Raw genomic sequence first — 144,179 nt, forward strand, 5'->3', positions numbered from 1 at the left:
TCCACATTTGTGGGAGCTTGGACCCAGAAACCGATCCCCTCTTTTGGGAGACTGGAATCTCGGGACCAACACCACTATCGCTGGTAGTTGAGACCTTCTTTTTTCATTTGTTGTTTTTGCATGTTGTTTTTTCTTCGTTTCGGTCTCACTTCTCGAGACTGGGATGGTCTAATTTCTCAACACTTAATTGCCTGAGCAGCACTCTGACCTGCCAGGCCCAAACTTTGTCTATCTTCGCTGCTCTCCCAGTGGATCGAGCAGACAGGGTTCTCTTTCTCGCTTCCGTTGGGGTAAGTTAGTGGGTAGGGTGACGTGGGGTAGGGCGGGTGCTTCGTTTCTGCTCCCCTCTGTGGGCAGGGATGCCTATTCCCTCTCTCTCTTAATTGCGACGCGGCACTCTGACCCGCTAGCACCCACTGCGTCTTTCTTCTCTGCTCTCCCCCCTCGCGGGGGGATCTGAGCTGCTAACCCGACATCCCCGTGAGGGGAAGTCAAAAACTCTAATTTCTTCAAAGTCTGCTCCTCCCCCTCCTCCCCCTCCATTCCCCTGGGTTTTCTTTTCCCCCACTACACTTTGGTCCGCGCCAGCGGCCAGTGCAACCGCCACGATGCCAGGCAGGAGGGGTACGTCACCCCAAATGCGCAGCATCTCAACTGCGAACGACTCCCTATGTGAGGGAGCTGATGCATCTCCCGGCGAGACGGCGCCAGGAAACAAGGTAGGGCCCCGGCGCGCGGCGACCTTAGAAGAAAGCGGGAGGGTAGGGCCGCAGCCCGCGGCGACCCCCCGAAAAGTACCTGCAACCGCTCCCCACGAGGGCAACCCAGCGGAAAAAGCTGCCGTTAAGTCACTAGCTGGGGAAAGTGCAGAACCCAGCCAACCAGCTGCACCCCAGGACGGCAGAACCAAGGGAGGAAGACCGGGGAACCCATCCCCGGCTCCCCCAAAGGGCGACTCCCCAACAGAAAAGGAGGAAAACAGCACCGCGGACCAAACCGAGGCGCTGGATGAAGACGTAATAGCCTCCATCTGCTCACTATTTGGCGGGGAAGACAGTGATTGGCCCCCCAACACTCCCCAAGAGGACCAAATACGGAAAAGGGGTGACTCTCCGGCCAGTGGTAACAAAAGCAAGTTGGAAGGAGAGACACCCTTGACAGTACCCACCAAGGCTCCAGCTGGGAACACGGCACCAGAAGGGGAGACACCTCCATCCCCCAAGGGGACAGCCACCCAGCAAAGGAAGAAAATAAGAAAGGGGAGCGGCCCGGAAAGCAAACCAAGCCAGAACGAAACAACGCCAAAAACACAATGGCCTACTTTGCCTGGTAACGGGCCAGTTCCGAAACCAAAAAGGCGCATAACAGGGGAGAGCCCCACAACACCAGCTACGCCCCCCAACCCGAGTCCAGCTGACACCCACCAGGATGGAGGACCGGCATGGGGCCCCAAAGAGCAGCAAGGGAAGTTGACGCCCGAAGACTACAGAGCACTCTTCGACTCCACTTACAAGGAGTATACCCAGGGGAACAACATCCAACCCCTCCCGGGTCAAGTGGAAGTTCTGGAGAAAAGAGTGCTCTCGCTGATAACTTCAGCCACCAAGACAAGGAGTCTGACGGGCGTCAACAAGGACACCATGATGAACGTGTTGCTGGAACAGAACATTCCCGCCAACTACATCTGTAGAAGGAGTTACGCACAGTGGGATGTTCTGCTCCCCACCTCCGAAGACGCAGTCAGGCTGTCCAGGACCTGCCATCAGAGCAGGAACATAAAGCTCCAACCCATCTATATGAACAAGAGGAGAGCAAATGTTTCTGCTCTAAACGTCCCCTGCTATATGGAGGCCAAACAACTGGGGGCTATCCTAAGCCAGTATGGAGACGTAGAGGAAGTCACCCCGGTCCGCGGATTAAGAAACATCATGACCGGGGACTACAAAGTACAGATGGTCCTGGACAAGGCTGGATTCTACGCCATCCCAGCCACACTCAAGTTCGGAGAGTGGACACTCTCCCTTATAGTGGAAGGGAGGAGGCCTCATTGCTGGCTGTGCACACAACAAGGGCATATGGCGAAGGACTGTCCAAAGAGGAATGGAGGGAAGAAGCCCACAAAAGCGGCGGGAACAAGCGTGACAACAAATCAAGCCGCTGCTCCCGCGCCGGCCGCAAATCCTCCAGAGGCACCGACAGGCTGGGTGACGGTCGTAAAGAAAGGCAAGATCAACAAACAGCCATCCTTGCAGACAGTCACCCAAGACCAAGAACAACCGAAGAGCGAGACGGAGAAAATGGACACACAGACACCCTCCTCCTCAAACAAGAGGAAACTACCAGAATCTGAGGAGGAGGCCGCGTCAGAGGCAGAGGAAGAGACAACAACAGTCTCTATGGCCCTGAGCGCAACAGAGATCAGGAGGGCCAGGAGGAGGAAAAGCCGCAAGACACGCGCAAACCCTCCTACCCCCACTGAGACTGAGAAGGACTCCCTCGCAACAACAACACAGGATGAGCCCCCTGTGATCCCAACACCCCAGCAACCCGAACAACCTTCCCCCTCTCCTATAAAGGCCCCAAGAAACTCTTCCCGCCCCTCATCCCGTGACAGGAGCCAAAAAGAAGAAAACGAGCAGGCTACCCCCTCCCCAAGCGCTCAGCCTCCCCATCAACCAAAAGAGGTCCCCTCCCCCACTCCCAAAGTCCGCACTGAACGGACCAAAAAGCTCCCCTTCCTGCCAGGAAGCAGGATTTGTGAAACAGACCCTCTCCAACCGGCTCCGGACCTTAAAGGACAACAGAAGGTCCGGTACAATAAACTTAAAAACTTTGAAAAAGTCGGTGGAGACCTAGTAACAGACCCCACTAAATTCAAGGACGCTCCCTTGTTGACCACTTTCGTTAGGGTCGACAAGGACGCTAGGACTGGAGGAATGTGGGCAATGATAAAGGCAGCGAAGAATGCGATCCCAGGCCAGCAGCTGGTGGATAGGGACCATCCTTCGCTGACCAACATTTTCTTTAAATGTGAGGGTAGAATCCCCATGTATGTACACCCATCGCTATACAGGGCACTCAAACTAACCTTCCCCCTGGACGTGGGGGGCGTGGCCAAGGATGGATCACCTTCATCGGATTTACTTACGGCAGCCTTGGCCAGGCCTGCCATGTCCTCACTGCCCAGGATTTCAGACCCGTCTGTGACAGTGCTTGAGGTAAGTGATCATGTCTTTGAACTTGGCTACATTGAATGTGAGGGGCATCAGGTGTCAAAGCAAGGCCTCGCGCGTTGTGAGAGACTTGGTGTCCCTCAAGGTAGATATTGCCGCTATCCAGGAGACCCACTTTGTTTGTGACGGGGATTGTCAGGTGCTGGTAAACGATTACGATGTCTACTCAGCATATGGCAATACCTATAGTCGTGGAATCTCCTTGCTAGTGAGTCGCACCCTGTCAGCGTCGGTGAATGTTGTTCACGCAGGCGAGGACGGGCGGGCGCTTGTTGTTGATGTTGCTGTTAATTGTAGTGTTTTTTCGGATTGTTGCTGTTTATGCTCCCAATGCTGCTGTAGAGAGGGCAACCTTTTTTCGACGGTTGGAGGGCTTCTTAGTGGATCCGGAACGGTTAGTTTTAATGGGGGATTGGAATGCAATCCTTGATCCCAAAATAGATAAGGTCGGGGGGACTAGCGGGTCGGCGTGGTGTGACAGCAGTCTGTCTGACCTGATGGCCTCGTGCGATCTCGTCGACAGATTTCGTCTGGATCATCCGGGGCGGGAGATGTGGACGTGGCATCCTGTAGTGCCTTCCCATCCAAGCACTTACTTTGATCGGATGTTAGTTAGAAGAGGCGATGTAGACTTCCTATCTTGCCCCACGTTCCACTTGCTAGGACACTCGGACCATAAAGTTGTTATGGCCCGTTTGAGCTTAAGTGCTAGGCCTAAACTGGCCAGATACTGGAAGTTCAACAGCACCTTGTTGGAGCTGGAGGACTACCGGTCACTGAGCTAATTCAGCGGGCTTTAGTGGGGGCGGTTACAGGGAGTAAGTGGTGGGTTAGTCTCAAGGCCAAAATTAGGCGCTTCTCTGTCCAGTATAGCCAACGCCTCGCGATAGATAAGGCTAAGGCAAAGAAGCGTTTAGAGGATAAGCTGACCCGGGCGGTGGAGGGGGGGACCCCCTAGAGTTAGCACTAGCTAAACAAGATCTCAACCGCTTGGCTAGCGAGCGGTATGAAGGTCAAGTAGTTAGGGCTAGGTTAAACAAAGTTTCTAACGAGGCTGTGAATGTTGACGCTGTTGAGCGTAAGGCTGCTTTAAGGCGCGGTTCGGATGGGTACATTCGTAAAGTACATAACCTGGAAGGACACCCCTTAGTATCGACTCGGGAGATCTGCGAGGGGTTTTGGGAGCATCTATCGGTGCGCTTCACCCAACTACCCGGACTCAGGGTTGATGAGTTTGGCAGCTATTTGGCTGACTCGCACCGCCTCACGGCGGCTCGGGCGGCTAGCTGTGATGGTCTTATTACTGAACATGAGGTCATTACTGCGTTGAAGCAGGTCGGCTATAACAAATCCCCGGGGCTTGATGGTTTACCCTACGAGTTTTACTTGAGGCTGTCACCCATGTTGGTCCCTATTCTGAAGGATATGTTCAACCATTGGTTTGCCCAGGGTTCCATCCCTGGACAGGTGACCAAAGGTGTGATCACATTGCTGAGGAAAGGTCAACGGCATGGTGGGAGGGAAAACTTTGATGATTTTAGGCCCTTGACTCTGCTAAACACAGAGTTAAAGATTTTGGCAAAGATTCTTGCGAATCGCTTGCAGGTTGTCATCACTGACTTGATCGAACCGGACCAGACTTATGCTGTGAAGGGGAGATCGATTCAAGACAATTTGCACTTGATACGCTCGATCATAGAGGGGACAGAAGACGACGCCGAAGCCGCGCTGATCAGTTTGGATCAGTCCAAGGCATTCGATAGGGTCGACCATCGGTTCCTGGGATCTGTGCTAGAGGCCGCCGGATTTAATCCGGACTTCCGCAAGTGGATCTTTGTTCTGTATGACAGGCCGACGGTAGCGGTGCAGATCAACGGTAAGCTGTCGGAGTCATTCGCTGTCTCTCGGTCGGTGCGACAGGGTTGTCCGCTGTCGCCTCTGTTGTATGTCCTGGCGTTGGAACCCCTCCTTCGCAAGTTAAGGGACGAGGCGGCTACACCAGTCCTGCGCGGAATAGCTCTCCCTGGAGGCACACGAGCCAGGGTTTCCGCGTTCGCCGATGACGTCACCGTGTTCGTGTCTTGCCTCACGGACGTTCAAGCGGTGGTCGAGGCGCTCGCTCGATACGAAGAAGTAACAGGGGCCATCTTCAACCGTAGCAAGTCTGTTGGCCTGCGGTTGGGGGCCTGGACCGGGGTAAACTCGCTTCCAGGCATTTTCAGCTGGACCGATGGACCGGTCCGCATTCTCGGTGTCTGGTTTGGACCGAGACTTCAGCTGGAAAAGAATTGGTCGGAAGTACAGTCTAAGGTCAAATCGTCAGTAAAGACTTGGATTGGAAGGAAATTGTCCTTGAAGGGTCGGGCGGAGGCGTGTGCTACATACGTCTTTCCGCTCATCCTTTACCGTTTGTCTGTACTTCCTCTCCCTGCAGAACGACTAACCCGCTTACAAGGGCGCCTCGATTCACTTTTGTGGAACGAGGGTAAGCATTATGTCTGCAGAGAGGTCTGTGTTCAAAGTCCGAGCGAGGGAGGCCTGGGTCAGCCCAGTCTCTTGTGTCATAGAAACGCCGAGAGATTGGCTTTCCTGGGTCGTTCGCTTGAAGGAGACGCTCCTTGGGTCCCTGTGAAGGTCGTCGTAGACCGAAGGGGGAGTCCAAGTTCTTCTCCGAATGCCGAACCGCTCTTAGAGCTTTGCCGGGGACCAATGTCCTCGATCAGCCAAGGAAGAAACTGTATCGGGATTTAGTGGAGGGGACCGCGAAGGATCCACTTTGTAGGCGGATGGGATGGTCGATGGAGGTTGTCCGTTCTCAATGGTGTTGGGCGCCGGGACGGGAGGTTCTGAATAACTCGGAATTCTCCCTGACTTGGCGACTGGTCCGAAATGCGCTGCCCCTCTTCGACATACTTTTCCGGTATAAAGAACATACCAGTCGCTTCTGTCCGTGCTGTGACGAACGCGAGCCCGAAACAATCGAGCACGCGTTTTTTAGTTGCAGCCGGATACAGCCCCTATTAAAGTACGTCGAGGGGGTAACAGCTCGCATCGATGCCGAGTGTCTGCTCGATCTCGACGTAGGAACTTTTGTGTACAACATGGAGCCGCCGTTCCCCAGGGAGGAAAGTTAGGTTTTCCTGGCGATCCTAGCAGTAGCGCGCATGACCATTTGGATCGCGCGCCTCAAGTTGGTCCACGAAGGGACATCTGTTCCTGATCGGGATCTGATCGTTTACTTTAAACATTTGCTTAAAGTAAAGATCAGATGCGATTGGAAGAGGTTGCCTAGAGTGGAATTTGACAAGAGGTGGGTGCACAGCACTAGTTTGTGCATCCGTCGAGGAGCCAAGTTTCAATACATGTTCCCTCCTTAGGCATGGCATGGGCGGTGCTGGGTCCTACGGAACCCATCCCGCCTAGGTTAGCATTATAAGTTCAGTAAAGTAACTCTTGACTGGTGGTACAAATGAGATCCTGTTCCTGATTTTATTTTTTGGTATTAGAGAACCTCTGAGTCTGCCCAACCCCCCTGCTCCTCATCTTTATTTTCTGATGCCCCCGGTCATCCCCCTACTCAGAGGTCACCTTCCTACCCCCTCCATCCGTTGCTTTATTTTCTCCCACCTCCATTAAGGCGACTTCCCCAAACCCCATTAGGGATGCTCTGCTTGTTTTCGGTTCCCCGGAAAACAGTGGGGGATCTAGCCACATAGAATAGTACAGGGGGGGTCTTACTAACAACACATTAGTAGTTTTTTCCTTATTTTTGAAATGAACATTTTCAGTAGTTTTTTCCCACTCCACGAACATTTTATGCCAATTAATTCAAGAACTCTTTCTAATGAAATCGAACTTTATTTTCTCACACATACACACACACACAAAAAAAAAAAAAAAAAAATGCACACACAACATACAGAAATGAATATACAAATTGTACATAGTTAAATTTTACATTGAACGCTGGGGTTATTAGTTAGATTAGGATCCACAGAGTGATTGAGGTATTTTGGTAAATGTTGCCAGTCAAGAGTAAGACTTCAAAGTCTCATCTGTTACATAGTCAAAAAGACCCTGTACCCTCCCCCTCCCAATTTCTTGTAGGGCCTTGTGCCTAATTTTGTTGAATTGAATTTTTTGTACGTTTTTTATGTTCAATTTTTTCTTTCTCAATAAAATATATAAACAAGATCAATGTGTAGTATCTGTTCTTCAGATGCTGCACTTCAATTTCTTGTTCTCTATCAGTGGAGGAGAAATCCTTCACGACTGAGGCAATTTTTATTTTTGTTCCTTTTCTCCACATCAAAAAACGACCCTGGTGTCTAACTCTTCCCCGTGGGGCGGCATTGTAAATAGAAACCATGAGTATGGTAGAGTTATTTGCCCTTCTTGTCTACTCGGTGAGTAACTCTTTTATCTGGGTCAGTTTCTATGTTTGTTGTGCTTTGTACGCTGGGGAATACGTCTTTTCGTATTATTAAACAGTCTCATGAAGCACAGTTTTATTTATTGCTGTGGAGGTATCGGTTTGTTTACCAATACCTGAATATAAACTGAAAAATGTCTATATTCTAAATAACTAAAATGGTATCTATCTTAGCGTTTATTATTATTATGATGGACAAAATCTTGAAATTTGTAATATAGACTTTTTGTCATTTATGAGCATATTCTCTGTAATAACATCTGTTAGGGAGAGGCAAGGTGGGAATGAACTCGATATCCGGGCCATCAAAAATGGAACCGGGAATTGGATGATCTGGTCCTATGACGCAAGTCGTTTTATGGGCCAGGCCGTTGAATGGAGCAAAGTTCGAACGAACTTAAACCCTGACCGACAAAAATGAAATCCGGGAATCAGATGACGTAATTCGGCCGCAGGTAAAACCAATAGCAAACACCGAGAGGGTCAGAATATGGGTCGATGGCGTAAATTGGTTAATGGGTTACGAGGTCGAAAATCCATAAAACAGAAATGATAAACGAAAAACAGGCAGAAAGACGCGGAGAGAGAAACGAGGACGGACGACGATAAACTGCCTATCACGTTCGCAACCTACATCCATCTCCACCTTCTCCACCGCCGTATAGTGTATATATGAATGTTCGATAAATAAACCAAGTTTTGTTTATAAAAGTGTATCGTTATTCATTGATAAATGAACAGGGTAATTCCAATCAGAGACGCTCAAAGCAAGCATATCTGTATAAATATAAAACAAACTATCAGTCTATCTATCGAGATATTCAAAAATCTCTGATAGTTAAATTACAGTCTTGGTGCTAATGCAATAGAATGTACCCTGGCTCTAGATGAAACACTAAGACTCTTCCTAAGACGAACAACAACAAAACAGAATAGACGTCACCGTCATACCATCCAGTATATAACATATATACGATTTGGTACCGTGATCAATTTTTATTGTACAAGAATAAAATAAAAAAAAGAGGAACCACAAACACGAACAATACCACGAAAACACAACGAAAAAAGGGTCCTTTTAAAAAAAAAAAAAAAAACTTATTACCACGGACATATTATTGAAAAAAAACTTCCAAAATCAAGACTGTCAAATTAAAAAAAAAGGGGGTGAGAAAAAAACATGAACATGTTTTTTTTCTTCCCCTCCCCCCTTTTGCAAGTATTTGCAAGTATTTATCTATCGGTGATCAATTTGCTAGGCAACATGCTTCCAAAGACAATAATACACAACTTGCTCTTCTCGTTCGTAGAAGATATGGGTGTGAACCCATTAATTGAAGCAAACATATTTTCAATTTTTCAAAAACTGTTCTTACAGAAATTGAAAATAGAGTTTTGTCTAGGGGTTTAGATTTTTGTATTCCCCCTACGAGTATAAATAAAGAGAGAACATTTTCTGACTTTGAAGTTTTGTTTCCCCAACTTAGACATAATGTTCCGAATTCCCTGGAAAAAAAATTTCTGGGATGAAATCTAGTTTAGTTGCCTTAGCTCACCGATACAGTAACACACCTGTCGATCATAGCGACTTTGTCTGGAACATAACGCAATTTAAAACTATGAAAGCGTTAAAGTCTAATACTGATATTTATATGTGTAAACCAGACAAAGGTGCAGGAGTGGTGATTTTGGACAAATCGGACTACGTTGAGAAAATGGCAGTCATTCTCAATGATGGTTCGAAATTCCATAAACTCGGCCCCGTCGAGTTGACGGATAATACTTGCAACAACGAGGCTAAAATGCAAAGACGTCTACTTGCATTATTTAAAAAGAAGGGTTTTTGCAAGGACGTCTATGACAGGGTCAGACCCTCTGGGTCACAACGTCCCAGAATGTATGGTCTCCCCAAAATCCATAAGCACTGAGACCTATTTTATCAATGGTTGGTTCGGCATAACATTCTTTGGCTCAGTTGCTTGTGGAAATTCTGCAACCTGTGCGCGAGTTTATACCACGCACTGCATTCCAGATTCTTTTCGGTGCGTTGATTGTGTACGTGAGTTGGATTCAAATGCAGAGCCGTCTTTTATATGCTCATTTAATGTCTCTACTCTCTTTACCAACGTACCGTTGGATGAGACTATACGTATATGTACCGACGCACTCTATGATGGTCGCCTGACTGTTCCACGGTTTTCTAAAGAAATTCTTATTGAACTCATTTTAATGTGCACTAAATCAGTGGAGTTTAGTTTTTGTGATATTATGTACTGTCAGGTCGACGGGGTTTCAATAGGGAGTCCGTTGGCCCCAACTTTAGCGGATATTTTCGTCGGGTACCATGAATCCGTTATGTTCAATTCTACAACTAAACCACAGCATATTTCAGATATGTTGACGATACTTTTGCTATTTTTCCATCGCAAATTGAAGCGTCGATATTTTTAATAGGTTGAATTCCTTGTATTGGGCTTTTAAGTTCACTATGGAAAGTGAGAAGGACAACTCGCTTCTCTTCTTGGATGTTCTTGTCGAACGTTCAAGGGGGGCTTTCTCATTACAATTTATAGAAAGCCGACATTTACTGGCCTATATGTGAACTGGTTGTCTTTTGTACCAAAATCACGTAAGGTAGGCCTAATTAATACTTTGGTACATAAAGCCCTCATGATTTGTTCGCCTAACAGATTAGACGCCGAACTGGATAAGATCAGGGAAATATTCATCAATAATGGTTATCCTGTTGACCTTATTTATGACTGTATTTTAAAAAAGGTTCCGGATTTTAAATCCCCTAAAAAGTTTGGACCTGTTAAATGCCCGGTTTATTTAAAATTACCGTGGATTGAGGAAAAGAGTAATAGACTTTCCAAACAAATTCGCAGAAGTATTTACGACTGCTTTTATTCTGTGTCCTTGCGTTTGGTATATACTACGAGACCTGCTTTTCCGTCTTTTCGCAATGGTAGTTTGCCTTACATCCAAAATAGCAATATTTAATATCAATTCAAATGCCAGTGCGATGCTGGTTATGTTGGGCGAACATCCTTGCACCTTTTGACTCGTATAAACCAGCATGTTCCATCGAAGATCAGACAAGGTTGGATGGGGTCTGATGGTCTCCCTCCTTCTACAGCCTTGGACTCTGCTACTGGCCAGCATTTGGTTGACAACCCGTGCTGTGCCGATAGATATAAAATAGAATGGTTCGAGGTGCTACATAGAGCAGACTCCAAAAACCATTTAAAGATTTTGGAGTTTGTCTCGACGCATTGTTTCTCTTTGGGGAACTTGGAATCTTTTCTCCCGTTTCTTTTTTTTGTTTTTTTTTCTCCCTCTTTGTGCCAATATTTTAATCGTTTTTAAACGTTAATAAATTTATTTTAGTGTCCCCGCACATTTAATAAGTTCCCCATTAGAACTCTTTATTTTCGACATAATATTATTGTGTACGCTATCGATTTTCTCCTGATGAGATGATAGCCGAAAGAGCTCTTGAGACACTTCCGCTTATTATTTTCAAAACTGCATATAAATTCTGTACCTCTAAACATTTATTTAAATATATATATATATATATATATATATATATATATATATAATTTCAAGCTTTCAGTAAAGAGGAAGAAAAAGAAAAGAAGGAAATTCGTGATTGTTTGACAAAATTAATCAAACAGAAAAAAAATTTTTTTTTCTTTTTTGTCTTTTAAAATTTTCTCATTTGACGTTGTTTTTGTTTGTTGTTTTGGTGAAGTCGAAAAAAAGATGGAACAGCAAATCTGTTCAAATTTCGTACAGGGCTTAACCATGGAGCTTAGGAACGCGGTGGGAGCCATCTCAAAAACTTTACGAGGTGAGTCCCTTATATAAGAACTTTAGAAAATAGAAGGGACGGTGGATATAGGCTGTGGTTGCAAGAGATAGAAAAATATTTTAGAATAGTCGGTGCTGGGGATGAAGAAAAATGCCAGACAGCACTATTGACCACTACGGGCCAGGTTGGACTCTTCATTAACGGATTGATGGCAAATAATGAAGGGTTAACTTGGCTAGAATTGAAACGGGTCTTAGAAGATTATTATGGGATAGTCGCAAATCCCAACAAGAACCTAATAGAATTAGCTAATATAAGACAGGGTAGAGAAGAAACTATTCAAGACTATATGCAGAGAATAATGAGACTAGCAGAAGGAGAATATAGTGCCATAGATGCAGGTAATGAATTAGTAAAAAAACAAGTTCTAGGATTTTTTATAGAAGGCCTCAGAGATAAGGATGTAAAAATGGCCATAATGAGGGATGAACCTATGGATCTCCATGCAGCTTATGAGAAAGCCTTAGCAGAAGTAAGATGGAAAATTCGGCTCAACGCAAACCGTGAATACGATGATGAACCCATGGAGGTTTGTCATGTGAAACGACAGGTTAGATCGAAGCCGTAGATCCAGCAAAATTCCCAAAACAAGATAGGTGGAAAAGATTAAAGAATAGGGAACCTATATATAAGACTAGAGAAAAGGAAAAAACTAGACAGGGTATAAGGTTTTTCAATTGTGGTAAGGTGGGCCAGATATGGAGAGATTGCAGATACCGCAGGCAGGGAAACGGAAGCGCACCGTTCGTACAACGCCCGACGGACGGAACGAAGGCATACCGACGCATGTAATCGGTAACATGGGCGCTGCAAATTCCGTTTCTATTAGAATAGATAGAAATAGACTTAGGGCTTTAGTAGATACAGGAGCAGAGGTTTCTGTCATAAAAAGTAGCGTTTTTAAAACACTTATACAGAGACTTGAGCTACAGAGTAAATCAATTAATTTAAGAACAGCTAATGGGTCCCCATTAATTGTTGAAGGCATCGCCCGATTAAGGATAAGGATAGGAAGTCAATTCATCCACCATGATTTCGTTGTGGCGAAAAACCTCAATAGAAATATAATACTAGGCCGGGACTGGCTTAGTCAAAATGGGGTGAGGATGTACTTTAACTTAGGGGCGATAAACATAGGAAATGAATAGCGTTAGAAGAAGTTGCTCATATCTCAGCTATAGTAAGACTGGGGGGAAAATTACATTTAAACCCCAGCACTTGCATACGTGCACAGCTCGTGTGGGTATTAAAAACGGTCAAGGGCTAGAATATGAGGTAGAGCAAATAGATAGAGGATTTCTTCGTGATCTTAGTGGTATTTCAGTAGCAAATACCGTAGTAAAAATTATAGGATCAAAAAGTTTTCCGCTTTTAATAATGAACAACACCAACCAGACGGTTGGCTTAAGAAGAGGGTGTAAAATAGCTAGGTGTAGAGCGGCTGGTAAAATAATGGAGATTACCATGCCAAAGAAACATAGAGAAAAGATCTCTGAAGAAAACTTGAAAGGGATAAACGTGCCCGAAAAATTCAAGTTAGAGATCAATAAGGTGTTTAAGCGGAATAAGGACTTGTTCGTTACGGGAGGTAAGAACTTGGGCAGTACCGATACGTAGAGATGCGTATTGATACTGGAACGCATGAGCCCCTACGGAAATGCCCGTACCCGACACCGCTTAAGCAAAGAAAAGAAGTAGAGTCTGCAATAGGAGAAATGATGCAGGCTAGAGTAATCGAAAGATCAAACAGCCCGTGGAGTTTTCCGATAGTTTTAGTAGAGAAGAAAGATGGAACTAAAAGGTTCTGTGTAGATTTTAGAACATTAAATAAAATAACAAAGAAGTATGCCCGAGCATTACCAGTTATTGATGATATTTTAGCCTTGCTTGGGTCGGCAAAGTACTTCTCAAAGTTAGATTTGAAGTCAGGGTAATGGCAGGTTAAATTGAATGAGAACGATAAGGAAAAAACTGCATTCACCTTCCACAAGGGGTTGTTCCATTTTAATGTGTTGCCGTTCGGACTTGCGAACGCCCCCGGGGTCTTCCAGGAATTGATGTCCGTAGTATTACAAGGACAGGAAGAATTCGCTGTACCTTATTTGGATGACATTTTAATATTCTCCAATACAAAGGAAGACCATATAAAACACATAGATAAGGTCTTAGGTAGTTTGCGCAAGCACAATCTTAGGTTAAAAGCAACAAAGTGTGAGTTTTTTAATAAAGAAATACAGTATCTGGAGTTCAAAGTTAGTGAGAGGGGTATACAGCAAGATATGGATAAAGTCAAGTCTATAAAAATGATTTCGACTCCAACCACTGTAAAGCAAGTAAGAGCTTTCATTGGTATGTGTGGTTAGAAGCAAGAAAGAGAAGTCTTACCGTGGGTGCTCAGCGAGTGAGTACAGGCGAAGAAAAGGAAGAACAAACATGGCGGCCAGCATTTTTATTTCGTCCGTTCTCGCATAATCTCGTGTGTGCGTGAAGATGGAACCTATAAAACGATGTTCATTTCTGGGTGCTGCGAGATGATTCCCGGCCAGCCAAGAGAGAAGAGACAGAGGACTGTAGCGATAATCTTTCTTGAACATTCCGTTTGTGTATTTGAGGTGAACCCCCCCCCCCTTGTACGTCAAGCTATTTCGGCGATGGCCAACGCAGGTTTAAGCAATATGATTAAGCCTTTTAATGGCGACGGTGATGTGGTGGCGTGGCTTAAAAAAGTGGACCTTGTAGCAAGGATTCAGAAGCTGGATGATGTGGCCGCAGTAATACCACTGTTTCTGGAAGGGGACGCACTGGCCCTCTATTTGGAGCTCAGCGAGCGGGAACAGGGTGATGCAGACGCCATCAAGGGTCGACTGATCGAAGCTTTCGCAGAGGGGCCTTTCGAGGCCTTTAATAAGTTGAAAGAGAAGAGGTGGACTGGTGAATCTGTGGATGTATATGCGAATGAGATAAGGAGATTGGTTGAGGTGTCGGGCATCAGAGGACATGCCACGAGTCACGTAGTCAAGATGACTTTTGTTACCGGGTTCCCGGAAGAAATATCGAAAAGGTTGCAGCAGGTACCGGGGGTGGAGACGCTGGATGTGAGTGAGCTGCTTAGAACTGCGAAAATTTTAGTGAGCACCCAGCCCACGGAGCCTGGAGGAACGACAGCAACGGTACAGCAGGATGTGGGCAGGAATCTGCCAAACCCGGGGATCGCATGTTTCGAATGCGGGGGACCACACATGAGAAGAGACTGCAGGAAGTTCTTGCAACGGAGAGTGTGTTACAAATGCAATCGAAGAGGCCATTTAGCGGTAAAATGCACAAGTTCGGGAAACTGGCGAGGGGAGGCCGACGCGCCAGCGGCCGCCCCGATTCGAGAATAGAGGCGCACCTGCAGCAGATGCCCAAACAGAAGATTGCGGTGGAAGGACGGGAAATTATGGCCCTGATTGACACTGGCTGCACCACTACCATGGTGCACACTACCCTGGTCGGAAGATGGAAAGGGAAGGGAGAAGTAGTGGCATTCGATGGGTCGCGAGTGAAGTGTCGAGGGAAGAAGACCGTCACTATTGATATTGCTGAACGTCGGATGAGGGTCCATGCAATTGTCACTGATCGCCTGGTGCCTGGTGTCCAAGCCATCATTGGAATGGATGTTATATGCCGCCTTGGAGGTGTTACCATCACATGTGACAATGTGAGGTTCGGACTAGCTGAGTGCGCGGTGACGGGGAACGCTCCCAGAGGGATCAACAAGGCCGGGGAGGAAAGAAAATTGTCGGTCAAATATCAGGACTTCCGAGCCGAATTCGACGGAGAGCGGTGGACGGTGGAGTGGGCATGGAAACATCAAGCGCCATCGCTGACAAACAGGGTGGCGTGCTACACAAATTCGCTTAGAGGAGGGGCGAGAAAGGAGTTTGAGCAGGAAGTCGACCGATGGATTGAGGAAGGGATACTGATGCCTTGGACGGATGATGTGGAGTCGGGCATTTTGCCGTTGATGGCCGTTCTGCAAACAACTAAAGGGAAAGTAAGACCGGTCCTGGATTTCCGAGAGCTGAACGGCCATGTTAAGTGCCATACGGGAGGCGACACCGTAGATGTGTGCAGTGAGACCATTAGGGAATGGAGGCAGATGAATGGCGCATCTACATTGGTAGATCTAAAATCTGCCTATTTGCAACTCCATGTTGCCAAGAAGCTCTGGAAATATTAGTTAGTCAAGTACAAAGGCAAAACCTACTGCCTTACACGAGTAGGGTTCGGGTTAAATTCGGCACCCAAGATTATGTCAACTATCCTCAGGAAGATTCTGGAGACAATGGGAAAGGGAGATGGGGTAGTGAGCTCATACATAGACGACATTCTGGTGAATGAAACTGTGGTAACTGCCAAGGAGGTTGTAGCTCATTTGAAGAAGTTCGGGTTAATCGCCAAAGAGCCGGAAAAATTAGACGGAGGGGCTGCTTTGGGCCTAAAACTGAAACGAGGTGCGTCAGGCGGCCTAGAGTTTCGCAGGGGAAACGAAATCCCACAACTGAAGCAGGAGCTCAACAGACGTGAATTTTTTTCCATATGCGGAAAGTTGATCGGACATTACCCCATTGCTAGCTGGCTTAGACCAGCATGCAGCTACATAAAGAGACACGCCGAAGGACAAGGATGGAATGATAAGGTGGGAGAAAGAACGGTCGCCATGATAGAAGAGCTCCTGAAAGAAGCAGAACGGCAAGACCCAGTCCGGGGAACCTGGAACATACCGCGAACATTGGATGGAGTCGTGTGGTGCGATGCGAGCAGCATTGCAACAGGGGTCGTTTTGGAAATTGGAGGAGTAGTTGCAGAAGATGCAGCCTGGTTGAGGAAAAAGAATGACGTCAGCCACATCAATGTGGTGGAATTAGACGCGACAATAAAAGGAGTCAATCTGGCCTTGAAATGGGGACTACGTGACATCTGCATCAAAACAGACTCCGCCACGGTGTTTGCTTGGCTAAAGTCTCTCATTTCAAGCGAAAAAAGGATAAAAACGAGAGGGGCTGCTGAGATGTTAGTGAAGCGCAGGCTTGGGGTGCTGGCTGAGCTGATGCAAGAGTTTTGTTTGAAGCTTCGCGTAGACATGGTTGCTTCTGAAAAGAACCGAGCAAATGCTCTCACGAGAGTGAAGAAGAGTTGGCTGTTGCCAAAGAAAGATGTTGTTGCTGCATCGGATCTAGATGATGTTGGTGTGCGAGAACTGCACAATTTGCACCATATGGGGGTAGAGAGGACTTGGTACTTAGTGAAAAAAGTCGACCCAAGGATCACCAAAGAGCAGGTGAGGCAAGTGGTCAGGACATGCGACAGATGTCAGTCGATTGATCCTGCTCCAAGCACGCATGAAGCTGGCCAATTGGAGGTGAGTGGGACCTGGGAGAGACTGGCATGCGATGTCACCCATTACAGGGGTGGACTTTACCTTACCATGATTGACTTTGGGCCCGGGCGATTTGCTCTATGGAAGAAGCTACGTGGAGGAACAGGCAATGAAATAGCGGCAATCCTTGATGAGGTGTTTTTGGAGCGAGGCCCCGTGGAAGAGTTGTTAACCGACAACGGGACTGCGTTCAAGTCAGTAGCAGTGACAGAAGTACTGAAGTAATGGAAGATCCAACAATTTTTCAGAGCTGCCTACAGACCTAGTGGCAACGGGATCGTAGAGAGAAACCACCGCACCATAAAGGCAGTTGCGGAAAGAGGAGGCACCTCACCTGAGCAAGCCGTCTTCTGGTATAACATGTCGCCTAAACTGGGACAAGTACCAGAGACGGTCCCGAAACTGTCAATGTTTGCATATTCCTGGAGGCATCCCAGGGTGGAGCCGGCAAGCCGAGAAGTAGAGGCCACAGGGACAATTAAACTCGGGGACGAGGTATGGGTGAAGCCACCGGGGGCGCGCTGCACCACACAATGGAGTAGGGGTCGCGTAACTGGGAGGAACACTAGTAACAACATTGTGGTGGGAGGAGTCCTGAGGCACATTCTTGACGTCAGACCAGTTGAGGGCGAAGCAGTGGAGGGGAGTGTGCAGCCACAGAATCCAACAGTCTCGACTGGCTCATGGTTGACAGGAGGTAATTTTTTATAAGCTTCATTTTATAGAAACTTCTTTCACACGATGCCACAGAAACATATTGTCAAAAACACATATTATTTTAAAACCTGCATAAGATATGGTAATGACTTGTAACGCCTCCCTCGAGGAGGTGGTTAGGACTCTTATTTCTCTGGATTCTCGGCACGTGTCGTCTAGACTCCTCTGAGGCTGTTACATAAAATCTGGCATGCTGAAAGCGAATATCGAAGCGGCAGGCAGGAAGAAAGACAAACGAAAATGTTTTTATAATTCTCATTCAGATTTTGTAAGTTCTTTTCAAAGTCTCAACTCTCTTCACAGACAGCGACCGACGGATGGATGAGGTGGGGAGGGGTCATGTCTCTGTTCTACTCTGATCTGAAACTCTCTCTGCACTCTTCTCTTCTCTGAAACTCTCTGCACTCTTCTGACTAATTTTCGCAAGACAGTCGTATATATCATAAGGTAAGTGGATGGGGGGTGGAAATTCTCCCCAGCCAATAAGATTTCGCCACGAAATCTCCACGAAATCCTAAGCCTCCCACACCTGAAATTCTCTCACCATTTTCAAGGACAAATGTCAATTCTGACATCCGACCCTGTGTTCATTTAAAGCCAGACAAGGTTCTAAGTGAAATTTCCTGTCGTCAACTTTTAGCCGTAAAAATATATTTCTCTGGTTTTCAAACAATATCTATTTTGACATGAAATAAAATATGTATATTTATCTTCTCTATCTTAAATCCTTGGGTTATCTGGCGTCACCCGAGAATACAAAGCTACTTCAGCGTAGTCCTAACGCTCCTCAATGGAGGATTACGTTACAGACTTAACAAAGTCCAACTTGATGAAAACTGTAGGAATTGCAGTACAGTCCAGTGCTTGGCTTCTTCCAAGTTTATTTCATCTGCTTGTAGGTGTCGCCTTAAATGTGGAATTTCTAGACAAATGTATTCTTCAGATAGCTCATCAAGCACAACTGTGAGCTTGGCAACAGACAGCTGTATTTCTTCCCTGCCGTCACAAAAAATATGATCTGGCTGAACGGCAGAAAAAAATTTAAAAATGTCATTTACTGCATATACTCTGGTATCCAACTCGATATGGAAACGGTCCAGACACTCTACCGTTACTTTCTCAGTCCCCTGCTGAAATGACAATCCAGCGTCTCTTGCCTGCTCTCCTGGCATTCTGTTCTTTCTTCTGCTTCTCCTCTCTGTAGAGATATCAGGTTCTTCACATTTTGCAAGTGCTTGCTGGACGGCATTGTCAACAGCATTCATACGCTTCTCATCCAAAAAGACCCTGAGAGCCCTTAGTCCGGTAGCAAACACGCCCAAGGTAATACCCGGTGTTTGTATGTACTTTTGAGCTACATTTACATCTTGTAAAACGTCACTCCAGAATAACAAGAAAGCAATGAAAGAAAAGTAACAGATTGTGCGCAGTGCCTCTTGTCTCAGCGGTTTCTTCGACATCACACAAACATTCAATAGCTTCCACAAACTGGTTTAACTTCTGTTTCATCGGCTTCACTGCATCAGCATGTGCACTCCATCGAGTTGTGGATCATCTCTTCATTGTAAGATCTGTATACTTTACTAACACATCCCACCGACATATTGACAGAGCCTAAAAAGCGTACAACGCCTCAAGACTGCCAAAAATGTTACTCAAGAGGCATTGTTAGAAAAATAAAAGTTTCCCACAAAGGTTCAAAGAATGATTAAAACAAGGTACAGAAACAGCCCTTGAATTAATGTCCTTGATCGTTTTTTGCACACATGTATTCCGGCCATGCTTGCAGCATTATCGTACCCTTGACCGCGACAGAAGTTAATATCTAGTCCTTCGTTTTCTAATTTCTCGAGGATCACGTAAGTCAATGCAGTAGCTGTTTTACCTTTCAAAAAATCCCAGGACTGACTCACGCACTTCAACTGCACCATCACTGATATGTACATATCTAATTACTGTTGACATTTGATCTGCATGCGAAACGAAATGTATTCCAAAATACTTTGCATTCTTGATGTCAGCAAAGAATCATATGTTTTGCCAAAAGAGAAATAAACCTGTGTTTCAGGCGACATGTATGAACATATTACCTTTGCTAGAGGTTGAACAAATGCTCCTGTAACACTACATCAAAGTGAGATAACAATTCGAACAGTTCGAAGAAGTTACCTTTGTTTAATGAGGACGTATTCTCGCGATGTTCTCTAAATGCCAGGTTCTGTCATGCAAGAAAAAGTATCACGTCTAAAACTTTGTGCAAAATGTCTCTGAACTTCCTTTTCTCTTTTTCCATAAGAAAAATGTGCGCTGCATCGATAGTTTATTTTTGCATCTGGAATCGTGGAGCCAGCGTTTTTCCATTCTCCCAGCACGACAGATGGTCCTTTGACTATTAATGCTAAATAATTTTGTGATTTCGCTCCTACCAGGCTTCAAAACCAGTGAGGAAAGCAAATGTTCCAGGAGCCTTGTCATCTTTGGCAAACAACCGACAGCAAAATCAGTACAACGCAGCGATTAAGCCATCCATGATCGTAACACTCTGTCGCCATTTGAAATGTGGAATAAAACCAGGTTGTAGAAAGTTGCCGAAATTCACCTTTGAACCTTGTCTTTTAACCGACTTGAAAGGTTCCTTCTTATTTGCTCTCACTTTTGATATCAATTCTTACACTATCAGGCACAGGAATTTGCCACGAAGACACATCGTTGAATATTGACAAATTACTGGCTGTGCTGGCGACTGAGCCTTCAAACTATTCTGAGTTGACATTGCTGTATCATAATAATCTTCAATATAAGTTTGTTCTGTGTCGCTATCTCTCGATTTCTCGCTATCACTTGAAAAATGGCTTTCGAACTATTTTTCTCACAGTTAAAAAATGAAATGAATCTCATCAAATGATTTCAAAAGTACAGGGTTCAGAGTTTTCAAAAAAAATCGGCAAAAAGATTTTTCAATGACTAATTAATGTTATTTAAGAGATTTTAATATTTTGAAAAAGGATTTTTTTAAAGCTAAAACTTAAAAAATTACATAATATATAATAAATAAATTCTATTTCCGACTATTTTCGCACCTTAGCCTGGCTGAAAAATTTTTTTTTTGAGGGGGGAATTTTGTCACCCCTCTATGGCTGTCACCCGGGGCGGACCCCCCCCCAACTTAGCTACGCTAGTGGTAAGAACACTGTCATCGAAGGTTCTTAGTCTCTGAAATAAACCTGGGCGTTTATCCGATTCGAATATTATAGAGTCGCAGTGATGATAATCACTAATATAAAACTAATATAAAACCTATAAATCTTTGTTATAATCCGTCACACATTTGTTAATAACGTTTATATTTTGACAATAACACTTCTTGATATGTCGGGGCAGTAATTCGCCATTTTTTCCAAAATCATTTCAACGATATTATTTTTAATGTTTTGTGCAAATGATTAATAGCATGAATAAAATTTCTGGTACTTTTGCATTTAACGAAATGAAATTGTAACTGTAGAAACATCAAAAAATAAATAAAAAGCAAAAAACCTACTGTTTTCTTTATTATTAGTTCATTGTTTGAAATTGTTTTCTGTTTTCAAATAAATACATACAAAACATTTTTTGTAAATAAATAATAGGTGGTGATTGTTTTTCGTTTGTTTGTTTGTGAAACATGTTTTTATTTTGTGTTTTGCTTTTTGTTCAACAATTTACATAAAATAATCAACAAAACTGATATTTGTAGGATAATAAATAAGCATTGCTTCATTAAATAATAGGTAATATTTTTGAAGTATTTAAGTATTTAAGAAAAAGAAATGGACAAAATTTCTTTCTTTTTAAACTAGAATCTCTGCGTGATTTTTTTTTTTTTTTTTTTTTTTTTTGCCAGGAACATATTTTCTCGGGAGGGTGTATTTTCCGCAGACTTTTGGAGGGCATCAGACGACAAAGATGAGATAGTGGGTGTGATAGGAAGCTCCTTACCAACCGGGTAGCTTTTGGCGATGTGGGTTAATATGGAGTCAAACGGTTGCCTACCAAACTTTTGTCTCCACAAACTCTAAAAGATATGTGTCCAAAAGCTCCCGGTTGATTCCGCATTTTCATTTATTGCGCTGCTTTGCTTCCTTCCACATCCCCTCCACGTGATTTGTTGTTGCCTGTGTTACGGGATCTACAAAATTAAGGTTGTGGTTCACCGTTAAATGGTGGTACACCTCTCCTCCCGTTTTGCTATAAGCCCTCCAACAGTCTGATACGACCGTGGTCCCCGCCAGAATGTATTTTCTTATTAGTGGGTTTCGGCATTCCTATTTGGTACGTTAACCAAAAACCCCTCCTTTTCGGCGGGGTTGTATCCACCGAAGACCCAGACAGGTGTTAGACATCTGCGATGTTGTGTTTCCGGCGATTGAAGACATACTCGTCGATTTCAACCGTCGAAATTCTCGTCTGCTGCTTCAGAATGTATGGGACAATATGTTATATACATTCTGAAAATGCCGTGGAAACAAAGATTGTAGATGTTTATTATTTTTCATCTGAATTGGTAAGTTTTTGGTTTATTAAACGGATAATTGCTGATATGGGGAGTAATTAATATGTTGTGAGAGACAAGCGATAAAATGAAACGAAGTAGAAGTTTACTGTATTTGTGTTATAACGCCTTAGAATTTTCTGTTGGCATGTGCTCGGGTAAAGAGAAACTGCTAAGTGGATGAAATATGAAACCCAATGTATTCTGCCGAAAGTATTTCTTTTTGAAAACATGTACAAAGAGCATATACAACGAGGATTCTCTCCACAGCTCATGTTCACAGAGCTATGCCAGTCAAACAAATAGGAGAAACCGCGCTGTACTTTATGTACATGTAAGATGAAGTACCCAGGAGTCCTTTACCTAGTCAACCCTTTGAACTCGATCATGTTTATAAGTAGATAGATAAAAGAGTCTTCTCATTTAATAAGTTAACATTTGTTGCGTATATCTTTATACCAAATACATCCGTTACACATGATAAAAAAAAACTCAACAACAGCAGCAATATTCACAATCGTTTACGTAGTTATAATAAAGGATCCTGATATACAAGAAAGATTAGATGAAAAATGTAGCAATTTAGTAAAGAATTACGACAGAAATACATTATTTTATCAATCAGTAATATTCGCCTTTACATTTTGTTAAAATATTAAAATTTATGGAATACTGATTGTCAAAAGGAAGTTGAAAGGTGAACAATCAATCATGCAGTAATATGTGAAGCCTGCATTAAGATTAAACCAAGCTCACCTCAATTACAGTTTCGAAAAAAGTCAAATGCCAATCAATACAAAAATGTGTGTTCGATATTCTGCTCCATTTGATGCCAACATTTCAAATCTGGTTCATTCTTTCACTGTCACTAAGCATTGCAAAGGTTATGCTGATGTGCGCAAACAGTAATCCTAATAACAATTGAACACGGAAACCAAATCTTATTGCTTTCCATGACTTACTGTAACGATTTTACTTCAAATAACTTCATCATTTTCATTTTGTAACTTTTTCTGAATTTCTATCTGTGTACAATTACAGTTTACGAATCTACATATTTACATATCTTCACATATTTAGAAATATTTGGTAATTCAGTCTACTGAATAAATGATTGATTATTGATTATTATAACATTTTTTGGTGTAATTATATTTTATCACATGGACAAAGGCAATTTTATATATGAGGAAAATAATTTGTTACACTCTTTTATATTATTGGTAATGGTAAGACAATGTCTCTTAGATATAATAAAAATGGTTTAGTTTTAACATTATATGCATGAAAACAAAGAACTGAAATGTTCATAATATTGTAAATAGTTGGAACTTTTTAATGGTACACAAAATTATTTACACCATATCTACCACGAGATCTAAGTGTATTGCTTTTAATAAAATCCAAGTGTTTCTATTACAATTTACTCATATATACGTGTGATTCGTTACATGGCATTTTACGTTGAATTTTCAACTATAAATCTGAATAGGAATGTGTGGAAGTTAAGCCGTCTATTATAATATCAGCGAAGTATTTGCTGAGCAATGAATTAAAAATGGGTTTTAAAATAATACAACTGAGGCAGTCGAACAATTACAGGGCAAATAATTCATAGGAAGAGAGTGAAAACAAATAGATATTGTCGTCACATAACACATCAAAAAGAATGTTTGGAGTAAACTAATTTTCATTTAGTTGTATTTGACTGTGACTGTTCCTCTTAAATTAATTCATTTAGTAGCGTCCAAAACTAAGGGACAACATTTTAAAACCTAATAATTGTTAAAAATGACAACTGTGAAAAGCTGAAATTTTGACAACTAGTAGTCAAAAATAGGAACGTCCAAATGTAAGGGACAAAATTGAGAAAAACAATGTAAACATCCAAAAAAAAACAATAAAAATACACGTGCAATCAATATTTGCTCTCAATGACAGCTCAACATCTTCGACTACAAGAACGAATCAGTTCTTGACAATCCTCGATACTAATTTTAGACCATTAGTCTTGAAGTTTCACCCACAAATTCTTTATGTTAGTGGGATTTCTTTCCTTACTTTTCACTCCTAAGGTATTCCAAAGATTTTCTATTGGATTTAAGTCAGGACATTGCGATAGCCAATCCATAATTTCGAAATCTTGTTCAGTAAGGTAACTCCTTACCACATTTGCCTTCTGACATGGGGCATTATCTTGCATATACAAAACCTGAATTCTGTATGATTCGCACATGATCTTGAACAATGTTTTTATAGATCGGCGCGGTTACACGAGTTTGTAACCGGACAAGAAGCGTTGTACCCTGGCTAGAAAACATTCCAAATACCATGACGCTTCCGCCTCCAAACTTGACAGTTTTCTTAGTACACTTTGCACTTAATCTTTCATCAATACGTCTCTTTACATTGTTTTTCCATCATTTCCAAATAACTTAAACTTGCATTCATCACTGAAAAATACTTTTGCCAATTTTCATATGTCCAAATTACATACTTGTTTGCAAACTCTAATATCTTTTTATTCTTCGGACTAGCAAGCGGTTTCTTCCCTGGGGTTCGATTAAACAGCCCTTTTACTTGAAGTCGTCTAGAAACAGTCTGTCTTGACACATTAACACATGAGGTACTATTCATAATCCTTTTAATTTCTCATCAAGACTTACAACGACCGTTTAATTACATACGGTGCATTATTCGATCTTTCCTTGCCAAATTCTTGCGGGGTCTGCCGGTTTTAAAAGCACTAACTATTTTGCCAGTATCATTGTAGGATTTAACAACCCTGCCTACCCTGCCTTGGAACGCTTCACTTTCTCTGAAATCTCTCTTATGGTGTTCTTTTCCTTGTGTAGCTTTACAAAAGCTTTTCTCACAGAGTAATCAAGTTTTTAGCGTTTCCCCATGGTGCCGGTTAATGCAAAGTTTTAGTAAGACTTATTTTTTAGAGGAAATCCAAAAAATTGAATATAGCATACTATTCAAATCGTTTTTCTTAATTGTGTCCCTTACTTTTGAACGTTCCTATTTTGAAAATAATAAATAATTGTTATAATTCTTTTTCTATCCTTTGTAAATGATTCAAATTTTCGTATGTTATTATGGATGATAACAACTACCAGTTGTCAAAATTGCAGCTTTTCACAGTTGTTATTTCTAACAAATATTAGGTTTTAAAATTGTGTCCCTTAGTTTTGGACGCTCCTGTATATATATATATATATATATATATATATATATATATATATATATATATAGAGAGAGAGAGAGAGAGAGAGAGAGAGAGAGAGAGAAATAGACAGACAGACAGGCAGACAGACAGACAGAGAAAAGTGTATTTTGTTATTTACTACTATATATAAAGCTAGAAGGAGCACTTAATTTTAAAAATAACCAAATCATCTTCGCCAAAAGAAAATTATTCAGTTTATTATATAAAAATATTTAAATATTTTGTAATAATAAAATAAATTAAATTCAGATTCTAACCTCAATTTATTCAAATAAAATATTATCGTTCTATGTGTTTATTTATACATTGATAAGTATGATATAAATTCTAATTAATGCTAACAAAGCATTATAGCTTAAATAAAAATATAATGGTGTTATAGTTGTAATAGAATGAAAAGAAAAACGTTATATATAAATTACACACTACACATAACATAATCAGTATAGTTTGTGATCCTTTATTTTTAATATCTGAAAATGTAAAGTTTTAATTATTTGTTTTACAGAAATACTAACATTCCACAGAAAATATATTAGATATGTAAATTTAATAATTGCCAAATTGTTAGATGTTACAATGAAATAATGCATTATCAATTTATTTTATGCACAGCTTTTATTGTAATTTTACAAAAGCCAACATGAAAAGTTATCGATGTAAAAATTGCCTTTGGTTTTCAGTTTATAAATACTGTTTAAACCGGCGGGACCAACATGTATTTGTGAAAAATACATTATAAAATTTGTGTCTAAATATCGTTAAACGATTTTCTAGAATCGTGAATAAATATTTAAATGTATTTAAGTAAAAATAATTCAATATTTTAAATTATTTTTAAGGATTTTATATTAAAAGTTGTATTTTCTGTGTGTGGGATGATATAACTTGCGACATTGTATTAAAGGCTTATTTTAAATTTTGCTCGTTGATTGCTACAACCATGTTTTATTTAAAATGTTCTTTTAATTCTGCTGCTGCAAATATTTTTCCTTGTTAGGAATTCAGTGAATAACGACATTTTTTCAAAAGTTATTTAAATTTAAGCGACATTTTATTAAAATATTTCAACATGTATTTTATACTCAGTGTGTTCAGGACAAAATTTGAATATTTCCCATTTCTAACTAAGAATTGAATAATGTTTTTCAAATTAATACTTAATACGTAATAACTAACAGGATGCAATTTAGTGGTATATATGCCTGTAGTCAATTATCATTTGCCAAAATACTCGGCTTAAATTACAAATATTAATAATTACGAATGAAGTTTTTTATGTTACCAAATGATAAGTAATTAAATTAACCAAGAAGAACATTATCTTTTAAATCTAAATTATATCTTCGGTCTATATAATACTTAATACACTTTCACCTATATGTCAGGATAGAAAAATAATCTGATATTAAGAAGAAAAATCATAAAAACGAATAAAACCTTTGCTGTTGTGGGATCACGTGTAGATGTGGAGCTCAGCCACCGAAAAGCACCTTCTGATACAGGTGTGTTAGGAACATTCAGCATTGACCTCATTGACAACATTCACCTCATCCACAAAACATTCAGCATTGACCTCATCCACAAAACATTCAGCATTGACCTCATCCACAAAACATTCAGCATTCACCTCATCCACAAAACATTCAGTATTGACCTCATCCACAAAACATTCAGCATTCACCTCATCCACAAAACATTCAGCATTGACCTCATCTGAAAAACATTCAGCATTGACCTTATTTGCAAAACATTCAGCATTGACCTCATCCACAAAACATTCAGCATTGACCTATTGGGTTTGTATTACTGTACACATAGATTCGAAAAAGTTGTCAAAAAACAAATATAGAACAAATAAATGTTATCAAAGGCAAGATAAGTTACTTTTCTACCTAACTGGATATAATTCACGTGTTTTTATTCAGTGTAACATGTTTATTCAGCTCGAAAAACATGCAATGTTTACCGATGTATTGGAAAATTCAAAATGGCAGCCGACTGTCTCTCGGAGAGGGTACGTTTGGGAAAAGGTATTATAAATAATAAACTAGACAAAATACTGTTAGAAATTCGCTCAATATATGTTACCGTGAGATAAGTTGACATGTATTCGGTTGTTTTCTAACAGTATTTTGTCTAGTTTATTATTTATAATACCTTTTCCCAAACGTACCCTCTCCGAGAGACAGTCGGCTGCCATTTTGAATTTTCCAATACATCGGTAAACATTGCATGTTTTTCGAGCTGAATAAACATGTTACACTGAATAAAAACACAAAAAATATATCCAGTTAGGTAGAAAAGTAACTTATCTTGCCTTTGATAACATTTATTTGTTCTATATTTGTTTTTTGACAACTTTTTCGAATCTATGTGTACAGTAATACAAACCCGACCTATTCACCAAAACATTCAGCATTAACCTCATCTGCAACACATTTAGCATTGACCTTATCTGCAAAACATTCAGCATTGACCTCATCCACAAAACATCCAGCATTAACCTCATCCACAAAATATTCAGCATTGACTCATCTGCAAAACATTTAGCATTGACCTCATCCTAAAAACATTCAGCATTGACCTTATCTCAAAACCTCTAGCATTGACCTCATCTGCAAAACATTCAGCATTGACCTCATCCGCAACACCTTCAATATTGACCTCATCTGCAAAACACTCAGCATTGACCTCATTGGCAAACCATTCGGCATTGACCTCATCTGAAAAAAATTCGGCATAGACCTTATCTGCAAAACACTCAGCATTAATCTCATCTGCAAAACATGAGGCATTGACCTTATCTGAATAATATTTTACATTGATCTTATCCGCAAAACATTCAGCATTGACCTTATTCATTAAGCATTCAGCATTGAACTCCTCTGCAAAACATTCAGCATTGATCCCATATGCAAAACATTAAACATTGACCTAATCCTATAAAACATTTAGCATTGACCTATTCCTCAAAACATTCAGCATTGACCTCATCTGCAAAGCATACATCATTGACTTTATTCGCAACACATTCAGTATTGGCCACATCCGCAAAATATTCAGAATTGGCCTCATCCGAAAAATATTTAGCATTGACCTAACCTGCAAAACATTCAGCATTGACCTCATCTGCCAAACATTCAACATTGATTTCATCCGCAAAACACTCAGCATTGACCTCATCTGTAAAACATTCAGCATTGACCTTATCTGCAAAACATTCGGCATTGACCTCATCTGTAAAACACTCATAATTAACTTCATCTGCAAAATATTCGGCATTGACCTTATTTAAAAACATTTAGCATTGACCTTATTTGCAAAACATTCAGCATTGATCTTATTCTTTAAACATAAAGCATTGAACTCATCTGCAAAACATTCAGCATTGATCCCATATGTAAAACATTACACATTAACCTCATCCGAAAAACATTTAGCATTGACCTATTCCTCAAAACATTCAGAATTGACCTTATATGCAAAGTACTCATCATTGACCTTATTCGCAAAATATCTAATGTTGACACCATCCGGAAAATATTCAGAATTGGCGTCATCCACAGAACATTCAGCATTGACCTAACCTGCAAAACATTCAGCATGGACCTCATCCGCAAAACTCTCAGCATTGACCTCATCTTAAAACATTAGGCATTGACCTAGTCTGCAAAGAATTCAGCATTGACCTAATCTGCAAAACACTCAGCATTAACCTCATCTGCAAAACATTCGGCATTGACCTTATTTGCAAAACATTTAGCATTGACATCATCTGCAAAAAATTCGGCATTGACCTCATCTACAAAATATTCGGCATTGACCTCATCTACAAAACACTCAGCATTAACCTCATCTGCAAAACATTCGGAATTGACCTTATTTGCAAAACATTCATCATTGACCTTATTCAAAAAACATGCAGCATTGACATTATTCGTTAAACATTCAGCATTGATCCCATAAGCGAAACATTACACATTTACCTCATCCAAACAACGTTCAGCATTGATCTATTCCTCAAAACATTCAGCATTGACCTCATCTGCAAAACATTCATCATTAACCTTATTCGCAAAACATTCAGCATTTACCCTGCCCGCAAAATATTCAGAATTGGCCTCATCCGCAAAACATTCACCATTAGCCTCACCCGCAAAACATTCAGCATTGACCTTATCTGCAAAACACTCAGCATTGATCTCATCTGCAAAATATTCAGCATTGATCTTATCTACAAAGCATTCAACATTGACCACATCCACGAAACACTCAGCATTGACCTTATCTGCAAAACATTCAGCATTGACATCATCTTCAACATACTCAGCATTGACCTTATCTGCAAAGCATTCATCATTGACCTCATCTGCAAAACATTCAGCATTGACTTAATCCTCAAAACATTCAGCATTGACCACATCCTCAAATCTTTCAGCATTGACTTCATCTGCAAAGCATTCATCAGTGACCTTATTCGCAAAACATTCAGCATTGACCTTACCCACAAAGCATTCATCATTGACCTTATCTGCTAAACATTCAGTATTGCCATCATCCTGAAAACACTCAGTATTGACCTTATCTGCAAAGCATTCAGCATTGACCTCATCTGCAAAACATGCAGCATTGACCTCATCCTCAAAACACTCAGCATTGACCTTATCTGCAAAGCATTTATTCCCTTATTTCCTTATTCCCAAAACATTCAGCATTGACCGCATCTGCAAAACATTAAGCATTGACCTTATCTGCAAAACATTCAGCATTGAACTCATCGTCAAAACACTCAGCATTGACCGTATCTGCAAAGCATTCATCATTGATCTTAGTTGCAAAACATTCAGCATTGTCTTCATCCTAAACACACTCAGCTTTTATTTATCTGCAAAACATTCAGCATTGACCTCATCTGCAAAATATTCAGCTTTGACCTAACCGGCAAAACATTCAGCACTACCTCATCTGCAAAATATTCAGCATTGACCCTATCTGCAAAAATTCAGCATTGACCTCATCTGCAAAACATTCAGCATTGACGTCATCCTCAAAACCCTCAGCATTTAGCTCATCTGCACAGCATTCATCATTGACGTCACTGCAAAAATTCAGCATTGACCTCATCTGCAAAACATTCAGCAATGTCCCTATCTGCAAAACATTCAGCATTGACCTTATCTGCAAAGCATTATTCATTGACCTCATCTGCAAAACATTCAACATTGACCTAATCTGCAAAAACTTAAGCATTGACCTCATCTGCAAACATTTAGCATTGACCGTATCTGCAAAGCATTAATCATCAGCCTTATTCACAAAACTTTCAGCATTGACCTTAGGAGCAATGCATTCATCATTGACCTCATCTGGAAAACATTCAGCATTGACCTCATCCTCAAGATACTCAGCATTGACCTTATCTGCAAAGCATTCATCATTGACCATATCTTCAAAACATTCAGCATTGACATCATCTGCAAAGCATTCAGCATTGACATCATCTGCAAAACATTCAGCATTGACCTTATCTGGAAAACATTCAGAATTGACCTCATCCTCAAACCTCTCAGCATTGACCTTATCGGCAAAGCATTAATCATAGACCTTATTCGCAAAGCATTAATCATTGACCTAACTGCAAAACATTTAGCATTGACCTTATCTGCAAAACATTCAGCATTGACCTTATCCCCAAAACATTAAGCATTGACCTTATCTACAAAACATTAAGCTTTGACCTTATCTGCAAAACAGTCAGCATTGACCTAATCTGCAAATCATTCAGCATTGACCGCATCTGCAAAAGATTCAGCATTTACCTCTTCTGCAAAACATTCAGCTTTACCTCTTCTACAAAACACTCAGCATTGACCTTATCTTCAAAGCATTTTTCATTGACCTCATCTGCAAAACATTTAGCATTGACCTCATCTGAAAACATTCAGCATTGACATTATCTGTGAAGCATTCAGCATTGACATTATCTGCGAAGCATTCAGCATTGACCTCATCTGCAAAACATTCAGCATTGACCTCATCTGCAAAACATTCAGTATTGACCTTATCTTCAAAACATTCAGCATTGACCTTTTCTGCAAAGCATTCAGCATTGACCTTTTCTGCAAAGCATTCAGCATTGACCTTTTCTGCAAAGCAGTCAGCATTGACCTTATCTGCAAAGCAGTCAGCATTGACCTTATCTGCAAAGCATTCAGCATTGACCTTATTTGCAAAACATTCAGCATTGACCTCATCTGCAAAGCATTTCTCATTGACCTTATCTGCAAAGCATTCAGCATTGACCTTATTCGCAAAACATTCAGCATTGACCTTATTCGCAAAACATTCAGCATTGACCTTATCCGCAAAACATTCAGTATTGACCTCATATGCAAAACATTTAGCATTGACCTCATACGCAAAACTTTTAGCTTTGACCTATTCCGCTAGACATTCAGCATTGACCTCATCCGCAAAACAGGTAGAAATGAGTAAAAGTAGGTTATCACCCCCATATCATACTTAATGTGGGCACCCCATTCAGTAAAAGTTTTTTCTAATAGCGTTCATTTTTCCGGCATTCTTTTACTATTTCACAAAGAAATGATTAACATTGTTTAAATTCTTTCTTTTTTCTTACTACAGTTTTTCTGCTTCTCTAAATGTTGTTACTGCTCCATTTATTGTTCTGTTATTTAATATTTTTAATTTAAAAGTTTATCTTTTATCTTGTTCACAGGTTAATCTTGAAAATAACCATGTCAATTTCATTTTACTTAATAATTATGTATAAATAAAACCTATTTCTAAAAATATATTCTATTAACTCTTGATATAAAAGATCAGGTAATTTAAAGCATCGCAAACACTCAACAATGTGAAGTCTATTTTTGTATGAGTTATGTTAACTATAAAAATATGTTTATGTTTGACATGTCAATCGACGCGATTTGTTTAGACATTTGATATTTTTTTTTACACAGTGGTCACCACTTATCAAGGCCCGGAAGCTACTCAGGGATAAGGGTTATTGCAAGTACATTACGTTAGTGTGGAGATTTGATGAAGTGTTTACTTAAGGGGGCGGTTCATTAGGAATTTGTAAACGTTGGACTTGAACACATCCAAGTTGTAGTACGGTGGGAAGCAGGCAGACGGAACAGAGTTTCACAGGCGTGCAGTTCTAAGAAAGAAGCTTTGTTCATGGAATCCGCGTTTTGATTCAGGCACAGATATAGAGTGGGGGAATTTTTTCACAGTGGATTCAGCTAGACGGGTGTTTTTCATGAAAGATTGGCAAGGGGGGACCAGAGATTGGAGTTCAGACGAGCACCTGCCATGGAAATAACGATAAAACAAGGATAGGCTCGCAACGTCTCTTCTGTGGGAGAGAGGTTGCAGGGTAGAGAAAAGGGCATCCCCCGCTAAGCCATGAAGTATATTTTGTACTCTGTCAAGGCAGGATAGGCTGTTTTTAGCAGCTCCTGCCCAGATATGGCAACAGTATTCCATCCTTGGACGTAGTTGGCTTTTATATAGATAGAGAATTGCATCAGTAGTGAGATATCTTCTGGAGCGGTAGAAGGATCCCACCATCTTTCCAGCGACCTTGGCAACAGACTTGATGTACGTGTTCCATTTCAGATCAGGAGTAAAGGTCAAACCCAGAAGCTTGTCAAAACACGGGGCCTCACCCAGACGAGAGCCATCCATCATAATTGATGCCAGATGAGGATCAGAGCGTTGATGATGTAAGGATAGGAGTTTGGTTTTGGATGCATTAAAGGTAACCAGCCACATCTTCCCCCACTGAACCACGCGCTCGAGATCAGAGGAGAGAGAATCAGAGAGAACTTTGTCGTTTACAGCCTTTGATGTGTTGCCGTAGATGGTCGTGTCATCAGCATAGATGTCAACGAATGATTTAAGTATGTGTTTAGGGAGGTCATTGATGTAGATCAGGAAGAGAGTTGGGCCCAGTATTGACCCCTGAGGGACTCCAGCATTTATATTGCAGGCCTCTGATTTTTGTCCATCTATCACTACTCTTATAAGCCTATCGAAGAGAAATGATTTAATGGTTGAGAAAACATTTCCAGTTATACCGTAGCTGGAAATCTTGTGAAGTAGACCCTTATGCCATACCTTGTTAAAGGCCTTTGATATATCAAGAGCAATTGCCCTAGAAAGGAAGCCTTTGTCAAGAGATTCACTAATCCTGTGGGATATAACCGTCAGCACATCTGCGGTAGATCTTACAGAGCGGAAACCATATTGTGTGTCACTAAGAAGGTTATTCCTGCTGAGGTGGTTGACTATTTCTCTATTAAATATGGATTCCAGCAACTTACTCATAACACACAGGAGACGTATTGGTCTGTACTGAGAGGGAGATGACTTATCACCTGAATTCTTAAATACAGGGCAAACTGATGAGGTCTTCCAGGGAGTCGGAAAGCACTTCTCCTTAAGGCAGTGCTTAAATAGTTTCGTAAGTATGGGAGCAAGTTCTGGTTGAAGCTTTTTTAACACTATAATTGGGATGCCATCAGGGCCAGTTGCTTTACTGGAATCTAGGTTCTTGATTAGCTTGGCAACCTCATGCACGGATATTTGTATGTGACCTAGCTTGTTCTGTGTTATAGGAGGAAATATGGGGAATTGATGGCCTTCGTCGTATAGGGTAGAATTAGCTGCAAAGTTCTTTGCAATTTAACGCACATTTCTCCCTGGAATTATTCGTATATAAATAAACTTGATAAAATAAATAATAAAAAAATAATTTTTCGAACTGTAGAATTGCCAAGAGTGCTAGTGGCGAAGTAAAATTCATGCCCAAATCCATGACTCATTTTAGATGATATAATCTTGAAACTGATTATTATATTTGCTTCTCGCTCGAGGAAATGAAGGAAAACTGACGGAAAACAAAATAACAATAAAGACAACACCAAAAGTTTGTTTTACTTGGAATCGTTGCAATGAGGTAATTCTCTGCACATGATAGCTACATTTGTTGAATCGTGGAATCTTGCCGTTGGCCTATTTTCACACCTTGCCATATTACCTTATTCGGATTGCAGTCTCTTGTCAAAGTTAATACAACCTTCATACTAATTAGTTGTAATTACTCAACAACCAATAAAATACTCCAGTTTGTATACACATCGAATTGCATCCAAACACAGGCAAAAATCGTCCGTATAAATAATTCCATCAGATTCATTTCAACATTTACTTACGTAGCAAATAGCAATGAGTTTCATGAATATACATATATATATATATATATATATATATACATATATATATATATACACACATATATATATAGGCAATAATGTTTTATAAATAAACATATTATATATATATATATATATATATATATATTGTGTATATTTAGGCAGCATATTCTCCTTTAAGCATATGTTGTTAAACAGCACAGCATTTTCTTGTTTGACAATTTTCCGTTTTATTTTTTCCAGTTTTCGAATAATCCTTCTAGAGTTATATGTAAAATGGTGTAAAAGTGTTCCGTAGTCCGCGAGCGCTTTCGGCGTTTCCGCCATCGTCTGGCTGGTTATATAAAAAGTCGTTTTAAAATTACGTCGAATGATAAGGTCGTGTTTTAAAATTACATCGTACTATAAGATCGCTTTTGGCTTATGTGGGCTATTCATATACAAATTTATTGGACAGTTTTTTTTTAATTATACATTTTTTTATATATATTTTTTATATATACATTAACAGGGGCATTTTAAAATATTTTTGCTGGATTCATAATTTATATTGTTTTTGCTGGATTCATAATTTATATTGTTTATTTTGGGTTGTCTCTTTGATATTATCGGCAAGTATAAATACATCATCAACGTATCTAACATAAATGTAAGGCTTTTTTGTAGAGTTGAATATTTTATTTTCCAGGTTGGCCATATAAAAATTACTGAAGGTTAACTTTATTTCTCTTTTATTTTAACAGTTTATATTTGACTTTTAATTGATGTATCCTTGTGTTCACGTCAATTTAAAAAATAAAAATGACAAGTGCTTTCATTTTGGAGACTATATATATATAGGTGCCCTTGCCTTTGTTTGCGTACTAAACGGTGTATACCTAACTACTTTATCATATTTTAGTCTACAGACTTGAAACTTGGTATACAGAGACTTCGATCATTTGGAATAATTTATATTTGGTTTCTAGGCAGAAAAATAACGGCTAAATGGGTAAAATTCAGTCGACTTAAAGTTCTCCTCTACGCATGCAATAATATGTAAATTTCAGTTGATTTTTAAAGATTTTATATCCAACGAATACTAACGAATAACGTTGAGCGCTAAATGTTTTGATTTTAATTCAAGCTGATAGCATATATTTTGAACTTTTTAAATCACAAATATATTAGCGACAATATCTGTATGAATTTAAATATCATATTTAAACGTAATTAAGGACCGGGAGACATTGGGCAGGGTGCTAGTGTATATATATATATATATATATATATATATATATATATATATATATATATATATATATATATATATATAAGCGTAAGTACCGTTGACTGGGTTCAAAAACAGCCTACAGAAAATGGACTCTGATTTATCAAAGTATGATAGGTTATGAAAAGGAAGGGTTATAAATTTGGGTTGAATTTGAGGGTATCAAAACCAAAGCAAAATATAATGAAAGTAAAAATAAAATAGATAAACCCCATAATTTATTATACAATACCTGTTCACACTGAAACACTTATCACAATATTTTGTGGATCTATATTAAAAAAAAACTTGTTAAACTTTGTGACATATTTCCATTCTATGGAGCTCAGGTGCGAACGAACACCCCATAATTTTATTATACAATATTTCTTCAAACTGAAACATAATTATCAAAATACACTTACGCAGATAGATATGAAAAGTATTTATTAAAGTTTGTGCCTATTTCCATTCTATAGAGGCCAGGCGCGAACGCAACCCCCACAATTTTATTATACCATCCCTATTTAAGTTAAAACATACTTATCAAAGTATTCTTATGTACATCTATATCAAAAACACTTGTAAACGATTTTTATTTTTAATTTTTTAATTTTTTTAATTCCATAGTTTGCGGACCAGGCGCGAACGCCGACCCCACAATTTTAATGAACCACTGTTCTGCCATATCAAACATAATCATTCCTGTGTCTCGACACATTTTCTATTATTATATCTAATCAGTTTTTTAAAATAGTAAACCATATAGGAGCCTATTCGTGACCAGACACACACACACAACGACATTCAGTTTTATATATTTATATATATATATATATATATATATATATATATATATATATATATATATATATATGCTAGCACCCTGCCCAACAACCCCGTCATTAATTACGTATAAATGTATTTATATATATATATATATATATATATATATATATATATATATATATATACTTTACTGTTTCGCTGTATCACAGCTCTTCAATGCCGTTAGTGAATTACCAATGCTTTGATATAGTTCAAATGCCTAAGGTCAATTTTTTTACACAGAGGGCATCGCTTAATACTCTAATGGCAGTTTGTATATCACTTCCCAATATGCTCAACACAATATATATATATATATATATATATATATATATACACACACACACACACAAAGATATACATATAAATAAAAACTATAATTTGCTCTCTTTGATTGAGCACTACTAACGCCCATTGTTGAAATTCAATTATTCTTAATTTTTGGATATCTTTTAATCTTGAATATATATATATATATATATATATATATATATATATATATAGCCATAAAATATTTCAATCATAGTCATTTGTTTTCCTAGTTTTGAATATGAATTACAAAATATTGTATATTTCCCCAAAACCTCTGGGTTTGATGGAGGGGAGACTAAAACTTGCTGCTATAGTTTCAAATGATCTGAAGAGAGATTGTATTTAAAATATTTCTCATATGTTTTATCTACCCTCTTTTGGAAATAAGGTACGAACATGAACGTTTGTGAATATCGGCAGTACTAAATAATCCTTATACATTATGAAATTTTCTTTACGTTTGAAAATCATTCCCGCTATTTTTTAACTACTTTTGTTCGCAACACAATCCATCGCTAGCCCACTCGCTTATTTCTTATGGTTAATTTACTTTTCATGCATAGGGAATTTGGATTCGTTGTTCAAATTATTTTTGCAATTTTTCGACTGTCTCTACAGACAAATTCTCCATTATCTACATCCTCCATTTCTGCATCAGGGAATTGTAAGTACCTTAAATACTTAGTGAACCCTTATTTTCTATCACAGCGGCAATGCAACCATTGCATCTATTTTTTTCATAGGAAGCTCTAGTTCTAGAATCAACGGATAATATTCCGTAATCGCCAGTTGCTTTGCTTGACCGCTTAGCAATTTAGCTAAGAGGACTTTAAATATGTATACTTCTGTGTTCGGTATTAGGTTTGTAAGAATCCAAGTAACAGTATAGCGAAAAGAAAACACACACACACACACACACACACACCAGGCACGGTTTAAAAACATACAAATAAAAAAACAATTAATATGTCACTCAGCATAGCCCGTGCCAAGAACTGATATGCTTTTATTTTTCAATTTCATATTTAAAAATTTTGAAACAATATCTATTATTTGCATTCGTTATATCCAGCAACGCTTTTTTCACAATGGCCGGGTGGATATCAACCACAAAAGACTTAAAACAAAATTGTTGCTACGTTTTATAGAAAGTCGGGTATTATTGTTTTATTTTTAAACTTTTGTAAATTGTTAAAATAGAATAAAACTAGAGAATTTTTTTTATTTTCAACCGAGAATTGATCCGTGTACAACTCGAATACCAACTTACGAGAATAACATGATCATTTTATTAAATTTTAACTTCTTACAAACCCAATAAGCTGCATGCTTCGTTGACTGAGCATAGAGACCTGTCCTTTAAAATATTATATAGCAACGTCTGAATGCTAGAACTTTGGTTGAACATCAAAGATAACATTCTGTAAACCCCAAGGTCCCACAAACACGCTTTAGTAACGAGTGAACAGGAAAAGAAATTCGACGATGAAGGAAAAAGAAAAAAATATTACTTACAACACTACTTTTTTTCTCACTTTGATTAGTTCTTGTCTCCTTCCTTTGCGACCGTACGGTTTCGTGGTAACTTTTTTCTTCTCTCTTATCTTCATGTTTACGCTTTTTTGGAATAAAAGGTCTGGTCTTTGCGGCGCTAAATTATCTTCTATAACTTTGTCCGAGGATCAATCCGTTGTAGCATCAGTCGCAAAAGAGCAAAGAATAGAAACGTACTTAAACGCGCTTTTTGTTGTACAACGACATTTATTTCTTCAATGTTACGACCGGGATGTCACCCACGTGATCTCGAATGTTATCTATATCTCTAACGTGATGTCCTTTTGAAAGTAATTATTTTTACTTACCTGTGACGTCATTTCACGTGCATATATATATATATATATATATATATATATATTCTGTAAAATGTTTACGAAGTGTATAATATAAAACAAAGGAAATCATACTTGAAAATAACACTATAATAATATATGAATGACAGAAGATTTGTTAGTTTTTTTTAGAAAAAGAAGTGAAATTTTATTTTACTTGTTTTTGTTTTTAGCTTAGGTGTCTTTTATATTATGCAGTGTATCTACTTTTCGAATTACTTTATTTTCTCATACATGCGTGTATGTATATTATTATATAATTATTTCATGAATAAATACATTTTTAATCTCCACGAACAATCACTAGTTTCCTATATACAACTGTGCTGCCGCGCGAATTTTTTGAACATTGGGTGTATAGATATGACGAATAGTTTTGTCACTGATTCTAATCTTGGCAACTTCATCACACGAAGTAAATAATTCCCTTTTACTTGATTACTTTTATTACAAAATATACATCACTGTTTAATTATTAATTTGAGCATATATCAGACTATGATGTAAGAAACTAAATTGTACTTACTATTAATTTATTCAATGTCAATATTTAGACAAGCCAATATTTTTTTAAATGAAACAGAAAGTGTAGGGGATTTTCTATCCTACACTAAGATGTACACCGGAAAGACATTTTGTAGAACACATTATATATCACCATTATACTTATAATTGCGCTTCGAAATTATTATATGCTTCATTTTTGTAATGATAAGTTAAATACTTTATATTTTCATATGAAACAATGTACTTCTCCTCATCCTTCATGTTTGTTTTTGTGTGTGGTGCGCGATTTTTCAGGATATTTTTTATGTAATTAACCATTAGGCCTGTAGATTAATCCCGCTTAGCAGCTCGCAGTTTCACAAAACAGTGCCACACAATCACATAAACCATAACACTTTATGTTATGTATGTTTTCATTAAACCGTACAATAAACTAAACAATTCATATTTGTTGTAAAATCAAATTTCTTGTATGAAACATAAATTAATAAAGTTGTTTATAATAGTAAGTAATAATAATAGCATCGTTCATTCTGTGGGCGTTCAGCATGAATAAAAACACCATCATATTATTTTAGGCCTTTTGTTAAAACTGTATTGCCCTCCCCTTAGTAAAATAATAACTTTGATATATTGTCTGGATTGATTATTTCATTACAAACACATCAATCAATTAACTCATATTTCATCATTTTTCATGATTATTGGATATGTTACTAATTTCGACAATCATTTGTCATAATTTTAAATCACATTATCGCCCAAGCTTACTAAAATAAATACTTTGATATATTGTCTGGGCTGATTATTTCATTACAAACACACCAATCAATTAAGTCACACGTCATCATTGTTCATGATTCTTGGATATGTTACTAATTTCGACAGTAATTTTCATAATGTAAACCCACCTTATCGCCTTCCCAGTAACTAAATAATAATTTTGATATATTGTCTGAGTTGATTATTTCATCACGAACACACCAATCAATTAATTTACATAACATCATTTTTACTAATTCTGGATATGTTGCTAGTTTTGACAATTATTTTTCGTAATTTTTACCCACATTATCGCCTCCCCATAATTAAAGTAATAACATTGATTAATTGTCTTGGCTTATGATTTCATTACAAACACACCAATCAATTAACTTACATTTTATCATTTTTGATAATTCTTGGATATGTTACTAATTTCGAAAATCATTTTTCACAATTTTAACCCTCCTATTCAATTAATAACTTCGATGTATCGTCTGAGCTGATTATTTCATTACAAACACATAAATCAATTAATTCACATTTCATCATATTTTATGATTCTTGGATATGTTACTAATATCGACTATCATTTTTTATTATTTAGACAAACATTATCTCTCTCCCGTTACTTTAATAATAACTTCGATGTATTGTCTGGCTTATTATTTCATTACAAACACACCAAGCCATTAACTTACGTTTTATGATTTTTCATAATTCTTGGATATGTTACTAATTCCAACAATACTTTTTCATAATTTTTACCCACATTTTCGCCTCTTACTAAAGTAATTACTTAGATATATTTTCTGGGCTGTTTATTTCATTACAAACACACCAATCAATAAACCTCCATTTCATCATTTCTCATAATTCTTGGATATGGTACCAATTTCGACAATCATTGTTATAATTTCAACCCGACTTATCACCCCCTCCTTTCTGAAATAATTAGTTTGATAGATTGTCTGGGCTGATTTTTTTTTATTACAAACACATTGATCTATTAATTCCCATTAAATCATTTTTCTTGGATATGTTACTAATTTCGACAATCATTTTTCATAATTTTTAACCATATTACCTTGCTTACTAAAATAAATACTTTGATATATCTCCTTGGCTGATTATTTCATAACAAACACATCACTCAAATAATTCACATAACATCATTTTTCATAATTATTGGATATGTTACTAATTTCAACAATCATTTTTCATATTTTTAACACACATTATCACCTGGCCTTACTAAAATAATAACTTTGATATATGGTGTGGACTGATTATTTCATTACAAACATACCAATCAATTAACTCACATTTTATAATTTTTCATAATACTTGGATATGTTACTGATTTCGACAATCATTTTTCATAATTTTAATTCACCTAATCGCCTTCCTCCTTACTAAAATAGTACCTTTGATATATTGCTTGGGATTATGATTTCATTACAAACACACCAATTAATTAACTCGCATTTCATCATTTTTTCATAATTCTTGGATACGTTACTAATTTCGACAATCATTTCTCATAATTTTTACACACATTATCGTCCCCACCTTACTAAAATAATAACTTTGATATATTGTCTGGGCTGATTATTTTATTACAGGCACATCCATCAATTAACTCACATTTCATCATTTTTCGTAGTTCTTGAATATTTTCTAAGTCCGACAATAATTTTTTTTAATAATTTTGACCCGCATTATCGCTCCCCTTTACTAAAATAAACATTTGATATATTTTCTTGGCTTATTATTTCATTACAAACACACCAATCAATCAACTCACATTTACTAATTTCGATAATCAAACACATCAATCAATTCCGGGTATTCTCTTGGTATTTATGTTTCGCCTATCTTATCCAATCCCGGGTTATGCCGCGTATTTTGCTAGTATATATATTCCATCTATCTCATTCAATCTCGGGTGACGCTGGATATTCTGCTACTATATGTTTTCCACCTATCGTATTTAATCCTGGCGATGCTAGGTATTCTTATCTCCTTCATTTCTCAGGACTGAATTCATGTCCGCAACCGCAGTGGTAAAAATATACTTGAAAAAAAGTAATGTTTAATTCCTAAACTGTTTCCATTTCCGCAACTGACTTTATATCCCCAACGTACTGTTAAAAATATACATTTAATAAATAATGTTTAAAATTATAAACTGTTTCAGCCATTTCCGGGACTGATTACTTTTCCCCACCCCACTATTATAAATATACATGTAATAAAGTAATGTGTAAAACGTACATGATTGCAACCATTTCCGGGACTGACTTCATATCTTCCACCCACTGTTAAAAATATACATGAAATAAAGTAGTGTTTAATGCGTAAACAGTTTCAGCCATTTCCGGGACTTATTTCTGATCCCCAACCCCACGGTTAAAAATACACATGAAATAAAGTAATATTTTAATCGTAAATGGTTTCAGCCATTTACGGAACTGATTTCATATCACCACCATACTATTAAAAATATACTTGGAATAAAGTAATGTTTAAATCATAAACTGTTTTAGAAGGTTTTCATAATTAATACGTAAAAACATTAACACGGTTAAGTATTAGGCAACCATTACTTCAACATGAATTTCTGAGTGTAGTATCAGTCTCAGCATTCCAGTGCTTTAATCCCCCTTCTTAAAGAGAGTTTTTGCAATTACTGCCATGAGGACATTAAGGACGAAAGCATGAACTCAGGATTACTTGATATATTTACGTGATTTTCGGAATGTTAGAAATAAGCCCTTAGTGTGCACTGATCATTTACCTTATTTTTTGAATCAGCAGTACATCCAAGTGATTTTTGGAATATGGCATCTTATGTCAATGTAGTACGTCATAAATATATACATCTTTTTACAGAAGATAATCACGTCATCACCGGAAGTAAACACGTCAGAGTATCATTCCCCCTACTCGAAAAGAAGGAGGAGATTATGTCTGGAATCTCATTAAACACTCACCAAATCCATTAACTCACATTTAGTATAATCTATATATTAATACGATAGCGAGTGTGTTCTCAAATCTAAACCAATAAAATTTTCCAGAAAGCGTGACACACAAAAGAACACACACGCTATCGTATTAATATATAGATTATACTAAATGTGAGTTAATGGATTTGATGAGTGTTTAATGAGATCCCAGGAAAAATCTCCTCCTTCTTTTCCAGTAAGGTGGGTGATAGTCTGATGTTTTTACTTCCGGTGATGACGTCATGATCTTCTGTTTAAAAAGATATATATAATATACTTATGATATACTTAAATTGACATAAGATGTCATATTCTAAAAATTACATGGATGTACTGGTGATTCCAAAAATCAAGTAAATGGATTAGTGCATGCTAGGCGCTTGTTTCTAACATTCCAAAAATCACGTAAATATATCAAGTAATCCTGAGTTCATGCTTTCGTCCTTAATGTCCTCATGGCAGTAATTGCAAAAACTCTTCTTAAGGAGGGGGGAATTAAAGTCACTGAAATGCTGAGACTGATACTACACTCAGAAATTCATGTTGAAGTAATGGTTGCCTAATCCCTAACAGTGTTAATGTTTTTATGTAATTATTTCGAAAAGCTGCTGCAACAGTTTATAATTTCAAGCATATTTTTAACAGTGAGGTGGAGGATATGAAATCAATCCCAGAGATGGCTGAAACCGTTTACGCATTAAACATTATTTAGTTCAAGTATATTTTAGTCGTGTGCAAGCGACTCTATACGTCACTCCGTCGGTCCGTTTGTCCGTCAGTCTGTCGATCGGTCTGTCAGTCGGTCTGTCATTAACACTTTTGTGCTTGGACTTTTTGGTTAAGATACGAGGTATGTTGTTAATACATGATGTTCTTAGCTTTTTAAGCTTTTCTTGGCCATTTAGCCAAGATCAAAGTGTAATATCTGCTTTTACTACATGCTTTACTTATTGTGATATGAAGTGGCAGATCATTTTTCTGTATTAATTTAATGTAAAATGATCACCCACTCTACAACCAGCCAGTCTCAAAGCCATTCAAGTCATTCTCCAGATCATTCAAGCTGTTTTTGAAGGATTCCAGTTATTTTTTAAGCATTCAAGTCATTCTTAAGGTCATTCAATTCATCCTTAAGTTCATTAAAGTCATTCTAAATCATATACTTTTTATTTATTTAAGTCATTTCAGCCCATTTTTCGGTCATTTTAGTTTATCTTTAAGAATTTCATGTCAATCCTACATTCAAGCATTCATTCATTACACAAGAGCACGAGACTAATGGCTATCAGCCTTGTTAACGGTGGGCTGGGATATAAAATCAGTCCCGGAAATGGCTGAAACAGTTTATGATTTAAACATTACTTTATTTCATGTATATTTTAACCAGTGAGGTGGCGGCCATAAAGTCAGTCCCGAGATTGGATAAGATAAGTGCAAATATATACTAGAATAGTACGCAGCGTCGCCCAGGATCAAATGAGATATGTGGAAAAATTAGTAGTAAAATACCCAACATCGCCCGAGATCGAATAAGGTAGGTAAAAGATATATACTAGCAGAATAAGCGACGTCACCCGGGATTGGATAAGATAGGTGGAACTATAAGAATACCCGGAATTGATTAATGTGTTTGTAATAAAATAATCAGCCCAGGCAATATATCAAAGTTATTATTTTAGTAAGGGGGGGCGATAATTTGGGTTAAAATTATGAAAAACGATTGTCAAAATTCGTAACATATACAAGAATTACAGAAGATGATGATATGCGAGTTAATTAGATTGTGTGTTTATTATGAAATTATCAGGCCAGACCCTGTATCAAAGTTCTTATTTTAGTAAGGAGAGGGGCGATAATGTGGGTCAAAATTATGAAAAATAGTTGTTGAAATTAGTGTGTGAATTAATTAGTTGGTGTGTTTGTAATAAAATCATCAGCCCAGACAATATATCAAAATTATTATATTAAAAAGATTAGGCGATATTATGAGTTAAAATTCTGCAAAATGAGTGTCGAAATTAGTAACATATCCACGAATTATTAAAAATGATGAAATTCCAGTTACTTTTTTGGTTGGTTTGTAATAAAATAATAAGCCCAGGCAATACATCAAAACTAATCTTTTTGTAAAAGTTAGGCGATAATGTTGGTTAAAATTATTAAAAATTGATTGTCGAAATTAGAAATTGATTGTCGAATTATTAAAAAATAATGATATGTGAGTTAATTGATTGGTATGTTTGTAATGAAATCATCAGCCCATAAAATGTATCAAAGTTATTCTTTTAGTAAGATGGGGGTGGGTGATAATGTGGGTCAAAATTATGAAAAATGATTGTCGAAATGTTTATGAAAATGATTGTTAGTAACATATTCAAGAATTAAGAAAAAATATGAAATATGTGTTTATAGATTAGTGTATTTATAATGAAATAATCAGCTCAGACTATAAATCGAAGTTATTTTAGTAAGGGTGGGCTATACTGTGTGTTAAAATTATGAAAAATGATCGTCGAAATTTGTAACATGTCCAAGAATTAGTAAAAATGATTAAATGTTAGTTAATCGATGTGTTTGTTTGTAATGGAATAATCAACCCATACAATATATCAAAGGTATTATTTTAGTAAAAGAGCGATTATCTGCGTTACAAAACTAAAAATGATTGTCGAAATTAGTAACATAGCCATAACTTATTAAAAATAATTAAATGAAGGTTATTTATGTCTGTATTTGCAATGAAATAATCAGCCCAGACAATATATTAAAGTTGATTTTTTAGTAAGAGAAAGGGGATAATGTTAGTAAAAATTATGAATAATGATTTTTTAAATTAGTAACATATCCAAGAATTATGAAAAATTATAAAATATTAGTAAATTGGTTGGTGTGTTTGTAATGAAACAATAAGCACAGATAATATATAAAAGTTATTATTTTAGTAAGGTGGGCAATAATGTGTATTTAAATTATAATAAATGATTGTGGAAATTAGTACAATCTGTAAGAATCATGAAAAGTGATGAATTGTGTGTTAATTTATTAGTGTGTTTGTAATAAAACAAAGAAGCCCAGACAATATATCAAAGTTATTATTTTAGTAAGGTGGGCGATAATTTAGGTCAAAATTATGAAGAATGATTGTCAAATTAGTAACATATCCAAGAATTATGAAAAATGATGAGATGTGTGTTAATAGATGAGTGTACTTGTGATGAAATAATCAGTGCAGATTTTATATCAAAGTTATTATTTTAGTAAGCTTGGGCGATATTGTGGGCTAAAATTATGAAAAATTATAGTCGAAATTACAAACATATCCAGGAATTAGAAAATATGATGAAACACGAGTTAATTTATTGGTGTGTTTGTAATGAAATATGCAGCCAATAAAATATATCAAATTTATTATTTTACTAAGGAGGGTGATAATGTTGGTCAAAATTATGAAAAGTGATTGTCCAAATAAATAACATATCCACGAATTACGAAAAATGATTAAATGTGAATGTAGTAGAATTAGCAATAACCGAAATGGGAAGAAATAAAGAGCTTACCTCGGATACCTCTGTTGGGTTGCGGGCTGAGCGGAAAAGAGAGTTCTAAGATGGCGTCTATGGGTTTTTATTAATGTGGACCCCATGCAATTCCCGCAGAATCGCGTCTGCTCTCGCGCGATTATGCAAATATATAATTCCCGGCCGCTATAAATGCAAGTCGCTGGGAAACTGTCAGACAGTGTTCTGCAGATTGTGTGTAGGTGGTTCTGGTGGTTGGATTGTTCTTTGTGACGAACCACGTATCTGCGAGAAGCGAGATGTTTCTTCTGCTTTTTTTGTCTCCTTCTTCTTTCTTCGGTTACAGCCAAGAAATCCCTCTCTTCTAGACGTGGGTGGTGCAGGGCGAAACTGACTATTTCCTATATTTGTTCCTGGTTGTTTGCCTACTACATTTTGCTACAAGCTATTTCGGCCCGACTATGGCGAAGGTGCGGATAAGCAGTTATATAATCAAGCCGTTTTCTGGCGAAGGAAATGTTGTAGCCTGGCTGAAAAAAGTGAGACTTGTCGCACAACTTCAGCAGGTGGATGATGTAGCGAGTCTGCTACCTTTATATCTGGAAGCTGATGTACTGGCCCTCTACATGGAAATGGAGGAGGACGATCAAAAGAAGATGGACCAGATTGAGACCCGATTAAAGGAGGCATTTACCGACGACACGTTTGCAGAATACAGAAAAATAAATATGGTTAGATGGGCTGGCGAATGTGTGGATGTTTACGCCAACAAAATCAGGCAGTTGGTTGGATTGACCGGGTTCACAGGAGATGGCCTACAGAGACTCACGAAATTGACTTTCCTCACTGGGTTCCCTGACGTCATCTCAATTGCTCTGCAACAGGTGTCGAACATCGAAGCCCTGACCATGGGGGAGCTAATGTCAAGAGCGAGAATTTTGACGACGACTAGGGACCAAAATCAGGACGTGGTTGCGACCACTCGCTCACCCAACAACAACAGGGCCAAGAATATTTCTGTTAGTGTGACCTGTTTTAAATGCAATGTTAAAGGCCACCTTGCGACGGACTGTCGAAAACGCGGGACAAGGTGCTACCGGTGCGATGAGAGTGGACCCTGGGCTCGAAACTGCTCGGGAAACGAAGAAGGGAAGCATAACCGCCATTCTCCTTCCCCACCAAAATGCGAACAGGACGCTCCCGGTTACAGGAATCCATGTTGATGGGACGCGATGCTTGGTGCTTATTGATACAGGATGCTCTAGGACGATTTTACATGCAGACCGGTGCCGGTCTTGGAGAAAAACGAACGTGAATGTCGAAACGATTGGTGGAATATTCCATGCGTGCTGCGGTGTTGGAGCGGTCTCTGTATCCACTGATGAAGGTGTGTCTGCCAGAATCGATGTGTTGGTGGTGCGTGGCAAACCGCTGGGGTTTGACTTACTTCTAGGGATCGTCTGGGAGGTGTCGTTGTCGAGCCTACAGGATCAGTGCGGATGGGTGGCAGGAAAAATATTAAATGCGCAGCCATTTCTATTAATGAACCGAATTTCGCCAATATTTCGATATTTGTACTCTGAAGGGTTGAACTTGAAAACAATACAAATCTCGTGAAAACCTGTCACCTCTGTCGAAAGTTTTAAGCAGACATACATACTGTAACGTAATCCCCCATTGATGAGTGCTAGAACTACGCTGAGGTAGCTTATCATTCCCGGGTAACGCCAGATAACCCAATGATTTAAGATAGAGAAGATAAATATATATATTTTATTTCATGTCAAAATAGATGTTGTTTGAAACCAGAGAAATGTATCTTTACAGCTAAAAAGTTGATGACAGGAAATTTCACTTATAACATTGTCTGGCCTTAAATGAACTCAAGGTCGGATGTCAGAATTGACATCTGACCTTGGAAATCGTGAGAATTAGTAATTCAGATTTCAGGTATGGGAATTGTGCCCACCAGGGACCTTGTGTCCACCCAGGGATTTCGTGGCGATTTCGTGGCGAAATCTTATTGGCTGGGGGGAATTTCCACCCCATCCACATACCTTACTATATATACGAGTGTCGTGCGAAAATTAGTTGAGTTGAAGCAGATTGCTTGTGGGGGTCTAGAAGAACAGACCGTATAGAGAGGTGACCCCTCCACCTTCCTCATCCAACCGTCTGTCGCTGTCTGTGAAGAGATTTGAGACTGTGAAAAAACTTACAAAAACTGAATGAGATTTGTAAAAACATTTGTACATAATTCTGCGAAATTAAGCTTCTGTAGATTAGACTACATGAGTTGTCTTTCTGCCTGCCTGCTGCTTCGATATTCACTTTCAGCATACCAGATTTCATGTAACAACCTCGGAGAAGACTAGACTACACGAGCTAAGAATTCAGATAGACAGGTGTCCTTAACCACCTTCTCAGTGAGGGGTTACATACATATATATGCATACAGTAATAATACATACATTTAAACAGACAGGCGAGATTTATATTTCATACAGTAGATATAGAGTATGTGTGCTTAGTGTTAAATTAGCAATATATAGTATGAGTATATTTTAGGTTGTTTCATATATGAGGAAAATATTAAATGCGCAGCCATTTCTATTAATGAACCGGATTTCACCGCCACCTGTGACCATCAAAACCGAACGTGGACCGCATCGTGGAAGTAGTCTGAGGACCACACCCCTGAAAGGCTGCACAATCGAGTGTCAGAATATCCAGTGCCGGCAGAAATCTGTGAAGAATACACGCAGGAGCTCCGCACCTGGATAGATAATGGTTGGCTCATGCCGTACCAATAGGATTAATTGGGAATCCCCAAAGGCCTAATTCCCCTGATGGCTGTGATACAGCAGAACAAAGCCAAAGTACGCCTGGTGATGGACTACCAAGAGCTAAATCATTACATAGACGCGTTTACGGCCAACGCAGATGTTTGTGCGGTTAAACTGTGCTAATGGAGACAAAAATGTGTTAACGTGTCTCTACTGGACCTCAGGATAGCATACCTACAAGTACGGGTCCATGAGACACTGTGGCCATACCAGACTGTGGAAATCATTCGGAAAAATACTGTCTGACCCGTCTGGGGTTCGGGTTGAATGTGGCTCCCCTGATAACGAGAGCAATTGTCAGCAACGTATTATCCCAGGAAGAAATTGTAAACCGCGGAGCATCTGCTTACATTGATAACATTTTTGTCAATGAAGACGTGGTGCCTGCGACCCGTGTAAGAGAACACCTCGCGCTGGAGTGCAAGAACCCGGGGCGGTTAAAGGACGGGGCACGAGTGCTGGGATTTACGGTCGGGATGGAACGTAGTGAACTGCGGTTGAAGCGAGGAAATGACATTCCAGAGGCTCCCAGCATTGTTATACGACGAACAATGTTCTCCCTGTGTAGTCGACTTGTCGGGCACTTTCCGGTGTGCGGTTGGCTTCGTGTGGCTTGTGGAATACCCAGAAGGAGAGTAAGTTCGGTAACAAAGGGATGGAATGATGAAGCGAGATACGCTGTCCTGCATCGTATGATGTCGAGGCCTTAGAATCTGTGCAGCAAGACGATCCGGCAAATAGCTGAATGTATGGGTCGATGCTAGCTCCCTAGCAATTGGTGCAGCCTTGGAGACGAGTGAAACTTTGTTGGGAGATGCATGTTGGCTGCGACCTGAAGATGACTCTAAATACATCAACTTAGCCAAACTGGACGCCGTATTGAAAGGCATCAATGTGGCTCTTGAGTGGCAGAGCAAGGTGCTACACATAAAGACAGATTCTGTCTGCGTATACCATTGGGCCTTGGACACGCTAACTGGAAAGGCGCGAGTACGCACCAAAACAGCAAGCGAGATGCTCATTAGGAGGCGACTAAGCACTCTCAAGGAATTTGTGAAAGAGTACAGGCTGACAGTGGACGTGACGCTGGTTCCATCAGCACGAAACATTGCTGACCGATTGACACGAGTACTACAGCGGTGGTTTGAGACGATGAAAAAGAAAAACGGGCTTGACCCAGTGATAGGCGCGGTTCACACAAACGAGCCGGATGAGAGTGAAATCATGTTTATTGACAAAAGTAGTGGACATCCGGGGACATCCGCACTACATCTTTGTCAGGAGAAGTTGCCCAACCACGACAAAAGCAACCGTTAAAACGGTCATACGGAAATGTGAGGAATGTCAGTCCATTGACCCAGCGCCGGAAAGCTGGAAGTGAACGAGAATTAGCAAAGAATTGGAATGGATATCACGCATTATGGCACCTTCCATTTTTTTAACTCTAACAGACTGTGGTCCATCAAATGGAGGAAATTGGCGAGACAGGACTCGGCAAGCGTGATTCATCAGTTGGAGCCAGTGTTCCTCGAACGTGGCTCGCCGCATGAAATCCTTTTAGACAATGACACGGCTTTCTACAGCAACGTGTTTCAAGCATTTGCATATAAATAGGGAGTTCACTTGCGATTCCGTTGTGCATACGCTCCAGCCGGGAATGGCATAGCGGAGCGATGTCACCGTGCAGCGAAACGAATATCAGCTAGAATTCCCTGCCCCATAGAGGAGACTGTCTACTGGTATAACATCACACCAAGAGACGACACATCTCCCTTCACTGCGCCTGCCAAAAGGATTAATCGATATGAAGTTCGAGTAAATCTCGCAACTGCGTCCCCAGGTCCCAGGAACAGCTCTTACCATGTGGGTCAAAAGACCGCAAAATCGACCACTCCTCTTCTCTTTACGAAGGAGTACCCGACAAAGACGGATACTGCACCCCTGCCTTGATTGTGAAACACCGCCTAGGGAACAGACTGATGGCAATAACGGTGGTAATGAGGAAGATGGCAATGAGGAAGTGCTGCCCCCGGTTCTTCGAAGAAGTACCCGACAAAGACGACTGCGCCCCTGCCCTGTTTGTGATCATGAGATCAGGGGAAAGTGTAGTAGAATTAGCAATAACCGAAATGGGGAGAAATGAAGAGCTTACTTCTTATACGTCTGTTGTGTTGCGGGCTGAGCAGAAGAGAGAGTTCCAAGATAGCGTCCATGGGTTTTGGGTCCATTGACTCCATGCAATTCTCGCAGAATCGCGTCTGCTCTCGCGCGATTATGCAAATGTATAATTCTCGGCCGCTATAAACGCAGGTCGCTGGGAAACTGTCAGGTAGTGTTCTGCAGATTGTATGTAGGTGGTTCTGGCGGTGGGATTGTTCTTTGTGACGAAGCAAGTATCTGCGAGAAGCGAGTTTTCTTCTACTATTTTTGTCTCCTTCTTCTTTCTCTACGACTATTACAGCCAAGAAATCCCTCTCTTCTAGACGTGGGCGGTGCAGGGCGAAACTGACTATTTCCTTTCTTTGTTCCTGATTGTTTGCCTACTACATTTTGCTACAGTGAATTAATTGGTTATTGTGTTTGTAATGAAATCATCAATCTTGACAATGTATCAAAGTTATTATTTTGGTAAGGGGGAATGGCGATTATGTGAGGTTAAATTATGAAAAATGGCAGGTGAAAATAGTAATATATCCAAGAATTTAGAAAAATGATAAAATGTTTGTTAAAATATTGGAGGGTTTTGTAATGAAATAATCAACTCAATCAACACATCAAAGTTATTATTTTAATAAGGGAAGCGATAATGTTCGTTAAAATTATTTTTAAAAAATGATTGTCGAAATTAGTACCGTATGCAAGAATTATAAAATATAATGAAATATTAGTTAATGGATCGGTGTGTGTAAGGAATTAATAATCCCAGATAATATATCAAAGTAAAAAATATAAGTAAAAAGGGAGGGTTGTAATATGGATTTAAATTATGAAATATTATTGTCTAAATTAGTAACATATCCAAGAATTATAAAAAAGGGAAATGTGAATTAAATGGTTGGTGTGTTTGTAATTAAATAACCAGCCTAGACAATATTTCAAGTTATTATTTATTATTATTAGGGGGCGATAATGTGGGTTAAAATTATAATAAATTATTATCGAAATTAGTAACATATCTAAGATGTGGGTGAATCTGTTGGTGTGTTTGTGTTGAAATAATCTACTCCAGTAATATATCAAAGTAATTATTTATTAAGGGAGGTGGTAATGTGAGTGAAAATTATGAAAAATGAGTGTCGAAATTAGTATCATATCCAAGAATTATTAAAAATGATGAAATGTGAGTTAATTGATTGGTGTGTTTGTAATGAAATCATCAACCTTGGCATTATATTAAAGTTATTATTTTATTAAGGAGGGGCCGATAATCTGGGTTAAAATTATGGAAAATTATTGTCGAAATTAGTAACATATCCTTAAATTATGAAAAATTATGAAATGCGAGTTAATTTATTTGTCTGTTTGTAATGAAATAATCAGCACAGACACTATATCAAAGTTAGTATTTTAGTAAGAGAAGGGTGATAATCTGGGTCAAAATTATGAAAAATTATTGTCAAATTAGTAACATATTAAGAATTATTTTAAATTATGAAATGTGAGTTAATTGATTGATGTGTTTGTAATGAAATAATAAGTCCAGAAAATATATCAAAGTTATTATTTTAGTAAGGGGGGAGACGATACAGTTTTTACAAAAGGGCTAGAATAATATGATGGTGTCTTTATTCATGTTGGGCGCCCACAAAATGCCCATCGGCAATATATATATATATATATATATATATATATATATATATATATATATATATATATATATATATATATATATATATACAGGGTGTCCGTAAAGTTACTATACAGTCTTATTGTTTTATTGTATTATATTTGTATTAATAGTTAATATTTATTTTTTTACATGTTTATTTAATCAAAGACTGTATAGTAACTTTACGGACACCCTGTATATATATATATATATATATATATATATATATATATATATATATATATATGCATGGCGCTGTGGCAGTTTTCAGGTCCCGCCAATGTTTATTTTTTTTTTAAATTAGTTGATTATTCTTTTACTCTAAATTAAAATTAGAAGTAAAAGCTTGTAAGTATTAATCTATAATATAAATCTCACCTGTCTATTTAAATGTATGTGTGTATGTATGTATGTATGTATGTATGTATGTATATCTCGCAAAAACTTTTGACAGGGGCGACGGATTTTCACGAGACCGGTATCATTTTGAAGCGTACTCCTGTATTTTGGTAGCACTCTTGCTAGAGACGGAACCGTGGATGCTGAGGTCAACCATAGGATACAGCGTGCCACTAAGGCTTTTGGTAGCTTGGAGAGGCGAGTATGGTCTGACAGAGATATAACCCTTCGTACAAATATCAGTGTCTATCGGTCTTGTATTTTACCATCTCAACTTTACGCTTCTGAAGCCTGGACAACTTACAGTAGACACATAAAGGTCATGGAGAGAGTGCACAAGGAATTTCTGAGACACATTCAGGGCATCAGGTGGAACTCTTTTACACTTGATACGTATGTCCTCGTGCGAGCTGGCATACCATGTATCGAAGGGTTGATATTACGCAAAATGAGGTGGGCTGGACATTTGACAAGGATGGATGACGAGAGATTGCCAAAGCGCCTGTTTTATGGTGCAATTTTACAAGGAAAGCGTTCACAACATAAACAAAAAAAACCGCTTTAAGAACATCAAGGATAACCTGAAAGTTATCAGTATTAACATGTCTAGCTGGAAGAGTGCTTCCAATGATCGTAAAAAAGGCGACCCATGTTAATCATGGCTGTGATAGCGTTGAAAAGAAAAAAATATGAACATGCAAAAATGAAGCGTGAGATTCGGAAAAAAATATGTCAGATATATCAGATCTGTCGGAGGCTTTTCTGCTGAACCACGTATGTGATTTATGCGGTAAAATAACTTTGTCCGGAGCCAGTCTAGCTAGCCACAAGCGATCACGTGGAAATTAGCCTTTCTTTGACGGAAAATACATTGGCGAGCACAGATTTTCTATTCGCTTTATGGTCTGCAGATCGGGTGGAGGTCTGAAGCGTCATATGAGGGTGCACAGTGGGTAGTACAGCTAGCGTCCCTCAATCTCAGCTAAAGTGTGACCTGCAATAGACTGTGTAAGAGAAGGGCTGGTCTGAAGAGCCAACTTCAGTCACACAGAAGATAGATAATGCATCTTAATCCCATCTCCACATGTATATATGTACGTGTGTATAAATGTATATATATATGTGTGTGCGTGTGTGTATGTGTGTGTGTTTATGAAAAAATAAATAATAAAATAAATATATATATATATATATAAACAAATTATAAAACGTATTAAATGAAATAACAAAAACAAAAGAATATTTTAAAAAGTACACGGAAAGGATAGATAATCTAAAATAAAGAAAAAGAAAGATAGTCTTCTTCTGTAAAGAAGTGACGATCACCATCTATGTATGTATTTACGTATATTTGGCGAACACTTTTGACAGAAGCGACAGATTTTTACGAGATCAGTATAACTTTGAAGCTCGGCACTTCGGATAAAAAATATCGAAAAATTGGCCAAAAACATTAATTATTTGAACCTCAACTGTGCACTTTTCTATAGGGAGGGGTCACTTTGTTTTTGCTCAACCAATACCTTTACCCACTTCGACTTTCTTTTCCGCCTTCGCCTGCTATAACTTTTATGCTCAACACACACCTACAATTACCCGGGCAACGCCGGGCTCCAGGCTAGTCTTCTATTATATAAATCTCACTTGTCTGTTAGTGCATGTGTATGTATGTATGTATGTATGTATGTATGTATGTCTATCCTTTCGACAGGGACGATGGATTTTCATAAGATTGGTATCGCACGACCAATCGGATGACAAATATCGAAAAATTGGGCAAAAAACATTAATCCATTTACCCTCAACCGAGCACTTTTCTAGTTTTAATTTAAACCAACGTCACTTCCGGTTTGGTGATGGGCGCAACAGCAAAGACCAGTTATTTTTTTTCACGTTTTTTGCCTCCTTCGATTCGAGCCTGCTTGCCTATTACCACTTTTTTTTTGCTCACCATGTTGTATATTATAGTCTTATTATTATGGTTTTGATTGTTCTTTTCTTGTTGTTGTTGTTATATTGTTTTGTTCGTTGTTATTAGGAAGTCTTATTAAAAGTGCGAGTCTTAGAGTCTTAGAGAGAGAGCGATGTTGTAAGAGAGATTGTTCGTGTTATGATGCGATTCATATATATAAAATGTTCATACTTAGAAGTGTACAAGCTCTTTGAGTGAGGAGATAGTGTTGAGACAGTGTTCATATTATGTATGTAAGATGTGTATGTAAACGCATTCTAAAACACATGATATACAAGACATATAATAACAATTTTCACTTTACCTTTTGGTAGAATTACAACACAAAGACGACGTTTATAAAAACACATGATGGGTTTATTTCTTCTCCCGACCGGTCGTGGTTTTCATCATCAAGAATTCAAAGCTTCACATATTAAGTTTCAAAAGTGACTGTCTCGCTTCTAGACGTTCGAATCCCAACTGCAGACTATCGTCTGTCGTCCTCAAACTCTCTCTCAGTTTCTCCCCCAGTTCTCTTAAGTTTCTAACTATATCGAGAACTTCCCGTTTTCCATGACGTCATACACATGTTAAAACATGTGTCTTCTTTCACGTGTTCTGGAAATGCATGTCCAAAACTTTTTCCTTTGTTTACAAAAGGAATTTTAACCTATATACCCAGTAACCTATATTTCCAATATGTTAAAAACATGTTTATTAAATTATCTTGTAGTTGCATTCTTTCAATTGAATTTTCATAACAGAATTGACAACGCACATTCTTTTCTTGAAACTATTTTATCTCTAAGCTAAACAATGGCTTGTTTTCACATTCCATTGCTAATTCTCTCTCGTAATCTATTTCTAAACCTAAATTACGAGGTTCGAATTTCGTCTATGCTATTTCATTTTAACTAAATCTCTCTATTTTTATACTTACATGAAAAGGGGACAGCCCTTATCATGTAACATCCATACACATCCAAACACACGGGCAACGCCGGGCACTATGTCTAGTCTATTATATAAACCTCACATCTCTGTTTAAATGTATGTATGTATATATGTATGTATGTATGTTTGTATGTCTGCCTTAAAATTTTCGACAGAGGCGATGGATTTTCACCAGATCAGTATCATTTGAGACCCGACAAAAATCGAAAAATTAGTCAAAAACATTAATTCCTTCACCTTCAACTAGGCACTTCTTTACAAGGAGGTCGTATTTTTGTGTCGTCATTTTTGCAAGTCATTGTATCGGTTACAATGAGTTTACAAATTTCAACGGCTACCACATGATCAAACGGGCTATAGGTTCGATGAAAAACGAAATGTTTTGAGCTCAGCGCATTTAATTTTAACTATATTGTTCAGTAGTTGTTGTATCCCACAGTGAGAGCGAGATGTGAAAAATTGACGTAAACCTTTTGATATATACAAATAGCTAGGTAGATTTAATTTGTTTGTAATGTATGTGATTAGAAAGTTGGTCGGAATGTGGCGAATCACTTTGCACAGTCCATCACAATCGTTTAAGCCAGGCTGCCGTTCAATATATTTCGATACAGCTGTCCAACGAGAGCAATTTTTATTGCAGAAATATATATATATATATATATAAAATAAAAATTACAATTAAATTTACCAAAATGATCCAAGATGGTAAAACTAAAGTATATTATAAATATTAAAGAATTAATATTTATAAAGTAATCTCAACAAGATGTAAAAGCTCGATAATACCAAGTAGGAGATAGCGCTTATAATAAGAGCAAACAGTTAATAAAACATGTTAAAAACACTCTGAAAAAGAGTTAAAAACATCTGAATCTGAATTTAGCCAAAGAGGAAACTTACTTTTTCTTTAATAGAAGGGATAATTCTATCTAAGATATTTTTGCTTACAGCACCTAAGTTAGAGTTAGGTGGGCAGATCAATCTGATGAAGCGGTTGTCATAGAAATTAGGTTTATGATCCTTGAGGGTGAATCTAGGGGTACCCGGAGAAATTATTTCAGTGAAGTTATGAATATTCATAGAAGTCAGTAAAAGTTTAGGTAAAAAAAATTATTTTTATATTTTATTATTTATTTATTTATTGATTTATTTTTCCATTTAGTGTCTTTTAACAACTCTTGCTGACATTTTCTTAAGTAATAACCTGCACATTTCAGTTCACCTATATTTTTTATTTTTTTATTTTTTGCCCTATATTTTTTCGCGCCTGTTAACATTCTTTTTGTCTGGGTCATTTTGACATTTGTTTTTCTATCTTATATTTAATTCTATTACCATTTATTTTTTTTTCGCCTTCTTCTTCCCTGATTTTTTTCTCTTCTTCCCTGATCTTTCTTATTATGTCTCAGCAGTCGTGTGAAAAGCATATCTTATTTTTCTTTTATCAGTATTATTGGAATTTTCCCCTTTTCTTTTCTTTGTACATATTTATGAATTAATCCATGGATTTCGGCCTTTTAGATTATTTTGGACCATCTTCCAATTACGTGATTTCCTTGGATTTTACTTGTGCAAATGGAAACTCAATTAACTTTCTTGGAGTTATATTTTTAGATTTTACCGTCATTGGATTATTTACCTTTCACCAGACTATCCATTCACGTGTAATCACCCTTTTCTTCACCATATTCTCTCTGCTTCACCTTTTGTTATCAAGTAAGATCTTTGACTTACTTGTAGTTTCATCAAATACTTTTGTATGCAAAATCCGATCCCGCATTTTGCTAATTCCTATCATCTGATGAGAAGGAAAGTATTTCTTCGAAACTCCGCGGATTAAGGACTATCCACTTATCACGTGTTTCCTTTTCAGATTAAATATGTTTCTAACTCATTTTCAAAGTGTTTTTTAACATGTTTTATTAGCTGTTTGCTCTTATCATATATATATATATATGTGTGTGTGTGTGTGTGTGTGTGTGAGAGAGAGAGAGTATGTGTGTGTGCGTATGTGCGTGTGCATGTTTCATTAAAAAGCAGGGACAATTCGTTTGTTTGTCTTGCAATTCATTTTTCATTTTGGCGGGCTAGTATTGCCTCCCTTCTTAAAACTAACACTACGAAGACTTGTGTATAAAATCAAATCGTGTGTGCGTTTCATTAAAAAGCAAGGACAATTCGTTTGTTTGTCTTGCAATACATTTTTCTTTTTGGCGGGTTAGTGTTCAAAAGTTCTGTTGGAGTGTAAAAAAGTAGTTGCGAACGTTTTCGACTTCCACAAGTCGTACTCAGGCAAGTTATTAATTAAAAATTGCGTTGGTGAATTTATTGAAAAGATTATTAAAATGATTGAATGATTTTAATACCTTGTATACGAATGTTTCTCCAAAAATAACACGTATATCGGCATGACTAACACCAGTATCTTTCGCCGACGAACATGCCGCCTATTTCCCCAGAATAACTCCATTTACCAACACCAAACAGCACATGACACCCACAGAATTGAATTTAGGAATATACTAATTAAAAACGCCATTTTAGCCGTCTCATGCTTTGATCTGCGCTTCCCAATAACTGAAGCGCTATTAATCTCTATAAAAAAACAACCATTAATCAGGCTCAATATGAATGGAAAGGAACACTTAAGTGTTTTGAATGATTTTAAACGATTTTAATCGTCTTTTAAATTCACCAACGCAATTTTTAATCCGTCACTTGCACGAGAACGACTAATGGAAGTCGAAAACTACGTGATTACGTTCGAACATTAAAAAGGAAAAAATGGATTGCAAAAGAAATAAATACCCTTGTTCTTCAATCAATTAGAGAAAAAATGCTGCCAAAGTATACTCTACAGACATTCTTTCGGGAATTATCAGTGCAGGCGTCACGATTACCACCGATCGAGGGATTCGAACACGGCCACGATGCCATCTCCGCCTGCTTTATTTAAACGAACTTCTTAATATACTCATTCATGCGTACGTGAGCGACTTAATAAGGCGTAAGTAATTTGCGTATACCTTCGAAAAAACGAGCTTTTATGAATAAATCATTCATATTTTATTGTTTATTATTATATGGCCGGCTTCATTCAAATATTACGCTTGAATATTTTATGCATTGTGTCTAAATTGTGTATAAATTCAAGATGATAACGGACATGTTTTTATATATTTGTGCGTATACGAAACGTTTTTACCAAACTCCTCTCTACAAAATTGAAACTTGGTATTTGGACCTTGAAAACACTCGACTTAATTTTTAGCTATTAAAAAATAAATGTAAGATGTGAAAATTAACAGAAAACAAAACTAAATCGAGGAATTTCTTTGCATTGATACATCTTGTATCTGGTAATAGTTCGCAGACGGCAACGATGAAGGCTGAAGCGCTAAATAATGACTAAGAATGGAGCGCTGAATGTTTTAGTTTAGATTCCAGCTGATAGTACTAAAATCATTTAACTTTTGAAATCATTACTATATATACAATATAATAGTAAAGAGAAAGGTTCCTCTACAATAGAAATTTGCATGAATTAAAATATATTTAAGGATATTTTACGACCCGGCAATGCAATAGCGGGCTGTCTGCTAATACACACATACACACACACAAAAAATAAGTGAAAAAGAGTTTTCTTGAGACATTGTTAGTGAGCAAATATGTAAATGTCTTTGAGCATTTCGAAAGTATACTTTTTTATTCAAAAAGAAAACAAATTAAATAAATGCCGTAAAAATGTCATAAGTACAGAACAGGGAAATGAAATAGGATCAGCCAAGTTAAAATGATATTTTGTATTCATTTACATATTAACTTGTTATCATTCCTATTATTTACATAATTATCATTTTCTATTTATTTATTTCTTTATTTACTTTTATGTGTTTATTTCGAAATTAAACTTTTGAAAATGTGTTTAACAATGAAAATTAATTCAGGAGAGCTACCACCCAGAATACAACAACGACTAATGACGGTAACATATGCGTAAGCATTGATACGACTCTAAAGCAAGCCATCACACCAGTGAATTTATTAAGATCTATTTATTTATTCATTTATCCTATTTGTAATATTAGGCACTGAATGTCATAACTCAGTAAGCACCATATCAAGTTAGTATATCATTTTATTCCCCATAACCTCCTTTTACACGTACAAGAATAGTGATAATCGAATTCAGGCCGAAACATGGGTAGAAATCGACTAATGAACAGTATACCCACCACTACAATCCACCCACTCACCATATAAAGCGGTTATATCTATTTTTCAATGAAACATCTCTTAGGTTTTAGCATTACCCTCCTCCAATGTCTGAAACTTGGAAAGCAACATGCGACAGTTTTGTTCCTCATGCTATAAGGTCGATGTCGCTTGTAGTGTAATTGGCGGTTATCTGGCTCACAGAATCAGTGTCTTAACTTGTTAAACGCCACTCCGTGTTCACGCGTTGTTGAGGGAGACGCTAGCCAATCACACGCCTTGGGGTATGCCGGCCAGCATCGGTCAATGAGAGTGCATAGGACAAAGATTATCAGCCAAATTACGGACCGTCCTGTTGCTTCTACATAGAGATACAAACGGTGACATAGAGCAACTGGGATTTTCACATTGCAAGAAAAAAACGAGAAGACTAGAAAAATGGGGCTGCACGATTGCAAATTCATCGAGGAATCTCGGCAAGAAGTATGTAAGTTGTTTTACTATGATAATACTCTTTTTGCAACAGTAAAAATCTGTTTATGTGATGTTCTGCACAATAGCGTCTGTTGTTACTGTTTTTCTGGTTATTGATAGGAAAAATATTTATTATGGGCTTGTGTGAAAGTATATTCGGTTAACTACTTTCTGTCAAAATATCAGCTATATATGCCTTAAGGTTGGTTTGGTATAACACTGAATGTGAACACAGTGTTTACTACCGCGCGGTTTGTTGCTATCATGAAAAAAGGAGAGAAAAAATCGCTGTTAATATTTTTGTCTTCCAAAATGCCTTACATTTCTTACACTAACGTGTGTTAAGAATCTGATGCTTTAAGCTACACAATAAAGAAAACCACACATGAATATATTTCACGGTTCAAATTCCATGGCAATGTGAATGTCGCTACGTTAACAGCATTTTTATCCGTTTTATTGTTTGTTTGTGGCGCTTACTGAGTTATGGCATTATATTATCTATCATATATCATCTATATTATAATTAAAGATTGTTTTATCATTATATCTATACATATTGCATTTAGTATTTATATTTCTGATTAAGAATCTGAGCTTTATGCATGAACATAAAAATGAATACAAATCCAGTGCAGATGTACGCAGCGGATAACTTTGGGGCAATGATGTTAAAAATATTTATTTATTATGGTTGTTTAATTTAATAATAATTCATCTTTAATACTTCTATTATTATTATTGTTGTTGTTATTATTCTAAGTGATTTTTTAGTTATCCTTATATATAATAAAAGAGGCGTGGTTTTCCCCGCTGGACCAAAATACAGCAACAGATGGCACATAAAAATTGTTAGGTTTACAGTATTAGCCATTACCTTATTTAACTATAGAATGACGATTTAGACACATTAATTCGTACTATTAAAACATTTCATTTATTTCTAGGAGCCCTATCATCATCATTTTCATAGACTACAGAGAAAGTAGTTCCAATTATGCCTCTATACCATAAGTCCTCTTACAACCCCATTCTACACCGCGTAAATTTATATTTTTACCTGCGTCTACGCCGTCATTCCTCTGTCTACGACGTGATTATCTGCTAACTGAATCCATACACATCGCGTATACTTACCATTTCTCATCTACACAAATAACAATTTCTCCAGGGTCGAAATCCAACTCAGTCGATTGGTTGAGAGATAGACATTCTCAAATTCCGCTATTCGGTTCTTCTAACATTAAACGAACGGTTCGTCAATATAAAACACTCCGCCATTTATGGACATAAATATTTGTTTTTTATACTTGAGTTTGATATCGTCACAAGTTTTAGTTATATGTACGAGTTAATTCGTGGTTTTACCTAGATTAGATATTGTTTCACAAATATAACCGAGAAAGAGTTAGAACACCCAAATGACAACCACATCAAACGAAACAATGTTTCTTGAGAAAATGGAAACGAAAAGGATTTAGAACCGGACATTCATAATCTGCATAAGTACCGTATTTATTACAATTTTCCTGTTTATGGATGATTCAGTGTTATTTTTTTAAATACAAGAAATTATTTCTACTTACAACTCTGAACTTTTTGGGTTTATTTATGAAGAAACTATACTTTTGAACTAAAACGATTTTTCATTGCAAACTCATATTTTGTATTTTTAAACGCTTTTAATTATAAATAATAAAAAAAGAAAACGCATACGCCTTGCGAACGACGGATTTGTTTAGTTCTGCAAACAAAATCCGATAACGAGTTACAACACTCAAAAGGCGACCACACAAGATGAAACACTGGTTCTTGAAACGAAAGCGAAACGAACTTTATTTTTATTATTACCAGAAAATATGCACTTCCATTGTTATTACTTTAGTAAGACGCAATTACTATTTCTTTGCTTTATTACTTAAATACCATTGTCGATTCTTTACTCCTAACTATTTTAACATTTTTTTTACTATATACAAATACTATGTTGTTTTTATGACGAAATTGTTTTATTGAAATTATATTTTCTTACGCCGACTTTTAAATAAATGTTTTTACAGTTACATATACATTCATACTTTTGTATACAATAAATGATTTTCGTTTACGAATACCTTCCATTCGAAAAAAAAACATTAATTTATTACTTATTTGTCGTGTTATTCGACCTAGAGGAAATCCGAGGGTTTTCTTTTTTCATTCCGTTTTGTTTTTTACCAGAGTCCTGCCCGACACGCCCTGCGGATGACGGACACCGCCGGATTATACCGAGCGAACAGAATTTAAAAAACAAGCGAATAAAAAAGAAAGAAAATAAAACTATAATCTTACCACAATAATTACATAATTTTTTCTGCTATATTTATTACTTATGGCAATCTTTTTTTTTAGTTTTTTTTTTTTCCGTAATAAAAATTTGGCTTTATTGAATTAGTGAACAAATACATTTTTCGTGCTTATATATTTTTGGTACCGCGCTATTTTTAAATAGTTCTACCAGGTTAAATTCAAATTTCACGAAATTTTTTTGTTGTTATTAAATTGTTCGGTGGAAGAATAGTTACAAAACACCCTCCCTCCCTTTTTAAAGTATGGCTTTCGCAATTGCGTTATTATTGCTGCGTGGTACAAATAGTACCATATTTTTTTGGGGGGGGCGGGTTGTGTATGGAAAGTTCTTTTGGTATTTTCCCCAGTGTAGTAGAAACATACCCAATCTCCCCATGTTAAGAATGGTTTTCGCAATAAACACCCTTAATCTCTCCATGTTAAGAACGGGTTTCGAGGTTGGGTGTATTTATTCCGAAAGCCGTTCTTTACATGATGATGTTGGGGGGGTGTAAAATACGTTGGCACAATATACTCCGCCCTTTCTTTCCTTTTTCCATTTTAAACTTTTTGCTTTCCTTTTTTTTTCTTGTCTTCCAATTTTTACCGTCTGCTCGCTCGCGTTTCTTTGTGTTCGATCGGTATATTCCGTGGTTTTCATCGTTCACTAGGCGTATGGGTTTTCTTTTTTTTATCTATAATTAAAAGTGTTGAAAAATACAAAGTACAATTTTAGGTACTCATTGGTACCGTGCTGAAATAATAATGTTTTTATTCACAAAGCCATTTTAACCTTGGGGTGAGGGAGGGTGTTTTGTCACTATTCTTCCATCTTACAACTGAATAAAAAAATTAGCGTGAAACTTGAATTTAACCTGAAAACACTATTTACAAATAGTGTGGTAATGAAATCGCATAAGCACAATATTTTACAAAACACCCTCCCCATGTAAAGAATGGCTTCCAAAATAATATTATTATTTCATCACGGAACAAAAAATACATACTCTTGCATTATTTCTTTTCTTTATTTGTTAAACAACATGTATAGCTTAAATTAAAATATAATCGCATGGTTGCATTTTCAATAACGTAATGTAAAATTTAATAGGCAGATTAAATGAAACCAAACTTTAGTGCTTATGCATTTTTGATATCGCGCTATTTGTAAATAGTTTTCTTTAAGCTCAAATCGAGTTTCCCGATATTTTTAAAACATTATTATTTTATTTTGAATTCTGTTTGTTGTTGTTGTTGTTGTTGTTGTTGTAATTCAAATTATATTACCTGGAAAAAATATCAAGGAAAATTGTTTTCTTTTTTTAACATAATAATATTGATTTCATGTCCAATTTTATTTACAACTTTAAGGTAAGTGAAATAAATAACGGGATTATATATATATATATATATATATATATATATATATATATATATATATATATATATATATACAGGGTGCCCGTAAAATTACTATACAGTCTTACAATCACGAATTACATCCTGTGCGTTTTCTGTTTTCTAATATCGCTTCAAAATAAATTTGCGCTCTTCCAAAGTTAGCTTGCGTGGCATGCTTGATTAAATAAACCTGTAAAAAAAAATAAATATTAACTATTAATACAAATATAATACAATAAAACAATAAGACTGTATAGTAACTTTACGGACACCCTATATATATATATATATATATATATATGAAAATAATAGAAATAGTATTCCGACAAAATAGAGAAAATAAAAAAGGAACAAACCGTATTATGTGTTCACCAACGTTTCGTCTTTATTTCGAGACTTCCTCTGGGTGAGGAAGTCTCGAAATAAAGACGAAACGTTGGTGAACACATAATACGGTTTGTTCCTTTTTTATTTTATCTCTCTCTCTCTATATATATATATATATAAAGCTGAACGTCTGTGTGCGTGTGTCTGGTTACGAATAGGCTCCTATATGGTTGACTATTTTTTAAAAACTGATTACATATAATGATAGATGAATCGAGGATCAGGAATGGGTATGTTTGATATGGCAGAACGGTACTTCATAAAACTTGTGGGGTCTGCGTTCGAGCCTAGCCCCCAAAGTATGGAAATAAAAAATGAAAAATAGAAACGTTTACAAGGGTTTTGATATAGATGTACATAAGAATATTTTGATAAGTAGGTTTCAACTTAAATAGGGATGGTATGATAAAATTGTGGGGTCTGCGTTCGCGCCTGTACTCCATGGAAATATGGCACAAACTTTAATAAAGACTTTTCATATCTATTTGCGTAAGTATACTTTGATAATTATGTTTCAGTTTGAAGAAATATGGTATAATAAAATTATTGGGCGTTCGTTCGCGCCTGACCTCCATAGAATGTAAATATATCGCAAAGTTTAACAAGGTTTTTTAAAAGGAGTGAGGGTCCACAATAACACCTACACTTTAATCTTAATTTACGTTAGCTTTTATTTATTTTTTTAGTTGAATCATATTGTGTCGAATAAATTCACCTCATAAATTCACGTTTTTATAAACGTGAAAGCCAAAAAAAGTATGACCTTTAGACAATTCGCGACACAAATTTTGCATAACTCTGTTTTTTTCCTTCTCCGCTTGCACGTGGCACTCTTTCGAAAATAAATAAATAGATAAATAATAAAAAATAAGAACTTTTCTTGTTATCGTGTCAAAAGAAGGAAACAATCCTGCTCACGTGATTACGTGTCTTTTTAAAAACATTTAAATAACCGTTTTATTTATATATCTGTTTAAGCTTTTTTTGTCAGTGTACTAGAAGGAATTCAGTTAATTACAACCATTTCTGCGTGCTCTTTACATTACAATAGTACAACCCTGAATCCGACGGCACAATACTACACGGTTCAATACTGTAAAACTGAAACGAAGCTGTTTTGCTTGAAACGGGCGCCATTTTCTTCTTATTCATATTTATATCGATTCTTTGCTTTAAAGAACTAAAGCTAATTACGTGTTTATATTTTTAATATCCCATTTGTGTTTCGGATTATTTTATTAAAGTTAGTAAAGCTTAAATCTTTGTTTTTCGATATTTCGTCGATATTATTTAGTAAGAGTGTTTAGCAGAAAAGCTAACAAACGACTACCAGAAAAAAATATGCAAGAAATAAATATTACTATAGTCAATAAAAGTTCAGTTGATGTTTTTTTTTGTTTTGAAATAGTTTTTAATGCTTGAAATAATTTCAGCGAACCAAAATTAAAACGAAATTTGAGGCGATACCTACTTAAATTAATTTTTATATAAACTACACATCCCAGAATCGAATATTCCTCAAGCACAAAATAACGGAAAACATTCAAATATGTTTTAAAATATTCCTTACATTGACGGAACTCTCTTAAATTATTAACACAGAATGCTCAGGTGCCCCTCCTTCAAATTGAACACGTGGCTCTCCATTTCAAAGTCACTGCTATTTTGATTTTTTTTAAACCGGTTCGTGAATTAACAAAATTATTTTTTACAAACTACTTAAAAATACAAACCAATAAACTTTTCTACCATAAAAGTAACTTTTATTGACTATGGTAGCATTTATTTCTTGTATATTTATATATATATATATATATATATATATATATATATATATATATATATATATATATATAACATTTTCTATTTGTAAGGATACATAATTTTGTTGGTCATTCTTGGCTACGAATGGAAACAAAGTTGATATAAAAAATAAATTGTCGCAAAAATTATCTTTACTTTCAGCCAAACTTTCACAAGAAACACCCGTCTAGCTGTAAACACTATCAATAATTCCCCCCACTCTTTATCTGTGCCTAAACCTAAATGTAGATTCCATGAACAAAGCTTCTTTCTTAGAACTGCACGCCTGTGGAATTGTCTTCCGTTTTCCTGCTTTCCGGCTGACTACAATATGGTTGTGTTCAAGTCTAAAGTAAATAAGTTCTTGATGAGCCGTTCCATATAAGTTATCAAATTTACCAAATTTTCATTACTAATGATTACTATATTGTCCAATTTCTACTGTACACTCTTTAACTCTTATCCTTGAGTGGCATCTGGGCCTTGATAATGTGGTGATGCCTATGTAAAAAAAAAGGGGTAAAATTTTTGAGTATCAAAACCTATCTCTTTACAAGCCCCTCCTTTTCATAACCTATCATACTTTCATCAATCACAGTCAATTTTCTATAGGCTGTTTTTGAACCTAGTCAACAACGGGTACTTCTGCTAGTATATATATATATATATATATATATATATATATATTCTTAATTATTTGATCTTTTTAACAGTAGAAAATTTTGAAAGTTTTATGAATCTACATTTAATTTAGTTTCTGTAATATGAAATATGGAGGGATATAGCATCAAAAATAAAATATTTCCTCTAATATATTTAACGAAACCTACTTTTATTTTATAAGTCTATTTAATAATGAATAAATATCGAAAATGTGTTTCTAGATTTTTTAAATATGGGTATGTTTCGGCTTCACATAGTCACTACATAGGAACATTGTTTTAAAATGTCGATAATGTAAACATGAGTTTTCACTCACGTTTTCATTATTGTTCTTGCTGTAAACAATTTGGAAAAAATATCAGTTTATTTAAAGCTTCTTTTAAATGGTAAAAAAGTTAAAGTGATAATATTATATTACAGTTACATAGGGGGTTAAAACTGTGGCGCGCGTTGGAGGTACCCATTATACACTTATTAAGAAAATGAAACAACTGATTAGGCTATTTTATCAATACAGATCCGTTTCTTTTCTTCGACCTTAGTATGTTTAACATGTGGATTATTAAAAATAACATGTGCGTTTACTTTGAACATAGATATTGTTCTCGAAAACAAATATTGCAGGGGATCTGTTTTACCATTAAATTTTATAAACATTGTCTAACAAAACTAAGCGTTTAGATAAATTCCACAGTAAATAAACTTCTTTTTTTTTTACACGGTGGTCACCACATATCAGGGCCCGGAAGCTACTCAGGGATAAGGGTTATTGCAAGTACAGTACGTTACTGTGGAGATTTAATGGAGTGTTTACTTAAGCGGGCGGTTCATTAGGAATTTATTAACGCTGCACTTGAAGACATCCAAGTTGTAGTAAGGTGGGAAGCAGGCAGACGGAACAGAGTTCCACAGGTGTGCAGTTCTAAGAAAGAAGCTTTGTTAATGGAATCCACGTTTTGATTTAGGCACAGATAAAGAGTGGGGGAAATTTTTCACAGTGGATTCAGCTAGACGGGTGTTTTTCGTGAAAGACTGGCGAGGGGAGGGACCAGAGATTGGAGTTCAGACGAGCACCTCCCACGGAAATAACGATAAAACAAGGATAGGCTCGCAACATCTCTTCTGTGGGAGAGAGGTTGCTGGGTAGAGAAAAGGGCATCCCCACTAAACCTATTCTAAATCAATTCTATTCTAAACTAAAACGAAGTCTATTTTGTACTCTGTCAATGCAGGATAGGCTGTTTTTAGCAGCTCCTACCCAGATATGGCAGCAGTATTCCATCCTTGGACGTACTTGGCTTTTATATAGATAGAGAATTGCATCAGTAGTGAGATATCTTCTGGAGCGGTAGAAGGTTCCCACCATCTTTCCAGCGGCCTTGGCAACAGACTTGATGTACGTGTTCCATTTTAGATCAGGAGTAAAGTACACAACTTTTCAAAACATTGGGCTTCTCCTAGACGAGAGCCATCCAATTGATGCCAGATGGGGATCAGAGCGTTGATGATGTAAGGATAAGAGTTTGGTTTTAGATGCATTAAAGGTACCCAGCCACGTCTTCCCCCACTGAACCACGCGCTCGAGATCAGAGGAGAGAGAATCAGAGAGAGCTTTGTCATTTACAGCCTTTGATGTGTTGCCGTAGATGGTCGTGTCATCAGCATAGATGTCAACGAATGAGTTAAGTATGTGTTTAGGGAGGTCATTGATGTAGATCAGGAAGAGAGTTGGGCCCAGGATTGACCCCTGAGGGACTCCAGCATTAATACTGCAGGCCTCTGATTTTTGTCCATCGACCACTACTCTTATGAGCCTATCGGAGAGAAATGATTTAATGATTGAGAAAACATTTCCAGTTATACCGTAGCTGGAAATCTTGTGAAGTAGATGCCATACCTTGTCGAAGGCTTTTGATATGTCAAGAGCAATTGCCCTAGAAAGGAAGCCTTTGTCAAGAGATTCACTAATCCTGTGAGATATAACCGTTAGCACATCTGCGGTAGATCTTGCAGAGCGGAAACAATATTGTGCGTCACTAAGAAGGTTATTCCTGCTGAGGTGGTTGACTATTTCTCTATTTAATATGGATTCCAACAACTTACTCATAATACAAAGGAGACTTATTGGTCTGTACTGAGAGGGAGATGACTTATCACCTGAGTTCTTTAATACAGGGCATACTGATGAGGTTTTCCAGGGAGTCGGAAAGCACTTCTTAAGGCAACGCTTAAACAGTTTCGTAAGTATGGGAGCAAGTTCTGGTTGAAGCTTTTTTAACACCATAATTGGGATGCCGTCAGGGCCAGTTGCTTTACTGGAATCAAGGTTCTTGATTAACTTGGCGACCTCATGCAGAGATATTTGTATGTTACCTAGCGTGTTCTGTGTTATAGGAGGAAATATGGGGAGTTGATGGCCTTCCTCGCATAGGGTAGAATTAGCTGCAAAGTTCTTTGCAAATAGTTTGGCCTTGTATGATGCTGACGATATGACCTCTGGTCCATTGATAATGGTTGGGATAGAACGCACACTTCTGTTCAGGATCCTATTTGTTATTTGCCAAAACTGGTGGGAACCAAGCCACTGATCAGCTACTTTGGATTAAACAGACTGGACATATAGCTCTCTTGCATGTTTTATTACTCTTTTACAGTGGTTGCCGGCGTTCCTGAAAGCAGCTTTAGTCTCAGTGCATCTATTACGTTGGTAGTTATGGAAAAAGTGATTTCTGTGCGCGATAGCAGCAGCACATTTTGGGAGAACCATGGCTGGCTGTTAGGTTTTTGTTGGAATTTTTTAGATGGTATGAACTGGTCTATGCCTAAAATTAACAATTAGGTCACATCTGATACTGTAGAGGACACATCCTTTTTAAACATTAAATGCAGACGTAAATCAGATATGAATGTACGGAAGCTATCCCAGTCAGCCATAGAGTATCGGTATACAGTACGGTGGAGGGGTACGTCTGGGGACTTATTACATTTCATTTTTATCTTAACTGATACGACGGAGTGGTCGGAGGATCCTAGAGGAGAATGAACGGAACATTAACATAGCTCGGGGGAAGTTGAGAGAAAAAGGTCTAGGAGGCTTGCATATTGACCAGTAATACCGGGCACACGGGTGGGTTCGCGAACACTCTGTGTGAGCTCATAAGCAATGGCTAAATCATGACAAAACCTCCCCTCATCGTCTGTCTTATTTGAATGGGTCAGCCATTCCACGTTATGGTCGTCGAAGTCAGCACAGATGTGGATGTTAGCCAATGGATGTGCAGACAGGAGCTGGTCTATTTTCTTAGATATACTCTTAAAGATAGTAACTCCGCGGTTATGGGGCCGATAGAGGGTAAATATTAATGCAGTGGTGTAAGCAAATGCAACCCGGAAGCACATATAGGGTAAATTAGGATCTTCTCTGCCACACGGGAAGCCATCTTTAATGTAGGCACATATTCCATGCCCATGGCGATCTTGGGGGTCAGATTTAGCTGTTAAGTTAGAGTATCCATTAATTATGAACTCATCTAGGGAAGTGGTCGGCCCTATTCCAGTTTCGCTTAGAAAGAATATGTCCGGTTTCGTCTCCTGTAATTGGGTTTCAACCTCTGGAAGGTTGGAACGTAGACCCCTGATGTTGGAGAAGGAGACCTGGTAGCAGGGGTCTACGTTGGAAGATGGTGATATTTCATGTTGAGGTTTTGGGATTTGTTGAACAGGTCGGCATACTTGGTTAGAGCAGTACAGAGAGGGAAAGTAAGAGAGAAAAAGACAGGAATTTTTTTTGTCTGTTTACATTATGCGACTTATCTTTCAGTGATTGTTTGTTTAAAGAAGTCGTGCGTACGTTAATCGTGGATGCGGATGTTAAAGCGTTTTCCTTCTTTCGCCACTCCTTCTACAACTTTCGCTGTACGTTCGCTCCTGATGTTCGCAGATAATTTTTGTATTTTATCTTTTTTTTTTTCACATAAAAAGCTTGGATTACTTCTTTTCCATTAGTTCTTGGGAATAGTAAATAGACCTAAAACAAAAAATATAGTGTTTTAATCTATTTCACCATTGTTTCTTATTTAAATAAACTGTTATGTTTATAAGGTTTAATTTTACAGCTTACTTAAAATCGGTACTTTCTTAAATGCCGTTCACATTTATATTTGATAACGTACAAATTACTACTGGAATTTTGTTCCCTTTAGGCGACACAGGGTTCGATAGTTTTTTGTCACCATAACTGCAGTCTTAGAAACAGAAATACCATGCCCTGAACTTTACGCTGAAACATACTCTGAACCTTCCAGCAAATTTTGTAACAACCCTATTCCCAAGTACAAAATGGGGTGTCTATTCCGAAAGTCAGTTTTAACATTAGGATGTTGGGGGTTGGCCAACAACAAAAACCACAGTCGTATTTTAAATATTTACGTGGGGGGTGCATGTTACCTCCAGGCAACGCCGGTTAACGATTCCTGCTAGTAATTTTTATTATTTTTAATTTAACGTATTTTGTTTCATATTTTGTGTTTATATCTATCTTTGATGTTTTAGAATATAAACATTTATTTAAAGATACATGAGAGAATTTACACAGCTCGCGATCATGAGAACATACATAAATGGTGTAAGTGACACTCCTCATAGTATCAAGGATAAAATTTATTATTGTAGGTATCAGGATTCGCATAATGTATCATTTAAATAGATGTTGTTATAAATTCATTTATATAAATGTTGTTATAAATTCATCAGGAATATGATCGTGAACTGCAAATGTCGATCGATAACAGCTGGCTACCGCTGTAACAGAAAGACGAACCCGATTCCCCAAAGAGTTTAATCCCCCTCATGGCTGTTGAGCAATAAAACAAACCGAAAGTTCGGCCAATTATAGATTACCGGGACCTAAATAAGTATGTGGACGTGTATACGGCCAACGCAGGTGTTTGCTTGCAAAATGTAATGGGGCGGCAACGGCAAGGATCAAATGTTGCAGTACATGTGAATAAATCCTTTTGACTGTTCCAAACGGTGGAGATCAAGAAATAAGAATATTGTCTTACCTGCCTCGAATTTGTCGCCCCTTTAATAATTTGAGCCATTGTTAATGCAGTTCTCAGCCATAGTAAGATCATAAACGCGGCTACGTCTTCTTATATTGACGATATTTTTGTGAATGAGTGTGTGTGTTCTATAACCGTGTCAAGAAACAGTTGAAGATGTTTGGTCTGGCAATCAAGACCAAAGAAAAGTTGAGACTGTGCTCCCACGTGTTGGGATTACGTGTTTAGAAGGAGCAAGGAAAACTGTTATGATGACGTGAAAGTGACCTTTCAGTGATCCCCGATAGCTTCACTCGTCGAATTGTATTTTCAGTGTGAGAGGAATTTACTGACCATTTTTCGGTGTGTGCGAGTTACGTATCGCCACGGTGTTTGTAAAATGAAAGGCAAACACCGTGACAACTGAATAGGATGACGAAGTGCAAGACCCTCTTCTAGCACGGAGGATCGAAGACATTTTTTTTTTAGAGTAGCCCAGGACGATCTAGTGAAAGATTACTGGTTTATCTGTGAACAAGATGTTACATTGTGAGTAGACGCTAGTTCGGTTGCCACCGGTGTGGTTGTGGAAAGCAATGGTTCTGTGGCGGAAGACTGTTCCGGGTATTTTATGAGAGAAAACATAAACTTGATTGAGCTTGATGCTGTGGTGTGAGGTGCCAACTTTACATTGCAGTGAAAAGCTAAAACCATTTATTTACGAATTTAGGTGGATCGCCTCTCAACGCTCCTCGGAATATGCACTGAAGACTGATGTGATGCTCGTTAAGTCTAACGATAACCGAGCTGACCAACTTATACGTGTACCACATCGATAGTTAAATAAAATCCGTTAAATTTTAGATCCCAGAGAACCTATATGTGCAGTAGCCGCAGAATACAACATGTTTCAAGTACAGGCAATCCATCAGTTCAGCAGACATTCCGGTGTGAAGAGGACGTTGTACTTTATAAAGTTATATAACCCAGTAATAACTGAAGCTGGGGTGCAGGCGGTGGTTGGGGATAACAAAACATACAAATCCATAACTCTAACCCTAGTGCATTGGGAGCCAAGGAGGTTTGATGCCACGAAAAACTGGAGCAAAGTTGCTATGGATATAACCTATTTCGGTACTCAACTGTACCTGACGTTCGTAAGCAGTTTAACCAATCAGACTCTACTAGCGTTATCATACAGATGGATATTGTGTTCTGTGAAAGAGGATTGCTGATTGAGTTGTTTAGTGACAATGACGTTGCGTTTTGCGGGAAAGATTTGCTGAGTTTACACGGAGGCTGTTCTCTTGCCGTGTCGTTTCGACGGAATGTTCGGGATAGTGTCGCGTCATTTTGAAGGAGTTGTTCGGGATCGTATAAACAGAGGTGTTCAGGATCGTGTAGGGTCACGTCGACGGAAGTGTTTTGTATAACTTCGAGTGTATTTGAGTTGTATTGACGGTATTTTTATTCTTGTAGACGGAAGCGTTCGGTTTACATTTATTGTCTACTTGCATTGACGTTGTCGCAGTTGTACTGCTTCGTGTGATAACAAATTTTGTGTTTTTCTGTTTCTCTTCTCTCATGAAACGACACACAATATTTAGAGATTATAGTCATGTTTGTTTTGAATTTTCCTACATATGGTGACCATATCCACGAACACAAATGTATCTGATATTTTTCTATTTCAACTATGATGTAGATGCTCCTTTATAATGCACCTAGTCCATTGGGAAGACGAGTAAATTAGCATAATTTTCGACATGCCCTAAAATAGTGTATTTACGATCCTCGAGGCTAATCAAGATCTGGTGATAAGCAGACTGGATATTCAGAATAGTGAAGATATTGTGCTTGGTTATGTCATCCACCATTTGTCCAATGTAAGCCATAGCAAATATGTGTATCGTATAAACAACAGTCATTCTCTTCTTACGGTTTTCGTTGGAAGTCACTAATACTATAGCTCGCTACGCAGATACAGAGGTCTCTATTATGCTTTCTTTTAACATTATAGATGTGTCATTCTTTATAAATTTAGTATCGACGATAGTATGGCGGCGTTACATAGTAGCAAGAGGCCATGTTTTAGGAACTGCGAGAAGACAGTCAGAGAAGGAAAATTTATTGTTAACAGCCAAGACCAAATTTCAGTATTTCAGTCACTAGACGATTGAATTTTAATGTCACTTTATTTTATTTTCCGGATGTCTTTCCCTTTAATACAGTCAGTAAAGCGCTCTTTAATTACTATTATATTACACCAGTGAAATGTCTATGATGTCTTGTTAATGGTTTTAGCATTTTCTGTAGGATCTTTTAAAGCTAAGATTTTTTTTGGTTTGTTTGGGATTTTTTTTTTTTTTTTTTGAGATTTGATGCTTTTTTCTTTTTTTTCACTAACAAACGTCCCTACACTGCCGAAATCGACCAAAAAGTGATCTTCAGTTATAAAGGGGAGTCATGTAAATTGCTTTCATGACAGTTAGACAAGTGCCTTATTACATTTGTCCATTTTAGACTAATTAACAAGTTGATCATATTCACTGTCATATAAAACTATGACTAATGTTGGTATTTATTGATAATGTGTTGAATGTTCAAAAACTATACAGTAAACAAATTATTGAATAAAACGAAAATGCTACGTTGATTTTTGATGAACTTGTTTTCAGTCTGTTTTCCATGCATCATAACTATGATGCACATTGTTTACATCGTTTAATTCCTTTCTAACAGAATACATTGCTCAGAGATGACCTTGTGTCAGACTTGAATAGATATTAATCAGCATAAAAATACAGCATTGCATCATATTTTGAAAATCAATTTTTGTTTTCTGCGCATTCATGGCTAAAGAAAAAGTATGAGTGGCGTTCAATGATTTTCTTTTTTCTGGATGATCCAACAAATATAATCACGATATTTGATACTTATTCTTATTGAAAACATTACATTTTTGTTTTATTTTAAATTGATATGCCCAACGGAATGCGACACCCGTTGAAGTATAAATGTTAATATATGCAATAATGATTTACTCTGCCTATAGCTGATGTCACCGAGTTACGATTCCGTTCTGTAGCATATAAATTATACATGAAGCTGGTGCTGAGAGGCGGAGACTCTTCGGAATCATTACTCAACTTGTACCTTGATGGTCTTGGCAGGCCTCATTTAGCTGAGAATATTTTCCTAGACAAAAGTAAAGTATTATGCTTATTTTTAAATGGATTGTGTGTTTATGTGTTATTTCTGTATAGGCATATGTGGCAAGGTATTTAATTGCAATCACTAATTCATTTTGTAGGGAGCACAATCAACATAATGGATACAAATGAAGATTATGGAATGTATAATCTCAAAATATATTCCACTTAGTGTGTCCACTTACACACTAATAAGACTGGAACGTTATAACTACTCACCACAGTAGGAATAACTAAGTGTTAACAGTATATGTTCCGTTTTAACATTAAATAAACACAAACTCATAAATTATACGTAAATTACTTTATTGCAATTGAAATGGGATTATGTTCCGCAGAGATTATACTAGAACCATATGAAATCCTATAAGTAGATACTAACATTTGATCTTTAAGGTTAGTCGTTTAAAACATTTCACGATAAATCAGTATCAATAAAAAGTAATAGCACAAATGTTTGTTGTATACATCATGAAAATGTTAGATAATGGCTACCTATTCAATTGACTTTAATATTTTGTGGCTCAAGGAAAACGTCAGTAAGATAGACGCTAACAATGTGGTTAGGTCAAAAGAATATATTATACTTAGAAAGTGATTACAAAAAAGGTGGTCGGTATTTCTAACAGTTAGATAGGTTGTAGCCTCGCGTTAGGTCATGGTATTTTTCCCGATGAGCGAGTTAACCTTGTTATTTATATAATGGTTTGCAGATTCCGTTGGTAGTGAATGAGTGAGACACCTTATTAACAAGCTTTTTACTTTGTAAAGTATACTTTATACCCTTTTTTTGGATCGATGCTTAAATGTAATTACCCTTCTGATCGACGTCTGCTTGGAACTGCTTGGGGAAATCCGAGGTCGAATTTGTCGTATATTATCTCATCTCTTCATGAGGTGCATAGTTTAGATGATTCAATGCTTTCATATCTTATTCAGTTGTTTTTTATGTGTGAATTTAGTACGTTGAATAATATATACAATATTTTCAAGTTTTTTGTATACTGTGATCAGTTTCCAGAAAGACATAGACACGTTTTTCTCATGGGACTTAGTGTTTCTTAGGCACAACAAAAGCCCTTAATTTTGTTTGTTTTGATAACAGTTTTTCAAATACGGATCTTGTTTTCCGCTAGAACATATTATCCTCTGAGAAGAACGGTGATGGTGTGTTAGGATTAAGTCTGCTGCTATAAACCTGTAGAAGCTGTTATAGTAACGTGTCTGTAAGTATGCCGCATACTTTTTGAGAGCTCGTTTTCAAGTCCCAACGAAGCATCTGGCCATCCCGTTAGATCGCGAATAGTACGTAAGTGTCGTGACATGATTAATTTGGAAAATTTCACAGAACTCCTTGAAGTCCGTAGATGTAAATTCATTGTTACTTACTAAGCAGACAACAAGCCAAAATCGCCGAAATAATTCATAGAGAAAATTAATAACTACTCTTGTAGTGGGTTTCTCATATCTAAACCCTTCTTCCCATTTTGTGTAGCTGCCCACCAAAATTAGATAAAACCAATTCACCAACGACATTCCAAAATCTATGTGAATTGTAGACCAGGGTTGATCTACTTTGGATCATGGATTAAAATGATTGAGGGTGTCTTTGCAATCAGAGCACACTCCTTGCATAATTCGACATAACTACGCATGAGAGTCTTAATTCTGTTTATTCCCGGGTGACCAATATGAAAACCTTTCATTATTCTATTTGTAATGCGTTTAGTATGACAATCCTCTCGTAATATAGTAGCACGTCGTCACGCATAGAAAAACTGTGCTGTACTATTTGATCGTTATTTGCGATCTATTTTGTAGCTCTAATAAATTCATTTTTTCTGCTTAAATTTAATTTAGCGCGACTTGAAGGTTTCTGATTGTATTGCACCTCATGGTTTTAATTTCACTATAGGTACGTAAGAAAGCAATACTGAATTCTCAAGAGATTCACTCTGTCTCGTGACTTGCCTTGAAAGTCTGTCCACATGTGCGATCTGCTTCGAGGAATGGTACTTGAAAATGTAACTCAACAGAATAGTGTTCCACCTCAGCAGTCTGTTTGCTAAGTAAACGAGTAATCCTTTCTTCGACACAAAGATGGCCAATAGAGGTTTATGGTTGGTCTGCAGTATAAAGAATCATCCGTGTAAGTTTCTGTGGAACATTTTTACTACAAAGATACTTGCATGAGCCTCTTTTCTCGGTTTTTCAATAGTATTTCTCTACGGGGAGCAGGGATCTTCACAGATGTGTAATCGTTTTTTTTTTTACATTTATTTGACATTTTATATGATACATACCACTATTGCATTTCATTTCGCATCGCTAGCGAATATTATATCTGGTTCTGGGTCATAATGCGTGAGGAATAAATCTGACCTAAGAGTTTTATTTTATTTTACTTTATCGAAAGTCACCTGACATTCATATCCATTTTAAGACTCTTCTTTCTTAGCGAGTTTAGTGGTGTCCGGTCTTGTACGGTTTTATCTATGATGCGTCTCAAGTATATTATTTCTTCCATGAATAAATCACACTTCCCTTTTTAAACCAAAAACTGCATCCAGGAGAACACTTTGTAGACATGTTCTCGACGTTGATCTCTGGTGTTAATTAGTATAGTAACATCTTTCTGAAATGGTATCGCGAAATCGAGGCCTCTAAACATAGTATCCATAATTGTTTAAAGATGGCGGGCGCTACCTTGATTCCAAAGGCTAACTTTTCGAATAAATTCTCGTAGTGACGAGCATTCAACTTACGTATGAGGCGAAAATAGAATCTCGTGCGTTCAATTTTGAACCAATATTGGCAATTTTGGGGTTCTCTGTAATCTTTAAGGATCTCTTCCGTTAAATTGCTGTAGGCTTGTTACAGGTTAGAAATATAAAGAAAAGAGGAAATAAGCACATTAATATATCAACAAAAATCAGTTTTACAATGCATATAAATGAGAGGGCTATCAGCTAGACTGTTCGGTTTGTATGTTAGGACTATTTGCTGGAATACTGAAAAAAAATTAAAAGCACTACCTACTGCAATTTATAGTTAGTAAATTTCATGCGTGCGTGGATAAATTACCATGACAGAAACTGATAACAGATTTTTACTGAGTGTATTTGCGCATTTTTTTGTATAATGTAAATAAACGTGATTTAATAAGCATGCTGCTGTGTCAATTAATTTAACAAAACTAATATGATTTTTCCTACTCAAAATTAAGATATAAAATGAGTTAACTAGTTGGATTTTTATAAACTTAAATTATGAACTCAAAGACGCTCATTTAACGTTTCTTTTCTCATTCCTCGATTGTAATCATAAATTACCTAAGATGAATTCATACGCAAAACATTACAGAAATTTCATAAAAATCAACTTGTAGAAAACTGATCATACATGATAAAGTCTGCTTTTCTGCTTAAAATTAAATTAGGTCAAAAGAGATTGCTATTCGTATATAATATACAAAAATTATTTAGACATTCAAATAAGCCACACCAGCATCACTTTGCGACATCACCTATTAAAAATTCAGTATACACTACACGTGGAAACATGTTCCCTTACTAATTGCTATGTTTTCAAAACAGGGCTGTGTTTCCGCACTCATGTAGTTGACAGTCTAGTGTGCCAAGTGTAATAGCTACTATATAGGAAATAACTATAAAATATTTGCAACAACGCTTCAAATAAAATATGTGAATGCTCGCGTTTTCTCTTTTTAGCAAGCATAGTTTCATATAATAACATGCAACGGAGTATTCGTTCTCTGCGATCTTGCCATTATCAGAAAACATTGGGGATCTAAGTATTTCGAACGCGATCCTGAGCAATATCTTTCATATTTACTAATATAATAATTTTCTATTGAAAAATACATAAATGTGAAGATTTTTTAAATATTGTCTTCAGTTGTTTGTTTTAATTCTTACCCACTTTCACAATCCCGCCTTTTTATCATTACTATCATCATTTATAATTACTTACGCATCTAATTTCTTTGTTACCATTCAGTTTGTATAAAGATGAAACTAAATTGAACTTATAAAACTTGTTTGAGGAATAAAATGATAATTAACTATTCATTACAATTACACTAATTCCAGATAAGTTCAATGACTAACCCATTCCATTTAATTAACTTATAAATTGAATGTATACAAACGAATAAGAATCTCAAAAATGTCATCGGTTTTGCTACCTTTAGTAGTTAAAGCAAGCAATCTTTATAAAATATTATAAATATAGCAAGCGTCAATTGTGCTTTAAACATCCATGCTTACACAGATTTATTTTTTTCAGTACTCTGAACAGTCGTCATGAAGATTTCGTTTAAATGCTCATGCATGGTTATCTGATCAACTAGCAACCAATCAATATTTCCGCAGTTCCTTTCAAATTATTCCCAGGTGTTCAATAATTTCAGGTATGTTAAGAAATCATTTATTTTATCTAAGCAAAAAAAGAAAGAATCATATGTGCAATCAAACATGAATAAGTAAGTAAAAGTGAGAAAAAAGAAAGAAAAATGGTAACTCCGTTATCTTGATATTTCGAATAGGAATCTAAAATATGTGGAAAAGCATTATTGTATATATAATTTATTAATTTAGCTTTTTTATAAACTTGTTTTTGCCAGTTTAATTAACGATTGAAAATGATAGAGAAAAATAAATTTATTGTCCAGCTAATTCAATACTATAATATTCGAGGATAAACTCTATCAAATTTATTTCATTTTATTTCATTGAAATATCGTTGAAATAATTAGAGATTGAGCACATAATTGTCAAATTATTTATTTTTATTTTATTTGGAAAAACTTGTTTAATGTTCAGGTGTTTAAACTCAGTTCGTAAGATGTTTAATGTAATTATAATCCAATGTGTATGTTTTGATAATGATCTTTTTAAACCTTGTTTCTGGAATATTTTTCAACTTAAAATGTAAAATTATCTTTATGTCAAAATTCCGGCGTTTGTAAATTTTGCCAAATACCCGTAGGAAAAGCGCAGAATGAAGTGGAATTTATTTTTACGTTCAACACACAAAGAAAAAACTCTCTCAGAATTGAAAGAGTAATCTCTTTCAGAGTATTTTGTTATAGTCTAAAATTTTGGTGTTTAATCGATAATGATTAGAATAATTTTTTGATATTTCTTTTTTCTTTTTTATATTGCACCAGGATTTAGAGTAACCATTAGAATACAAAGATATATCGCTTTTATGTTACGTCGAATTAACAACAGGGTTTAAGCGTAACAGAAAAGTATCATTTATTCGTTTTAAATAAACATCAGGATCCATAATTATATATTATCATAATAAATGTAAATTTCTTAAAGTTTGTTTCTCTACGGCTTTTTTGGTTATAATTTATTTTGGTTATAATAGGCGTGTCTATTATATAATATAATAATACATGTTAAACTATACCATTGTTATGTGGGAGTCTTATGCTTGAAACAATGTTTTAACCAGTCTAATAAACCGCAATTTATAACGGACTGAAAAGTCATCCGTCGATCTCTTTTATCAATCGATTTTTCTCTCCCCTCTTCCTAGTAAATTAGCTACTCTCTAATATTCCTTATTGTCTTTAAGAACATGTAGAGAAAGAATGGCGTTTTCAATGGCGTAATCTAACCTACATACGATAACACACAATATGAGAACGTCTTTTGACTTCTATGAAAGCATAATAAAGAATTGTAATACTATATTATTAAAAAATATATAATTAGAAATATTATAATACTTAGTTATATCAGAATAACATCTTCAAACATTTGCCACAGTTTGTAAATTTTCGAATTCAATCGAAGTAGAATAGTGGTAGTTGTTTTACCTAATGGGCCACCGATACGCCTCGTATTTTACAATGGACGAAAGAATAATTACTAAAAATATTACATTAGATGTTTCATTTATAAGCAGCATAGTTTTATAATTCGTGAATTGAGAGATTTTTTTATGTCAGGAACAAGTGAAAGAAAGTCATTACTGATATTTTTCTGTTGGCAACTGTTCGCCTCAACAATTGCATCCGGCTAAATAATGATATCCCACCAACATTAAATACCGTACCTGATGTCTCAAAATATTTTTTAAAATTATCTGCTTCATTTTTGAATAGCGGCAACAATCTAATTACAGGAAAAGTATAATTCTGAAGATGAAATTCACATTGCTGATTGGAACCTCTTTAAAAAAATAACTAATCATAATATGTCCTAAACAAACTATATTTGTAATGTCCGATAGTTTACCAGAGCCTGACCATCAGGATAAAGAATTGTTTTCAAAATGTTGTTCACTATATATATTCAGCTGATGTCATATGTTAGGTATGCGTTTAAAATATTAAGCAGAATAGTTACTTTACATAGTGAGAAATAATATATTATATCTTAAAACTCTAAAATGTCCAACCTTGTGTGCTTTCAGTATATCGCCAACGGTTTATTAACAGCTGTTAAAAGTATTAACTGTGATTGATAACATATTAAATGCTTATAAAGTCAAATTACTTGATGATTTTTAAATAATGTTCAATATGACTGATAGTTTTAAAAAAGCTTTTATATGCTTATCCATCAATCATAATCATTGTTTGTCAACGCTTTCCGTTGCTAAAACTATACTTTGTTAGATTTATTTTGTTGTAACTGCAAACTAATTTTGTTACAAAGCACATTCATGGATTCCGGAGAAATACAACAATCTATTTCCAGCTAGTTCGATATGTAAGGACAAATAACTACTCGTTATATTGACGCAATCAACATTTGTAATTTATAATAAAAATATTCGGTGAAGTTTGCGAGGTAATTAACGACAGATAATATAATATTTTAATCCATAACAAAGTAAACTACAACAGTGTTTGGCGGGAGATGAGAAAATATAGGGAAGACTTTACATTATTTTCCTTGTAAAAATTCCCATCGTATTTTATTATCAAGAATAATTTGATTCAATATTAATAGCTGATTTATCACGTTCTCTACACAAGGGAACTTGATAAATCAATAATTAATATTGAACCAAATTATTTGGAAGATATTTCTTTACTTTCTGTATAATATCATGGGAAAAGACAGTTGGCCTCTAATCTATTCGTATATTTGGATTTAGATTTAAGCAACATAAAGGCGAAAAACTTCATTTTCTTTCTATTTTCCACGAACAAAATATAACTCTTCGGTTCTCAACAACAAGTTTAATTTTGCTTTCATTTTTTGATAACATGTAATGGCAATTTTCACAAAGAAAATCATTCGAAGGGTTTCCCTATATTTTTCGTCTGCCGCCAAAACTTTGGTAGTTTTGTTTATAGATTAGAAAGATTATATTTTTTGTCGTAAATTATATTGCAAACGACACCGAATATTTTTATCATAAATTGCCAGGAATAATTTTCTCATGAGCATGTCTGTTCTAAAAAAGATTGACTATCGATAGCAAGCAATGATTATTCTGCTATAAGTTACCAATAACTATAATACAGCGTCAGAAGAAGTTTTTTTTTTAAATAAATGTCATTTACTTACTACACGCAGACTTTGTTTCGTCTTTTACTATAAAAGTTAAATCAAAAAGTCTAAATATCTGATAAAAACATATCGTATTTTAGTTCACGAATAGTAATTGTGGAGCTTTTTTCATTTTTGTAGTGGAAATGTGTGATAACCTGAAAGCGTTGAACTTATTGGCGGCAAGTCGGGGTGGAAGTAAAAGGACTCTTACCTATGGATGACATTAGACCATTTTCTATTGCCTAAAATCGGGTGCGCAGATTTGACATGTTATCTAGACACTCTCATCTCAAGTTTCGTAAAATCTCGAGGAACGAAAAGTCGCCAGTCTTTTTCGTATTTTCAGACAGTAAACATGTGTTTTAAATTCGTCTATGTTAACAAATTCTTACCATTACAAGAAAAGATTGCTGGTAAGCAATGACGCCATTTTGTTTCAAGCTTTAAACGTCTCTTCTTATTACTCAATAGGCGAGTAATATATATCATCATAATAAATGTAAAGTTCTTAAAGTTTGTTTCTGTATGGCTTTTTCGATTATAATGTATTTCGGTTATAATAGACGCACAATGCATGTTAAACTATACCATTGTTATGTGGGAGTCTTATGCTTGAAACAATATTTTAACCAGTCTAGTAAACCGTAATTTTAACTGAGATAATTCCGATAGACCTGTCTGTTCGGAGCTGTGGAATTAGTGACTAATCAATAAAGCATATTCACAGTAATAGAAAAATCACGAACGTTTGTTCCCGAAAAAAAAAAACGCTGCTGGATTTATCCTGGGCTACGTCTAGTACTTTACAAATAGGCTGCATACAAACGTCTAGAACACTCTGGAAATAGCAGTTTCCTCCTAATCAGACGCAAAACTTCGCCCACCCGAGTTATGACAGAAACTATACTTTATTAAATGTTTTCATACTTACACTTTATTTCTCCTCTTTTTATTCAAAAATATCTTATTGGGATATTTTCTTTGTCTCTCAACAAAAAAACACTTCTTTCATTCGTCTGCACAGAAATCCTGTTTATACATCATTCATGACTATTCGTTACCACGGTCAAGACACTCACTCTAGCGTTCCACGTTCGTCTTTTTATACATTTTCTCTTTTGCCACATTTGCATATCTCATATGATCTCTGCTGCGGCCGTTATGTAGTACTTATCAACAAAACAAACGCCCACGTGTTTGTGCCTTGTATAGGCATGCGCGACAACAAAACTTGGGTTTTTATAAGCGGAAGTCTCGAGATTGTCAGGAATCTACGAGCGCATGCGCAAGAGGAGGGATTGAGATAGTGGTATAAAAGGCAGGTCGAGTGAGAAGGTTGTTGTTGTTGTTGTCATTGGACGTTACAGTGACGCGTGCGTTAGCAGGTGATTAAGAGGCTGTTTTTTGTTGTGCGTCAAGTCGCGCACCTCGGTGAAGATCATATAAGTCGTGCACCTCGGTGAAGGTGAAGGTCATATCATGCTCTATTCGTCGCCATGTTTCTTTTTCGCCTTCCTGTCGGTATCTGTTTTACTCTTGATTACTAGTAAAGTAACCATCCAACCATTTCCACGGATGTCGGTTTCTTTATATTCCTACATTAAGTCAATACTGTTACGCACATCATCGGTTAATCTAAAAGATGATTGTGCCATCTCTATCAAAATTGTAACCAGACAGGAAGTGTCGAATACTGTTTAACCGGATTAATGAATGTAACCAGCCCGTCTTCAGTTCTAAAACACAGAGGCTAACCCTAAGTCCTCGCGTCGACGCTCTTATTTCCGTTAAGTGATCGACACATCAAAATGTAACCAGACACTTACTTGTTACTGAAAGTACCGCGCCAATGCACAGGGCGCAGAAAACGTGCACGACCCTAATTCTGTGTGGCAATATCTTTAATTCGTGGTTTGGCCGTTCATCGTTAGACGCTGTGGTTGAGTTCGTCTCGTACGTTTTCTTGTTAACGGCTGATATATAGCTTTTCTAAGTTGTAGCTTGGTATCAGATTCATTGTAGATCTGAAATTAACTAGGTTATTTTCCACAATCAAAGCAATCAATAATCAATGATAACTCAGAGAAAAATTATAATATATTGCCAGATACAACCGTGAAATAAAATATTAAAGTATTCGGGTACAAGATTCGGAATTTTCGGCTTAAAACAAAGTACAATTAACTTTCTTATGCTTGGGGATTTCAAACTAACTTTCAGATTCTCCGAATTCACAAAGCATGGGTCGATATTTTGGGTCGGTCGTGGGGGAGGGGAAGACAAGACAGGGTAGATCTGCACCCTTGGCCGACCGAGCCGAAAAAACTCGATTATTTTCTAAAACAATCAGTTTGTTTGTTTTTTTAATTTATGGGTTCTGCGTTTCTCTAGGCCAGATGACCATTTCCTCCTCTGCTGTTTGGAGAGAAGCATTTCTCCCTCTGTTCTCTTAAATCCTTTTCCCTCTTTCCCTTACTTTTTCTCTGTTCTACAGAAATGTTATTATCAAACTACGCTAGAAGTCTGTCATATAACCGAACAAACATGAAAATCATTTACAGCATGCACGAATAAAACGCAAAGTTTGTTTAAAAACCTTTTTTTCGATGTAACAGATGTTTATTCAGCAATTACTTATTTATATTTCGCTAGGAAGCTGTCATCTTAATTATCACTGAAAGATTTTCGGTCATCTTTGAAAAATACATATTATTTTATCATTCTGTAAAGCATCTTGACTCTTTGACCAAGCCGCGCCTTACCGTTAACTCGTAAGCAAGGTAATTTGGTACTGTTCAACGCATGCATTAGCTTTACAAAATGTAATTTATTATGAAGAAATTTTAGTAGTGAAACATATAAATAGAATATTCCGCTTCTTCAACAAGTCAAGTAAGAAATAAATTGTACGAGAATCTAATAAAAAATGAGCATGTTTTATTCTTCTTCATTTGGTTTCTGTAATAATGGAAATATCTAAGATATATGTCAGAAAAAAGGATCCTCGCAGTGTTTCTTGTTAGGCATCTTCTGCCTCATAATATTCATCGTTTTAGATTCCCCTGAATCAACCTTATCTCAATAAAATGTCTTGGTGCACTTTCCACCTTGATATTGTTATGTGACTGTGTCCAGTAACCATACTTTTTGTCCATTTTGTTGTGCAGCTCGATTTGAATGGTTTAATCCCACACTTCATCTCTCATTCATATAGATTCTAACTTCTTCGACTGATTCATACTCAAAATATCCTTTCCAACACTTTTGCATTCATGTCCGCTGTTTCTTCTCGAATCTCTCTTCAAATAGCAATCTACCACAGATAGATATATCCCCCTTTATAGTGGGTGACGTCAATAGCCAATCGCGTCCAATCGGTGACCACTTGACCCAGTACACAACACGCTACAGTAATCGTTTTCTCTTGTTTAAGCCAACTTGCTTTCACCCGAGTCAGAATGTCAGCCATATTTTTGCTAGATGGCACAAACACTGCACGTACTTTTAAATCGAATTCATCTTGGAATCCTTAAACGTCGTAGAATTATTAATTTCCCTGTTTTATTGTTTTTTTTTCAGATCCCCTTTCTCATCAGTTATCATAAAATTAACGGAGTCAGTTCGGATCTCGATTTCTTTCAAAATCTATTTCAATACAAAACACACACCATTTATTGTAGTTTTTGCTCACCGACGTTGATGCGATTATATCACTTTCTAAACTACGCTGCATCCTCGCTATCACAAAAATAATTGCAGATGGTTTTAAGCCATCCAGATATTGTCTAGTGCCTCACCAGTTTTCCACAGGCAGAAAACAGTTCACACCTGCCCATTTTATCATATATCTCTGGCAGGTCTTATCGTAAATATACATTTTCCTGCATTATCTGCACTGTGCTACAGACCAAACACGGTTCTTTTCATCAACGATTCATGTAGCGTTGCTGTTGGCCAAACTCGTAAAGATGACATAACTTCCACTGCTGACACTACTGTGTCATTAACTAGACTGTTATTAATATACAAATATGTGTTTCTTCACTTTTCAAAATTTCTGATTTTTGGTGCAACATTTAACTCGAATCCAATCTGGTCAAATAATAGGTTTTTCTTTCATACCGAACTAACTTTAATTACCAAAAATATCTTGCAAAATGAATTTGGAAAATATGCACATTTCAAAGTCACAATCTTTGTCACCATTGACGCCTGCCTCCACTTTTGCATAGTTTCTCCGCAAATATCAACTGCATCTCAACCAGTGACGCGTTATATATTTATTTACTTCTCAATAATCGAGAACTAGTTTGATTTTATTCTTAATTGATTGTAGCACTGCTATTATGGAAGGCATTTCTATTTTTACATCGTGATTCCAATTACTAAAATTACTTTCTGCAAGTAACCTTTTAACTTTCTGATCGCAGCCAGCCTGTTGTTTCTCAGTAAGTTTTGTAAGATAACGATCAATGTAGTTCTTTAATATTTGGGCTTCTGAAGTCGACTTCTATTCAACAGTCCACTTTATTCCATCAAATTTGAAGCTGAGTTCTTTGTCCACCACTTCACATTGATGTTTTTATTCGCTCGGTATAGGTGTATTCTTGCAACACAATTTGATCCTCTGATCTTTCATGTTATCATGTTCGTCGATTTTAACCCCGTCTTATTTGGAAGATAATGTCAATCTCTACTATAATATCAACACCGTCGATCATTTTTCCATTGGTACCCAACAGTCGTCCAACATATTTCCAATGTTACAGTGCTAATTTCTCTGCATGCAACATTGTGTCCATCCATTGCTTTTATAGTGCGTGCCGTACAATTAATTGAAAGATCCGGTCGAATAATATGACAGCACAGCCTGTATCAATGAGGACTCTTACTCTTATATCATTTATTTATAATCCTAATGTTTTGTTACCAATTTTGCGTCGTTCCTGAAGGATTAATTGTATATGAATCGGTTGTGCCGTTTTCGTTTTCCTATCTCTAGTAGTGCCTCTGTTCGCCATATCCATAACATATGTTGTCTGTTACAATCCCTCGCCAGGATAGGATGCTTAAAATTGTAGCATTCGCCGCTAAACTGTTTGCTCATCTTTGATTTTTTTATCAGGCTTTTTAGGTCTTCTTTTCGGTTCTCGTTTAACAACTGCAACCACTTCCGGAGTCTGTATGGCCGTAAGCATCCTGTCCGTTAAAATTAGTTCACTAATTGGCAGCTCTTTCACATTCAGTAATCGCAGTAGTGCCGCTGAAATATTTTCCGGGAAACCATTAACAAAAGTGAGTGATGACCCGCTCTCGTTCTGTTCCTTCGAATCCGTACATCAGTTGCATATACATCAATTGTCTCACCGGTCTACTGCATCCTGCACAGTTTTGTTATATGCAAAGAAAATTCTTTGAGTACACGCCGCCTATTGTTTAGCCTCTATGGTTTGTGCATTCTATTAATCCTTCTTTACTAACTAGAGAGGCAGGTTAATGCGCCCCCTTCCTGAAATAATGACATAAAACTCGCAAATTCGTGACTTTTCTGCAGCTTTAAAAAGAACATATACTTTTGCGAATCAAGGTATTAAATCGCCTTTCCCACTAAACGTCTTCAACATATCATTGCTCACTTTCAGAATCCTCTCTATATTACTTCAGTACGCAAAATAGTAATTTATCGAAATAACTTGAGGTCCTATTTCTGCCTCTCAAAATAAATAAATAAATAAATAAAACTCCTTTCAGTTATCTGCAAAAATATTTTTGCACATATCTATTCCTTACTATTTCGCACCAACATCCGAGTGCACGGTCGTGAGTCACTCTTTGGCACTCCCTCTGGCGACCGACGTTCGTCTTTTTATACACTTTCTATTTTGCCACATTTGCATATCTTATGTGATTTCTTCCGCAACCATAATGTATCTATTGATGTTCTATCCATTGTTATGTTTCTTCTTAACATTCAAACACCGAGGGGATTAGTAACTGTTGTGCCGTCGAGTTAAAGACAATACAGAGATATGAATTATAGGAGCAACTTATTCTATTAGGTATAATAATAGAAATCCGTGTCGATTAACAACAACTGGTAAGTGAGTTAACAAATAAACTGCTAAAATTCGCATTACAATTTGTAGATTTAACAGAAAAGTTTTATCTAAATAAAAAATCATAAAAGAAACTTTTTGAAAGCCAATAGCACATGCGATTGCCGCAAGTACATCGAAACAATATGAAATAGCGTGCTGCTTATCAAAGGTAAAAAATACTTTGGTATATAAACTCATTATATATGATTACAGTTTTTGGTTTTAGTCAGGCTACACTTCTTTTGAATAACGTAAAGTTTAAATATCTTGTTTATCCTGTAGTGAAGTAGAGAGAAAAAAAAGAAATTAAAAAATATATATATAAGACACAGCTGTTCCTTCCAAAAGGTCGAGCTCTTCAACATCCAAAAATAATGCACCGTCACAAAAAAGAATTCGCCGCCACTTCTTCCAACTGTCATTTCACTCTCTGCGCTCTTCACACCTGCTTAAAAAAAAAGTACCGTTTATATGCTGCCCATTTCTCCACTTATGAAAATTGACTATCAACCAGAGCCATCTAGTTTTCCATTTCTCCAAACAGCCAATTTGCAAAGGGGGACAACTCAAACCACACAGAGCCATCTAGTTTTCCATTTCTCCAAACAGCCAATTTGCAAAGGGGGACAACTCAAACCACACGCCCCCTTGATCTACACGATCATCACATGTCAACCCATCACGTAGTCGCTCGACCAACATGGCGGCCGTCTCTCTCGCTGCGATCTCCGCGGAGCCTCTTCGTGAACGTCGCTACTTGGCTCGACGTCGCTGTCTTCCTCTGATGACATAACTACCGGCCGCACATCAAGGATGTGTCGAGTAATGCCGTCGATAGATACATTGTTCGGGAACTGGACACTTGTCACAATGCCCCTCCCCCAGCGTGTGGTACAGCGAGCATCAGGCGGTTTGATCCACACTTCCTCTCCCACTCGCACAGTCGCTCGCTTCTCGCCTTCCTCCGCGGGTACCTGATCAGTTCGGGGATGCCGCCACTCGTACTTGAAGACTGCCCTCTGCTGCACTGACTCCACTTTTTGCCCTGACTTTGGAGCCATATTATACAAGAAGACAGCTTCTGGCGGCGAAATCTGACCCCTTTCAGCTATAGCCTTAATGGTCCTGTGATGCCGCTCCACAATTCCGTTTCCGCCTGGTCTATATGCAAGCCTGAAATAGCGCCGCACTCCGCACTTATCCAACACATTCTCCATGGCAGCTGAGCGAAAGGCAGTTCCATTGTCCATTAGCACTTTCGTCACTGGACCCCTCTCCAAAAACACCTTTTCCAAGACCTTTGCAATTTCACCTTCCTGTTCCACAGTCGACCATTGACAGATACGACCTCTGTCGATAGTGCGTTACGTCTATCGCCAACGTGCTCCAGTTCTCTGCCACCTGAACCTCACCAGCTTCGTGTCTACTCGGCGCAGGGTCGATTGATTGACACCAGCTGCATCTCTCAGCCACTGTCCTAACGGCCTCCTTTGTGATTCTGGGGTCCACCTTCCTGGCCAAGAACAAGGTTCTATCCACTCCAAAATGGTGCATGTCATGCAAATCCTTCAGAGTGTCTTCATTCAAACAACATATTGCAACAGCCGCCTCATTCGGCGCCTTTAGCCAGGTCTTCCGCACCCTCGTCATCACATCTGCTCTGTTCTTCGCTGAAGGAACGATAGTGACCCTAAGTTGAAGATCAAATTCCCTAATCAGCTCCCTTAACATCATCAATCGACGCTTTACTAGCATCTCGGCAGCGCCTTTCGTCTTCACCCTCCTTTCTCCTGTAGCTTCGGACTAGATCCAAGAGAACACAGTGGCTAAGTCGGTCCTCACCTCTACATTCTGTAGCCCCCATTTCAAGGCTAAGTTGATGCCCTTCATAACCGCATCCAGTTCCGCCACATTTATGTGAGCCACGTCGTCCTTCTTCTGCAACCAAGCAGCATCTTCTGCAGTAACCCCACCTATCTCCAATGTGACCCCCACTGCTATACAGCTTGCATCACACCACACAACACCTTCTGCACTGTTGGCTACATGCCAAACACCTCTCACTGGATCCTTCCTCTTCACCTCTTCAATAATCTCTCTCATAATGTCCACAGTCTCTTTATCAACTCCATCCTCCCACTTCGCTCCACTAGCTCGCCTTTTGATATAACTACATGCAGTCCGTAGCCATCCTGCAATAGGGTAATGGCCCACCAGTCTTCCGCATATTGAGAAGAGTTCTTGCCTGCTCAATTTTTCCGACACCTCCGGGATCTCATTTCCCCTCCGGAACACTAACCGTCCTATCTGGTCCTTTCTTAGTTGGAGCCCTAACACAGCTCCTCCCTCCAACGATTCCGGGCGTTTTGCAATTAGCCCAAAGCTGTTGAGGTGTTTTACTACGTCCTCCGCAGTTGTTACCGTCTCATCCACCAAAATATCATCAATGTAGGAACTGGTGGCTCTTCTGACTGCGTCCTCCTTGCTTAGCACCGTTTTGAGGATTGCTGCCATGATTTTTGGTGCAGAATTCAGGCCAAAACCCAACCTAGTCAGGCAGTACGTTCGGCCCTTGTATCTGACCAGCTGGTATTTCTAGAATTCCTGTGAAATGTGGATCTGTAGGTATAAAGATTTTAAATCCACAATCGTCGCAGCCTTCTGAATCTGCCTCCACTCTCGCATGGTCTCTCCGCACACGTCCATCACATCGCCTCCCGTGTGACACGCAACGTGTACGTTCAGCTCCCTCAAGTCCAGTACTGGCCGAACTTTTTGTTTTGTGGGCTGAACTACCGCCATTAATGGCATCACACCTTCCACCTTCTCCGTCCATGGTCTTAAAATCCCCTATGAGATCCATCGGTCCACCTCCTTCTCAAATTCAACTCTTGTGCCTCCTCGCAACGTATGCTCGTAGCATTCCACTCTGTTGTTCAGTATGGGAGGTTCTCCCTTCCATGCCCACTTGACTGTCCATTTCTCACCATCAAAGTGCGCAGAGAAATCTTGGTCCTCTATCATGTCTTTTGTCTAACCCGGCCGTTCCTGTGACACCTTTTTCGAATTGCACACCTGCAGCCCCTTGATGTCCTCCAAATCTCACGGAGTTCCTATATACTGTAACGCCCCCTAGTCGAGCAATTGCGTCCATCCCTAGCACCACATCGACACCCGTGACAATTTTGTTAATAACAATCGCCTGGATTGTTAGTGACATCCCACGTACCATCAACCGAACGATACTTGTGCCATTGCACTTCACCTCTCTGCCGTCAACTGCCGTAATGCTGCTGGTTCCCTTGCATGTGTCAACCATGTCTTTGGTGACAATTGTTTAAGTACAGCCTGTGTCGACAAGGGTTTTTGCACTTCGTCCATTTAGGGTCACCTCTACTTGTGGTGACATACCCTGAAGTGCCTTCATCGAATAAGTGGGGTAGCCACCGGCGCAGTGGCTTCCCCCTGTTCGTTTCTCTGGGGACAGAATCTGCTGATGTGGCCGACTTCCCCACAGCGGTAACACGTGACTTCTGGCTTCGGCTCCCTGCACTCCATCGCCATATGGGGGCCTTAGCATCGGTAGCATCTGCCAGAGAACCTGGGTCTCTGCCACAGTCCTCTCTGCTTTTCGACCTTCACAATTTCCTGCTGCAGTTTGCTTCGTTGAGCGACAGCTACGATTCCCTGCTCACTCTTTTTTCCTGGCCAGCACCCTAGCCTGTGTAATCAACTCCGCCACCTCCATAGTATTTACACCGGGCAGTTGCTGCAGAGCTATAGAAATATGGTCCGGGAAGCCATTGATAAAGGCCATCTTAACCATCTGTCGACGGCCTCCTCCATTGAATCCTGCTAGTCCCGTCAACCTCCTGATATTGTTGGCGTAAACATCGACAGGCTCTCCGGTCCACACCATACGGCTTAGTTTGCCATATGCCACAAACGGTCCTTCGGTAAATGCTTCCTTAAACTTTTCCTCAATGGCGTCAACAGACAGTCGATCTTCCTCCCGCATCTCCAGATATAGGGCCAGAGCATCACCATCAAGATACAGCGGTATCAAACATCCGCGATATCCCGCAACTTAGCGAGAAGTTTAACCTTGGTCAGCCAGGTTATAACATCTCCCTCTCCAGAGAACGTCTTAAGCATTTCACTGCTGATCCTCTTTACTTCCATAGTTCCCACTGGAATAGCTTGTAGTGAAGTAGAGAAAAAAAAAGAAATTAAAAAAAATATATATAAGACACAGCTGTTCCTTCCAAAAGGTCGAGCTCTTCAGCGTCCAAAAATAATTCGCCGTCACTTCTTCCAACCGTCGTTTCACTCTCTGCGCTCTTCACACCTGCTTAAAAAAAGTACCGTTTATATGCTGCCCATTTCTCCACTTATGAAAATTGACTATCAACCAGAGCCATCTAGTTTTCCATTTCTCCAAACAGCCAATTTGCAAAGGGGGACAACTCAAACCACACAGAGCCATCTAGTTTTCCATTTCTCCAAACAGCCAATTTGCAAAGGGGGACAACTCAAACCACATATCCCTAAAGCAATTACCTAATACATTTAAGGTTGGAGAAAATAAAACAGTATTTAAAAAACGTTGTTTATAGAGTATATGTTCATTTGGAAGAAATATAAAATATAAAAGAGATTTGAAATAATTTTTCGACTGAATTATTTGTTTATTCACAAGTTTTGCAATAAACTCTAAAAGATAATAGAAACATACTTTACAATTTAGCAAATATATTAGACAAAATTTGATAATTGCTTAGGAAAGCAAATAAAGAGAGTAAAAGAAACGATAAATACCTAGTTGGGCTATGCTGGCCTACATTAAAGGTAAAAGCTTTCAAGGAATGCCATATTCACATGTGCTACTCAGGCACACGTCATTATCCGCGTTGTGGGAAGTTGATATACAGCTCCTAGCATACGGAAATGCCATCCATCTGGATCTGGCTAGAGTTAAAGTCATATAATTTTGGTGATCGAACGAGACCTATGTGTAAACAGGATTTTCTGTAATACGGACGTTTAAAGAGAGATTACAGCACAAATATATAAACACATTAAATGAGCTCAAATAAAAGCAAGTTCGCACTGAGCCACCTTACAACTCTTTCTAAACCGTTTCATTTTTTACTGAATATCGTTTCAGTATTAGGCCAAGTTCTAGTAAAAAAAATTGGAATCGCCTAAATTCACAACTACATTTTGAACAAGAGAAACGTTTCATATTTTGACGACGAAATAAAAAATGGCGGGAAGAATTCAAATTTATCTCTTGTTCATATTGGAAATTATTACCTCAAATTGTTCGTATAGTTTTCTCTCCTTAAAAGTTAGTTATTACTATCTGGTCGAATTAAATTAAATATGTATTCACTTTATCATCTTCAACGCAGATATAATTCCTATAAATTAAATATGTATTCACTTTATCATCTTCAACGCAGATATAATTCCTATAAATTAAATATGTATTCACTTTATTATCTTCAACGCAGATATAATTCCTATAAATTAAATATGTATTCACTTTATCATCTTCAACGCAGATATAATTCCTATAAATTAAATATGTATTCACTTTATCATCTTCAACGCAGATATAATTCCTATTAATTAAATATGTATTCACTCTATCATCTTTAACGCAGATATAATTCCTATAAATTAAATATGTATACACTTTATCATCTTCAACGCAGATATAATTCCTATAAATTAAATATGTATTCACTTTATCATCTTCAACGCAGATATAATTCCTATAAATTAAATATGTATTCACTTTATCATCTTCAACGCAGATATAATTCCTATAAATTAAATATGTATTCACTTTATCATCTTCAACGCAGATATAATTCCTATAAAATAAATATGTATTCACTCTATCATCTTTAACGCAGATATAATTCCTATAAATTAAATATGTATACACTTTATCATCTTCAACGCAGATATAATTCCTATAAATTAAATATGTATTCACTTTATCATCTTCAACGCAGATATAATTCCTATAAATTAAATATATATTCACTTTATCATCTTCAACGCAGATATAATTCCTATAAATTAAATATGTATTCACTTTATCATCTTCAACGCAGATATAATTCCTATAAATTAAATATGTATTAACTTTATCATCTTCAACGCAGATATAATTCCTATAAATTAAATATGTATTCACTTTATCATCTTCAACGCAGATATAATTCCTATAAATTAAATATGTATTCACTTTATCATCTTCAACGCAGATATAATTCCTATAAATGATGTAAGAAGACACCATAGATTTTATCGAGGTTGAAATCATAAATGAAAGGTTATGAACCGCTGCATATTTTGTAAATTTTTTCTAAAATTACAAAATATTAAATATTTATTATTAATAATTATTAAATACTTATAATTAATAAATACTCTTACCAAATATTTAATATTACTTGTTTGAAACAAATGCCACAAATCGACAAATAATGTGTTTTATTGGCGATGTTTTGTCTTTTTAGGTTATCATAATGAACCAGTATACAGCCAAGTGTATTTAATAGTGCGAGTAACCGCTTAGCAAGCAGAAAAGTGAAATGGAAAGTAGAAACCTTTCACCGATTATTAATCACCAGTTCACTGTGAGGTGCAATCAGAAGTGTACATCTTTATTCATGTAACAAATTGCCTGTCAAAAAGAATTGATTGATAACAAGCCTACTATCTATATAATGTATCAATAAAATAACATGAGCAGATTGAGTTAAAAGTAAAAGTTGTCTCTTAATAGAAATGCTTCCATTGAGTGCTTACAAAAGTTTTTGCAGGGATTTGTCGATTAAAATGAAGAAAATTATAAAACGTGTATTATGTATGTATCTCCTGTCAACTTAAATAAAACATGTATTTTTACAGTTTACATCATCATTGTCTATGTTATACAGTGTATTTGCATACATTAGACTTTTAAACCATGGATATATTTATTTTCAAACGTAGCAGTCATAATGAAAAACTCCTAAAAATAAAAAAAGCACAAATCATTATTACAAAAACACAGTATCGATTTGCTAAATCTCATATAAGTCAACCCACTAATGAATCCATTTATTTCCAAGATTAACTATGGTCCATCTATTTTGTCCCCTGAAAAATAAGTCAAACATCACACATTACACTTAATAAACCGGACACTAGCTATGTTCCAAATTTCATAAGCCTATCGTGTCGCATTTTTATATTTTGAAAGGAATATTTGCTCTCTTTCTTTCTCTGTCACTTCTCTGTCTTCCTTTTAGTTTCTCTTCTTCTCTCTCCATCTCTTTTTCTCTCCCTCTCTTCAATCTCTCTCTCTCTCTCTCTCTGTCGTATATATATATGTGTGTGTGTGTATATATGCATATATATATATATATATATATATATATATATATATATATATATTGATTTCAAAAACGTTATAGTTTTATTAGCAATATTCGCGTACCACTTTTTCTGTCCATGATATTATCAGTAAACTAGTTGAGGACGTTCTTAAGGTAAAAAGTACGTAACCAAAGTATATATGGGTCTTAGCAACCTATGAACAAAGCTTCAACATCAGAACTCCGGTACATTCATTATTTAGGGTTTTTATAGAACCAACACATATTAACGTCATATATAAGGAGGATTATCCATTATCAAGATTTTACGTAGACGTAGTGTACAGTTTTTGTAGTTGGTCAATTATAAAATAAACTTGTCTTTGATGATTTTAATATTACTTTACATTGCCGCCTTTGTGGGCACATTTTTTATATATACGTTTATATATACGTTTATTTCAGTTTTTAACTTTACTGACAGTTAATTATTGTTAGAATAGCGGTTAACGTTAGTTTGGCGGTAGCTTATTTTATCATTTTCTTTCAAATATCAATTATTTCTTTTAATTTTAATCAATTTTAAAAACTTACATGCATTATTATTTTATATTTAAAAACTAATAATTTCAAGTATAAGTTTTCATATCATAGTGTTTTGTTATCCCTTCGTATGCTAACTTCTGGTCATTTCAGTCTATCGTTTATAATGCTTAATCAAATTAAAGTTATTATTTTCTAGTTTTTCCATTCTCATGGCTACTTTTATATTCTTCATATTTTTATAAATAGTGCAAATTCTATTTCCCTTTTTATTATTATTGTAAAAGAAATCATCACTCTCATAAACGACCTGGTATTTGCTTAGCCTGTAAAATGACAGCAGAAAATGTAGAAAAAAAAAGACAAGCGTAATTTTGTAGATCGTTCATTGGTGAACGTATGCCATTAATTTGCATATGTGTACATAATTGGTAACTGATAAAAGGGACGAATGCTAAAGCATGAGCGTTTAATTTTGTTTTGCTTTATTTTTTTGTTGAACAGCTTCGACTGAGAACGAACGGTGGAAGATAATATTAAACACACGTGGAGTTGTTGCAAGTTAAGAAAAGAAAGGAAAAAAGAACTTTCGTGCGTGCATTATAGCGACAAGATGACGCTTTAACACTGTCACTTTTTTGTTCCCTTTTCATTATATAATTTATTTATATAGATTCACTACGGACTTTCGATATAATATGCTTAGCATTACAGCCGTTGAGAAATATTGAAGGAAAAGCTTACCCAAGCTTAACTAAACCAGCTGTTGTTAATATTAGTTAAATGAAGTACAACCTGCTTAAATATAACGAGTTAAAATAATACACATTTACTAAAATATAATATTGATTAAGTTCATTATATTATTTCATTTTATGTTAATTTTATTTTAGAATATACCATTACTAAAAATTAACTTTGTATCCGCTATCAATGTTCAATTTCGCCCTTTCTATGGTAATTAAAATGGATACGTCATAATTTTTTGCTGATACAAAGTTTTAGATACTTTTTAAGTTGCTTACAAATCATAATTCGTCCTGAGAGAACTATAATATGTTACTATTTTTCATATGTAGAACTGTAGAAACAAGATAGTGTGTTCGGATAGTATTATTTAATTTCGTACAATTTTTTTTATCACCTCGTATATTAATAATAATATATGTGATCTAATTTTTACTTATTCTACTATAAAAATAACAATCATTTTTTAGATATACTCTACCTCACTTTTATTTACTACTTTATTAATATTAATTTCTTTATCATTCTACCCCCTCTATATGTATTTACTTATGTATCGTTCGTAGGCTACTCATGATTTCACTACATGATTTCATTAGCTATCATGTATAGTTATTATAATAAATGCTATCCAATTAGTCAATAACACACAGCATTATGTATTATGTTTACGGTGGGTCTATATCAAAATAGTCATTGTTTCAAAAGAAATGCACTATTAATATGCTTATGCATTTTAATCATAATTGAAGTGTATGCAATCGTGAGTTTAAGATATAATTTACTTATTACTCAATTTACATTATTAAATAATGTTTACATCATCCATCCATCAACTCAATTATCCACACTAAACTATACAAGATTTATATATATACTATCCTTTTTGATTTATTTTCGTTTTCTGTATATATATATATATATATATATATATATATATATATATATATATATATATATAGTTTAATGTATTCATCTTTTTACTATTATATTTATTATATTCATACTTGCCCATCTATTACCTCGTTATGCTTATTCACAATATTACCTTTATATATATGCATCCCTACCAACTCTGTAATACACCCTTTTTTATTAGTATATTTATTAGCCTTAACTAAAACTTTCTATTCCATGTTGAATTCTTAAGTTCATTTATATAAAACGTTAGTTATATAGTGGTTTTATTTGTACTTATGCTGCATACTTTTTTAAATACTGCTGTATGATTATTATATCTGAACGTTAACGACCCATTTGTTAGAACTGCATAGCTAATGACTTCTCGCCCACTATAACATTGCAATTGTATACGATAATTTTTTCTACGACATTTACCTTTTTATTGGAGATTTTTATTAATCTCCAACAGTTTTTTCTAATTTTAAATTCTTAATGTTCATATTATTTGCATTTTATTTACTAAATGTTAGTGTTTTTAGAAAATATTATTGTTCTTTTATGTTTATTACAGTTGACTAAGATACCTTTATTATTTCGCACTCCCTTAAAAAGTATTATTACTTATTTTATAAAATTACTTGGGTACATCAGTTTTTACATGCTCGCTAAATGCTTGGTTAAACGAGAGAGTTTTCCTTTTTGTTTATCCTTTATTATTTGTATTCGTATAGCTATCAGAGATCATTCTCTTTCTATTATTTGTATTATAATTATTTGGAAGATTAATCCTCATCTTATTATCAATTTTACCTATATTCCCTATACCATTAGATTCCAAAGTATTATTTATGGTATTCCCCTTGTTTCAAGATTATTAATCGTGAGGTTTATGTTATTACTATTACTTTTAAATAATTTTCCCAAAGATCATATTGTAGGATATTTTATGTGACCCTAATTCTACTTCTTCTTTCAAAAGTAAGAGTTATCCTCATTTAAGTATTTTATACTTTCACCAGATCCTGATCTTCTAAATGTATCATTATAATATTTATATCGATATGATATGATTCATTTTCTATATTTTATATAACTATATTTTTTACCAGAAGATAATTTTGAATTTCTATTTAAAATATTTCAGATTAGCGTCATTATTTATTTATTTATCTAAATAAGATTATTTTACAGCATAGTAAGTTCTCTGGTGTAGCTCACGATAATGGTTTATATGTATTATAATTGAAGTTGATATTTTATTTTATCAACGGTGAGTTTTAGATTCAGTAAACTGAAAAATATACTATAAAATATCCCACAGTTAAAAACTGTAACAGTTACATTAACACATACCGAAAAAAGTAATTAATCCCGAGATGTATACTCTAGATAGAGTGTACCACCCCAAAACTATTTTTAGGACTACTTTTTTCTAAAGATTAATTTACTTGTGTTGAAACCATACCAGTTTAAATTATTTTAAAAGCACTCATGAAAATTACGAACCGAGCTTTTGAGAAATAGTATGTACTTTCACCTAAGAATTTAATTTAAAATACAGTATACACGTAACAATTTCATAAAAACATACCATAAAAGTTGAATTCGGCTCGAGAGATCCACTCGAGAATACGACCACATTAACAAGTTTATTTATTTAAAAAAGTATTTATGCAAAATGCTAACAGATTACAGTTTGTTGCATTAATGTAATAGATTATCATCAAATATCCCTAACCTCAGATATTGTTATTTATAATTTAAGATTTCTATTTTTGGTGATAAAAGCAGATTTTAAGGCTGTTGGAGTGGAAAGGGTTGTGGGTTTTTATAAGCAAAATTAAAAATAATTTTAAAAAATAATATTCGTAATAATATTACAAAAATTAGTGACTCATATATCAAGACTATTAATTAAGATAGTTAACTCAATTTAAAGAAATTAGAGAATAGGTATATATTTTATGGTTGATGAAAAATTTTAAAAGAAACTGTGTATAATTAAATATGATTGGGATTGTTTTGTAACTTATAAAAGTCTCGATAGAAAATTATAAGATTTAAGATAATTCGTATTAAAAATGGGCGTTTATAGTATTATTGTTATTATTATTATTATTATTATTATTATTATTATTATTATTATTATTATCATTAGACGAATTGGTATTAGGTAAGTATATTCATAATATTGTCAGAGTAAGATATATTATTTCAGTTATTTCAAAGTTGTATATTAGCTTAGAAATACTTAGTTTCAAATTAACTGAGATTAATCTGTTTACGATCGAGTTAAGTATTTAAACTGAAGTGAAATAAGGAATGAATATTAACAAAATCTTTCACTTCAATTTATATATAAATAATTCTTCAAATTGAATTAGTAATAAAAAAGATTATCTTTTGATATCTAATTATTGGATTCATGGATAGTTGTTGAACAAAAAATGCTAGTGAAGAAACTTAAATATATATATATAAAATATAGAGTGTATTAATATATGACTTGGGGGCAAATTTCAAGATTTTAATATATAAAGATTACTATGGATTTTAAATATGTACATAAATATAATTATGTTTAAAATGGAAATCATTGATTTTGCATTGATCTTTCTATTTCATTCTGGCACGTTCAGTAACATTATTTTTATCTCATGATATTAGAATAGTAATGGTAGATTTTATGGAATGAATACAACAGACAACAATTACTTCTCCATTTAATTTATGGATATATTAGCAACTGCGTATAGCGTTACTTGTTAAAGACAAACGTGTTATTTTAAATAGTTAAAACTGAGAAAACTACAGATATGTTTTGACATTATTTTTATCACGAATAATGGAGGTATAATAATTGCATAATTCTTATAAACATATTTACTAAAGAGCCGTAGTACATTATTTCAATAATCAGCATCAAACTTGTACATAAACTTATTACAAGCCATTTTATGATTAAAATGAATAAATTTTCTTAGGAAATGTAACAGTAATAGTTTAACACGGCGAAGACCGTAGTGTTCACCGGTACATAAGTAAAGTCCTAGGCAGTTCCGATTTCAGAAACACCCCCGGAACCTCGATAGCATAGGCTCTGTCAGTTCTACGATGACAGGGTTGATGCGCGATTTTCCTTTTCTCGCTTCAACAGTGGTTCACAGAAAAAAACAAAAAGCAAAAAATTAAATAAATAAAAGAATTCTAAAGAAAATGTCAACTGCTCAAGTCTCCAGGAATAAGCGTGTCTCGGGCCTTAATTCCATGGCGCTATGGGGTTTCGTTTGTAAGGATTAATTATTAAATTAATTATAAATTCAAAGAAAATGTTATTTTACAGTTATAAACAGAGAAAAGAAAGAAAAATATATGCAATGTCTTTTTTTAACAAGCAATCTGCTTCGACAGTGACTCGACGGAATCTTTTTTTCGACAACTGATTCTCTCTTCTGTCTGTCTGTCTGTCTGTCTGTCTCTCTCTCTCTCTCTTTCTCTTTCTCTCTTTATCTGACGGTCTGTGAACAGGGAGAGTGACAGATGGAGGGGGCAGTCCCGACTCTCAAACTTATCTCGGAATTCCTACGATCGACTGCGAAAAACCGCTCTGCGCCTCTTTTTATTGGAAGGGACAATGTGGGTTTTGATGGGTCTGGGTTTCTGATCCAGTCAATCCATCTTCATTACGTCATACTCTTAAACGGCCTGATTGCCTAAATCACTTGTGCATATTAATTAGATGATTTACTCAATAGGAATTAAATTTTCTATTATAATTTTTTTTTTTACACAAAGCCAAAAACTGAAAACCTTGACCTCAGGTCATATTCAAGACAAAACATTACTATTAAACACCATATAACGGTTCCCCTCACAAAATAATATTATTATGGTTATAAGACTCCTCATTTCCGAAGTTATTTTCCTTTCATATTCTAGGCTTCCAATCGAACTGCTTATTGTTCAGGATTGCTCACATAGTGAAAAACTCTAATTCAGCTGAAATTAACCCGTTACTGAGATAATTTTCGACGCTCACAGATGGTGAGGTTATATTCGCCCATCAAAGTTCATGCAACATGCACTAATCATGCAAAGATTATATATCCATACAAGAAAGGATTATATATGTCTTTGTCTAGTTCGTCATGAAAGCGAGGTGTTCTAATCAAGAGCAATTACTCACCTGCTACTATTTTTATATTATCTCCTCTTGGACCATTGCCTAGTTTTATTTGGGGTTAACTGTCTACTTCAATACTAGTTCCTCAAAAAGTTCTTTGAAAAGCTGTTCAGTTCAGGTTCCTGAAAAAAAACATGCAAGAGTCTATCTATATTCTTGTATTCTGAATTACCTCACCTTAAACAGTACTCTCTTTTAGGGCCAACGTTTTTATTGTTTTTTTCTGAGGCCAGTTCATTTTTAAGCAACAAAAATCACATATGCAAATAACCTATTTGCGGGCGACCATTCGTTTTTTTGTTCTTTAGTTGTATTATTCTCTTTTTATTCATTGTCTAACTTAAGACTGTTGGTTTCGCTGGGAACTACATCCATCTAGGGCAGTCTCTTGGTTCATTCCAAGAGACTGAGCTTGTCCCAAGAACAAAAAAAAAAAAAATAAAACTCAATTTTATTTACTTCATTAGTTCATCTGCTGGATCTTGGTACGCAGGGTGCTTTTTTCCACTTGGGTGTCATCAAAGTCTGTATCTGCTCTGATTAGGGTCATCTCGGCTTCTGCTGAGTTTTTACAAAAGCCACCCTCGCCATCGGTGCAGGCAACCTTGAGGCATTTCGTACTGTCAAGCCTTTTCACTTGCTTTCTCACACACTGCATCGCCGACAAGAACCTTGCTATCATGCTTACCCAACTTTGCACCACTGTTACCCTATAGTCTGCCATTCTCTCTAATCTACTCTATACATTCCCGTCCTTAATCATTTTTCGTAATTTGAGTTTTTGATCAACACGACCACTGTCTTACATTTCGGTCTTACATTTCTGAACCTCGCTTGAGTGTGTTCAGAGAGGTGGGAGACACAGCCAATAGTGGTTTACTATTATCCAGTTGGGTACTGCTTTCAAAGAGATTGGTCCAAGGTCAGAGTTCTCTTCTCATGGCCCACAAGCAATCTTAAACTGCCAGGTAACGTTTGCCGCATCTTTTCTAGCACCTCTCGCTACTGTTCAAGGCTTCTGACATTTGAGACCCAACTATCTCAACACTAGGGCGTTAAACCACACCCTTATATGTTCAGTTCACACAACTCAGGACTGCTCAGTTGGCATTGGCCGGATCAACCCATGAAACTCGTGGGACGTACTTTTGTAACAATATGTCTTCTTTGGATACTTCCGTTTCTGTTTTACCGGAAACTTTTCATATTTCTACATACAGGATTTATTCAGCCATCATCATCATCATCATCATCATCATCATCATCATCACAATATTGTGCACATCATCATTATTTTTATCATTACAGTATTATGCACACTGTCATAATCATTAGAATATTGTGGACATCAGCATCATCATAACGATATTTTGCACATCGTCATCCTCATTATCTTCATCATCATCATCATCATCATTACAATATTGTGCTCGTCACTATTTTCAGTACAATATTGTACACCTCATCATTATCATCATTACAATATTGTACACCTCATTATCATCATCATCATCATTACAATATTGTGCACATAATCATTGTCATTAATATTACAATATTTTGCAAATAATAATCATCATAACGATATTATCATCGTCAGAAAAATCCAAGTCATCGTTAAGCACAAGTGCGCAATCTGAAATAACCATTTTAAATTCTTACAAGTTATTATTTAGCATACATTACAGAATCGGGTGTGTTACTAATTTATTACTGCTGCTCTATTAACTAATCGCCCCCAGTATCAATAGCCCTACTCCTAAGCGGGGGTGGTCTCGTTTCTTCAAACCTTACCATTCGATCATGACGCATCATCTCATCCCAATTTTAAATCCAAGTCTGCGATCTGCTGCGTCAGTGCACCGCTTTGATTCGGAGCCAAACTGACCACAGTTCTGACAGATCGATTTTTAAATTGCAAGGCATACTTTCCCAGTACTTTACTGGTTTCGAAATAGAATACAGCGGGATTTTACTGACGATTCTCGATCGGGACTTTTTTTGCATGTTGGCGACCTTCCACAACATTATCTGGAGCCGAGTCAAAATCTAGAGCTTCCTACAATTTCAATGGACTGCCATTCGCGACGTCAGCCCTGATGTTTCCGTTTACAGACGCTTATTTAATGTCAGATGAGGCCATCACTGCTAAAATCGAAAACTAGCCGCCAGTTTTGCATCTTCTCTCCAACCCGCTGTCCAAGTCTGTACAGGCCTATCACGGACTCAAAATCGGTCCTTTCAATAGGGAATTCTGTTACTAGTACTGACCAGAGCAGCTTCCAAGACTATCGAGTAATCTCTTTACGTTTCCGCTCGATAAACCGTGACACTAGTCCATCCACTGCTACATACGCCTCCAAAACAATGTCTTTCACTGCCCTCATGTAACACATCATCCGACTCTCCCGGATCCCCTTGGATAACATATGTTCCTGCATCAGCACTCGTTCCTAATTTATTCAATTAATTATTAACAACAGATATTACTTGTTATGGTTAGCCTCCTTAAATTTCTCACTTTTTTCTCTTTCTTTCTAAATACGACTCGAGCTTTTAAATTATAATTACAAACATTAATTTTATTTTTAATACACGACGAATATCATTCAGCAATTTAAAGGCTTCAAACATTCTTCACTTAAAGACTATTCTTCACTTTAAACACGGTCCACATAAACCGATAATTTTTCTTTTCAATTAATTGATCATTCTCTTTCTTGTTTCCTTATTATTCGCTTTTAAGGGTCCTCATTGATTACTAGGAAAAATAGCTTAAGCCACAGAGAAAATTAACTAACCAGTCCGCGTAGCATGACGCAATCTCCAAAAGAGAAATCTTGCTTTACTGACGCCAACGTTAACAGGTTCAAACTGGTGTACTTTAGTAGATGCTATCGAATTGAAATTCTGCGTGACGGTCACCAAGGTTGACCAAAAGTTCATGATCGTCTAAAAAATGTAAAAGGACGAAATTCTGCGTGACGGTGGCGATCACGAAGCGCGATTAAACTTCTTGAACGTTCTCAACGCAGTGAACGAGGGAACGTGGCACGGATGGATTGGACAGCAACCATATTTTGAATTTCTACTCTCGACTGCGAAAAACTGCTCTGTGCATCCTTTTATTGGAATACCTTCCATTGTGGGGTTTGATGAGTCTAGCTTTCTCATCCATGTTTATTACGTCATGCTCTTAGACGCCCTGATTAGCTATTTAGGCAAACCACTTGTGCATATTAATTAGATAGCTTATCCAACAGAAATTAAATTTTCCATTATAAGTTTTTTCCACACAGGAAACATATGTAAACATTGACCCCAGGTTATATTCAAGACAAAACATTACTATTCAACACCATGTAACAGTTGCTGTCACAAAACAATATTTTTTATTAAGGTTATTATATTACTCCTCATTTCCCAGCTTATTTTTTCTTGTATTTTAGGTCTCCAATGGAACAGTTTGAATCAGCAAGATCACCTGGTTATTGCCCAGGATTGTTCACATAATAAAAAGCTTTAATTCAGCTTTGAATTACCCGTTACTGAGCCAATTTTACAGGTGGTTGGGTCACAATAGAAATTAAATCGAATTTTCTGTTAACATATTAATTTCTATTACAACCAAACACATGCTCTCTTTAATATGCAGTGCCATGTAAAATGTACAACTACTTACAAAAGAAAAATGTTTTATGTGCATTTCTAATACGGTAAGATTAATTCACAATGCTGGTTGCCCGACAGGCGCTATCCTGTTCCTTCGTTTAGGTTTTATTTAGTTTGATTTATTTTTAGTTTTCTTTCTGCTAACCTTGCATTAGAAGACATATCATATAAGGCAACAAAAATCGAGATGTCTAATTAAACAACGATATATTCCGACTTCTCCATTCTCGTTGCCTTATATTATATGTTTTCACTTGATTACTTGTATGCATTCTGTGATAGAACCCGGAAGACCACGGAAATGTCGCATGCAAGCTTGCTCCTGCATCTCACAGAAGATGACATACTAAAATCTCAGTGTGGCTTTCCACCTCCCAACGTAACAATATACATGATATTCCGTCTGCAAAGTTTACAATAAAAGTGTCTCATACAACAGCATTCCTTCATTTTTAGGGACTTAATAAAAACCATTCGATCAATATACAGTCCAGTTATGTGGACAGTTTACTCCAGGTTCGGATGCAAAACTGATTGCGTCATCCTAGTGTACGCTCACTATGATGGAATGACCGGTGCATATATCATATGAACTCTATCTCTCTTTCTCTTTCTCGCTTACTCTCTCTCTCTCTCTCTTTCTATCTATCTCTCTCCCCCTTTCTCTCTAATCGATTCCACATCATTGTCGTTCAATGAGCAAAAATATGGCTGGTTACTATTAATAGGTCTAAAACCAATTTTCTCTTTTTTAACTGCAATGCTCGGATATGCACGTTATAGAAATGAATGCCGCTCTCTTTTACTCTAGCCTTGAAATGGAAAATGCATAAAATATTGTGTTCATGTTTCTGAAAAAATGATTGGATCATTCTACTGCTTCAAAAAATTTCACTCCTGACGCCATTATCTACCTGATACAAAGATACAGTAAGAAAAATATCTAGGTTGCCATTGATAGCCGTACTTCAAAATGATATGACATAAATGCAGGTGTGTCTCAGGGATCAATCCTGGACCTTTATTGTTTCTCTTATTCATAAATGACATCCCTGATAAAACTGTTTGCGAGATGGGTACATTTGCAGATGACACTACGCACTGTAACAGACACTAGAAGAAAACGATCTTCAGTCGGTAGTTGTATAGGAACATAAATACTACTACGACTAAGCTTATTCTTTGAATAATTACAAGAGATTTTTTTCAGCCACTGATAGTCATGATTGATGATACTCTATCTAAAAGCTCTTCGTTCAAACAACTCAGCTTAACGTTCATAGGGACTCTGAATTGAAACTAATATATGGATTTCTTATCTCTTGTTTATATAAGGAACATTATCATCACTATCTTTATTATTATTATTATTACCATTATTATTATTTTATTATTGTTATTATAGTTATTATTATTATTACTACTCCTTACTTTTTATTACTAATATTTGTATTGTTATTATAACTAATACTATAAATAATATTACTACTATTATTGTTGTAATTTATTTTCCTATAAGTATATTACGTTGTATTTTTATTACTTCGACCTCTAACATCTTTAACATGTCTGGTTATCTTCGACATTATCATAAGGACTCTGAGAGACACACGCACGAACTTGGAGTCTATATTCATAACACTCTCACCATGATTTGAGAATCTAAACTAGAATCAGACGACCAGACTTTCGTGTGCTTTACACTAATTTTACAACATAACGTTAACTACTTATATTTTCTCTATCGCTCTCCCTCGACCCACGACTGTACTCCAATTAATCACATCTCTGACAGAATAGATGTAGCACTCTCCTTGGCTTCTCTAACTACACTGACACAGCTGGTAGCATCACACAACTTTTCTATATCTCATTTCTTGATACAGACAGTAACGTTCCCGACCCTTCTCCCAAATTGTCAGGACCAGCAGGTGGCACTTCTAGACCTATTTCTGACTATACATCCTGTAAATTGTGTAACAAATGTTAATTGCCATCTCAGAAATGCTGATCATGATAAACTCTCGATTCGAAGTTAAAGAGCTATTGCTCAAAACGGCAAGGTACTACAATAAGGTTGACTGGGATGCCATCTGGAATGTTATCAGAAATGCACCATGGGGTAATATATTATTGCGGAACATTGCGCATAATAGGTCACTGAATAGTCCAATGCAGCAATTGAAGCACGTTACCACACGAAAGTTCTATAGTAAACACTACTATCCTCAATGGTTTATTTCTACTTGCGCAGCTGTCATTGCTCAAAGTCAGCATTCATACCAGATTTATCGAAGTAAGAAGAAAATAGCCACAAGAGAATATACCGAGACCACCAGAAAACGCATTGAGGCGCAGAAATTAGGAACTCGTGATTTCTGGAAAATGTATAACAGTGTAATAAATAAAGGGCAATCAACAATTATCCGATTATTCAACAATCTTGAAGTTGTTTGAACGGCGACCGAGAAGGCAAGCCTGCTTGCCCGTCAGTTTGCTTCCTCCTCTACTTTGGACCTAGTAAACCACTCCTTTCCTGATTTTCCTCTGCGGACAGAAACTACAATAGATGACCTGAAAATCACTCCTTCTAAATTACTTGATATCATAAAAGACCTAGATACTTCAAAAGCATGTGGTCCTGATCTCATCCCGGATGCAATATTTAAAAAATGCTCTGTGAGGTTGCTCCAGTTCTTTCTAAACTTTTCAATAAATGCCTTAACGAATCTTGCTTTTCTGACTGCTGGAAAACTAAATCTGTGGTACCAGTTTACAAGAACTCTGACAAAGTGATTGACCCATTAAATTATCGCCCTATTCGTCTCCTTCCTCTTTTCGCCAAAATATTTGAGTTTTTAATTAATCAAACTCAAATCCGTCACCTCACATCTGCTAAACTTCTGTCCGACCAACAGTATGGATTTGGGCAAGCCCGTTCTACTTCAGATATGCTAACTCTAATCACCTAATATACCTGGATGAAGCAGAGAAGGGTATCTAAGGCTTTTGACAGGGTATGCCACGGTGGTATTCACACGAAAATCAGATCATATGGTACTACTAGACAAATACTTAACATAATAAAATCGTTCTTAAATAAATTAAAAAAAAAATCCAAGTAGTCCTCGATGGTCGTACGTCAAAACAATATGATATAAATGCGGGTGTACCTCAGGGGTCGACTATTGGACTTTTATTATTTCTGGTATCCATAAATGACTGCCCTGATAAAATTGCTGAGATGGGTATATTTGCTGACGACACAACACTCTAGAAAAGACATGAGAGGAAAACGAATGAACACGTATCATAGACAATGACAGAAAACCCTAGAGGAAAATCTCTAGTCTGTAGTGGAATGGGAAGAAAAATGGGTGGTAACATTCAATGCTGCCAAAACTAAGCATCTTTCCTTTAACAACTACTTGTCAACCACTAATAGAAATTGGCTAGTGATACATTACCTGAACGTACTTTATTCAAACACCTCGGCTTAACCTCTACATGAGACATGAATTAGTATGAATTAGTATTCATGATGGTTGACTATTGAGTGGCATTGCCGCGGCTGCTGCAATAAGGTTGCCTCTCTTTAGTGCTAGGAATTTACTAACGCCTGAAAATATCATGTACGTTTAAAAGGGCACCATTCGCAAATGTATGGAGTATTATTGCCACATTGTGAATGGTGCATCTGCTACGTCTCTGCAATTCTTAGAAAAGATTCCAAAGAGAGTGGCGATCTCCATAGGCCTCGCACTCAGCAAGCTGTCAACCTCTGTTGCATGCTGCATCCTTTTTCCCTTTTATATGTATTGTAATGGTATGAATTCCGACGAACTACAAGCCCTCGTAGCCCCTTGATGTAAACGCTCTTGACAAACTCGTCAATCAGCCAAATTCCACCCCCTACACAGTAGAGAACCCCAGATGCCAGAAAGTATTTTATTGTAATAGAGTTTTCCTTAGAACTACTGGACTTTGGAATTCCCTTCCGGGTTGCCGCCTCCCTGATCGTACTGACGTGTAGAAGTTCAAGTGTAATATAAACAGACATCTTGCTGCTCAACTCTCTACATTGTATCCCTGCAAATTATGTCCCAGATAAATTATGTTCCTACATAAAAGTGGCACTGTACCTTGTTTGTAGTGCAAATGCCATTCTATTTTTTATAATCTGCTATCTCGTAATGATGGACAGTGATCGGATCGTCAGTAAGTAACATAGCATTAATACATTCTAAGAGAGTTTAATATCGGTCACCCAGCTATTTTCAGATTTGTGCAAATTCACGTCTGCTGGATGAGCGTGGATCGAAATATTTAGATTACAGTTTATGTAGTTGCAGCTAAGATAACTCCCATAAAAATCAAACTCTGGTTGAGAACTGACTTACCGTAATCTGGAATCTATATTGACTTTGGTGAATCATTGGGTGGTTTCTATTATCTGGTTGTAATGAATAGTTTCATTAAATGACAAGAGGTACTTAAGTGTGAAAAAGGAAAAACAACTACGGAAACAACAATTGGCGTTTTGCATTGTGTAATATCAGATTTAGCTAGTCGTTTTTCGCTGAACACGTTACAATCGGGCCGCATTAAGCGAGTGGCAGTGGTCAGGCTAGACGATGTGCCGATACTTTTAAAAGAGTAGTGAAAAAAGGAGGAGGATTTTTCTACGAGTGTACAGATGACCCTAATAATAATATTTTGCTTCCATGTCACCAGCACAAGAAACGTTGACAAAAAATGATAAACACAATTTCCAGCAGAATTTTATCGAATCATAAAAAAGCACAACGTAAAATAAATGTCGCAAGAAAACATTTAAAACACAGAGGAAGATAGAAAAAATTAAAATATGCTCTACGTTGTGAAAGGGCCCAAAATTTCTAACAAGAGACGCCTTAATGAAATGAGAAAAAGAGATTCAAATGATGAAATAATACTACAGAAAAAAAGTCGTGTTTGACATGTTCGAATTTCTAATCCCGCAAATCATTTTTGGAAGGAAAACGAGTAAATACATATTCCTAAAAGTCATCTTAAAAGGATAATATATTACTTTCATGGTAAGCAAGTATTAAAAGCCGTCTTTAGGGTTTGCTATTTATCTACTGTATTTCGAGAATAGATGCCCTATTCCAGACATTGTGAATGGAGTTACGTGTAAGTGTCATGGCAGCTATAGCCAGAATATCAGACGCAGACTTTGTATCACAGACTATTTATGTATTTTTGTTAATATACTATTATAAATATACTCTAATGTCTTAATTTTTCTCGGCCCATCATGGCTACAACAAATATATAATCACGTTGAAATTGGAGCCGGTAAGATGTTTTAGATTATTTTTTAAAAAATTGTTATACCAAGTTTACTGATAATATTTACAATTATATGACATTTAAATGTTAATCGATTATACTGCATGTGCACAAATACTATTCATTTTTACTTTCTAAAAATAAAAAAAATAACGCAGCCGTTTTTAGCTATCCTCATTGTTTGAAATGCTTGTATTTGGAGGGATTTAGATCGAATATTCCAATTTTGGCATCATTATGTTGACAGACATCTAGAGAAACCACTATTTCAGAGTTGCTCGTTTTTTATCAAAAAACCCTTAAATGTATTTGTTTTTATTTTGCTAAAAAAAGATTGATTCTATTCAAAACAAAACTTATCACTTTCTCCTCAGCTCCATTAAGTGTTAATAACATCGTAGTATTAACATCATCTGATTAATGCGAGGACGGAAGTCATTTATGTAATGCATGCTACTTTAGAGAAGCGCACTTGAAACCGATGGGAAATGGATGAAATCGAAGGAAAACAATTCTTTTTGTAGAGAGGGCAATTGGAAATCAATACGAAAGGATAGAAGCACATTTGTGAGAAGAAAGGCCAGAGAAAGATTAAGTAGATGGAAGTCATATAACAGTTGCATATTAGAAATCAGTGACAGTATTTAATGTCTACTTTGTCCAGCTCTCAATAAGTTTCCTAAAACAGGTTTCAACGAATTTCTACTTTAATATAACGATCAATAACAACATATGCAGCATTAAGATGGAAAATACTTTTTACAAATAGTAATGGATAAGAAACAAATAAAAACAAATCTAGAAAAAACAAGTAAAGTATCAAATACAAATATCAAATTCTTCGTTTTATTTCGATTTTTCGATTTACTATTATAACTTAGATAAACCTGATAAACCGGCATAACGTTTTGATCGATATAACCCTGAACTTTCTTCAGGTGCATTTTATCGAACTCTAGCATCTGCGTGGAATTTCGAATGAAACCCTTTATTTAACTCAGGGGGTAGCATAATCTTGTTCCGTCAGCCATGAGTAGGTAGAAATCACAATTTTATTTTTGGGTCGCCTTCAATGTGGATTGAACCTTTAATCTCCTGGAATGTAACTTTTACAACTTAATTCAACCAAGTATTTTATCCATTATGCTATTTTACCAAGTACTTTATCCGCTGTGTAACGTGTAATTTCATTCGTCTATACGCCAATAGCATCACCACACTCTCCAAGTTCATGACAAGTGATATACGTTAACCCTATCTTTTTTTCTGTAGTATTGTATGCTGCAGTTGTAATCAAACATAGTTTTCTTATTTTGTGTCAAAGAATTAAGTAAATTTTTCAGAGTATGAGGTTAGATGCAGCAGTAATTCAGTTTGTTAGCAGCTACATATTCTATGTTCTTATAAAAGGATTTTTGCCTTAACAGAAAAATGTTCAACAAAATGCATAATCGAAAAATTATTTTACCGGAAAATATTTATTAATATCAAATTCTTAAAAAGCAAGATATTAGAATTTAAGTATAACCTATTTTATTTACAACTCAATCAGATTTACTTATGCACTAATAAAAATGTAATTGCCAATTTGTTGTACTTTTTATCAAATTACCTACTTTAAGAATAATTCACATTTAGTTACACTTTTGCAACTGAATTCTTTACTACAGGAGTTTTCCGAATATTCCAAAGAAGCTATATTCGGAAAAAAACAATAGTGCATTATATGCATTTTCATTTTTTTTTTTTTGTGAACGGGGAATTTTGAATTCGCGGTAACTACCTTAGGGATCTGATTTGTTTTTAGTTGTAAGAGATTCATCTCCTTTCGTCCCAACCTCTCTTGATTAATCACTAAATAATTTTTATCTTGCAGAAAAATATGTCTGCTATATCAGATGTGATATTATATATATATATGTATTTAATTAAGCCGTACAAAAAATTCTTTTTGATACATCAGATTTGATATTATTAGATGTATTTAATTATGCTGTACAAATATTTTTTTACTATATAAACTGTAATATAATTATATGTATTTAATTCTTTATTCTGTACGAAAAAATGTTATTTTTGGTACATTAGCTGTGCTATTATTATATTTCCATGAAATCTTTTAATTATAATAATTGTGATATTTTTTTATAGTTTAAAAAATATATGTATGTTATGTGTGGTTTTATTTACACTTTAGTCTATTTATTTCTGTTTACTATTAGTTTGTATTTAATTATTTGTTTGGTTTAATTATTTATTGTATTTATTTACTTTTGACATAATGTATGTATAATATTTCATTTTAATTGCACTAATCATATTTTCATATTAATATTATAATAAAAACAATAACCGTTTTATGATGACAAAACCACGTGGGATGTTAATCGATGTCATTGTTTCTTTTGCAAATTAAAATTAATATAAAATCGTTTTTTATAACGGCAAAGGTTTTTGCTAATTTATTATTTTTTAATGTTTTTACGATTTTATATTTTCCGATCGATTCTCTTTTCAAATTTAAATAATTTAAAGCCATTTTACTAAATTATCGTTTATTTACAAAATGTATTTGCAAAATTGAACAAAATTTAATGTTATCAAAGGGTAATTTTGCATTTCTGTTTCAATGTTTGGTATTGAATTCAGTTTATTTATTCTGCTAAAAAAATGAAATCAATATAATGATTGTTTTTATAATGACAAAATTTATAAATATTTAAAATATTTTAACCTACAAGAAAATGCAAATTACATTTTTATTAATCCATCAGATTGAATTGAAATAAAATAATTTTCATTTAAATTTTTATTACTTTAATATCCAGGCATGTTAAAGTAATAACCGTTTTATGATGACAAAACCACGTAGGATGCTAATCGATGTCGTTGTTTCTTTTGCAAATTAAAATTAATATAAAAATCGATTTTTATAACGGCAAAGGTTTTTGCTAATTTATTATTTTTGAATTTTGTTACGATTTTACGGTTATTACTTTAACATGCCTGGATATCTCCCACTCTGCCGTAAGGACTCTGACAGACACATGCATGGACTTGGAGTTTACATTCGTAATACCTTGACTAGAGAAACAAACTAGAATCGGATGATCAAGCATTTATATGCTGTAGACTAATGATGCGACACAACATTAGCTACTTTTACTTTCTCTACCGCTCTCCCTCGACTCAGGACTGCACCATAATAAACAAAGTCTCTGACAGCATAGACACAGCACTCTCCCTAGACACTAGCGCACAAGAACATGTATTTGGTGACTTTAATGTCCATCACAAAAAACTGGCTTGGATTCTCTAATCGCACAGATGCAGCGGGCAGCACAACTCATAGCTTCTCTATATCTCATTCCCTATCACAAATTGTTACCTTTCCAGCCCGTTTCCCTGACCAGGAAGAACAACACGCATCACTTTCAGATCTGTTTTTGACCACAGTTCCTGATTATTGTATAACGAATGCCGACAGCCCACTTGGGAACGCTGATCATGCAGTGATAATTGTTGAAATCGCCCTAAACTCCAGTGCCAAAACTGAAGAGTCAGTGCTCAGAACAACGATATATTATAAAAAGGCCGACTGGGAAGCCTTCAGAGATCTTATCAGAGATGCCCCATGGGGAAATATTTTTTCTCTTCCTGCTGAACAGTGTGCAAACGAGACCACTGAATGGTTCAAAACTGCAATCGAAGCGCATGTTCCCATGCGGAAATTTTATAGCAAGCCCCACTCTCCCCAATGGTTTACTTTGACTTGCGCAACTGCCATTGCGAAAAGGCAGCATGCATACCGCAGATTTAACCGACATAATCCCAGTTCAAACAGACAGAAGTACATAGAAGCTAGAAGTAACGTTAAGAAAGAAATAGAGAGAATTTATGGAAACCACTAAAAAACGCATCGAAGCACAAAAACTAGGAACTCGTGACTTCTGGAAAATCTACAACAGTGTAGTAAATAATGGGTAATCAACAATTCCCCCACTAACCAACAATCACGAGGTTGTTTGCTCAGCAACCGAAAAGGCTAACATGCTTGCCTGTCGGTTTGCCTCAAACTCCACACTGGACCCTTCCAACCACCCCCTACCTGAATTTCCTATGCGAACAGACGCCACGCTAGACGATCTGAAAATCACCCCTGCTCGGGTGAATGCTATCATAAAAAAACTTGACACTTAAAAAGCATGTGGACCCAATCTCATCCCAGCTGTGCTATTAAAAAAGTGCTCAGTCGAAGTAGCTCCAGTTATCTCCAAACTCTACAAGAAATACCTTAATGAATCTTGCTTTCCGCGCTGTTAGAAAACTGCTTCTGTGGTACTAGTATTCAAGAATTCTGGCGAAAGAACTGACCCATTAAATTATCGCCCCATTAGCCTCCTCCCACTTTTTGCCAAAATATTTGAGACCTTAATTAACCATGCTCTTGTCCATCACCTTACAGATGCTAAGCTTCTGACTGACCAATAATATGGATTTAGACAAGCCAGTTCCACCGCAGACACCCTCACTGTAATCTCTGAACGCATATACCATTCACTGGACAAAGCGGGGGAGGGCAGAGCGATAGCTCTAGATATATCTAGGGCTTTTGACAGGGTATGGCATGAGGGTCTCCTCGGGAAAATTAGATCATACGGTATCACTGGTATAATACTTAACATAACTAAATCCTTCTTAGATAAGAAAAAAATCCAGGTTGTCCTCGACGGTCGTACATCTAAACAATATGATATAAATGCGGGAGTGCCTCAGGAGTCTATCCTTGGACATCTACTGTTCCTGATATTCATAAATGACCTCCCCAACAAAATTTCCTCTGAGATGGGTATATATGCTGATGACACCACACTCTATAACAGGCACGACAGGAAAACAAATGAACATATATCTAAAGAAATGGCAGAAACATTGGAGGATGACCTCCAATCTGTAGTGGAATGGGGACAAAATGGATGGTCACGTTCAATGCCGCCAAGACTAAACTAGTTTCATTCAATAATTACAAGAAACCTTCTCTACCACTTATAGCAATGGCCAACGATTCTTTATCTGAGAGTACGTCTTTCAAGCTCCTTGGCCCAACGTTCACAGGAAACATGAGTTGGAATAATTACACCGAGGGCATTGCTAGGGCCGCTGCAAAGAAGGTGGACTCTCTCTACCGTGCTAGAAAACTACTAACACCCGAAAGTATCCTGTACATCTGTAAGGCAACCATTCGCCCATGTATGGAGTATTGCTGTCATATTTGGCCTGGTGCATCGGCTACTAGTCTCTCGCTCCTTGACAAGGTTCAAAAGAGAGTCGCAAATCTGATAGGTCCTGAACTGGCATCTAAGCTTCAGCCTCTGTCCCATCGACGAAACGTTGCATCCCTCTGCCTGTTCTACAAGTATTTTAATGGTGAATGCTCTGACGAACTGCAAGAACTTGTGCCCCCACGACGTGAACACCCTCGACAGACCCGACAGGCTGCAAAATCCCACCCTCAAACTGTAGAGATCCCTAGATGTAAAAGATCTTTCTACTCCAGTAGTTTCTTCCCCAGAACTGCTAGACTTTGGAATTCCATTCCAGGTCCCTGCTTCCCCAACTGTACTGACGTGCAGAAGTTCAAGTGTAACGTGAACCAACATCTTGCTGCCCAAATCCCTACATAGTACCCCAGTAGTTGTTGCCCCTGATAGTAGCCCCCTACACCAAAGTGGCAATCTGCCTTGTTTTGGGTGAAAATGTAATAATAAAAAAAATTCTTTTTTGAAGTTTAATATTAATCAATATTTTCGCTAAAATAATTTTCCGTTTATGCGTTTTGTGTAACAATTTTTGTAGAGGCAGAAATCGTTTTTCCAAGAACATACCTTACTTTTTTAATTATATTTATCCAAGACATTAACAATAAAAAATAATATTATATTTATCAAAGACATTAAGAATAAAAACAATAATATTATATTTATACAAGACATTCACAATAAAAACAATAATATGCTAAGAATAACATAAAAATGATCACATTTAAACAATATTTACAAAAATATAATTTTTTAAGTTATAATGTTTCATCGCATTGCGATCGTTCGCCTACAGTGATGAGGTTACATCCTTATTCCATTAGCGTTTGTACAGTTGGAGTCATTCCTTGGATTTTTTTATCTGAAAAGTAAAACAAATACTGTATACTAGCGATATTCCTGAGAACCTAAAAACTAAAACAAAAACTGGATATTCAGTTACGCCGCAATCAAGGAAAAATAACGCAGTAAGCATGTCTGGAATCTAAAGCGATATCCAACAAAACACAAGCTGGGACGATAAAGTCGTTGCTTTAAAGAAAACAATTATTTATTACTTTAAAACTTTTATTGAAAAAAATCAATTCAGACAATTTTATTCTATTCAATGTAGTCACCTTTAGCTTCAATCACCGCCTCGAATTGGGTCTGTATTTTCCATAAGCGCCTGCGGTAGCTCGGCGAATTCTCTGCAGATGGCGGTGATCAGGCTGACTTTATTGTTGTGGGAGATCATCAAACGAAGTAGTCCAGTGGATTCAGGTCAGGGAATGACGTGGGTAGTGAGAGAAGGGGACAATGTCGTAGCACTCTCTATGAAGTCAACCCCGGGTCGCGTTGGACTTGTGAGTCGGCACAGAGTCCTACTGCCACACCTAGGGTCTGTCAGCGGCCACCTAGTTGTATCAGGGTATTATCACACTCTTCAGCACATTCAGGTACACTTTGGTGTTGACTTAAAAGCCGTCTTCGAAGATGTGAGGTGGTATGATGTAGCCCTTACTTGAAACAACACGAAACCATATAACCAGAGCTGTTTTTCAAGCGTTGAACCGTCCGAGTGTGCATTTTGAGGGTGCTAGTAACGGTCCTGGATCGGGATAGAGCATAAGTTGTACAGCGGCGCATCTCCGATCTCGCTCGTCGAACATTGTATCACTTTCACACCTAATGGAAGGCCCTATCGTTTTTGGAGTTTGTACAAAACTGACAAACTAGTAAATGGTATTCAACAAAAAGGAAAAGTGGTTTTGATCAAACCGAAATGGAATCGTCGTCTTTTCACCAAATGTGAGGAACGTGATATTCCTATAGAGACCAGAATCCGAAGAAAAATGAGAATTATAGGAAAGGAGCCAAGAAATGCTGGATTATCATTGTAGCAGGAGACAAAAGTAGAAAAGCACTGAATGGCATTTTGCTGATATGTTGTGACGTTCTGTCAATCCATATTATTTCTGTTAAAAACGAAAAAATACAATTATCTGTTGGCGGCGAGCTCACTGTTCAATGATGAGCTGTGTGAGAAAGAACTTAGTTTCGAAATTCAACGTTTAATGCGACACTTACAAGCAGCTGAAATGAACTTGGATAAGGCCAAGCACTGGACTGTATTGCAGTCTCTGCAGTTTATGATGATGAGACTTTGATGAATCATTGTCATACCTTAAGCGTACTCTACACATCTTTTTGACAGCATGTGTTTCTGTAGCATAATATGAAATAAGTTTCTCATGAGTGATACTTATAAATATTAACTTCCGGTCGACCAGGGGCCAGTCGAGATTATTGACTCTCGCTATCCTGCTCGTTGAAAACGAGCTTACAAAGTTAACAGATTTTGACGATGTTATTGTCCACTCTGCCACAATAAAAACAAGAAACATTTATTCTGAGAGCATAGTATCGAATGTAATTCTTTTATGCATTAAGCAATTATCTCGGAAAAATATCGATAAAATATATTTTAGGAGAGCCTTATACGGGAATATAATTTTAAATAGAAACTGGGCATTTTTCCCAAATAATAGATTTTAACGACTGTCTATTCGATAGTTTAAATACTTTTAAATTCTTTTCAAAAATTTAAACACTCACGAAGTAATTGATTTTTTTAAATATTTAATAAGATTAAAACCTATTACATATTTACGATTAACACAAAATGTATTATGATAAATTTAATCTGGTAATAGCATTTTCATTTAGTACTTATTTTATTAATATAACAATTGTAAATAATAATACAAGAAATGTGTTATTAGAACGATCACTTAGAAAAATCGATTTATTTGGTTTAAAATATTAAATGTAAATATTTCAAATTAGATATTTTTCGGTACTTAAGTCTTATTTAAACTATATCTTCTTGAAATAATGAACTCAAAATCTGTCTTCAATTATTATTTTTCCTAAAGTTTTCTAAATTAAAATTAAAATATAAAATGTGATTTTTACCATTTTTTGGTTAATTTATTTTATGCTGTTAAAATTTGCCTTTTTTTTAATTATATGGTGGGTTTTGTTCGATGTACTTTTACCCGACCCACTTATCAGCATTGACAAACTTTATAAGTGGCCATCAAAAAGTGTAAAATGAACTTCGACAACTTTAAAGTCTGGGTATCAATTGAATTGTTACCATCTACATGTGACTTTTCTTTGTGTTTCTTTATAGTTTTACGGGTTTGACGTTTCACAAGAAATCAACTAGCTCAGAAGGACAGGCAAACACCAGGTATTACTCTGGACATGTTTAGTACCAAATTAATTGCTTTTCGGGTCTTTTTGAAAAAGAAGCGTATAAATGTTATTGACAATACCATGAGAAATCACTTGCCAAATATGAAGAACTTGATATTCCACAGAGAAGAAAATCAGACGAAAGATTAGATTGCTAAGAAAGGTGCCAGGAAATGCTAAACTGGCATTGCAGAAAGAGACTAATCTTAGAATGCCTGGATTGTTTTCGTATCGTCTTGGATACCAGAAGAAAAGTAGTGAATAACATCTTTCTGATATTTTGTGGCGTACACTTGCATATTATTTCTGCCAAAGATGAACAAATATAATTGTCTGTTGCCGAACTTACTATTGTATATAACGAGCTGTCTGCAGAAGAACTTTGTTTAGAAATTCAACGCTTAATGCGACACTTAAAAGCAGCTGAAATAAACTTGGATAAGATCAAGAACTTGACTATATTGCAGTCTCTGCAGTTTATCATCAAATGAGACTTTGATGAGTCATTATCATATCTTACGCTGACTCTACGATACTCCATAAAAATATGTGTTTTAGTGTTATCATATGAAGAAGTTTCTTCAAAGTGACACTTATAAAAAATTATCTCTGGTCAACCCTAGACTAATCGAGACTAATCGAAAGATTTAAATAGGTCGCTGGAAAAATGGTGGGATCCTCCTACTGCTCCAGTAGATATCTCACTACTGATGCAATTCTCAATCTATATAAAAGCCAAGTACGTCCAATGATCAAGTACTGCTGCCATATCTGGGCAGGAGCTGCTAAAAACAGTCTATCCTGCATTGACAGAGTACAAAATAGACTTCGTAGCCTAGTGGAGGGTGCCCTTTTCTCTTCTCTGCAACCTCTCTCCCAAAGAAAGAACTTGCGAGTTTGTCTTTGTTTTATCGTTATTTCCATGGGAAGTGCTCGTATGAGTTCCAATCACTGGTCCCCCCTCGACAATCTTCCACGAAAAACACCCGTCTATCTTAAACCACTGTCAGTAATTTTCCTCACTCTTTAACTGTGCCTAAATCAAAACGTAGATTCCATGAGCAAAGCTTCTTTTTTAGAAGTGCAAGCATGTGAAACTCTCTTCCGTTAGCCTGTTTCTCACCTGCCTACAACTTGGATGTCTTCAAGTCCAACATAAACAAATTCCTGATAAACCGCCCCCTTAAGTAAGACACTTTATCAGATCGCCATTACTAACGATTACTACGATATTATCCCATTGATTACTGTACACGCAATAACCCTTATCCCCGAGTGGCAAGTTGTAATAAAATTCTAATTGTCGTTAAATTTGTCGTTGGTGAAAATGTTGCACGATATTCCACTCCAGAAACTTGTGAGAAACCTTTTGCCATAAATCTTGCTTTAAAAGTTTCACTGCCAGAAGTTGTGATTTTTTTGGAAAAACCTAGCGTGAAGAAATTATATTTTTATCTGTTGGTTTTGCCACTATTTCGTATGTGTTATTTTCAGATAAAGCTTTCAATTCGGATACCGTAGCTTGTTCCCATTCTTGGTGATTTTGTGAATTAATCGCCTCATTAAAACTTTCCAGTGCGCTGTTCAACGAATAACAGTAATCCACCGCGTAATCTTGTATCTTTTCAATTTGTAAGAAGTCTGGCCTTTTTTGCTTCTTATTGGGTATTGACTTGTCTGGTTACTATTTTCGTCAGAAGTACTGTAATTGTCGTCATTAATATTTTCATTCTTGGTAATATTTCACGTTTTTCATCCACTGGATCGCCATTTTTAAAATTTAATGTATCGTTGAATTTTACACTTCTAACCCTTTTTATGGCATTTTGAGTTGCGAAGTAGATTAAGTATGCCGGGCTATTTTTATCGTAACCTATGAAAGTACCTTTTTCGCTTTTAGCATTTAGTTTACTGGTGTTTTCTATAAATGCAAAACAATCAGAACCAAATAGATGCATTCTGTTCATTTTAGGTTTATACCGCAATACGCTTCATACGGCGTTTTCCCTAGCCTCTTATTGAACGATCTATTTCTGATATATACTGCTGCCATTAAAGCGTATATCCATAAACTATATGCTAATTTCGATTCGATAAGTAGGCATCTTGACATCTCAAAAAGGGTTCGCCATGCCCTTTCAGCGGTGCTATTTTGGAAGGGGGAATACGGCGCCGATTTCTCGTGTTTAATACGGTGGTTAATTAATAGAAGTTCAAAGTCTTTACTAGTCCCATTGTCTGAGCGAATACATTTTACTGAACCGTACGGGGCAACATCAGCTAAATATTTCTTAGTGGCGAGGGTAGTGTCGGATTTGTTTTTTAGAAAATAAACCATAATTAAATCGGAAAAATCATCAATAAAGTTCAAAACGTACCTTAGATTGTTTCTTCCCATCGGGCTGATCGGATCTGCTAAGTCACAATGCACAAGTGGGAGAATTTTCGTAGCTTTTTTGTCTGGCTTTCGGTTTATATCTTTTATCATTTTCCCCTGTGCACACACATCACAATTTGGGAGATCGTCTGAAGGTATGCCTTCGACTATATTTCCTAAGTTTTTTAAATTTCAGCTGTATTGCAGTGTCCTAGAATTTTATGCCAGGTTTCCAAGTCGTGACAGGCAGTTTTTGAGGGAACCATACTTTTTAAATAATATAGTCAGCCATTTTCTTTAATGTCAAATACAGTTACATTGGGGTATATCAATTTTGATGTATTTTCGACAAATTGTATATTCGCGCCTTGTTTAATTGCAGCCTGCACGGAAAATATGTCTTGCTTAAATGTAGGTATGAACAGAGCATTTTTTTAGAATACAGTTACAGATGTCGCCTTTATTAATTTTTAGGAATATTTTAGCATCGCCTCTTTTCAAGACTATATCATTTATTTGAATACTGTCGGCAAGTTCGACAAAATGACTTTGAGGATTAAAGTTTGAATCAAAATTAATAAAATCAGATTCCTTGGTGATAACGTGCGCTGTAGCGCCACAGTCTACAAGGAGATTTTTTCCGTTTGTGGAATTGCCAAATTTACATATGAATAGAAATGTATGTTCTTCCTCAAAGTTCTCAACGTTTTTTACGGAGTCCATTTTGGAGCGTTTATATCGACATTGGAAACTTTTGTGGTTGTGTCGTCCACAATTATAGCAGATACTTTTATTCTTTTTCTTGGAAAAATTACTTTTGAATAATACGTTACGGTGAGGTGCGTAATTTGGTGGTGTCCGCTTTCGAGAAGCACTTTTGAACTTCATAATATTGCTGGAGTTATGATTGTCCACGAGCATACGATTCGTAACTGCGCAATGCCACTTTAAATTCGCTGAAATTTATGGGTTTGTCTTTCTGAGTTATAACAGTTGTAAATGGTTTAAAATCAGCTGTAAGTCCCTTGAGGGTCATTGATATCAACAAGCTATCGCTTATTATTTCACCTAAGAGTTTTAAGGCATTGGCGGTTGTTTCTGCCCTTATAACGTAGTCGGTAATCGTTTCATCCTCGTTACGTTTTAGAGACGTTAATTGTGTATATAGGGATATTATTTTCGGTTTCCCTTTTGATAAATGATAATCTTTTAATATGTTCAATGCTTTCCTTCCATCATCCAATGTGTCTCTTATGATCAGAGACAAACTTCTATCGTCTAAACATTGAATCAGTTCTGCAAAAACAGTCGCGTTCTTTTCGAGAAATTCGGGGTCGTTTGGATTCTCTGTTGGAGACTATATGACTTTGTGTAGTTTTCGAATCCTTAGATATCCCAGAAATTTTACCTGCCACAATTCGAATTTAAATTCCGATCCGTCACAGAAAAGACGGTGGCTGGGCGCATAACCTGTTAAGTTTTGAGACATTGTGTTGAACAAAGATGGCGGCGTAGTTCAGATCAGTAACCAAGATGGCGGCGTATTTCAGATCAGTAACCAAGATGGCAGCCAAGAATTAAATGCGGTCCGTGACGTAGTTAACCTCTTAAGTTCTGAGATATTATGTTGAATAAAGATGGCGGCGTAGTTCAGATCAGTAACCAAGATAGCGGCCAAGAATTAAATGCGGTTCGTGACGTAGTAAACGGCGAACTGATTGAATACAAAATTCAACAATTTTTATAATTATTTTGGGACGTTTTCATTGGTTGTTTGTCACAGCCGTTGGTTATAAAAATGATTGGCGAATCCATTCGTCTCATACCCTCATTAGGAGTCAAAAACATTTTACATTAATAAACCTTTAAAGCTGTGCTAATAATAGAGGAAAGATTATCAGGACTACATTAGTTGGGTCAGATCAATTATCAGTATTTGTTTAAATAGAGACAACAAATGGCTTTTTCTAACAAAAAGACACGTAGTTTTGATGAATATGGTGTGTATAATTTTTAAAACATAGAAGAAATTTCAGGTGAATACCGCGCAAAAACGACAACAGGAATTGAATTAGAAGCTTTAGACTGGCCAATATCGGAAAGAACATTGATAATCATTATTGAAGTGATACTAATAGAACTAAAAGACTTATCAGTTTCAAATAGAAAAATCAGAAAAAACAATTAAGCAGAATTATAAATATGAAGTACACAGTGTGGCGAAAATTGTGGGAACGCAGGCTAATCTCTTAAACGGCCTCGGTATGCACTTTGACGACGCAGCGTCATGATGATGAACAAGGTTCAAGATGGACCCTGCGGCCTCATATAACAATGCAATTTCGCAGAATCTCCTGTGCTCCGGCACACATATGTAAATATGCAAATGCAGGAGATGGGGAGAGACGTGAAAACGAGTCTACAGAAAGTACTGACGGACGACTCTACTGCAGTGAGCTGAAGATTTGTGTCCCCTTTTTTTCTTTGCAACAGCAACAATAAATATGAAGTTTTGTGTACTCTTTTTTTCTTTCCAACAAAAATAATAAATATTAAGTTTTGTGTACTCTTTTTTTCTTGGCAACAACTACTATAAATCTGAAGATATGTGTACTATTTTTTTCTTTACAAAACAATAATAAATATAAAGTTTCGTGTACTATTTTCTCGTTGGAATAGCAATAATAGATATGAAGTTTTGTGTACTCTTATTTTCAACAAGAAAAATAAATATGAAGTTTGTGTACTCTTTTTTTTCTTTGATACGACAATAATAAATATGACGTTTTCTGTACTCTTTTTTTCTTTGCAACAACAATAATAAATATGACGTTTTGTTTACTCTGATTTTCTTTACAACAGCTATAATAAATATGAAGATTTGTGTACTCTTTTTTCTTTGCAACAGCCATAATAAATATGAAAATTTGTGTACTCGTTTTTCTTTGCAACAACAATAAAACATATGAAGTTTCGTGCAGTCTTTTTTTCTTTGCAACAACAATAATAATTATGAAGATTTGTGTACTCTTTTTTCTTTGCAACAGCCATAATAAATATGAAGTTTTGTGTCCTCTTTTTTTCTTTGCCACGGCCATAATAAATATGAAGTTTTGTGTCCTCTTTTTTTCTTTGCCACAGCCATAATAATTATGAAGTTTTGTGTACTCTTTTTTCTTTGTAACAGCATTAATAAATATAAAGTTTTGTGTACTCTTTTTGCTTTGCAACAACAATAATAAATATGCAGTTTTGTGTACTTTTTTTTCTTTGCCACAGCCATAATAAATATTAAGTTTTGTGTATTCTTTGTTTCTTTGCAACAGCCATTATAATTATGAAGTTTTGTGTACTCTTTTTTCTTTGTAACAGCCATAATAAATATGAAGTTTTGTGTATTCTTTGTTTCTTTGCAACAGCCATAATAATTATGAAATTTTGTGTACTCTTTTTTCTTTGTAACAGCATTAATAAATATGCAGTTTTGTGTACTCTTTTTTCTTTGCCACAGCCATAATAAATATGCAGTTTTGTGTATTCTTTGTTTCTTTGCAACAGCCATAATAATTATGAAGTTTTGTGTCCTCTTTTTTCTTTGCAACAGCCATAACAATTAGGAAGTTTTGTGTACTCTTTTTTCTTTGCAACAGCATTAATAAATATAAAGTTTTGTGTAATTTATTTTCTTTGCAACAACAATAATAAGTATGCAGTTTTGTGTACTCTTTTTTCTTTGTCACAGCCATAATAAATATGAAGTTTTTTGTATACTTTGTTTCTTTGCAAAAACAATAATATATATGAAGTTTTGTGTAATCTTCTTTCTTTGCAGCAAGAGCAATAATAAATATGAAGTTTTTGTACTCTTTTTTCGTTGCCACACTAATTAAAACTATGAAGTTTAGGTTACTCTTTTTTTTCATTGCGATAACAATAATAAAGATAAAGTTCTGGTTAGTCTTTTTTTCTTTCCAACAGCCATGATAAATATGAAGATTTGTGTACTCTTTTTTACCTTGCAGCAACAATAATAAATATGCAGGTTTATATAATATTTTTTCTTTGCAACAGCCATCATAAATATGCAGTTTTGTGTCCTATTTCTTTCTTTGCAACAACAATAATAAATATGAAGTTTTGTGTCCTATTTTTTCTTTGCAACAGCCATAATAAATATGAAGTTTTGTGTCCTATTTTTTCTTTGCAACAGCCATAATGAATATGTAGTTTTGTGTCCTCTTTTTTTCTTTGCAACAGCCATCATAAATATGAAGATTTGTGTACTTTTTTTCTTTGCAACAGCCATTATAAATATGAAGATTCGTGTACTCTTTTCTCTTTGCAACAACCATAATAAATATGAAAATTTGTGTACTCTTTTTCTTTGCAACAAAAATAATAAATATGAAGTTTTGTGTACTCTTTTTTTTCTTTGCAATAACAATAATAAACATGAAAATTTGTGTACTCTTTTTTCTTTGCAACACCCATAATAAATATGAAAATATGTGTACGCTTTTTTCTTTGCAACAGCCATAATAATATGAAGATGTGTGTACAGTTTTTTCTTTGCAAAAGCCATGATACATATGAAGATCTGTGTCCTCTTTTTTCTTTGCAACAACAATAATAAATATGCAATTTTGAGTACGCTTTTTTTGCAACAACAATAAAAAATATGAAGTTTTGTGTCCTCTTCTTCTCTTTGCAACAGCCATTATAAATATGAAGATTTGTGTACTCTTTTCTCTTTGCAACAGCTAATATAAATATGAAGATTTGTGTAATCTGTTTTCTTTGCAACAGCCATTAAGAATATGTACTTTTGTGTACTCTATTTTTTCTTTGCAACAGCCATCAGAAATATGAAGATTTGTGTACTTTTTTTCTTTGCAACAAAAATAATAAATATTTAGTTTTGTGTACTCTTTTTTTTCTTTGCAACAACAAAAATAAATATGCAGTTGTGTGTACTCTTTTTTTCATTGCAAGAACAATAATTAATATGAAGATGTGTGTACACTTTTTTCTTTGCAACAGCAATAATAAATATGAAAATTTGTGTACTCTTTTTTCTTTGCCACAGCTGTAATAAATATGAAGATGTGTGTACTCTTTTTTCTTTGCAACAGCCGTAATAAATATGAACATTTTTGTAATCTTTTTTCTTTGCAACAGCTGTAAAAATCTGAAGTTTTGTACAGTCTTTTTTCTTTGCAAGGACATTAATAATTATGAAGATTTGTGTACTCTTTTTGCTTTGCAACAGCCATAATAAATATGCAGTTTTGTGTCCTCTTTTTTTCTTTGCAACAGCCAAAATAAATATGAAGTTTTGCGTCCTCTTTTTCCTAGCAACAGCCATAATAAATATGCAGTTTTGTGTCCTCTATTTTTGCAACAACAATAATACATATGAAGTTTTGTGTACTCTTTTTTCTTTGCAACAGTCATAATAAATATGTAGTTTTTGTACACTTTTATCTTCGCAACAGCCATAATAAATATGTAGTTTTTGTACACTTTTTTCTTTGCAACAGTCATAATAAATATGCAGTTTTGTGTCTTCTTTTTTTCCAACAACAATAATAAATATGAAGTTTTTTGTACTCTTTTTTCTTCGCCACAATAATTATAACTACGAAGTTTTGGTTACTCTTTTTTTCTTTCCAACAGTCATAATAAATATTAAGATTTCTGTTCTCTTTTTTTACTTTGCCACAATAATAAATATGAAGATTTGTGTACTCTTTTTTTTTTGGCAACAGCCATCAAAAAGTTGCTGTTTTGTGTCCTTTTTTTTCTTTGCAACAGCCATCATAAATATGCAGTTTTGTGTCTTCTATTTTTCTTTGCAACAGCCATAATAAATATGCAGTTTTGTTTCCTTTTTGCCCTTTACAACAGCTATAATAAATATGCAGTTTTGTGTCCTCTTTTTTGCAACAACAATAATAAATAAATAGTTATGTTTACTCTTTTTTTCTTTGCAAGAAAAATAATAAATATGAAGATGTGTGTACACTTTTTTCTTTTCAACAGCCATAATAAATATGAAAATTTGTGTCCTCTTTTTTCTTTGCAACAGCCAGAATAAATATGAAGAGGTGTGTACTCTTTTTTTCTTTGCAAAAGCCATAATAAATATGAAGATTTGTGTACTCTTTTCTCTTTGCAACAGCTATTATAAATATGAAGATTTGTTTCCTCTTTTTTCTTTGCAACAACAATAATAAATATGAGGTTTTATGTAGTCAGTTTTCTTTGCAACAACAATAATAAATATGAAGTTTTGTGTATTTTTTTCTTTGCAACAACAATTATAAATATGAAGATTTGTTTACTCTGTTTTCTTTGCAACAACAATAATAAATATGAAGATTTGTTTACTCTTTTTTCTTTGCAACAACAATAATGAATATGAAGTTTGGTGTACTTTTTTTTCTTTGCAACAACAAAAAAAATATGAAGTTTTGTGTACAATTTTTTCTTTCCAACAGCCATAATTAATATGAAGATTGTGTACTCTGTTTTCTTTGCAATAACAATAAAAAATTTGATGTTTTGTGTCCTCTTTTTTCTTTGTAACAAGCATAATTAATATGCAGTTTTATGTACACTTTTTTCTTTGCAACAACAATAGTAAATATAAGGTTTTGTGTACGCATTTTCTTCGCAACAGCCATAATAAATATGAAGTTTTGTGTACTCTGTTTAGTTTGCAATAACAATAATAAATATGAAGTTTTTATGTGCACTATTTTTCTTTGCAACAACAATAATAAATATGAAGTTTTGTGTACTCTGTTTTCTTTGCTGCAAGAGCAATAATGAATATGAAGTTTTGTGTAATCTTTTTTCTTTGCTGCAAGAGCAATAATGAATATAAAGTTTTGTGTACTCTTTTTTCTTGGCCACAATAAGTATAACTATGGAGTTTTGGTTACTCGTGTTTTCTTTCCAACAGCCATAATAAATATGAAGATTTATGTTTTCTTTTTTACTTTGCAGCAACAATAATAAATATGAAGTTGTATGTACTCTGTTTTTTTGGCAACAGCTATAATAGATATGCAGTTTTGTTTCCCCTGTTTTTCTTTGCAACAGCCATAATAAATATGCAGTTTTGTGTCCTCATTTTTCTTTACAACAGCAATAATAAATATGCAGTTTTGTGTCCTTTTTTGCAACAACAATAATAAATATGAATTATGTGTCCTATTTTTTCTTTGCAACAATAATAATAATAATAAATATGAAGTTTTGTGTACTCTTTTTTTGCAACGACCATAATAAATATGAAGTTTTTTGTCCTCTTTTTTCTTTGCAACAGCCATAATAAATATGCAGTTTTGTTTACACTTTTTTTCTTTGCAACAACAATAATAAATATGAAGTTTTGTGTCCTCTTTTTACTTTGGAACAACAATAATAAATATGAAGATTTCTGTACCTGTTTTTCTTTACGATAACAATAATAAATATGAAGATTTGTGTACTTTTTTTCTTAGCAACTGCCATAATAGACATAAAGTTTTGTGTCCTTCGTTTTTCTTTGCAACACCAATAATAAATATGCAATTTTGTGTACTCATTTTTCTTTGCAACAACAATAATAAATATGCAGTTTTGTGTACTCTTTTTTTTTCTTTGCAACAATAATAAATATGCAGTTTTGTCTAGTCTTTTTACTTTGCAACAGCCATAATGTGAAGTGGAGTGTACTCTTTTTTCTTTGCAACAACAATAATTAATATGAAGTTTTGTGTAGTCTTCTTTTTTTGCTGCAAGAGCAATAAAAAATATGAAGTTTTGTATACTCTTGTTTCTTGGCCACAATAATTATAACTCTGAAGTTTTTGTAACTTTTTTTCTTTCCAACAGTCAGAATAAATATGAATATTTCTGTTCTCTTTTTTACTTTAAAGCAATAATAATAAATATGAGGTTTCATGTACTCTTTTTTCTTGGCAACAGCCATAATAAATATGCAGTATTGTGTCAGCTTTTTTTCTTTCCAACAGCCATAATAAATATGAAGTTTTGTGTACTCTTTATTTTTTGCAACAGCAATAAGAAATATGAAGTTTTAGTGTCCTTTTTTTGCAACAACATAGTAAATATTCAATTTTTTGTACTCTTTTTTCTTTGCAACAGCCATAATAAATATTCAATTTATTGTACGCTTTTTTTATTTCCAACAGCCATAATAAATATGCAGTTTTTTGTACTCTTTTTTCTTTCCAACAGCCATAATAAATATGCAGTTTTCTGTACTCTTTTTTTCTTTCCAACAGCCATAACAAATATGCAGTTTTGTGTACTCATTTTTCTTACCAACAGACATAATAAATATGCAGTTTTGTGTACTCTATTTTTCTTTCCAACCGCCATAATAAATATGCAGTTTTTTGTACTCTTTTTTCTTTCCAACAGCCAGAATAAATATGCAGTTTTTTGTACTCTTTTTTCTTTCCAACAGCCATAATAAATATGCAGTTTTGTGTATTCTATTTTTCTTTCCAACAGCCATAATAAATATGCAGTTTTTTGTAGTCTTTTTTCTTTCCAACAGCCATAATAAATATGAATTTTTTGCACTCTTTTTTCTTTCCAACAGCCATAATTAATATGCAGTTTTTTGCACTTTTTTTTCTTTCCAACAGCCATAATAAATATTCCATTTTTTGTACTCTTTTTTTCTTTCCAACAGCCATGATAAATATGCAGTTGTTTTTACTCTTTTTTTCTTTCCAACAGCCATAATAAATATTCCATTTTTTGTACTCTTTTTTTCTTTCCAACAGCCATAATAAATATGCAGTTGTTTGTACTCTTTTTTCTTTCCAACAGCCATAACAAATATGCAGTTTTGTGTACTGTATTTTCTTTCCAACAGCCATAATAAATATTCAGTTTTTGTACTCTTTTTTCTTTCCAACAGCCATAATAAATATGCAGTTTTGTACTCTTTTTTCTTTCCAACAGCCATAATAAATATTCAATTTTTTGTACTCTTTTTTCTTTCCAACAACCATAATAAATATTCAATTTTTGTACTCTTTTTTTCTTTCCAACAGCCATAATATATATGCAGTTTTTTTTACACTTTTTTCTTTCACAACAGCCATAATAAATATTCAGTTTTTTGTACTCTTTTTTTCTTTCCAACAGCCATAACAAATATGCAGTTTTTTGTACTCTTTTTTTTCCAACAGCCATAATAAATATGCAGTTTTGTGTACTCTATTTTTGTTTCCAACAGCCATAACATATATGCAGTTTTGTGTACTCTTTTTTCTTTCTAACAGACATAATAAATATGAAGATTTTTGTATTCTATTTTTCTTTGCCAAAAAATAATAAATATGAAGTTTTGTATACTTTTTTCTTTGCAACAATAATAATAAATATCAAGATTTGTGTACCTGTTTTTTTGGTTGCAACAAAAATAATAAATATCAAGTTTTGTTCCAGGTTTTTACTTTGCAACAGCAATAATAATTTTTTTTCATTCCAACAACAAACATAAGTATTAAGTGTTGTGTACTTGATTTTTCTTTTGCAGCAGCCATAATAAATATGAAGTTTTGTGTAATCTTTTATCTTCGCAACAGCAATAATAAATATGAAGTTTTGTGTACTCTTGTTTTCCTGTCAACAACAATAATAAATATGAAGTTTTCTGTACTCTTGTTTCCTTTCAACAGCAATAATAAATATGTAGTTTTTGTACTCTTTTTATTTTTTGTTACACGGATAATAAATATGAAGTTTTGTGTACTCTTTTTTCTTTGCAACAGCCATAATAAATATGCAGTGTTGTGAACTCTTGTTTCTGTCTAACATCAACAATGAGTATGAAGTTTTGTGTACTCTTTTTTCTTTGCAACAAGTGTAATAAATATGAAGTATATCTACTCCTTCTCTTCTTTGCAACAACAATAACAAATATTACGTTTTGTGTACTCGTTTTCTACTTAGAAACAGCAATAATAAATACGAAGTTTTGTATACTCTGTTTTTCTGTGCAGCAACACTAATAAATATGAAGTTGTGTGTACTTGTTGTTCTCTTTGCAACAAGAATAATAAATATGAAGTTTTGTGTACTCTTTTTTTCTTTGCAACAAGAATAATAAATATGAAGTTTTGTGTACTCTTTTTTTCTTTGCAACAAGAATAATAAATATTAAGTTTTGTGTACTCTTTTTTTCTTTGCAACAAGAATAATAAATATGAATTTTGTGTACTCTTTTTTTCTTGGCAACAAGAATAATAAATATAAAGTTTTGTGTACTGGTTTTCTTCTTTTCAACAACAATAATAAATACGACGTTTTTTGTACTCTTTTTTCTTTTCAACAACAATAATAAATACGACGTTTTGTTTATTCTGATTTTCTTTGCAACAACAATAATATGGATATTTTCTATTTGCCTTTGCAACGACAATAAAAATAAGTTTATGTACTCGTATTTTGTCATTGCAACAGCTTTTTACCATTTTTCGACAAAAATGCAAAGAATTCTATTTAGAAATTTTAAATAAACGAATGCAGAATTGGCAATTGTATATGAATCAGAAAATTAGAAAGAAATCCGGTAATTGTATCCGTATCGGAAAAGGGTTTTGAACTATTCCGAACACTTGTTCTTATTTTCTGAGTCATCCTTTATTCAATTTAATGTGAAATATGTCTCATTTGTCAGAGTTTTTATAGCTTTCTTTGCAAGATGGTAGACTTCTTATTCTTAAATCGAATTTTATAGTTGATATTCAGAGAGGTAGATTAATCAGTTATACAAGCTATCGTAATACAGTGCTGCAAAAACAGAGAAATGGGAAACTTTTGAAAGCCGCCAAATTTCGATATCGTCTATATCTTAGGTCTCATATAAGTTACATCAAGGAGAAAAATTCTAATATGCGGTTTCAGTGAGGAACCGATTTACTTTGTCTGCTTTGAAATGTGCTTATTATCACAAATTATATGTGATCTGTTGACTTTTAGCGGATGAATCTGCTGATCCGTGCAGATCTTTTTCTCTTGACGAAACTGCTCGTAATATTGAAATTCTCAAAATTAATTCAATGCCTTAAAAGGTGGCTGTGTATATTTGCTGCTATTAATTCACGTCAGATGGTCATGTTTGTTTCCTAATATCGATTAATGGTTTTATGTCAAATTTAAACTGTATTATTTTAAAAGTGTTTTCACCTGACATTACAAATGTGAATATATAATTCAAACACGAACGTGTTTGAATATAACGTCAAGTGGCAGTTTTAGTCGTTTAGAACTGCTTTAAAGATTCACCGCTCACTTATTTTTCGACGAAATTTTTAACAATTATTACAGTTTATAGATAACCTCAGCTATATTGTGAAAATAATTTTTTAATTTTCTTTCAGTAAAACAAAAGTTATTATGAATTTACTGGTGTTTAAACTCGTAAAAAACATAAGGAGAGAAGCGACATTTTTTATGGCTGGTTTCCATAGCAACCACGTCGCTTCAGCGATTACTATTGCTACCAATTCACCACTCTCGCAAAAATATAAGTAACAAGTGAAACAGATATATATATATATATATATATATATATATAGAGAGAGAGAGAGAGAGAGAGAGAGAGAAAGAGAGAAAGAGAGAGAGAGAATGAAAGGAAGATAATTGGGGGAATGTTATTGGAAGCAGACGAGTGTCGTACATTGTTATGACATGTGTGTATATTATGTTTATGGGGTCAAGGCTGAAATTAAACAAAGTACAAGTGAATTACTAGAAGCCTGGAAAAATCATGGCTTACAATAGAAAAATGCGAGCATGAAAAGTAATAGGATTAAGCTTAAACATGGAAAAGTAAAGGACTAGTTGTTAAAACTGGAAAAGAAAAGCACAAGATATTCTAGTAAACAATATAATAAATTTATTACTTCGAATATTGCAGCATTTTTAAAGTCAATTTATAACATTATATAATCAATTCTTAATTTTGCAGTTTTAACAACTAGTTCTTCACAAAAGTAAAGAACTAGTTGTTAAAACTAGTTTAAGCTTAACCATATTACTTTTTATACTCGCATTTTTCTATTGTAATAACTTCTATTTAGTATAAATTTTTAAAGAGACTGATATATATATATATATATATATATATATATATATATATGTGTGTGTGTGTGTGTGTGTGTGTGAAAGTGTCTGTCTGTGTGTGTCTGTGTACATTTCCCTACGCAATAACTCTGACAATTTTTAATTTACAAACTCAAAATTTGATATACAGGGTACTGAGATTTGGGAAAATCGACCTGATCGGTTTTTGGCCAGAAATTTTGCGATAAAGGGGTTAAAGTTCAACGATTTGCCCTTTGAGGACGCTACCAAACTCCTCCAACAATTTTGGGTCTACACACTTGAAATTTTAGATATAGGTTCTTTGGTCATGGATCTAACGTAATAACTTGATTTGAGCCCAAAACAATAAATTTTAAGGGGTCATAATAGGAGTCAAAGTTAAAAAAAAATTGACCGCTTGTTTTTTTTGTTTTTTTTGCTGAACATACACCTCCAAATACCCGAGCAACGCCGGGCAACGCCGGGCAACGCCGGGAACCCATGCTAGTATATATATATATATATATATATATATATATATATATATATATATATACTTAAAAGTCTTTTTAAAGAAGACTTTTTTAGGATACATTTTAAACTCTTCCTACTTAAGGTTACCAGTACTACATTCAAAAAGGTTATAGAAAAAAGGATACATTTCAAAGATTTTTTTTTAAATTTACATTTTTATTAACTAGGCTTTTTACACATGATCTAAATTATTGAGACCAGAAACAAAAATTCTATTAAATTGTACATAAAGTGTATGAAATGTGTATAAAAATAACAATCAAACTTAATAATGAGTTCTATCTCTACTGGTTTTGATGACTTCAAAAAATCTTTGGGGCATGCTAGAAATAAGGGTTTTCATTAAGGTGCGGGGGATCCTGCTCCAGTTTCTGAAGATGGCTTCACAAAGTTTTTTTTTGTTTTTTTTTAATATTGTTTGTTATTTCGATAAACCTCTCTTGTCAGCCATCCCAAACATTTTCAATTTGGGTTCAATTCTGGTGAGCATGCAGGATGTCCCAAGAGATGAACTCCATTTTCTTGTAGAAAACTCAAAGTCCGTCTTGCAGTGTGGATTGCAGCATTATCCTGTTGGAATAATCATCCATTCCCACACAAACGATGCCCCTCCATAATCAAAGGTGCTGTTTGTAGCATGCATACATAACCAGCTGATGTCTGACGACCGTGCGCTTCCTGGAGCTCCATCGTCCCTCTGTAAGCAAGGTACCCCATACCATTACGAACCCTCCACCATTATGACGTGTGGAACATGGGCATGTTTTTGTCATGCCAATATCGCTGGAAGCCATCAGGACCATCTAAATTGGATTTTTTCTCATAAAAAAACAGGAGTTTCTTCCACCTCTCTGCATCTCAAGTTTGGTATTCACGACCAACTCTTAAGCGGTCCACTTTGTGACGTGGAAGCAATCGAGGAATTTCTTTACGCTTTTTATTTACGATTGTCTTTTTGTTATAACTGTCGTCTGATGGTTATTGGACTGTAATCAGCGTCTGTAAGCGCCTTAATTTGACTAGAAGAAATTCCTCTGTCATTCATAACAACCCGTCTTATTCTCCTACTCAATGCAGGAGAAATTTGGGGGAGGCCTACTTTTCCATAATTCTCAGTGTTCTTTAGAAAGATTCAAATGACAGTTTTATTGCGATTTACTTTAGCTTCTATCGCTCGCTGTGACAAACCTTGCTTATGGAATCCTAGAATTCGAGAGCGCTCAACGGTTAGTTTTCTTGTTTTAGGCATGGTAACACCTTTACACAGTGATTGCTAATCTCTAACTGAACTAAAACATTAGAATTACCATAAATCTAACAATTTATACCCTTGGTCTTATAATTTTGATCATGTGTAAAAAGCCTAATTTAATAAAAATATAAATTTTTAAATAAAATTTTTGGAATGTACCTTTTTGTTTCCATAAACTTTTAGATTGTAATATTAGTAACCTTAAGTCGGAATGTTTAAAATCTATCCTTCAAAAAAGATTTCTTTTTAATCATTTTCAAGTGGTCTTAAATTTTTGATCAGCAGTATATATATATATATATATATATATATATATATATATATATATATATATATATATATATATAGGATTGCCACTTATTCTCTCGCTACAAAATTGCAATCACTTGTGGGAACGCAGGCCTGATTATTGTTACAAGTCTTAATAGCATGAGCAGCCGTACACCTCGTTTTTTCTTTATCACTGTAGGTATTATCTCTACTGTTCGATTGTACGATACCCAGTTTAAATGAGTAGCTGAAACCACATTACTGAGAGCGGATGCAATAACAATAAGATAAAATATATAAACTTTTTATTGCTATTTCACCCTAAAATGTCACGGTGCCACATAGATATAGGGTGCTACTATTTAGGACACACTTTTCAGGGACACTATGTAGGGAGATGAGCAGCAAGATTCCTGTCCACATTATACTTGAACTTCTGCATTTCAGTATAGTCAGGAGAAAATTCCAAGTCTAACAGTGCAAGGGAACAAACTATTAAAGTAAAAGGCGTTCCTGCATCTAAGGATTCTACTGTGTAGGGGTGGGATCTTGTGGCTTGTTGGGTTTGTCGGGGTATTTAAGTCGAGGGAATACAAGGGCTTGGGGTTCGTCATGAAAATACTTGTAAAATATACACAAAGATGCAACCTTTCGTCCACGGGATAAGGGTTCGACTTTGGTTGAAGGAGCTGGACCTATAAGGTTAGCGATTCTTTTTTTAATCCTGTCCAAGAGAGAAAAGCAAGTAGCAGATGCACCGGCCTAAATATACTAGATACTCTCAGGCGTAAATAACAGTCTAGCACGATAGAGAGAACCCACCTTCTTCGCAACATTTATGAATAAGAATAATTATAAGGGTTCAAGGAGAGACCCCTAAGGCAATCCTGCATTTTTGTAACGTTGATTTGATGTACGACTATCGAAGAATATAAGAATTTTTCTCCTATTTAAGAAATATTTTATTATAATGTATATTCAAACATTCGTTCAGTAATACATTATGATTTTATTTTGGCAAAAAAGGGAGGAGGCTAATAATGCGATAATTTAGTGGGTCAATTCTTTCGCAAGAATTCTTGTAAACTGGTACCATAGAAGCAGTTTTCCAGCCGCCAGGAAATCCAAATTTGGTAAGGCATTTGCTGAAAAGTTTGGAGAGAACTGGGGCAACCTTATAATTTTGTTGATAATATAGATAGGATAAGATCAGGTATCTAGACTTTTTATGTCACGAACTTGGGAAGGGATGATTTTCAGATCATCTAGTTTGGTTTCTGTCCGAATAGTAAAATTTGAGAAGGAGTCCTTTGCTGAGCCTAAAGTAGATTTGGAGGCAAACCGCTGAGCAAGCGGGATAGCATTCTCGTACAAACAACCATAGCGTTGTTGGATAGTGGGGGGGATTGTCGATAGTCCATTATTTAATACATTTTTATAAATTTTAAAGATGTTACGAGTTTCTTATTTCTGTGCTTCTACGCGTTTTCTAGGCTAATACGGCATTCAAAATAACTCCTCCTCTTGCATTCATTATCGGACTTAAAAAGTTTTGTATTGAGACAGCCCCTGTTAGTAGGAACCCATCCCTTTATACAGGTATAAAAATTAACATTCTCTTGAGACATCGGAGTGTGCCCCCAGACGTTCTCATTACCAATAAAATGGTACACGGTTCTCTGAGGACTGCCGCCGGTGTCTTAAAACAGTTCATGTTCGTTTCGGATACCCAACTACAAGTTACTATAATGGTACTTAGGTTAGCTACCTTCAATAGCAGAAGGCTTAGGAATACCTCGAAGTGAATATACAGGATACATGCCTTATTCCATGTGATTATCAGAGTGTGCTGTCGAGTGACTTTCAGGTCTATTCAGCATATTTTGATATTTACTCAAGGTGATTTCCGGGCCAGTAAAGCGCTATTTGATAGTGTCATGTAACCAGATATTTGTAGATCCAGTGGTGAGGCTGTACGTTCTGGGTATTACCGTAAAAGACGTGTATTTTCTAGTCATTATTATTATACCCAACGTTGAACGTGGGCGGGTTGCCCTTTGTCGCCAGATCCAGCCGTTTATGAATACGTCTAGACGGATTATTTTAGCGGACGAATAGAACACGGTCGTTGATTTCGATTTTGATCGTGAGGTGAATTCTTCTAGAGGTCCTTACACGGTTAATGAGAAAAAATATTTCGGGATATCTTGGTGATGAATTCCGGAATGAAAAGCTCTCTAGCTCTCTAGCATAGTATGGACTTGAACAAATAGACGCGGTTCCGATTCGTTGCAACTCTCGAGTTACATCGATCGGTTCTGGTTAGGAGACTCGAGGTAGTGTTTTTATAAATTGTCCAAGTTTTCATGAAATTGTTTACTCGGATTATGCGCTTATCCGGGCACGGGTAAACTTGGATAGTTCTAAACCTAAAATGGCTGGGTGCTGGAAGTTCAACACCTTATTATTCGAGTAGGCAGACTTTCAGGAACAGCTTTTACTTACAATGCAGCAGGAACTTACAGAACCAATAATCAGGAATAAATAATGGACTCCAGTAAGAAAAAAAATAAGTATTTCGTTGCCGATTATAGTAGATGACTCAGCCTTGATTATAGTGCAACGAGAGCGACACAAGAAGCAAGATCGAACGATGAAGGTGGGGAATAGCGATCATTTTACTATTATTAAGGCTAAACTTGATCTCTTGGATAATAAGTGCGATCAGGGATTTGTAGTTAGAGCTTAATTAAAATTGGTGCAGAGCGAGACGACAAACATGGCCGCTTGATTGTGCGCATAAGAGCGCCGACGGTTCACTGATCGATACGTCGCCTTGTCACATTGCCGGGCGGACGTACCGTTACAAAAACGATGAATAGAGCTGATTTCGAGTAGTATTGGGTATCCAAAATGAACTGTGACTAATCATTTGGACCTAGTAAGGACTAGCGTAGCTTATTTCTTGATTTTTCCCATTTTTTAAAACTTAGCTAATGTATGAATGATGTCATAAAATTTTTGTCTAAATTTTTCCCCCTATTTTTAGTTGGTAATTCCTATTCATGTCATTAATTAGGTGATGGATTCGCTGTATTGTCAGAGATGTACAGCCACCTGATTAATTTATAAAAAGGTGTTTTTGAGTAACGTTTGTTTTTAAATTTTTCTGATAACCACATCTATTTTGTTCGACTGACAAACTGGGTATGTGCCACAGTCTCTAGTAGAGAGGGGTCTTTTATTTAACAATCTTTTGTCATTGTATATATTTTATGTCTACTGTACATACATTTTCCCCCACCCACGCCATTTTTGAGTAGGTAATAGAGAGATTTTGTTTTGGTGTTTCAGACTAGTCAAGATAAAATATACGTATATTAGGTCCAGAGTTACCCCATCTCCATTTTGTTGGTCTTGTGCCACATTTCATGTGTTTATAACATATTACATGAATAAATATTGTAACTGCTCAGGTAGTTCCCGTAACGTGTCGTGTTGAATCATTTCGTTCGGGATCGTATCGTTTCGAATCGTCGGAAGTGTTCGAGTTCGAATCGACGAAGTTGTTCGGGATTGTATCAGGTCACGTGGACGAAATTGTTCGAGACTTTGCTGTTGCGTGTGATAATTTTTTGTCTCTTTTATCCTTGTGAAGCAAAAGCTATTTTGGCCATTATGGCCGACCCAAAGCTTATACCAATATCTGATGGCAATGATTCCAGACAGCCAATAGTTGAATGACTGGAGAAAGCTGAACTTATTTGTCAACTGAGTAGGCTGAAGCGCATCGAGTACATCATCTCGATGCACTTGCCAGGCGGCGTATATGTTGTGTACCAGAAAAATTGTGCAGATTTTTATTGTGTAAAGAAAACGCTGTACACAACCTTTGCCTTGGATCTCTTGACTGCATGGTAGTAGAACCAGGTGAAACGGTCGATGTATTTTTGGCAGAAATACGCAGGCTTGTAGTTCTGTAAGGGGGCGTATCAGATCAGTTCCTGCAATGTGCATTCATTATTAGATTGACTGAACAAGGAATATTATGAGCATCCTCTCAGATGGGTAACCTTAATCGGCCATACGTGCTGGCGCGCGATCGTGCCATTTTAAAGAACTGCACTGGAGTTCTAGAGCAGGCTGCAGTAGCTGCACGGTTAACGCAAAGCACACCTAAGAAGATGGATACTTTCCAGACGGTGTTATAATTGTCATGAACCCAATCACAGGACAAGCGATTGTCTATTGGATAGTGGGTTAGAGGTGCTGACATATAATACGTTATCGATCTCAACGCTGTGGGCGCATTGCTTCATTTTTTCCGGGAAACCAGCAGAGAGGCGAGAATTCAACACCAATCTCATCTCCCAAATTTGTTGTCAGGATTATGCCATGTCGAATCGGTGTTCGAGTTTTAGTCGACGGATTTATTCGGGATAGTGTTGTGCTGAATCGTCGGCGGTGTTACAAGGTCCGCAAAAAACACAGATCTAGAAAAATATTTGCTTAAACCCCCCGTTAAATATAATGGTTTAGACTAAACTGGAAAAAAAATCCTTTTAATTAATTAACACCTATCTTTCTTAAAATCACATGTTACACAAAATCTTTAATAAAAGTACTATAAACTCAGTTACAGCTATAGACTATAAAACGCAGTGACTACCTTGAAAAATGATTAAAAAACATAATAATAGAAACTTAACAACGGCAAAATTAATCGCAATAACAACACAAACAAACTATATTTGCATAAACAAAGGGCGTCTTCAAGAGTAAACTACTTCTGTCAGTGGATTAAGGATTTCCACTGACAGGAGTAGTTTACTGTTGAAGACGCCCCTCCATAGGATTAATGGACTATCTCATGACTTCACTTCCTCTGGCGACGTCACTTCCGGTATTGAGTACCGATGCCCGGCAGTCACAGATTGGCACGTGACCAAGCAGATCGTGTGCAAACGCCCACAGTTGTGGAATGGGATTTCTCAACTAGCTTTGCCTGTAATATTTGTGAATACACGTTCGTTTCCTAAAAATCATGTGTTCCTTTCGTTTATTACCATTTAGCCCCATAACAACTGGCGACGATGGATTAGAATTTCACACGGGTTAATTCCACAAAAATATAATTTTACTTTAAAAAAACTTCGGATTTACAAGCTAAGAATTCGGTTGGCAATTACGTTCTAAAAACAAAGGCCTAAAAACCAAAACAACAAAAAAAAAACAGAAATGAACATACGGCAAAATTATCGATGGAATTGTAAATAATCTTTTTGTCTCTATATTTAAATTGAAAAGAACTGTACGAAACGCATTTTTGTAATGTTTAAAAATTAATTTGGTTGTCTATTGAAAGAAAAAAAAGAGAAAAATGTTGACCCAATTTTCATCGCGAGAACAATTCTATCCTAAAATTTCGACTGTTTATTCGTATGCAAATTTGAACACTTGAAGTGAAAAGTTTTTTTTTGCCTTTGTTTTGTGCTGCTAACTTCATCCAATATTTTAACGGGAGAGAAGTGTTTTTTTTTTCTTTTTCGTTTTACTTGGACTAAAAGAAAGATACTTTTTCATTGAGTTGAATTTTATTAAATATTCTATTTTTAACTTTCAGTTCTAAAGTGAACAACTTTTTTCTTCCGCGTGGGACAACTCCCGCCACACACATAACATCAGCCATTTTCGTTAACTTCCAGACAATTCCACAAGTATTTTATTCTTTTACAACTGTATTTATCACAGTACATTTTTTTTGTTTTTGTTTCGCAAGTAAAATTTTTTTGTCCACCTCATATTGGGTTATCTCTAAGGTTTTTACCAGGAAGCAAGAGATAAATTGCTCCCTCTTCATACGCACACACTCAAGTATTTTTTTATTTTTATTATTTTATCTCTCTTCTCCAGTAAAAAACAGAATTTTTTTCGTGCGTTTGGAAAAAATGCCATTAAAAGATGGAGGAAGTTAAAGCAGTATTAATACAGCTAATCAAGGCTCAGATGGGCCAGCAGCAGAAAGCTGAGAAAATTTTAAAAGAACGTGATAAATAGCTCATAATTTCAAGAAGGGCAACAAGCGTTGGAGGAGATAATGCTACTTCAACAACAGAGACAAGAAGAGCTATTGTTAAAGATATTCGATAGAACGGAACACAGGGACGATAGTTTTCCTTTTTCCAAAGTACAATATGGAACGCTATAGAAACGTTTAACTACCAACCGGAGTTGAATGGGACGTTTGATGGTATCTATAGGAGATATGAGGACCTAGTCATCGTAGATTGTCAAGAGTGGAGCAACGCTAAGAAAGTTCGCCTACTTTTGATGGAATTAGAGACCACAGAACATAGCAAGTTTGTGGATAATATTCTCCCCAGG

Source organism: Euprymna scolopes, chromosome 4, assembly GCF_053919585.1.
Source record: "Euprymna scolopes isolate OS-2025 chromosome 4, ASM5391958v1, whole genome shotgun sequence".
In the NCBI taxonomy this organism is placed as follows: Eukaryota; Metazoa; Mollusca; class Cephalopoda; order Sepiida; family Sepiolidae; genus Euprymna; species Euprymna scolopes.